Here is a 122,332-nt window from a genome sequence, read left to right on the forward strand (position 1 = left end):
CTCCAGATCAAGGCCATTACCTGATCCATACAGACTTGAAGCAACTGGGCCTCCCCACCACTCAATTGTAAGTGTCCCAGGTTCCTCCATTTCCCTCCTTTCTTATCAATTACTTGTGAAAAGCAGCAGGGAAACAGCTAGCAAGCTTGTTGGCCTAGCTCTCTGGTGGAACACACTTCTACAGAAGAGAAAAAAAAAACAAAACAAAACAGTTTGACTCACTTTTACTTTTAAAAACACAGCATCGTTAAAGGGGAGTCATAAAAAAGGTCAGTTGATTGTTTCAAATTAACATGAGAATCTTATTCCAGATAAAGGGCAGCAAGCAACTTGATTTTGGCTTTACTTTAGACTTGTCAGCTTCCTGGTGGTTTCCTGGCAAGGAAAATCTTTAGTAGAGGACTGCTATAGAAACACCTCTTTGGACTCAGAGATTAAGAGCACTATCTGATCTTCCAAAGGTCTTGAGTTCAATTCCCAACAACCACATAGTGGCTCACAACCATATATAATAAGATCTGGTGCCCTCTTCTAGTGTGCAGGCACACATGCAAGTAGAATACTATGTCAATAATAAATAAATAAATCCTTTAAAAAAGAAGAAAAAAAGAAAGAAAGACCTCTTGTCATGTGACAGCCATTTCCCTGTGCTTCCCACAGAATGGAAGTATTACCATTGCTAGGGACTTGTGAGAAGTTCCCTCCTCAAGCTTGGGCATTCAAATCTCCAGAGCCTGGGTGAGCCATATTCAAGAATGAGAAACACTTCTCCAGATTCAAGACAGCATCTGAAAGAAAACACTGGAAAGGATGAATCTGAGAGAGAAAAAATGTGTTTCAAAAAAGGACAGAAAGACACGGAGAGATGACTGGTGTGAAAGTATTTGCTGCTCTTCCAGAGGACCCAACTTCAGCTCCTAACACCCACCCACATCAGAAGCACACAGATGACTGTAACTCCAGCTCCAGGAAATTTGTCACCCTCCTCTGGCCCCTAGAGCACCTTCACATATTATCACACATGCTGGCACACACATACACACACAAACACATGTACACACACACAAACACATGCACACACACACACGCAAACACACACACACAGGATATGCATCTCACACAGAAGCATAATGCAGCTTGTCCTGGTGGCTGGGTGTGGGTAAGCTAGCCCCAAATGCATGAATGTAGGAGAGTTGGTCTCTGCCCCCTGGCACCTCAGCACCTGAGGCATTCAGGAAGATCTGGTCTCAGAGTCATGAGAGCATAAGAGCTGGCCCTGCTACTCACTGGCTTCAGCTGATAGTGCTGGACCAGTAATGTTGGCCCTGACCGAGGGAGCAAAGATGAGCTAGCCAGGATAGCAAAAGTTAGAGAGAACATGGTCCTCAACAGCCATGAGATGGTATGGGTGAAGGGTGGATGTTCTCCTCCCTTACCACTTGAGGCAGTGCAGAGAGCTGGTCCTGACATCATGAGAGCAGGTGAGCTGGCCCTGTCCCTCACTGGCTGCAGCACTTGGGCCCTGTACCTCACCTGGGCAACACAATGGAGCTAGCCCTGATGGCAAAGGCACAGGTGAGCCAACCCTGAAGGCAAGAGAGTAGGAAAGCTGGCCCTGTGTCTTGCCAGTGGTGGCCTAGCCAGAGCAGTGTTCAAGAGCCAGCCCCAGCGGTGAAGATAAGGGAGAGCCAGTGTACTGACTAGCTCAGCTGCCACCCACACCCAGCTCCAGGGCCAACTCAGAGCGGTATCTTCAATATTGATGGTGTCACAGAAGTCAGAGATCTGGAACCAGACTGGTGACTCATTGCAATGAATTATGCAAGCAAAAATGTGTGGACAGAGGATATACTGTGGAACACACTGTGGCATAATACAGCTTCCATGACAAGACGTTTTCTATGCTTTGCTTTTGTTTTTGTTTGTTTGTTTATTTGATTTTTATGGGGGGGTTGCAAAGGTGAAGGTCAGATATATATATGAGGGAATAGGCAGATGAGCAGGACTGGGGAGAATGATGTGAAACTCACAAAGAAATCAGTAAAAAAAATAAAATAAAATCTTTTAAAAATGGGTGTCAGAGGGGGGAAAATGGATTTTAAGACTGGAGCATTGCAAAAAAGCAGGCCAAAAGGCAGCTCATGGTGACTGACTGTAGCTGACACCGCACAGCTGCATTGCTGCTTATTGCAGAATAATTTAAATTGGCAAATCATAGTAATATTTCAATTAGACAAGAGAAAATCAATAGAAATCCTGCTGCTATGTCTTGAGCCCTCCAAGATTTTTCCTGACTGTGCTTTTAAATGAAGCTATCCATCTGACTCTGTTTTCTCTCTTACAGTGTGGTAGATTTAGAGTCTTTCCCCAAAGTTTCCTTTGTCACTAACCTGGGCATTTCTCCAAGCCCAAAGATAGCTGGGAAATTATACACTCTTCCTACATGCTTTTCTTTTTTAAGCAACCAGATCTGGCTTTCATTTTAACAAGTCTCAGCCCTTTTGCTACGTGTAGCGTGTTTTTGTTGTTTTCAATACACACACCTCGCAGTCTCAATCAAAATAGAAAGCCTTCAAAGATCTGAGCTCATCAGGGTACAAGTAAGAGCATATTTATGAGATTCTCTTACTGAACACAGTCAGACTTGTATAAATATATGCTATAGATAGAACAATAGAGATGTAAAAGCACCTTAAAAATCCAACCCCTGAGAAAGCGGTCACTAATACAGAGTACTGTCACTGCTGTAAATGATGTGGACATAAAAACGAAACTAATAAAATAGATATAGATACCATATATAGGATAAAAAGACAGCCCCTATGTGCAACACAGAGATGCCAATATGACTGATGGTTAAAGCTAAGAAAGTTCCCCAAACATCCCTCAGTCAAAGAATGGATAAAGAAACTCTGGTACATTTACACTATGGAATACTACTTAGCTATTAAAAACAAGGAAATCCCAAATTTTGTGGACAAATGGATAGAACCAGAAATGATCATACTGAGTGAGTTAACCCAAAAGCAGAAACACTCACATGGGATATATTCACTTATTGGATACAAGCCCAAACGGATGTCCCATGAAGTCTTCACTTAGCAGGAGATTAGGATAGTTGTAAGGACATCCTATTGGGACTCTAGCCGAAAGAAGTATGGGAGAATGGGGAAATAGAAGGATCTAGAAGGTTCTAGAAACCTACAAGAAGAACATCATTATGGGTAGATCTGGACCCAGGGAAGTCTGCTCAAACTATTGCACCAACAAGGACAATACATGCAGTAAACATTGAACCCCCATTCAGATCTAACCAATGGACAGGACATTCTCCACAGTTGTGTGGAGAGCGGGGACTGACTCTGATATGAACTCTGGTGCCCCATATTTGACCACTTCCCCATGGTGGGGAGGCCTGGTGGCACTCAGAGAAAAGATAAGCAGGCTACCAAGATGAGACTTGATAGATAGCCTATGATCATATAGTGGGGAGGAGGTCCTCAGGGGAGAGGAATAAGGTGAAAGCAGGAGGGAGGGAGGAATGGGTGGACACAAGTGAGGGGAAAACAACTGAGATGTAATATGAATAAATTATTTTTTAAGAACTAAGAAAGTTCATGTAATTTCAGTAACTAGACTGTTCCCTCTCAACAACACAATAAGTGAGTTACAGAAATGCTGAACATTTAAATATCTGATTGGAAACAATAGTAAAAGGTAACTGTGTTTGAGATCTCTGAAAAAATTTAATGTCCCTTCAAAGACAAAAAAAAAAAAAAAAAAAAAAAATAGAACCTCATGGTTTTACAGTAGGATTTCAACAGTCTTCCACCCATTCTTTTTTGTACTAAGTATTGAGCCCAGGACCTTGTTCCTGATAGGCAAGCTCTGGGCTACTGAGCTATGTCTCCAGCAGAAGATTCCGTGTTCTTCTCATCTGGTCTATATTACTGTTAAAATCTCTAGGGTTTTTCTCCCTTCATAAACTCATTCATCACCTCTGTACCTACCATAAACTCCCCCATATATTCTTTCCTTATTCTGTGTTCATGATCTACAAAAATATACTTCTGTATATCTTTTTATTGAAAAGACAGATTTTTCAATATTTTTAGTTTTAAAAACTCAGTAAATGCAAAAAAACCAAAACAAAACAAAAACACCTCAGTAAATGCCTGAAGCAATCACAGGAAGTCTTCCTGCCTCTGCACAGCGGGCTCCATCACATCCTGTCTGAGCAAGGTAGGATGTCTGGCCTTATCTCTCTGCTGAGCTGAATGACTCGCTCTCCATCCATTGCTCATGCATCTTCCTGAAAGGAGTGTGTCTGCTCTTTGGAACATGCTAATTCAGCACTAGTTATACCAATTTTTCAGAATATATGGTGCTTTGTGGACTATGGTGATGGCTGTGCTAAACAAAACTCTTTGTTTCATATGACACAGAATGTATTGATTTTGAACAGCTGTCACTAAAACTAAAATCTTCTTATGGAACAGTTAGAAATCTTTCACAAAGTAGTTTTCAAATTGCAGATAAATAAACATCACCAGAAGAGAACATGCTCACAGATCATTGCTCTGTAATACAAAAGTCTCAGTAGATCCTGGAAACTATAATTGCCCAAAGTAAAGGAACAAAACATGGATGGGGTTACCTTCCCCTAGACTGGAGAGTTGAAATTGTTGAAGAATAATTAATTTTCAAGTCAACAGAGGCAAAAAAGTACCCTAAGCATACATGTGTGCTCACATAAGTTACAATCTAGAAGCATGGCTCAACTATAAGCAGATTACTTGATACAGTGACTAGATGTTCAGGCCAGACAAAGTGGTGACCACCTGTAATGCCAGCACTTAGGACTGTGAGTTCTAGGTTAGCACGGGCTGCTTAGCAAGATGTTATCTCAAGAGAGAAAGGAAAGCAAAGCAAAACACGTTTGATGTTTGCTTTCAGTGTTAAGACCTATGAGTGAAGCAGGCATTAACCAAATAAGCACATGCATTATAAACTGCTAAGAAGATGCTGTGCGGCAGGATACTGGGAGAAGCAGCATTTGTTCTATAGAGTATGTGGACACTGCCTTAGAGATATCTAGGGAGACCTGCAGGTCCACTTCAGGACATTAGTGTTCAAAGTGTCCGAACTTAGGCCCTACAGAACCAAGACATGAGGCAGGAAAACTGGGCTAGTGACAGAACGGAGATGGGCCTTGGAGAGGGAAACGGGATGTCTGCATGCGAATTATAGGAGTTCACAGAGGCCTTCGGGGAATTCACCAATTAACTTTGCAGCGGGCCTGTCTCTGTGGTATTGTTTCATTGGATTTGGGACATTTTCGTTCAGCATCATTCTTGTTCCTTCTCTTAAATACAGTAGGAGACAAAGGAGAAATGTAAGGTGTGGCCTCATGGTGCGTGTGAGTGAACTGACGAGACGAACATATGCAGCAAGCACACAAAACCACACTAACAGAAAAGCTTCACAAAAGAACAGTAACAGAAAGAAGATGAGCAGGAGAGGCGGACAGAAGCAGCTGGCACAGTGGGGTCTGGAGGCAGATAGCAGCAACAGAGGGACGGCTTCCTTGGCGTTGTCACCAAGAGCTTTTACAGTGTGTTTACACTTCTGTATGCAATATCGTTACCAGGGTGAACGTGGTGGGTGATCATAGCCCTATAACCTCATATATTTGAATGTTTTGTCTCCAGTTAGGGGAACTCTTTGAGGAGGATTAAATAGTGTGGCCTCCTTGGATGAGGTGTGTCATTGGAGGTGGGTTGTGAGGTTTCAAAAGCCAACATCAGGCCAAGGATCAGGCACACATTAGTATATTCTAGGCAAAAACCCTCTTTCTGTAATTTCACCTTTTGGAGTAGAGACACTTGTCTCTACTTTTCTATTGTACACATTCTGTCTCTGTCTCCCTCCCTCCATTCCTCCCTCCCTGCCTTCCCACCTCTCTCTCTCTCTATCTCCCTTCCTCCTTCCCTCCACCTCTTCCCACCCCTCCCTCTCTCTCCCTCCCTCTCCCTCCATTCCCACCACTCCCGCCCTATCTCTCTCTCTCTCCTCTCTCTCTCTCTCTCTCTCTCTCTCTCTCTCTCTCTCTCTCTCTCTCTCTCTCTGTCCCTCCCTCCCTTTCTCCCTCCCTCCTTCCCCTCTCTCCAGCCTGCAGATCAGGATGCAATGCTCTCTGCTACTGCTTTAGTGATGTGCCTGTCTGCTTCCCACAATGATAATCGCAGACTAACCCTCTAAAGCTATAAGCAAACCTCCAAATGCTTTTTTTTTTTTTTTTTTTTTTTGTAATACTTGCTTTGGCCAGGATGTCTCTTCACAGCAATAGAAAAGTAGAAACAAGTGTCTCTACTCCAAAAGGCGAAATTACAGAAAGGGAGTTTTTGCCTAGAATATACGAATGCAGAATTTCACCAGCAGTTATGACAACTTCCCAGCCACTAAGACTAACAACTTGGTCAAGCTACCTAATGCTTTGCCCAGTATGTGGAAAGGTGATCAGTCATGTAAGAACTCTTCCTTCTCAGCTCCACAGAGGCTTCCAATAGGTCAGCATTTTACTTTAAATCTCCAAAGAAGTAAAATGGTGCCATCTAGTGGCTGATGTGCAAAACTACTGCAAACAGCATAATATCCTGTTATCCTAAAGCCGCCCAAAAAGCTCAGGCAGTGAGTGCTAAGGCATGGCACGCTTCTATGTTCTGCAAGCAGAGCACAGTCACATAATGCAAGCAAATATTTCAAGACTTGAAATTCTAAATTACACTAGGTTGAGATATTTCTGTTTGTTTGTTCGCTGTCTTTCGAGACATGGTTTTTCTGTGTAGCCCAGGCTGTCCTCTGCTACCTCAGATCTGCTGAGGCCAGCAGAGGTCTGGGGATTGTTTACCTCCCATCTCAAATGATCTGTTTCTCCAACCGAGGGAACTGACAGAAACGCACGGGAACTTACAGAGTCACACAGTAAAGACAACTACAAGTGGCCACCACACTAAAACAAGGGGAGCTGAAGGCCATCTGGCAGGGATACCAGACACTGGTGTTAGGGGCAAACCCAGCCTTTCCTAGGTATTCTATGCTGACACGCGTCTGGACTAGACAGATTCCAGTGATTTTTCCAGTTTCCCATTTAGGCTGGAGGCTTTGGGAGCTTCTGGACCGACAAGACAGAGGCAGGAGAAGTTCGTGGGGCCCTGGAACATCTCAGGATGTGCACTCCCTAGGAGCTGTCATTTCTCAGGGCTATCAGGCCAGACAGGATCGCCCTCAACCCCACCCTGGGAGTCCAGGCATCACAGTCTCTGGAAATACCGCTGGGGCCTCCAAAATGTTGCAAGGTGAGTCCATCAGAGAGAACATGGACACCCTTAAAGCAGACTCAAAAGCTTGCATTGCCGACCACGTCCCGCAGAGGGAACTTGCCCAAATCATGCAGCCCCAAGCCTTACAGTTCTTAGCCCTTTATGCACCAAAACCGCATCCTGGTTAGAACATTTCTGTCAGCAAGAAGCAGAACTATATAAGCAAAAAAGCAGTCTTAGTACCTACAAGGACTTTTCACTGGAGGCTTTACTGGCCACATCCGGGAACCATTGGCTTCGCCTTTGCTCCTGTTCTGGCAAGCAGGCTAGTTCTTTGTTCCAGTTTTTAGCTGAGTTGCTGCCCAGCTGCTGGTTTCCAAGGCCAGATGGTGCATCTTATCATGGCGTCAGTTGTGCTAAGGTCTAGGGACCTTAGCTCTTTTTCTGCTCTGAGCCCCAGTAAGACTTGATTCTACATCCACACAGGCCTTTCCTTTCGAAAAATAAATCTACTTAATCCTTCCCATCTCTATAAGAAGGGCACCGTACATACACCATGCTTAGTGCATGTATGAACAAATAAATAATTGAGTGGGAATTAAAGAATAAAGTGAATGCGTAGGTATAGACAGAGATTTCCCTTTCTCCCTTATTTAAACAAAACTGGCCTCCGCTTTACCTATACAGACGCCTCCAAGGCCATTGTTTAAGGTTTAAGTAGGAAAAGTCAGGAAGCCTGCACCGGCACTTACACACAAAAGCACGGAGAAGAAATGCTGAGAAGGTTAAGGTAGGTTGCTGAAATCCTATGCCCATGAAGCATATTCTTCTGTGGGCCATGGAGTTAAATTGATGTCAGGTTCTTCCTGGAATGTTAATATCAATTCTGTAAACAATGGTCTTAGATTGTCGCACAGAACCACATCGATCCCTTGATTTTGCGTCTGTGCCTGACACTGTTCCTGGGTCAGGTACTCAAAAATTACTGGCTGTGATCCAGTGATGTTATTTGTGACATAATGTGGTGGTTACTATTTTCTGACTATTTTGTGTGTATGGATATGTTGTCTGTGTGTATGACTGTGCACCCTATCTGTGTGCCGGTTGCTCAGGGAAACCAGAAGAGAGCATCAGTTCCCCTGGAACTGAAAAGCCAAACAGTTGTGAGCCACTTTGTGGGTGCTGGAAGTAAGAGCTGAGCTCTGTGAACAAACAGCCATTGCTCTTCATCTCTAAGACGTCTCTCCATCCCCATAAAGTCAGAGTCACCTACCTGCCTGCTTCATACTTGGAATGCCTCAGCTTTACCCTTGCAGCAGCAAGCTGGGGGTGGCCTTCTGCAGCAGGCATTTATAAGGGGCCCTAGGCTTTTCCAGACAAACTTCCATTTGTTTCCCTCTACTGTTGGTTGGTTAGTTTCCTGCTTCTCAGCCCCATTCCTACAAGCTCTGCACCTAGAATGTCATTTCCTGAACAGCTCTTCTATGATAACAGATTGCAGAATCTACCTCTCACTGTCAGCATCATAGACTAAGTAAAAAGGGATTCCTGGCTCCACCTGGGCACAGTGACAACTGGGGGACATGGCTGTCTTTCTCTAAAGATCATTGGGTATTGGGAAAAGTTGGACACAGGAGGAAAAAGTCAACCATGGCATGTTTAAATAGTCACGTGCGTGTGTGTGCGCGCATGCGCGCGCACACACACAGACACTGTTCTAATTTCCAAGCTTTTCTAAAGGTAGAAGAAATGTTTGAACCTTGTCTCCTAATGCTGCCCTTTTCCTGCATCAGGGTGTTTATCCCTGCATCTTACAGAGTTCTACTGGTCTTTTTTGCTGATTATTTTTCCTCTAATTTTGCTTGTGGCCTCTTTCAGTATCTGACATTTCTGATCTCCTCCACTACCCATTTCTAAAACAATAACTTTTCTTCCCAAAGCTAAATACTAGTTGTTAAGAAGCTGAGAAATTTCCACTTTGGGCAGAAAGTATGGATTCTATTAAAAAATAACATGTATTGGCAAAAATATGTCTTGGCAAGAAGATGATCTTATAATGTTAAAGTAACTACTGTTTTCCTGTGAATGTTATGAAATGTATGTCTTACACAATCAGTGCTCATAACAGACACTGACTGACAATGCTCCCTATGACTGACTATGCTCCCTATGACTGGTTGTGATCCCTATGACTGGTTGTGCTCCCTATGGCTGGCTGTGCTCCCTATGACTGGCTCTGATCCCTATGACTGACTTGCTCCCTATGACTGACTATGCTCCCTATGACAGGTTGTGATCCCTATGACTGGCTGTGCTCCCTATGGCTGGCTGTGCTCACTATGACTGGCTGTGCTCCCTTGTCACCCACTATCGGCATTTGCCAATATCTTTCAATGCCACCTGCTTTTGCTGCAAGCTTTACTCTGTATCTTAGTATCTCCACTTATATTCCCTTGGTCTCTTGACCTTACTATCCACCTCCAATGTCATTTGCATAGTATTGACTACACAGTTGATGCCCAAAAGTTCAACTCTCATTTCTGATTCCCAGTTTCATACTTTGACTATTCAATTTATTTCTGCAATTTTCGCTTTCTCCTAAGGCTGGATTCTGTTTTGTTTTTGTTTTTTCTTTTTCTTTGCCTATAGATGATCATTTCTAAAAAGCTTGCCATTTGCAGACTAAGTACCTCCCTTCCCCTTTCTCTCTGGGTATCTTATTTTGGAAGAATCTATGGAGCATATTTTAGTGATCTCATGTGTCTATAATCCCTTTGAACTAGAAAATGGAGCATTTCCTTGGCTGGGAATAATTTTATCCCATCCCTTTTCAGTTATTGCTCTCTTACATTCCTTTTAAAGCTGTTTTTATTTTTATGTGTATAAGTGTTTTGCCTGTGTGTAGGTCTATGTGCCATCTGCATGTGGTGTCGAAGGAGGCCAGAAGATGACATTGCGTCTCCTGGAACTGGAGTTACAGACAGTTGTGAGCAGCCATGTGGGTGCTGGGAATCAAAACCAGCTCCTCTGTGAGAGCAGTCAACCTTTTCAACTGCCATGCCATCTCTCCAGCCCTTCACTCCTCTTTCATATTGAATCCATTTGACACAGGAAACACCGTGAATGAATATCTACCTCACTTAAGCGTTCACCTGCTATAGACAGACACTAGGCTTGCTCCCACTTTTCAGCTGCCGTGAATGGTACCACTGTGGCATGGCTTAGAGCCTCTTTTCTGGCCAAGATCTGCTCAAGGTAAACAGCTGTCACAGGAGCGAATAGCATACATATATGTGACATGAAAATCAACGAACACACAAGTTGGTGTCACTTCGCACCGTAAGTGTAGATGTCTGACTGTAACAATTTGATTGTGTAAAAAGGTAAACTCCAGGTACTACTAAGTACAAGAAACTTACAAAGAAGGAACCTGACAGAAGTTCCAAGTAAAGGGGTTGAAAAGCATCTTCTGCTGAAAGGAATACAAAGCAGTTAGAGGAACAAGAAGGCAGCCGGAATTGGCCAAGAATCAAGCATGCTGGCATAGCATAGGGAATGGGATCAAATGTTTTTCATAATAATTCAGAAGCACAACTTTATTGAGCATGTCTTGTTCCACTTCCTCACAAATCCCTGTTTGACTGGAAACTAGAACTCAGGTGGTCAGGCTTGTATCACTGGATAGCAACTCCAGTGGGCCATCTTACCAACCTCATCATGATAGCATTTGAAGTAAAAAAATCACCTACTTTTAGTAATTCCATACAATGCACTGTCATCACAATCATGTCCCATCACTCTCTCTTATCACCCTCTACCTCCTGCTGGCTTCTGTTAGTTACCTTTCTGCAGCCTTGGTAAAAACACCATGAACAAGACAACTTACCGCAGGGAGCCTTTATTTGGGATTACAGTTCAAGAGAAATTAGAGTTCATTGTCATGCAGGAAGTGTGGCTGCCAAGTGGGAAGCACAGTGGCCAGACCAGGAAGTGAGTCAGCCAGGACAGGAAGTTCACAGCTCAAACACAAAGTGTGTGTGTGTGTGTGTGTGTGTGTGTGTGTGTGTGTGTGTGTGTGTGTGTAATTATATGTTTTTAGTTAACTATAAGAATGTTTTCATTCTGTAGAATGCAAACTCCAGGGAACATGTCCTAGATAACTCTGCCCTAAATCAAATCATATAACTATAATGAAGGAGATCAGATATCACCAATATCATTGTTATGTCTTAAGCATCTAGTAAACTTTTCCTGAAGGGCTTCAAAATGAAGAAAAGAAGGAGGAAAATAAGTACATGAGTGTAACAGGCCTCCAGACCTTAGCACAACTGATGCCATCATGGAAATACCATTCAGGCCTTGGAAGGCCACAGGTAAGCTTCCCTACCTGCCAAATGAGACCAAAGACCTAATCCATCAGAGTCCATAGTTCTGGGAAATCTACTAACCTTGTTCATTGGTTTCTGTAATTGTGCTTCTGGCAAACTGTTCTTGCTAACTGAGATGTGTCAACTCAGGATGTGTTTTTTGTGCTTAACAGCTCACCCTGAGAAAGGCTTTGATCCATATTGGGACCCAGACACCCAGGGTAGTCACCAACAGCCTCATAAAGACTTTCTATTGGCTGAAATCCATGTCCAACTGGTCTTTGCTGGTCGATAAATCACAATATTAGGGCATCGTTCTAATTCTAGAACTCAGGAGGCTGAGGCAGGAGAATTATGAGTTCTAGGCCAGCCTGAGTACAAAATAAATAAGAGTCTGTTTCAAAAATGAAACAAACAATCACTAGAAGAAAGACATAGTCAACTATATAGATTTCCTGGCAAAGTTGCCTATGTAAATCTAATCATGAAAACAGAAAAATTAGAACTGAAAACAATTCATAAAAAAGAAACAGCCAAAAGGACACCGAGGAGGCCAGGCCAGCTTCTGAGACTGGCTTGCCCAAATGTGAACCCTGAGATAAAACATGCACAGAGCCACATCTTCCAAGTATTCCCTAGAGAATGAGGCCTGGAAAAGTCAGCCAGACTATGGCTCATTTGGGGCCAACCACAGAGCACTGCCTCAGTCCCCATGGCCAATGGTGACCTCAAATCGTCCCATTAGCTGTTGCTTGGGAACAACAGTTCCAGCCAATGCCACACTTCTTGCGGTCTGTGAGCCCAGCATGCTCAGCAGCCTCTGGTAGATGACATAATTCTCTGAGAGCAGAGCAGACCTGTGCTCCCCAAGGATGGATAATCTCCACTAACTGAATGCAAGGCTTCATGTTTGATTGGATTACGGATGTGAGGAGGGCAGCTGTTGAAAAAGGGACTAATATTCAAATGGGCTGGACACTAAGATGAATTTTGTCACCGTTAAATTTTCAATGCTATAGTTTTACTGATAGAGCATTCATATGCTTTATGAAATGATTGAAGAATTTAATCTTCAATTAAAATGTGATGTGTGATGAAACCTAAAAGTGTGATGAAAACTAAACTTTCTCACAATATAGACCCAAAGATAGTATTGGTGCACATGTTGTCACAAATATGTCTGCTTGTCAACATATATGCCTGTGTGACTGTGTACATGTATATGCTTGTAAGAGAATGAGAGAGAAATGTAAACAAGTGATGACACTAAGTGGAAAGGAGTTGTATATTCATCACACTATTTTTACTCCCTTCCTGGACTTTTGAAATGTTGAGAGGGGCATCTCGTGTAGCCTAGGTTGGCATCACTCATTGTGGAGACAAGGATGACTTTAGACTCCTCATTCTCAACTAAGCTTATCTGCATATCCTACCTTGTCTACCTCATTTTAAAGTTTTACAAAATCAAAAGGTGGAGTAAAAAATAATTGGTTTTTAATGTAACTTTTTAAAAAAATTTCCTCAGTATCATCACATTGCTAAAGTGACTTTGTGGGGGGGGGGAGGTTTGGGGGGGACGACTAACAAGGTTTTGAAAGAAAAAGAAATGACAGTGAAAAGGAGCAGGGGTGGTGGTGGTGGCGGCGCATGCCTATAATCCCAGCACTCAGGGAAGCAAAGACAAGTGGATCTCTGTGAGTTCAAGGTCAGCCTCATCTACAAACCAAGTCAAGGACAGCCAAGGCTTCATAGAAGAAAATTTGCTGGTATTTGCTTGCTGCTTGCTGACAGGGAAATCTCAGGTAGAGGGTGGGTACTGATCTCTTTTAACCAACTTCTTTAACTTTGTGAGTCTGAGCCCTCCACTTGCAATTTTAGTGACATTTTTATTTATTTATTTATTTATTTATTTACTTACTTACTTACTTACTTACTTACTTACTTACTTTTCTCAAGATAGGATTTCTCTGTGTCCTCTTAGCAGTCCTGGACTTGATTTGTAGACCATGCTAGCCTTGAACTCACAAAGATTCACCTGCCTCTGCCTCCTGAAGTGCTGGGATTAAAGGCATGGGCTAACACACCCAGCTTAGTGGCATTTTTTAAAAAAAACTTTAAAGATACTAAATGTCGCCAATGAAGCTGGAAGCTGAGAGAGCTCATCCTCAAACAGGAAGCAGGTAACATGTACTCAAAATGGGGTAAGGCTATAATGTCACAAAGCCCTCCCCCAGGGACGCACATCCTCCTACAAGGCTCCACCCATGTCCTGAAAGTTCTGTAACCTCCCAAACCACACTACCAGCTGAGTACCAGATATTCAAATATGTGGGCCTCGAGAGACATTTCTCACTCAAAGCACCACATCAGCCATAATAATCCAGGTAGGATTTATTCTCTTTATTTCTGCCTTTCACGTCCAACATGTGACAGACAAATAGAAGAGTTTTATAACTCAAGTTAAAATAAACACTACAAAGAATGGTCTAAAGAAGTAAAGACAGCCAGTAAGGAAAACAGATGGTTTTGGTTTTTGTTTCTGTTTTTGTTTTTAAGACAGGGTATTACTACATCACCCTGTCTGTCCTGGAAATAATTGACCTCAACTCAGAAAGACCTTTCTGCCTGCCTCTGCCTTCCTAGAGCTGGGAGTAAAGGCATGTGCCCCTATGCCTGGTAGAAAAGAACATTTTTAACTGATCAAAAATCACATTTGAAGTAAGTTGACTGTTTCTCATGTGCTCAGAGTTGTTCGTACTCTATGGAATACTTAATTAAATATTTATAGTATTTAAAATAAAATATTATCTTTTAATTCTAGGTTTCCTTTTGGTTGCTTTGATATTATGGCTGTTAGGGATATTAATTATCTCAGGTGGAACAGATAATTATGAGGTTGGTTTTTAATATCTAAATTATAATAGGCATTATTTGTGATGAATAATTTCAATTGTCCTATTATTTTGATATTACATAAATCATGTAACCATCAAGTATCATGTCTTTCCCATGTAATAAGTCCTATTAGCAGGGATGGAAGTCAGACTTGGAGAAAACAGGATCCCAGAACAGCTAACTTACTTTTTATTTCATACTCAGAAGAGGAAATGGAATTCTAACAGGTACCATCTTAACTTTTTATTTTTTAATGTAAATACTGGTTAATATTTAAATCTCATATAATTGTATTATAGGACAACTTAAATGCTCATTTAATCAATAAATGTGGGCTTTTCAGCTATAAAACACCATGAATATTGTCCCTGGAGATCCATGCCTTGTACATGATTTGGATAAAATGATTTAACCAAAATCTTCAGGTATCCTCAACAGGACCCGGGGAGTTAGAGCTAATATATAAAACAATCAGAAGTCTGAGCAGGCTGAAGGGAGTGCACAGCCTTTGCTGCCCGTTAGCTCTCTTAATATAAGTAATAGAACAGAGTCCAAGTGCTGTACTGAGTCAACATACTTCCCTTTTGTCTTAGTAGAAAAGAGCTTCTTTGCTTTGGATTTAAAACAGATACGCCCTCAAAAAGAGTTCATTTTGAAAACGTAAACTAAGTTTTGCCAACTCAAACCCTGGACTTTTCCTCAGTCCGAATTATACTGACTAATGAGAATGATTTTTATGGAATTCATTTAAAAAGTTCAATTCATTTTAGACATAAAATCTTGATTCCAGTCGGATAAGAGGGCTACATGAGCAAACAGTCATAACAGGAACATGAGCACCATGAGAACACAGTAGCATCCTCATCTGTAGTTTTAATCAAAACCAAAATTAGTGTTATTTCTATCACTTAGGAATGAGCCAAAGAAAGTTTCAAATAACCTCAGACAATATTTACAGGGTCTAATTCTAAAAGAATTAAGAAATACAATAAAATGAGAAATGGTAGACATGTCATGATGGGGCTCAGACTGGCACTTGGGGAACTTACTTCTCAAATGGCCGAAGATGAGAGCAGCTTTTCAGAAGTCCACAGGGAACTCCCCATGAGGTTCTACATGGCTTCCAGAAGATGGCACAAGGCTGAGAGAACAACCCAAATCTAAGAACTTATCTCCTTGCAGTTGTAGCAGAGAAGAAGCCTGAGGACCTGGCCAAGTCCTTTCCCTCAGGCCTGGAAGGCATCTGTTGTTGTTGTTGTTATTGTTGTTGTTGTTGTTTCATTTGTTTGTTTGGTTGGTTTCCAGACAGGATTATGTTGTGTAGCCTTGTGTGTCCTGGACAGATCAGGCTAGCTCAAACTCACAGAGATCTGCCTCTGCCTTTCCAAGTACTGGCCTTACAGGTCTGAGCCACTGTGATGGGCAGCCGTTTTTCTTTGAATCGTAATTTTTCTACTCGTAACCAAATTCAAGGACATATCAAAAGCCTCATCCACCATAATCAAGTACGCTTCATCCCAGGGATGCAGGGATGGTTCACCCTATGAAAATTCATCAATGTAATCCATCATATAAGCAAGCTGAAGAGGAAACATCACATGATCATCTCAATAGATGCCAAAAAGCCTTTGACAAAACCCATTACTCTTTCATGTTAAAAGTCATAGAGAGATCATGAATATAAGACACATACTTACACAAAATAAATGTGATATACAGTAAGCCAATAGCCAACATCAAATTAGATGAAGAGAGACCTAAAGCAATTCCACTGAATCAGACAAGGCTGCCCACGCTTTCTGTATCTATTCACTGTAGTACTTGATGTTCCAGCTAAAGCAATAAGACAACTCAGGGAGATCAAGGGGATAAAAATTGGAAAGGAAGATTATTATTTGAAGATAATATGATAGTATACATAGGTGACACCCGAAATTCTGCCAAAGAACTCTTACAGACAATAAGGACCTTCAGCAAAGTGCATGAATACAAAGTTAACTCAGAAAAATCAGTAGCCCTCCTTAATATAAGTGATAGAAAGGCTAAGAAGGAAATTAATGAAACTACACCCTTCATAATAGCCACAAATAATATAAAATATCTTGGTGTAACTCTAACCAAGCAAGTGAAAGACTTATATGAAAAAAAAACTTCAAATCTCTAAAGAAAGAAATTGAAGGAGATATCAGAAGATAGAAAGATCTCCCATGATCATGGATTGGTAGGATTAACATAGTAAAAATGGCCATCTTACCAAAAGCAACCTACAGATTCAATGCAACTGTGGTCAGAATTTCCACACAACACTTTATAGACCATGAAAGAGCAATCTTCTACTTGATATGGAAAAATAAAAATCCAGGAAAGCTAAAACAACCCAGTACAATAAAAGAACTTCTGGAGATATCATCATCCCTGGTTGGAAGATACAGTCCAGAGCAACAGTAATAAAAATGGTTCTGGCACAAAAACGGACAGGTTCATCAATGGAGTTGAATTGAAGACCCAGAAATAAACCCATATACCTACAGACTCTGGATTTTTTACAGAGAAGCCAAAACCATACAACAGAGAAAAGAATGCTCCTTCAACAGATGGTGCTAATCTAACTGGATGTCAGCAAGTAGGACAATACAAATAGATCCATATCTATCACTCTCTACAAAACTCAAGTCCAAGTGGATCAAAGGCCTCAATATAAAACCAGATACACTAAATCTAATAGAAAAGAAAGTGGGGTATAGCTTTGAATGAAGGAGATCACTTCCTTAACAGCTCAGGCACTAAGATCAATAATTAATCAATAGGACCTTCTGAAACTGAAAAGCTTCTGCAAGGCAAAGGACACTGTCAATAGAACAAAATGGCAACCCACAAAATGGGAAAAGATCTTTACCAACTTTACATCTGACAAAGAGCTGATATTCAAAATATAATTTTAAAAATCCAAGAAATTAAACACCAACAAAACAAATAATCCAATTAAATATGGTGTACAAAACTAAACAGAAAATTCTCAACAGAGACATCTCTAATGGTCAAGAAGCACTTAAAGAAATGCTCAATGAAGCTGGGTGTGGTGGCCCACACCTTTAATCCCAGCACTCAGGAGGCAGAGACAGGCAGATCACCATGAGTTTGAGGCCAGCCCGATCTACAAAGTGAGTCCAGGACAGCCAGAGTGACACAGAGAGACCCTGTCTTGAAAAAGAGAGAAAGAGAGAAAGAAAGAAAGAAAGAAAGAAAGAAAGAAAGAAAAATGTTCAATGTCCTTAGTCACCAGGGAAATGCAAATCAAAACAACGCTGAGATTCTGTCTTACAACTGTCATTATGCCTAAGATCAAAAACTCAAGTGACAGCACGTGTTGTCGAGGATGTGGAACAAACTCCTCAGTTGCTGATGGAAGTGCAAACTTTGAAAATCAATTTGACGCTATCTCAGAAAATTGGAGATAGTTCTACCTCAAGACCCAGCTATAACGCCTCTGGGCATATACCCAAATGGTGCTCCAACATACCACAGGGACACTTGCTCAACTATGTTCATATCAGCTTTATTTGTAATAGCTAGAAACTGGGAACAGCCTAGATGTACCTGAACCAAAGAATAGATCAAGAAACTGTGGCACAATTACACATTGGAATACTACTCAGCTATTAAAAATAAAGACATCATGCAATTTTCAGGCAAATGGATGGAACTTGAAAAGATCATTCTGAGTGAGGTAACCCAAACCCAGAAAGATAAACATGGTATGTACTCATTTATGTATGCATATTAGCCATAAAGCACAGGATAACCCACCATGCTATAATCCACAGACCCAAAGAAGCTAAGGAACAAGGGCAGCCCAAGGGAGGATACTTGAATCTCAATCAGAAGTGGAAATAAACTAGACATCTAAAGTAGATGGAGGGAGGGAACTGAGGGGGAGAGGGGATTGGGAGGGTAACTGTGTGGAGATTGGGTGTTGGGAGAGCATCAGGGAGCGAGGATTGGGGGAGGACCTGGAGAGAGAATAGAAATCTATAGGGGGGGGGCATCTCTGGGACAAGAGAGACTCCCAGGAGTTTATGGGGGTGACACTAGCTGAGAATCCTAGCATAGGAAGTTAAGGAGCCTGAAGTTGCCATCTCCTGTATCCAGGTGGGATTTGTAGTGGAGGTAGAGGGACACCAAACCTTTGCCCTAAAATTTGGCTTCCCTGCAGGAAGTACAGGGATACACATGGAGCAGAATTTGAGAGAATGGCAAACCAATGACTGGCCCAACTTGAGACCCATCCCATGGGGGAGAACCAACCCCTGACACTATTAATGATACTCTGCTATGCTTACAGGCAGGAGCCTAGCATAACTATCATCTGAGTCTTCATCCAGCAGCTGATGGAAACAGATGCAGAGACACACAGCCAAACAATAGGTGGATCTCGAGGAGTCTTGTTGAAGAGTGGGAGGAAGGATTTAGGGAACTGGAGGAGTCGATGACACCACAAGAAGACCTACAGAGTAAACTAGCCTGAGCCCATGGGGGCTCAGAGACTGAACCACCAACCAAAAAGCATGCGTGGACCTAAGCCCCCTGCACGCATGTAACAGATGTGTAGCTTGGTCGCCATGTGGGTCCCCTAACAATGGGAGTAAGGGCTGTCTCTGACTGTTGTCTGCCTTTGGATGCCTTTCCCCTAGCCAGGCTGCCTACTCTGACCTCAGTGGGAGAAGACGCACTTAGTCATAATTCAACTTGATGTGCCTGGGTGGGTTAGAGAGAAGGGGAGGGGGGACTGGGAAGAGAGGAGGGAGGAAGGAAGCTGCCATCAGACTATAAGGTGATTAGATAAATTAATTAATGGAGAAAAAAATTTAATCTTAATTTTGTCAAACTTTTACAATATACTTTAACCTTCAGGATTGTCCTCCTTTATTTATTTCCATTTTTAGCAATGCCTTTAGGACTAAATCTCATTTTACCATTAAAAAAATCTTTTCTCATCTTAAAATCACATTTTCTACAACCTTCTTTATGGAAAAAACATTTACATCTCTTTTTCTTGCTTGATGGTTTCTTTTTTTTTTTTTTCCTTGTACTTTTAGAAAATGCTTCTTTCTTTATAAGATAATCTCTATCCTTAAGGAAAGTCCAGAAAACTCTTTGAGACACTGAGCAGGAAGAGGAGCCTTCATATCTATCAGTTACAGGCAAAATGTGCTGCAGGCACTTCTGTTTTCTTAACAAAATTTGAATTGAGCATTTGCTAACATTCAAGTTCCTCAACAGCAGGCAGGCATTTGGTGCTTTTTCTAATGACAGTCCTCTTGTTTGGGTCACAGTGCTATTAAAAGGCCAAACAAAGCTTGGCGTTGCTGCTTTTGCCCTCATCTCTTTTAGTGTTTGATCATCTGTTTAGCTATGTAGCAAGGATATAAATCATTTAACTAGAATGTCCCTAAATTGTTTCATACCATTTTAAAGCTAAAAGCACAGATATATTGTAAAAGAGGATGGAAGATTGATGACACTTAAGAAAAAAGTAAAGCCAGGCTCGGTGACACATGCCTGTAATCCCAGCACTCAGGGAGGCAGGGCACATCGATCTCTGTGAGTTTGAGGCTAGCCTTGTCTACAAAGTGAATCAAGGACATCCAAGGCTACCCAAAGAAACCCTGTCTCAAACAAAAACAAAAGAAATAGTGAACTACACTAGGATGACTCACTAACATGTGTAAACTTTGAGATGCCTTCTGCAAATCACTAGTCCGAAAGCAACAGTTTGGCTTTTGAAATGACCATTTTTCCCCTTTAGTCCCAGTTTTTCAGACTTGTATTATACCAGGATTTGGCCAAATCAAGAACCTTGAAAATCTGTTTCTGCAAAAATAAATAAATTAATAAGCAAGCAAGCATTAGAGGGATAGAGGAAGAGAGCATAGGAAGCCAGGAAATTCTATATCCAGGTCATAATTATATATTTAAAAGTCATACTAGAGCTAGTGTGTGATGGCATGTGCCTTTAATCCCAGCACTCAGGAAGCAGAGGCAGGCAAATCTCTGTAAATTCAAGGCAAGACTGTTCTACAAAGTGAGTTGCAGGACAGCCAGAGCTAAAACAGAGAAACCCTGTCTTGAAATACAAAAAGGAAAGGAAAAGTCGTACTAGAAAGGGAACACACACACACACACTTACACACACACACACACACACACACACACACACACACACATAACCCTTCAGTTCTGGAAGAACAATTGCGGTTCTATTGACGTAAAATGAGGAATGAAGTGGCCACAGATTTTGCTCTTACATTATCTATAGAAACCTTCAGGAAAATAGACTCAAACTGAGACACAGAAAACAGTTAAGTGGAAACACTCACCACATGACAATATAACCAATTGCAGTCAGTGTACTTTGGGTAGAAACGGGGTAGAAAGGGGTGTGCATGCATGCACCTTACATGCATCTGTGGCATGTAAGAAAGGTCCATTGGGAGCAAAAGGATCACAAGATGAAGCTTGGGGTGTAGGGCGTGCTTGAGGTATTCCCCAGTTTAAATGTGAGCCAGCAGAGGAAAGCACCTGTCCTTCGCTTGTCAATCAGAGTCCATACTGCTAGTCCCAGCTTTTTCATGTGTGTACCCATCATTTCTTCTGCCTACTGCCCCACTCAGGTAATCCCAGGAGTAATCCGAGGATGCAAGCAAGTGGTCCCAGGCAGTGGGTAGGGAGCTTGCATTGAACAGAGGGGGAAAGCCCCTGGGAGAAGCACACAAACAAAAGTTAAATAAATTGCGGGTTTTAGAGACAGCTCAGAGGTTAAGAGCACTGACTGCTCTTCCAGAGGTCCTGAGTTCAATTCCCAGCAACCACATGGTGGGTCACAACCATCTGTAATGTGATCTGGTGCCCCCTTCTCGCCTTCTGGCCTTCTGGCCTTCAGGTGTACATTCAGGCAGAGCACTATATACTTAATGGAGTCTAAGCACCAGGTATAGAGTTGGGCAATGTTAGTACTTAGGAGAGATTTTGGGAAACCACAAAAGTGGTATAATAGAGGCCTTGCTCCATGAGTTCCTGGACTGTGTTCTGGAGGCATGCCCTTGATTTTTCAGGAAAGGGGGGAGTTTGTCTTGAACTACGCATAAATTGAAAATAGCAAGTAAATCAAGGGGTGAGGGTCTCCAACATGCTCCTAGCTTTGTTTTCTATTTAATTGCTCTCTTGTTAAATTTGACTAAAAACAAAGGGTGCATGGGTGATGATGGTGGAGCACTGGGCAGGTGGCTGGCCTGCCTGCCGGGTCAGCTTTTTGGACAGTTGGTGAGTTGGCCTTGTCCAACAACCTGCAGTCTCAACAGCACTGTGGCTGTACCTTAGTGCCTTCAGTAGCCAAGGGCTAGAAGGTGGCCAACGACAGCTGAATCTGGATCTATCTGATAGAGGAGACATACAGTCAAAGGGAAAAAAGTCTGAGCTGCATTAAATACTACCTGAATTTGGAACAACCTGACCCAAATATCTCAAAGGCTATATTTCTGACACATCCGGTAATTGTATGCATGCAGAGTAACCCCATCAGGGCAGAGGCCTGCTGACTAGGCCTATGATTTCCATCCAGTGGCTTGGCCACATCCTTCCATACTTGTTTATATCAATGAATCCCTCTGTTTTGGGGAGTACTGCTCAAACTACCTGAATTCCTAATGAGCTCCATTAAACTATTGGGAATGGGCTACATCCCTGCAATTCAGATGAAACGAATACATCCCAAGGACTACCAAAATATTTGTGTGACAGCAGCTCCTTATGATGCCAGACATATTTGAGAATAGTTGGGATCCCCCTTCTGAGTGCTTGAACCCACAATAATGATGACACGGATGTGGCCAAATTGCCTTGCCATATCCTTGAAATTCAAAAGTTTCGCAAACAAATTGGTCTCCTGCCAACACAGCAGAAACCATCCTTGCCGCATTGCACTGCGAGGCTTTAACTGTTTAAGCTTGCTAAGTATTGTTTGTGTTTCTGTTTGGCACAGTGGTGCAAGGATCTTCCCTCTTTTGGGGGTGGGGGGTGGGGATTTGATTCTTTGAGACAGGGTTTCTCTGTGTGATAGCCCTGGCTGTCCTAGACTCCCTTTGTAGACCAGGCTGGCCTCCAATTCACAGTAATTCACTTGCCTCTATCTCCCAAGTGCTGGAATTAAAGGTGTGCACCACCACCGGATTTTTCCTCTTATCGTTCTTACAGTTCCATGTCCAGCAATGCAGTGAGCTGCCCCTGGTCTGTGCGTGAGAACTGATCCTGAACATCTAAGACATATGAAAGGTGGAAATGGAGGGAGCCATGAAGTATTGAGGGAATGCATGTTTTTGACATGGCCATGCCAAGGACTCCAATGCCCTAGCTCTGTGGGGCTGGCAAAGCTTTCTCCCACAGGACGAGGCTCAGCGGGATGGCAAAGCTTTCCTCTGATCCAATTGCAAATATTGACAGTGTGTGAAGAAAATGTCAATTGTTGCTCTCTCCTCCCAAATATATACTGCTTAAAGACTGTTCCCCCACAGAGGCTGCACTTACAGAGATTAGTTAAACCTTGATCCAGCCATGTATTATAAGCCCGACCTTATTGTTCAGTTGTATATAATAAATACACTGAGCTTCTAAGGTACCAAGGTTTCCTCAATCATAGCGCCCAAATTACCTCATCCCAGCTTTTCTGTGCATCCATATGTCTGTCCTTTCTTCATTCCTTCCCTTGTGGCCCTAAATTATGGCTCTGGGACCCAAACCATGAAAGGGTGTGACATCATTATAAATGGAAGTATTTAAGTTCTATGCAGTCCCTCTTCCCTGTGGGTATTTACCTAAAGCAGGCTATAATAATCTTTTCCTTTGATTGTTAAAATTATTTTTATAAATCTGTGTTTGTTTCTCAGTTTCTCTCTTAACCTGGCCATCAAACAAATAATTGAGACTCTATTATATTATTTAAACATGCTTTAAAGCACAAACACTGAGCAGTTATTACTCTATTCTTAACCCTTTAAGCTAATTTGGTTGTCTCCCAGATTACATCTCAGAGATTCTTGCAGTCTGTAGCTTTCTCTGATCCAGTTCCTTCCCTGATGGCTCTAGGACCTCTCCTGAGGCTCAGTCCCCTACTTCTTCCTCTAACTCCTCCTCCCTGGATGGCAGGAAATCCAGCCATATTCTCTCCTCTGCTCAGTGGTTGGCTGTAAGATGCTTTATTGACCTATCAGGAGACAATTGGGGAGAAGTGTTCAGACAACATTGAGACAGGAGACTCTCAGAACAAAGATTGCAACCAGATATGGATGGTACAGAAATCAGCATTTGAATTACCCAAAAACCTTTGTCTCCATTTGGCCTATAAGTGTGTTGTGCCTGGAGGAGGGGGAGAGAGAGAGAGAGAGAGAGAGAGAGAGAGAGAGAGAGAGAGAGAGAGAGAGAGAGAGAGAGAGAGAGACAGAGAGAGACAGAGAGAGACAGAGAGAGACAGAGAGAGAGAGACAGAGAGAGAGAGACAGAGAGACAAAGAGACAGAGACAGAGAGAGAGGCAGAGACAGACAGAGACAGAGAGAGACAGAGACAGAAAGAGAGAGAGAAGTGGCTACGCCAGAGAGGTATAGGTGAAAGGAAGAGTTTAGATTCCTTGGGACTTACCTGTTATTCTGGCATAATATGTGAAATTGTCTTTATTTCCTATTCATTAACATCTGTTTTAATTTTATGCCATTTCTAACTCATTTTTGAATTAGCAATTCCATCATTTCTTTTCTCTAGATGCTTTTAAATCCAAGTTAAAGTTGTCTCTACACATAAGCTTCAATCCTATTACCTACAACTTCCAGTTAACATGCAGACAAGAATGCTCTCCCACTAACAGAAGCATATGCCAAATTACCTTTAGTTAGGTTTTCCCATTTGATTCCCAAATATTTGTTGAATTGACATAATTACCAGGCTTAAGAACATCCAGAGTTCCAAACTATGATTCATTTGCAAATTCAATCCCTCTTCTTTGAATCTCTGTTTCTCATTTTCTCCTAAAACCTGAACAATTCTCCATGCTAGGTATGGGATATATTAGTTTTGGGCCACATGGGTGTGCTCCTTCTGGAAATAACTCCCTCAGCTTTTACCCTGAGGTTGGTTCCTACCACTGTGTCTTTGGCTTTTCCTGAACATTTATAAGAAAGTGAGCATGCTCAAGACACTGGGTGATCAACTGTTTTGTGTGTGTCCCTGAGTATGTCAGTAACCTTCTTTCATACTCTGGGGCAGTCTATGGAGTAATTATATGGTATAGGATATTCCCCTTGAAACCTCAGCCCTGTTGGGATGAAGGGAAGAAGGACACTCTGTTTTCAGCATCTTTAGTATATGGTCTGTCAATCAAACTAAAGGTGGCACGTTTGCACAAAGCAGAAGAGGTCTCAGAAAAAAAATACAGTAGATACTGAACAGGTGTCAAAATAAAAGGCTGAAAATGTCAGAACTAAGTAATCTAAGAATATACAAAAATGAATTGAGTGCTCTGAAACCAAAGGCTCAAGACATAAACAAAATAGGATTTAAAAAAAGACCCAAATAGCTAGCACAGGATGAAACAATGGACTATAGAACAGGCCAATCGTCAGAAAAAATCTTACCAACATCCACCAAAGGAGCAAACACCAGAATCTGAGGACAAGTGGCCAGTGCCTGGACCTGGCATCCATCTGGATGACTCCTCTAGTGTGGGCCTTTGTCTGCAGGCAGGAGGAAGGAAGCTCCCTCCCAGTAAACTTCCTGCTCAGACATAGGTGAGCGGATGCCCTGCAACAGGCCTCCAGACCCAAATGTGTAAAAGGATAGTTCCTTGCAGACCCTAACCCACACAAAAGGTGTCAAAAGCTTGCTCTTTGAAGAAAAACATATCAAAGGTACCCTGGAGACAAGCCCAAGGAAGTGTCCTGGGAGTGTCTCCTGCTATTCAAGTAAGCTTAGTTTAAAAACAGTTTACCGCCTGTATTGTCCTTGACTGGTGCCTTAGTGTGAGTGGGATATGGCTTTCTCACGTACTCTGGTGCCTCATATTTGACCATGTCCCCTGGAGGGGGAGACCTGGTGGCACTCAGAGGAAGGATAGCAGGTTACCAAGAAGAGATTTGATACCCTATGAACATATATAGGGGGAGGAAGTCCCCCTCAGGAACAGTCATAGGGGAGGGGAATAAGGGGAAAATGGGAGGGAGGGAAGAATGGGAGGATACAAGGGATGGGATAACCATTGAGAGTTAACAAGAATAAATTAATTAAAAAAAAACTATTAAAAAAATACCCAGGGTCTGGAAGGTTGCGCAAGACACACCCCCATCCCTTCCCCATAGCTCTCTGCCCTTCTCTTTTCAAGCTTAGTGAATTAAAATCTAGTTGTTTGACTCTTTTGTCTTTATTTTAATAAAAGTGCAGTCTGGCCTTTCACAAGCCAGAGGCCCCCTTTGCTTCTGGAAGGGACTCAGATTTCTCTTGTCTCAACCAGGCCGAGAGCAACTGCCATGTGCTTCCTCCCTGCCCACAAGGCCTTCTCTGCTACCAGTTCTCAGGACAGAGCATCCTTCAGCTACCCTCTAAAAGGCTGAAAAAAAAAAAAACCCCTCTGTGACCAGATTTTCAGCCCAGCCTTTCAGAGAAAAGAACCCACACTCTGGTAAAGTGGATTGTCATGGAGACTTGACAATAGGCACCAGAAACTGCCACCAATCAAAGCACAGCATCATCTCAAGGAGAATAAGAGTTTCTTCTGGAGCCAAATATTAGTGACCATGGATCAAGTAGCCTCAAATACCATGTTTGAGTATGGTAGCTGTTGCAGTACAAGGACCGCCACACAGCAAGTACCAATCTCAGTGGGATATTGATGGGTACCAATCTCAGTGGGATATTGATGGGTACCAATCTCAGTGGGATATTGCTGGGTACCAATCTCAGTGAGATATTGATGGGTACCAATCTCAGTGGGATATTGATGGGTACCAATCTCAGTGGGATATTGATGGGTACCAATCTCAGTGAGATATTGATGGGTACCAATCTCAGTGAGATATTGATGGGTACCAATCTCAGTGAGATATTGATGGTTTATTTGAACATTACAGCCCAGGACTGACCATGGCCAGGGACACAGTAGACTCAGGAGCCAAACTGTGACCCCAGTCTGTTTCTAAGGCAGGTTTTTATTTAAAAAAAAAAAACTGTAACCAGGTAACCAGGTGAGAAACAAGGAGGAGAGCAGCATTACATCATTTAGACTAGCTAAACACTGGAAGAATCTATTTTGTTCTGAGCACAATGTATCCAGGTAGCTAGACAAAGCATTTTAAGTGGATTGGCTAGGATATAGGCTTGGGGACTTTCCCCATTTTTCTGGGAGAAGAGAATGTAGCAACATATTTGTTTAAGTAGAACATACATCCTTAATTCGAGCAGAGCATTCAACATGTATTGAATTGTAAGTGAAAGGCTCCTGAAGCTCCCAGGTACATAGAGCCTTAAAACCTGAACCTAATTTCACCTTATGATCAAAATGGAGAATTAAAAACACAAATGGCTTCTGTTACGTTACAAACAAGAGCAGGTATTAACAGGGGCACGACAGTTCTAAGCCGGTTACAGCAGCAACAGCTTCATGATGTTTTTATAGTTACAAAATAAGAGAAAGTCACAAATTAAGGGATTTTTCTAATATATTGATAGAAACATTAGAGTTACCAAAAAGTGGGAAATTTTCTGCCATAAGCCTCAGATGCTATAGATGCTGTCTGATGACGTCATCAATCTAAGGATTGGTGGAAACTAGTGGTTTTGTAATATGTTACAAAAGGACTTGCCTGACAGTCACAAAGCTGTTAGAACAAACACATAGACAATGAATGGCTATTAAGCAGCTAACAATAGCCCAAGATGCCATTGGTGTGTGTGTGTGTGTGTGTGTGTGTGTGTGTGTGTGTGTGTGTGTGTGTGTGTGTATCTTATATACAAGCATCTTATGTGCAAGTAAAAACATTAAAATATCACTGATAATAAGTATATGTAAGTACATGGTCATTGATTCAAGTCAAATATATATTTTTCCAAATATATTTTAGCAGTCTAATTTGAGCTACTCAAAATAGGACAATATTTGAAAACTGTTTTAAGTCTTTTTGAAAAACACAGGAGAGAGCTGGGGGTAGTGGTGCATGCTTTTAATCCCAGCATTTGGGAGGAAGAGGCAGGTGGATCACTGTGAGTTCAAGGCCAGCCTGGTCTACAAAGCAAGTCCAGGACAGCCAAGGCTACATAGAGAAACCCTGTCTCAAAAACTGCACCCCACCCCCGTAAAAAAAAGAAAAGAAAAATAATTTGTTGAATTTGAGAAGTTTCATAAATATTTAATCATAAATTTTTGTTAATTGTCCAGATGTTAATATCACTCTTGAGACATGCAGAAAAAAAAAATTGCATGATATTGGGAGTTCTGTGACCTTCAGAATAGCCCAGCTCTGTGTTCACTACTTACTACTCATGTAGGCCTGTGCCATTATATAATTATTAAAACTAAAGGGCTTCATCTTCAGCATTTAATGGTAACATCTGTAGGACTATAGTAAAGTGTAAATGAGTCCATTCAATAACATGCAGTGTGAACTGTGTCAGGCATATCCAGCTCATGACACACACTGCGCTGTACACACACTGTCAGGCATAGCGCCAGCCAGCTATCATGTACCCAGTGAATTCATCCTTACTTCTTGTTTCCCTCAACCGGACTGCTCATAAATGAGAAAAACATGAACATTTAAGGACACTTTCTTCAAAGAATATAAAACAGTCTCTTTGGCTCTGCCCATCCATCTTCCTCAGAGATAGTTTGCTCCTCGGCTATTCTTGTGACTGGGACACCACATTTAGACATTGCTTTTATCTCTAAATTTCAAGACAGTTGTCAAGTACTGTGATTAAACTACCAAAATACAATATCTTGGAGGAATAATGAACATTGAGTACAAACTAAAGTCATTTTCATGTATTCCACCCAGTTATTGAAGAGGCCAGGGCTCGTCACACACTGTAATTCAACAGAAAACAGTGTACACAAAGAGTCCAGACTTTCCAATGCACTGCTGATGCAACACTCCGTTACCATGTTAGAAACGAATCGTAATTTAAGTGAGCCTCGGGGCCTAAAAGGGACAATTGTTTTCCTTTTTATCACATATAAATAAGAACAGGAAAGGGTGTTTATATTTTTGTTTTATTATTGTTTATTAAAAAGTTAATGAAAATGGCCAGATGGAAAAATGTTTTCTGAGGTTCCCTGCTTCTAACAGCTGAACCGCAATATAATGCCTGGCTCCTGTGTGTCTTTGCCCAAATAGAATGTTGTCGCAAGCAAATTTGATCTGAACTCTAGGTACTTAGAAACCGGGAACCTTCAAAAAATTGTGTTTCCCTAGCTCCTTAACTCAACGAATCTTTTAAATGGCACCAATGCACATGCACAGCACATGTGAGTCACAACTAAATGCAACAACTCATAGCTAATTCGAATTGCACTTTTTAAAAAAGGCAGCTCACCCCTTAATTGGTTAACCCCTTGCTGATTATCAAATAATAATAATGTAGGCAACAAAATGTGCTACCCAGTCTGTAGCTCTTCTGAAATGAGTAAGATCCACTTGTCAATAAGAGATCTGGAAACTACGATATGTTTCCACGAAGGGAAATAAAATTTAGAGAATGGTTAAATTGTTATCATGGAGCTAAGTTTGTTCTGCCGAACTGGAAGAGATAATTGTGGCAAAATGCAATCAAATACAACACAAATTGAATAAAACAACATCAAGAGATCAATGATTTACATTTACCTTGAGTTAAGTACAAGGGGAATTCAATTGGGAAGGAGGATGTGTGGTTTCTTATCATGATCTACTCCCTACCTATATTGCTTTGGGCAAATTTCCTGAAGCACATTTGGTAGGCAGAAGAAAACATACAGTGTTCTCTTAAATTTTTTTGAAAATTTTATTTTATCCTACCCCCTGCTAACTTGCACAGTACCTTATAAATTCCAGAGGAAAAATGTAAACCTAACTCCATAAATAACCTGCATCTTCTCTGTTTAATTTGTATCAGTCCAGCAAATAATTGTTAAGAGTCTTCTGTATGTTGGGTACTGCGTCTAAAAGACACCTTCTAAGAGTGGATATAGGTTGTTCCGACCATAACCCATTAGCAAAATTCAAGATAAAAATAGAAATTCCATATCACAGTATAGCCTTTAGATTTACGATGTTTTACATCTGTCAACAACCAATACTGGGAAAGTCATCCAGTAGATAGAGCCTTTTGTTTTCTGCTAGGGAGCTGAAGAAATGGTGTGGAGCTTTACGGTGCTAAGCATTCATCTATCCTGGTGCTCAGCAGCACTGTTGGATGTTCGCCTTGTCCACCTAAGAACTGGAACATAAATGTTCACAGACGCTTTTTACATAGTGATTCGAAACAATTCAAACATAAGAGTATATTAATACAAATTAAGACATATTCAGTCTCAGTGGAAGAGTATGAGTTCAATCCTTATTTGACTTGATATATTGGGGTGGGTTTTGGGGGAGCTCCCATTTTCTGAGGGGTAGAGAGCAGAGGATAGAGGGAAGAGAAGGGGAGGGTGTGACTGGCAAGAGGGACATGAAGAAATAAAAGTATAAATTTAAAAAAATAAACTTAAAAAAAGAATTATTTTTCTAGATGATGGTAAATCCTCTAGAATGTTAATCAAATAAATTCTGACTACTTGTCTTCCAAAAAAAAAAAAAAAAGGACATATTAACTAAGGCACTTTATTCATCAGCAAAAATAAAGAATAAAAGCAGTGGCATCAGTGAATCATAAAATATTTTAATGAAGCAGAAGGTGAATGATGACAGACTATATGATTTCACTTGCAGGAAGATTTGTAACAAGAGGAACTGATCTACAGTGACAGGTGGCTGGTTAGTGGAAGCTTGTGCTTAGAGGTGGGGGAAGATTGCCAAGTGGGAGCACTAGAAAAGTCTATACTCTGGTGGGCAAGAGGATCACAAACAGTTGTACCATTTCCAAAAGCCACAGAAGATGCAGAGGAGATGTGGGCTGCCACGTTTCCAGGCTCTTCTGAGGTACTGATCAGCCTTGGTAAAATGACAGAAATTTGAGTTTCATACTGAGGGCCATGTCTGTATTCCTTTCTATGAAGTATGTGTGTGATAAAGGCAAATGTTAACATTTTAAATAGTGTCATACGCATATCATGTCAGAAACAGAGATGGACAAATTAGTGTCTTTTAATATGAGAATTCATTCAATAACAACCAACCCATAGGCTATGTTGGTTTTTCTGGCTGGAACCTTCCAAGCAACCATAACACAAGCTCTTTCATTCAACTCTTATAGTATAAATACTAATAATAACTTTCACATTGCACAGGAAAACATCTATATGCATATGCAATATAGGTTGCAGAATAGCTACAAAGGCCTAAAGAGGACATAGCAGAGCTCAAGGTGTTCCAAAGAGACCTGACTAATAATGATATAAAGGGGATATTGAGGGAATTAGGTAGTGCACCTTGTTAGGGGGTCTGCTTGAGACACAGTGGCAGAATCCAGCTGCAGATACAGAATTGAGCATAGCCTCAGAGTGTGCCAAGCTTCAAAAGTGTAGCATGGAGGCCATGAGACAGAAAGCAGCATTGGGTCTAGCTGGGCAAATGGGCAAATGGATGAATAACAGGTCCCAACAGCCAGATGTATGGATCACAAGTCCAGATGAGATAAAGCAGTATTGGTAGGCCACATCAACAGTGGCGACCAAGCTAAACTGAAGCTTCTAGGCCAGTGGGTACTTCTCTGCCTACTGGCTCCTTCATGCTTACGCTAGGTAGTCAGATGACAGGTTTTTGGGGAATACTGACATCCCATTGTTTGTGTCTGCCTCTTTATAGAGTCCAAATGAGACCAATACATGCTTTCCACTGTCAGGGTTGTTCAAAAGTTCTTGGGCCTAGTTTTCTTTATATGATTTTAACATGCCAATGTGTTCATATGGTCTGGTTCCAATGTACTCTGATAAATTTATATAGTGGCACGAATTCTGCTTTTAGAACTAAGTTGTCAGTCTGTGCATCCTGGGCTGTGCTGAACAGATGGTGTCATTTGTATGTCCACTAAAGTGCAGAGTCCTCCTGTCTTGGAGTTTGCCTTCCAAATGTGGTCAAATGGTGTTTATAGAATAGCTCTCTGGTAAGGACAGCCTGGAAAAATAACTGTCTCCCACAGCATTGAGTAGCTTTGATTAGGGCACAACTTAAGAAAAGTCTTAAGGATAATTAGAAACTAGCTCTTTCTCTCTCTCTCTCTCTCTCTCTCTCTCTCTCTCTCTCTCTCTCTCTCTCTCTCTCTCTCTCTCTCCCCCCCCGTGTGTGTGTGTGTGTGTGTGTGTGTGTGTGTGTGTGTGTGTGTGTGATTTCTAAAGGAGCAGTTAATGTGAAGAAGGGGCTAAGTGTGGTAGCACTCATTAGGAAGAGGAAGGTGGATCTCTGTGAGTTCAAGGACACCCTGGTCTACACAGTCAGTTTCAAACTAGTCAGGGCTATAAAGGGAGATCCTGCCTCACTTATTAAAAAAAAAAAAAATAAAGGTCAGCTTTTCCTTCCATATAACAGTGAGAAGTTTCCTGAGAGGAAATGGATTACACATGGGCAACAGGCCTATGGGAAGAAAGAGAAATGAAGAATAGGTTAAGATAATTAATGAGGGGAAGAGTATAAAAGGAGAACAAAACAGGAAATGGAATTCCTAGGTTCCTGTCTAAAATAAACAGTATTTGGGCTGGCTGAGAATATAGTAAAACAAAAGAACAAAACCAAACACTCAAAATCACCACTGACTACATAGCACCTCACAGTTACAAACGGCCAGATTCCTGACTGTGTGCAGTTTTATTACCATGAACTCACTGAGGGAGATAAGCTGCTTTGCTTAAATTCTACCAGGTGGCATGCTAGACAAAGAAGAGTCTCTCTGTCTTAGTTCATAAGAAAAGTAAACACAGATGGAGCAAACCTGTCATGAATAGATGGTAGGAAAATAATTTCAGAGCTTGTTGGGAAATAGAAAATCATTTCAAGACAACTCTCTAAAAGGGAAATATTTCTTCTAAGTAGGATATGTCAAAAGGGCAAATGAAAAAAACCAAAGAAAAAACCAAACAAACAACCAAAGCTTTGTCACTCTGACTGGATCCATGAGGAGGTAAATGTGTGATAGGCACTGACTGTCCAAGATAGAGGGGGATAGAAACCTAACATGTTTTTACTGCCTACCCAAATATAATATGCTATATGAGAGGTAAGGCATAGATGGGCTTATGTTACCCCCAAAGCGCTCAAAAGATAAAATGCATAGACTCGTTAGTATAACACCCTCTCTGCCCCCAAATTCACAGAACTTCCTAATTAAGCTTTAAAATGCCTTTCTTCTTAGGCATTGTTTTGTTTTACTCTTAATATTCTGCACACACACAACCAATCTTTAAGTCATAACCTCTCTGAAAATTTACATTTTATTTCAGCAGGCTTTACATATTTTATGATAGTAAAAATTAGCATTTTCTTCTTTTGTAGTGGGGACATTTAAAGCCAGGCCAGCATCAAGCATGAAGAGATGTTTTCCATCCTGTACTTTCCACCACATCTGGACCGGCCCCTGTTTTCCACCCTGTACTTCCCACCACATCAGAACAGGGCCCTGTTTTCCACCCTGTACTTCCCACCACATCTGGACAGGGCCCTGTTTTCTACCCTGTACCTCCTACCACATCAGGACGGGCCCCTGTTTTCCACCCTGTACTTCCTACCACATCTGGACAGGGCCCTGTTTTCCACCCTGTACTTCCTACCACATCTGGACAGGGCCCTGTTTTCCACCCTGTACTTCCTACCACATCAGGACAGGGCCCTGTTTTCCACCCTGTACTTCCCACCACATCAGGACAGGGCCCTGTTTTCCACCCTGTACTTCCCACCAAATCTGGACAGTCCCCTGGGAAGAGGGGTCATGGGAACAAACGTGGTTGGAGTCTAGGCTGTTCCTTCTCAAGCCCGTAGGGAATTGCACATCATTTTTCTGGACTCAAATGCTGCTTATGAAACAGGATAGAAACAAAAGAAGGTAGCAACCGTAGTGGAGTCCTCCTCTGGCCACTCTGTTCTAGCGCTGCTCCTTTAGGGAAGACTTAGCTCCTGGCTGCCCTTGGGGCATGTAGTCCCTGTGATACTGTCTTAGACACATCTTGGAGTCTTCAGCCGGCAGGAACCCAGATAAGGGGGCGAAATAAGATAAAGTGGAAACTCTGTGCCAAAGACGTCATGGTGAAAAACAAAACAAAACAAAACATTTTTTTTCTAGCTTTCACTTGGTTTTTCCTCTTCCTTCATTTATGTGTGTGTGTGTGTGTGCGCGCGCGCACACACACACACACACGCATGCACATATACACGCACAAAATCTTGCCACAATATGTGTTTGGAGATCAGAGGACAACTTGCTGGAAATTGTTCCCTATTTCCACCATGTGGGGGTCAAACTCAGATTATTAAGCTTAGCTGCAAGCACCTTTACCCTCTGAATCATCTCATTGGCCATTTTCCTATATGGCATTCCCTGTGGGGGAATCAGTCACAAATAACAAGGACAGCCTTTTAGTTTTAACTCACCAAATCAGTTTTCCACATTTTCAAAGATTTTATTTTTACAAATTGGGAACCCACAATACTTTTTTTTAATCTAGTCACATGCCCATTGGGCCTCATCAGTTTTTTTTTCTTTTAAAATGGCAAAAAGCAATATTTCAAAGTGAAGATAATGACAGGACTCAAGTTTATATGGTTCTAGCTGCTTTCTTGACCTGTTTGTTGCTTTGCTTATTGCAACAACCCCTGTGCTGGCATGGATGAGGGAGAGATACCCTCCTCCCCCACCCTCCTAACCACCACCAGCAAGCAGGAGACTTAGCCCTGGGGTCATGACAGCAGAAAAGGCCCTTCCTCCCACCTGGGCAGCACAATAAAGCTGGCTCAGAACGTGAGGGTGCAGGATGTTGTAAGTGAGCTGGTCCTAAGGGCATGAGCATGGGAGAGCCATCTATGCCTCTTTCTGCTGGGCAGTGGCACAAAAGTGGGAAAGATGCCCCTCCCCCATCCCTAGCCTTGTACGGCAGGCAGGAGAAATGGCTCTGGGGTCATGAGAGTGGGAGAATGGGTCCTGTTTGTCACTGGCTGCAACATTCAGGAGCAGGCCCTGCACCTCTCCTGGGCAGCAGGGTAGAGATGGCCCTTGTTGTGGGAGTTGCAGGTGAGCCAGGAGGCTGGCCACCTCAGATACCTCTCAGGCCCTGACCGAGGCCTTTGAGTTGGTCTACCTGAATATCTATACCACTGACGAACTGCTAAAGGACATGAAGGGACCAGTTCTATAAATTCAAAACTACAGGACTTCCATAACACAGGGCAACATCAATCAGGATATTTGATAGGAGTCCCAGTGTGGTTCCAGTATGGATAAAGCAACAGGAGCAAAAGGCTTCATACACATGAGTACCTTGTACCTTTGCAAAGGAGTCATTGCAATGAACATTTGCAAGTAATGGAGTGTGGGCAAAAGGGTATACTGTGTGACGCACTGTGACACACTACAGCTTCCTCAACAAGATTTTTTTTTCTTTGTTGGGAGGAGGTTGCAAGGGTGGAGGGTAGGTAGGAGAGGAGGGGGAGATGAGACAGGAGGGGAAATGAGAGGGACTAAGGTACATGATGTGAAATTCACAAAGGACCAATTAAAAAGTGATAATAATAAAAAAAGACTTTGAAGGTAACTATAGAAGAGAGGGAGAGAAAGAAGGGAGACAGTGATGTTTAGTCTAAAGGAAGACATGCACCACTATTGTTTATATGGTTAACCCAGAGAAGAAGGAAGCTGCAGGGCCAACTATAATGACAGATGAGGAGACTGCCACGGATGCACAGGAAACATCACAGGTCCAAAACGTGTGGCCTACTGATAAAGCCACAGTGCCAAACTATAAGAGAGTCCATCACTGAACTGGGTTACATGTACACAGTTCTTTTCTGTAGTCATCTATTTTCTATATATTTATTTTTATGTTTGTGTGTGTGCTTGCACAGAGGTCTGTTTCCACCTTATATCTGTACATAGGAACTGGATTTTATTATATCCAATATTAGGATGTTATATTTCCGGTTACTGTTTATCTTTGTTGGGCAAGATCTTATACTTTCATCTTGTCCACCTACCCCAGCCTCTTTTGATCACATATTCCTGTAAAGGGCTCTAGAAAAATATCTATTTTGGTTATTTGTTATATTACTGCCAGTGCTTGATCATGTTAGCCTAGCCACCTATTAATGAAGGTTGAGTCCAAAGTATAGAATAACATACCTTAATTTTTGAGCCTATAGCATGCTCGATTAGACAACCTTATAATGGATGTAATGCTACATACCTGTAATCTCAGTACTCAGCCTACGGCAGAAAGGTCATGAGTTTGAGACCACCCGCAGCTACATGAGACCTTGTTCTGAAAACAAAATAATAACCACTGTCATGTTCAAACTCGATGGCCAACATAATAGGATCTAAAATTAACTAATGAGAGTCTTGATCCTGGGTAGGTCTACAAGGATAATTGTTGAGAGGAGATGACACTGCCCCCTTGTGGACAACAAATTCCATTGCTGCTCAGATATGAAGAGGTCTTAGTGAAAAGGAGAACTTGTTTGCCTACCTTCCTTCTTCCTTCCTGCGGAGTGCATTTGTCCTGCTGCTGCACTCTGTCACTGGCATCAGTATCCAGGGTCTTCAGCCTTCCAACACAGACTGAAGACAAGCAGCTCTTCAGAAACCTGTCGGACCTTCAGCACCATTCAGGATTACTGAGGTACCCAGCATGGTAGGGTGAGCAACACCTGCATCTCAGCCTTTGTAAGGTGTAGACAGCCATTGTGGTACCACCTAGCCCGTATCACCTAAGACATGCATATGCTGCTAATATATATTCATTGTCTTGGTTATGTTCCTCTACTGAACTCCAACTGATTCAACTATTAACTAACAATTATTTTTAAAACATCTATTTAAAGCATATTCAGGGAATCATATAGTATTTTCTTGTCAATGCTTTCAATTTTTCTAGACATGTGACTACAGTGAGTTGATCAAGAGCAACTGTTACATTTTTCCTACCTCCTTACATAGAAAACAAGTGGATAAGCCCATGGACTTGTGAATAGATTGCTTATAATTTCACGTCTAAGTCTTTGGGTATCATTCTTTTTTTTTATTTAATTAATTTATTCAGATTGCATCTCAATTGTTATCCCATCCCTTGTATCCTCCCATTCCTCCTTCCCTCCCACTTTCACCCTATTCCCCTCCTCTATTTCTGTGACTGAGGGAGACCTCCTTCCCCATTATATGGTCACAGCCTATCAAGTCTCATCTTGGTAGCCTGATTATCCTTTCTCTGAGTGCCACCAGGCCTCCCCACCAAAGGGAAGTGGTCAAATATGGGGCACCAGAGTTCATGTCAGAGTCAGTTCCCACTCTCCACTCACACAACAAGGACATATGCTCAACCACACACACAAGGACATATGTTCAACCATGTTCATAGTGGCCTTATTCATACTAGCCAGAACCTGGAAACAGCCTAAGTGTCCCTTGTCAAAGAATGGATAAAGAAACTGTGGTATTTTACACTATGTAATACTACTCATCTATTAAAAACAAAAAAAAATCAAAAAATTTCTGGACAAATGGATGGAAATAGAAATGACCATAATGAGTGAGTTAACCCAGAAGCAGAAAGACTCACATGGTATGTGCTCACTTATAATTGGATACTAGCCCATTCTTTTAAAGTTATGATTCTACTAAGCAAAACTCGAAGACAGATGGCCTGCCGAGCAACAGAAGGTCAATGACTTCAGCCTTCAATGCTTGAAGAGTTTATATGTATAGCTACATGGATTAAAATTAAAATATCTATGCATAGGCACCTCTAAACTCATGCGCCACTATGCATTATGAGTGATGAAGACATTTTACCACATCCTATAGGGAATTAGTAAAGTCCTGTGTGAATGTGTACTGTTTTACAGGAGCATGGCCACATCAAAGAGCAAGGCCTCAGCCCCATGGGAATGACAAAGCTTTCCCCAGGTCAGGCTCAGAGGGATGGCAAAGACTTCCATAGTCCAACTGCGAATGTTTATAGAGTATGCAGAAAATGTCCACCATAGTTTTTTTTTCCTTCTACATGTTTACATCCTGAACACTGCTCTCCTACCGAGACTGTTCCTACCAAGATTAGTTAAACCTGCCTTTATGTTCAGCAGTATATAATAAGCCCACTTTCATGCTCAACTGTATATAATAAACACAGTAGGGCTCTGGCATGCTATGGTGTTTCCATCAGAGAGCACAGTCTACCCAACCCTTGGTTTTCTATGTCCATGTGTTCAAACATCTGTCTGCCCTCTGCTTATTCCCTAGACATCCCAGTTAGGTTTATCTCCAGAGACATGGCCATTCAGCAATATCTTCCAGTTTCTGTCTCCATAACAATGATATTCTATTATGTTTGAGGGTCAAGAGAAAAAATTAACTTATTAAATGGAAACATTTTAAATGATTTTGTTACACACCCCCTTTTTTAACTATTTTGAGACAAAGTCTCTGTCCATAGCTGTGGTAGATTGAATAAGGATGCTACCACCACCCCCACCCACACCACATTATATATTTGAATGCTTAGTCACCAGGAAATGCAACTGTTTGAGATGATTAGAAGGACTAGGAGGTGTGGCCTTGGGGGAGAGGTATGGCCTTGTTGGAAGAAGTGTGTCATGAGGGGTGGGTTTTGAGGTTTCATGCCCCACGCTCATGCCCTCCACCTGAAGATCAGGATGTAAAGCTCTCAGATATTTCTCCAGTGCCATGTGTGCTAGCATGCTCCCCATTGTGATAATGGATTAACCTCTGAACTATGAGCAGGCCCTCAATTAAACATTTTGTTTGTTTGTTTGTTTGTTTGTTTGTTCTAATAAGAGTTGCCTTGGTCATGGCGCCTCTTCACAGCAACAAGGCAGTGATTAAGACAATAGCCTCAAATTCACAGCAATCTTCCTACCTCAGTCTCCCAAGTGCTGGGAATAACAACATAGTAAATTTACCGTGCATGGCTCTGTATTATTTGTTTCTAAAATTTATCTTCTGCCAGGCATGGAAGAACATACCTTCAATCTCAGTACCTGTGAGGCAGAGGTAAGTAGAATTCATGAATTCTAGGTGACTCTGATATACACAGAGTGCTCCTAGCCAGCCAAGGCTATATGGTGAGTCCCTGCTCATCTCTGCGGGAAAGGGGTGATGGAGAACATAAACAGAAATAACAGTTATCTTTTAATACTTCGCTTGTGTCAATAAACAGAAATAAAATGGGCATGTCTCACCCCCTCCGAGACCCTAGCAGCCTATGAGTGTCACAATTCCACAACTTAAGTGGTCCCCTGGTGCTCTTTATTGCTGTCTAGACTAAACTCACAGCCACTTAATGCCCAAGGCTTTCTCCTAAATAAGTCCTCTGAGAACAGCCCTTCTATTTGATACATTTTTTAACTCCATCGTAGATTCAGCAAGAAAATTTACTACAAATAAAATTGCATTACTTTTAGGTGAGGTATAGTGGCACATGCCCTTCTTTAAAAAATAATTTTTATTTTTTGAGATTATACTATTATTGTGTCATATCTCCCTTTCCCTTCCTCTCATGCACCCTCTTATTCTCTTTCAAATTCATGTCCTCTTTTCTTTTAAATTGTTGTTAGACATATAAATATATATATATATATAATATACATCTTACATAGACATCATACCCTGCTCAGTCTGTAAAATGCTACCTGTGTGTATGTTTTCAGGATTAACCATTTGGTATTGAATAATCAATTGGCATGCTCTTCCTTGGAGAAGAATATTTCTCCCACTCTCAGCATTCCTGTTTCTTGCAGTTATTTGTGTAGGGCTGGGGTCTCGTGGTCTTTCCCCATCTCACTTTGGCATGCCTATTTTTCTTTGTTTGGCTCATGTTTAAGCGGACAGGTCGATGAGACTTTACGAATATTTCTTCTCCAATTTCAAGGAGACACAATCTCATAGCAAACTTACTGTTTCTGTGGCTCTCACAGTCTTTCTGTCTCCTCTTCTACAGTGATCTCTGAGCCTTCTATGTATGAACTGTACTGTAGATGTATTAGTTGGGACTGGGCTCCACAACTCTGCATTTTAATCATTTGTAGTTTCCTGTAATGGTCTCCATCTGTTGCAAAGAGACGTTTCCTTGATTATGGGTGAAAACTACACGTATCTGTGGGTATAAGGACAAATATTTAGACTACAGTCAGAAATTGTGACTAATATCCATGAACGCACTAGCCCTGGGTTGGTTAGCTTTCCAGTAGCAGGCATGGTGTCACTCTTGTTTAATGTACCTAATTCCAGTTACAGATCTCTTTTTCATCATCAAGATAAGCATGCCACTACTGCATTCTTAGGGCTATCATGCCATGCTCTTCCTGGTGGTTCATAGGTAGCAGAGCTGGGTAGGACTCTTGGTTGCTTCCCTCCTTTAGAAGCTTAAATGACATCTTCTGGTACCATGAAATCTATCCCTCAGTGAGGAGGCTTTCGGTTCAGGTAGAACTTGGGTCTTCTGGTTCCCGTGGCTGAAGTGCATGGCATCTTCAGCAACAGAGACTTACCTTCTACCTGTGAGGCAACATGGCAACAGAAATTGCAGCATTTGTCTATAATGTTTTGGGAATCTCTTGTATATCATGACCAACAGTTCAAAAGAGGCCTTCTCATCCCTGCTGTTAGGGATGGCTCTTATGGGAAGCACTGTCAGCCCGATAAGAAAATTTCATCTAAACTGTCTGAGAGAGAGAGAGAGAGAGAGAGAGAGAGAGAGAGAGAGAGAGAGAGAGAGAGAGCGCATGTGTGTATGTATGTATGTTCACTTATGTGTATTATGGGTAGTTTTAGATAGTATTTTTCCTTATGACTTTTTCAGATATCCTTACTATTAATTTCCCCTCCATGTTTCTTAATCTTCCTCTCCCCTCCATAATTAGAGGCCTCTTGCTTACCTACTTCCTCCTTCAGGTCATTGGTACACTGCTATTCAATCTGATAGCTCTTCCCAACCTTTTGCCCTGCATTGGGCATTGGTCCCTCTTATTTTCCCATTTCTTCAGTTAGTCTATATTATATATTCATATCTGAAGAGCTGGAGCTGGAAACTTCAGGTGAGAGCATGAGACATGTATCATTCTAGGTTATCTCAATGGCATCTTTTCTAGTTATATCCATTTACTTTAATTTTTCATGATTTAATTTTTTTTCTTCATAGCTAAAAGTATTCCATAGAGTAATGTACATTTGGTACATATTTAATGAGACACAACAATGATATAAATCATCCCTGTATGGATTGATGAAGGCAATTATAATCTACATTATAATTCCCTCAATAGAATTACTATTCCCACAGACATGACCACACATACTTTTGGCATGAAGTAAAAAATGAATTAATATAGTTCAGAGGTAAACAAAATTACTCAAATTCAGAAAGAAGGGGTTTGTTTTAATTTTATTTTTGTTCCTGTGATAAAACAGTGGCCAAAAGTAACTTGAGGAATAAAGGATTTATTTCATCGTATACTTCCAGATAACAATCCATTGCTGAGGGAAGTCCAGGCAGGAATTCCAGGCAAGAACTCCAGTCGGAACCTGGAGGCAAGAACTAAAGCAAAAGCCATGATGGACTGCTGCTTTCTGGCTTGCCCTTCATGGCTTGCTTAGCTGACTTCCTTATACAAGCCTGCCCTACCTGTCCAAAGGTGACAACCCCCACAATGGTCTGGGCCTTCCCACATCAGTCATTACACAAGAGCCTGCTCCCCAGATATGCTCACAGGCCAGCCAGATGGAAGCAATTACTCATCTGCTCCCAGATGTTAGTTCCTGAAAAGTTGACTAAAACTAACCAGTACAGAGATGGAAGTAAGATTTGGAGGTGTGCAGAAAGGGTGCCCCATATGTCTACTTTTGGGGGAGATTTGGGGTTTTAGGGACATGCTTCTTTGGCCTCTTATTCACATCTTATTTTTAGCCCCACTTGCCATTCTTTGGGACAGATGTGTTCTTGTGATCATCCTGCATGAGAAGACAGTGCTCTACTCAGAGAAGACGCAGCCACGATCGTGCCAGCCTTCTACTGCCAGAGTCCACGCTGCTCTCTCCTTCACTTGTGCTGCTTCATCTCACGGCATCTCAACTACTGTCTTGTGAATTCTGGCATCTCAGCCAGCCCATGCTAACAGGTAACAACTGCCTTTCTTCTAGTCTAACACTACTAAGGTAAGACTAAATTGTGGAGATGAGGCTTTCTTAAATCAGAAGGGAAAGCAAGGGTAAAAGATAACTATGTGAGCTCTTTGTTGTTCCAGTTGAATGTCCATGGATCCATTTGACTAAGAGATATTCAAGGAGACACAGCATCTAAGTCCATTTCTTTCCTCTTGTCACTTTGTGTATGTGTTAAAAAAGTTACTCATGAAAAATAAAAGTTAAAAATAAATGCTTCCTCACATGTTATTTTGCATTGTATTAGCTCACCTGAGAGTGAGCATCAAAGAACAGGTGGCCACCTCAACTTCTAGAGCCTATGAAATGTTTCCTCACCTTTCAAAGGAAAAAAAATTACAAACTACAGCAACAAGAATTGAAGTCGTTCAGATTCCCTGTAGAAATGCTCTCCACAAACTTTCAAATGTAGTCTCCATCTCTACCACAGAGTCACAGCAGCACAGTGGCTGACACTGAGAGCACACTTGTCAAATCAGAGGGAAGATTCTCCAACTCAGACCTTATAGCCATAATCAAGATTTGTCACTATATCCCAAAGCAAGGCCTGGCAAGTCACACCAATCACATACCCAAGTATGTCAGATAAAACCTACATATGGCCTGCAACAGGGGATTCATGTAGAACTGGCAGAGAGTATTCTCCCAACTTTGTAGGCCATGAGTTCTTACCAGTCTGTTGGAGAGGCAAAACTATCATCCCAGAATTTCATGGTTTATAGTTTATTACTGATACATGTACTGGTGAGCCACTTGTTTTTTATTAATGTATACTTTAATAAAACAAAATGAAAAATAAAAATGAGTCAGGCATGGTGGTGCATGCTTTTAATCCCAGTACTTGGGAGACAGAGGCAGCCAGATCTCTGAGTTCAAGGCCAGCTAGGTCTATAAAGCAAGTCTAGGACAGTCAGGACTACAAGAGAAATCCTGTCTCAAAAAACAAAAACAACAACAGAAAAACAAACAAACAAACAAACAAAATTACTTCCAAAAGAAATTCTATTAATGAACTCTTTCTGGTACTACCATTTAGAAATATCTAAATTGGATGAATCCCTGTCTGACTGTTAGTGTTATAAATATCCTATGAGGGTATATTAATAAATTAATAAATGCAAATGATAGAAGGTCTCAGGTTAACTCTAGTTAAGACAATATTAAATTTATTTCTTCCAAAACTCGCATAGCTATTGAATATCCAAAAATTTATCTTGTTATTTTGTTATCTTTATCTTTGGCATTTAGTTTCCAACAGGTGGCTACTTCAGAGTAACGCCAACTTCGGGCATCAGTCATGTCTTTGAACTTCAGTTAAAATGAGCAAAAGAGAGGGGCAGATGTGAGCATCCTTCCCTTTCATGAATCTCCTTCCACCTGCATCCCCACATGCTGGTAGCCAAATGCATGTGAAGACAGAGATTCCAATTTTATAAACATCTTTGAGAACATCTCAAAGGCTCTCTCATGGTAGAAGATGAGGAACCCTATTATGGTGATCATTTTTAGTCAACTTCATAGAAGCAAAGGTATATCTAGGATCATGGACTCTTAACTGAGAAAATGACTCCATAAGGTTGGCCTGTAGGAAAGTCCGTTGGGTATTTTCTTGATCAAAGATTGATATGAAAGGGTTCCATTCTCTATGACATTGCCATACCTGGTCAGACGGTCCTAGATGGCATAAGAAAGCAGGCTAAGTAAGTCATGAGAGAAATCCAGGAAGCTACTTTCCTCCTTCGCTTTTGATTCAGTTCCTATTCTTATATCTAGTTCTCAGCTTGAAGTTCTGCCCTGACTTCCTTCAGTGACAGACTATTATCTAGAAGTACAAGATGAGATAAATCTTTTCTTCCCAAGTTTCTGTTGTTCATGGTGTTTTATCACAGCAATAACTAAAGAAATAGATGCATTCTTCTACAAATACTGCTGGTCTAACTGGATATCTACATGTAGAAAAATGCAAATAGACCCATATTTATCTCATTGCACAAAACTAAAATCTAACTTGAGACCCCATGTTGAGACCTCAACATAAAACCAGAAACACTACATCTATTAGAAGTGGGAAAGAGACTTAAAGTCATTGGCACAGGAGACAATTTTCTTTACATAAAACCAACAGCTCAGGCTCTAAAATCAACAGTTAAAAAATGGGACCTTATGAAACTGAAGAGTTTCTGCACGGCAAAAGACACTATAAATAGAACAAATGACAGTCTACCAATTGGGAAAAGATCTTTACTAACCCTACATGTGATAGAGGGCTAATATCCAAAATATATGAAGAGCTCAAGAAAGTAAACACCAAGAAACCAAGTAATCCAATTAAAAATGGGGTACAGAGCTAAATAGAGAATTCTCGAAAAAAAAAAAAAAAAAGAATCTCAGATGGCTGAGAAGCACTTAAGGAAATGTTCAACATCCTTAGTCATCATGGAAATGCAAATCAAAAGGACTCTGAGATTCCATCTTACACCTGTAAAATCAAAAACTCAAATGACAGCATATGCTGTTGAGGATGTGGAGAAAGGGGAACACTCCTCCATTGCTGATGGGAGTGCAAACTTGTATAACCACTTAGGAAATCAATCTAGTGCGTTCTCAGAAAAATAGGAATAGCTTTACCTCAAGACTCAGCTATACCACTCCTGGGCATAAACCCAAAAGATGTCCCACCATACAACATGAACTATGTTCATAGCAGCTGTACTTGCAATAGCCAGAACCTGAAAACAACCTAGATGTCCCTCAGCTGAAGTGTGGATAAAGCAACTGTAGTACATTTACACAATGAAGTACTACTCAGCTATTAAAAACAAGGAAATCATAAAACTTGCAGGCAAATGGATGGAAGCAGAAAAGATCATCCTGAGTGAGGTAACCCAGACCCAGAAAGATAAGCATGACCGGAGTCTAGCATATCTGTCCTCTAAGAATCTCCACCAAGCAGCGGATTGAAACAGATGCTGAGACTCACAGCCAAAAATTGGGTGGAGTGCAGGGAGTCTTGTGGAAGAGTAAGGGAATGATAGAAGGACCTAGAGGAGACAGGAGCTCTACAAGAAGACCAACACAGCCAACTAATATGGCTCAGGGGAGCTTGTGGAGATTGACGTACCAGCCAAGGACCATGCATCGACTGGACCTAGGCCCCCTATATATATGTGCCTGATGGTCAGCTTGGTCTTCATTTGGGTCCTCTAGTGAGGAGAGTGGGACTATCTCCAACATGGACTCTGTTTCATGCGTTTTGATAATTTCCCCCTGGCAGGGCTGCCTTGCCAGGCCACAGTGAAAGAGGATGCACTTTTAATCTCATCCTAACTCAAACTGTAATACTGTCAGAAAACAGATAAACCATTACAAAGAGCTTTCTCAACCTAGACTTCTGCCTAGATGGACCTTTGTCCATTAATTGTAAGAAAGCTTGGTGCTAGCCTGAATTATAATGAAACAAATGAGAAAAGCAATATCCTACATGAACAAAGTGTATGCTTTATATAAATGTGTGATTCTATAAAAAGCTCAAATTAAGACTCTCTCTATTCCTGAAAGTCTGGTTTTCTGGCCTCAGTCTTGTGCTACAAGAGACAGATTTAATCCTATCGGTGGTTGTTTTTCCTTTTGCCTGTGAATATGCACTTATCCTACCAAGAAAGTATATATAATCTGTCTAAACTGAAGGTTCCTGCACATTACCTCTGTGGGGGAGACTGTCAGTGATTCTATGTTGCCTTTTCTTCAGATGTTCTCACTGAGAAGCTAGTGCTTTTGAAGTTATATTAAATAACAATAATTTTGAAATCATGGAAATGTCCATCCAATCAATATCATTAAAATATGTATAAAAAGATTATCCAACAATTATTTACACATACATAAACCCATATACATTCATGAGTGCATACACACATACATACATGCATACATACGTACATCCATCCATCCCATTTTAGCTATCTATTCCTGTGTAACAAACAACTACAAAACTAATCACCTACCTAGAAAATCAATAACACTTGTTAGCTGACATTTTCAGTGCATCAAGATTTTGGGAGCAATTTGCTTGAACAGCCTGGTTCACGGTCTTTCATGGGGTTACAGTTAGGTTGCTGTGAGGGGCTGCAGCTAAAGACTGAGGTCAAAGGACCTGCATGTCTCAGACACATGACATTGCAGAGGTTCCTTCTTACCACATGAGCCTCTCCACGCACAATTAGAATCCCTCCCATGACCAAAGAAACAACAAATCCATGGCCACAGACTCTTCTATGACTTGGTATCTAATATGTTGCACATCACATTTATCCAAAGCTAGTCATTAGAAGGGAATTGTTGACTATTGCCCACTCCAAAGATAAACTAATAAACTAAAGAGAGAGAGAGAGAGAGAGAGAGAGAGAGAGAGAGAGAGGAGAGAGAGAGAGGAGAGAGAGAGAGGGGAGAGAGAGAGAGGAGATGAGGAGAGAGAGGAGAGGGAGAGAGAGGAGAAGGAGGAGAGAGGGAGGAGAGAGAGAGAGAGAGAGGAGGAGGGAGAAGAGAGGAGAGGAGAGAGAGAGAGAGGAGAGAGGAGGAACGGTGAGAGGAGAGAGAGCGAGAGAGAGGCAGAGAGAAGAGGAGGAGAGAGAGGAGGAGAGCGAGCGGGAGAGGAGAGGAGAGAGAGAAGGAGAGAGAGAGAGAGAGGAGAGAGAGAGAGGAGAGAGAGAGAGAGAGAGAGAGGAGAGAGAGAGAGGAGAGAGAGAGAGGAGAGAGAGAGAGGAGAGAGACGTTGTAGATATAATATAAAATTCAGACTCTGTCCTCTAATAGAAAAATAAATAAATTCACAGACAAGCAGACACATTTGCCTTCATCTTAAAGTTATCTTTGGAACAGAAATAAAACAACTTAACACAGCTATCTCTATTTTATTCTTTGTTTTCTGTTCTTTTTAAATTTTTATTTTTGTTATTGTTGGGGGGGGGCAAGCAAGCATGCACATCAGGATGTTCTTGGGGAGGCCAGTGAACATCTTTCTTGAGTCCTTTCTCTCCTTCAACCACAAGTTCCAGCGATGGGATGGAGGCCATCAGGCTTGTGTGATGAGCCGTCCTACAGTCCTTCAACTCTTTCTTACAAGAATGTTTAAGTTGGCACACAAAGTAACGGGCTTTATGATACCACATTTCTATGTCCTTCCTCCTGCCCTCTACTCTCCTTGCCTCTCCTTCTCCCTCTTACTATTCTTTTCATCTTCCTAATATTTGCCTTTATTTTAAAAATTAAATTTTTCTTTTAGATTGAAAATTTAAGTTTTACAAGCCTTTTCAGTTTCCAGCATGAAATATTAGTGGTGCATATGGTAAAACTAATTGTAAGCTAAACTTAGAATTGATAATCTTTTTTAAAAATATATTTTATTAATTTATTCATATTATATCTCAATTGTTATCACATCCCTTGTATCCTCCCATTCCTCCCTCCCTCCTATTTTCCCCTTACTCCTCTCCCCTATAACTGTGACTGAGGGGGACCTCCTCCCCCTGTATATGTTCATAGGGTATCAAGTCTCTTCTTGGTAGCCTGCTATCCTTCCTCTGAGTGCCACCAGGCCTCCCCATCCAGGGGACGTGGTCAAATATGGGGCACCAGAGTTCGTGGGAAGGTCAGACCCAGCTCTCCACTCAACTGTGAAGAATTGATAATCTTAAACAGCTAACCTTTCTATTAATGAATACAGGATAGCTGTCAACTTGTACCTTATTTATTGTTCCTTGATTGTCATTATTTTCTCTGAAGAGATTATATATAATTTTGTATTTTGTTGCATTTATTACTAAGAATTGGTATATGTATTGCTATGCTGCATTGCTATTCAGTGACAGTATTATATTCTTTCAATTTATATTTGGTTGTTTTTTATTATTTTGGTACAAAAATTAGCACATGTTTAAGCTAATCTTATATTTGGCATCTCTCTATAATCTTCATTAAATCAGTTATTTTCTCTAATTCTGTAAATCTTGAAATGTTGAATGTGGCTTATAACACTATAGACCATTAATGGTACTTATAATTACAAATAAACACTATGAATGATAGGGTTAAAAAGGTATTAATAACTTCATGAATTATATGACTGTAGAGCTTTGAGGAAAAAGGAACGAGAAGTCAATGGGCTTTCTACTGTAACACTAAGTGTTCATTTTTACAAACTAAAAAGCTAGGGCACATGTTAAAACTTCTTCAATTAATGGTAAAGAGTAGTAGATGATTTTTTTATATAACTCTAGTTTTTCTAAAATGTTGTCTTTATTTTGCATGTTGTGCAGGTGTTTGTGTATCTGTGCATGTGTGAAGGCCCAAAAATGAGGAGGAGTTTTTCTCCATCTATCTCCATTTTGTTCAGGGGGGGGACCATTTGTCAATTTAACCCAAAGTTTGATCATCACTGAGCTTAGCTGTCTAGCTTTCTCTCAGAATCCTGTCTCCACCACTCTCATTTAGAAATTAAGAGCTTCCGAGAAGCCAAACTTTGGTCTCCATGCTTTCATGCCAAGGTTTTCACTGAATCACTACCCCAGGCCCCAGTTATTTTATATTAAAACTTTTTTTCTTTTAGAATTTTAAATGTTCATTTAAAAAAATAACCTTTCTGTTTGGTTAGCATATATGTATTGTTGTTTATATTGCTCCCAGGACTTTCTTCATCCATCTGTGTGGCCAAATACCCTTCCTTCCTGTTCTATCCTGTTTAATAGAAAGAGATAAATAGAAGTTCATTTAACATTCCTCCTAGTTCACTTCCCACCAGCCTTGCCCATCTGGAACACAGCCAGGGTAACAACAGTGGAGGCATTGGGACTCCACAGCAGCTTTAAAATTGTTTCTCTCTCTACCCACTGCTTACTGGCCTGATCCATCTGGGACACAGAGAGCAAACCAGCAGAGGTGAGTTGAGCACGGACCACAGGCCACATTAGCTGCCATCCCAAGGAGGCCTGTGGGACACTGGAGCACCTGTGGGTTTAGATCTTTCTTCATCTGCTCTCCACCTGACTGGCTTATCCAGAACACAGCCAGAGATACAGCAGAGGATGCCTGTGGGATATCTGAGCAGCTTTGGGCTTGGATCTCTCTCCACTGGCTCCTCATGGCCTAGTCCATCTGGAGCACAGACAGCAAACCAGCAGAAACAGAAAAACCAGCTGAGATGAGCTAGGAGCAGGTTCCAAAACCCATTGTCTGCCATCCTGAGAAAGCCACTGGAGAGCCCTAGTAAGCAGGCTTCATCTTGGAGCCCTGTTCACATGCTCCTGACCTGCCTGATCCACCTGGGACACAGATGGTTACCCCACTAGAAGAAATTCCAGACCTGCTAACACCAGAGATGAACAGATGGCTAGATACCAGCACAAGAACATAAGCAACAAAACTCAGAGCCATATGACACCACCAGAAACCAGTGGTCCTACCACAGCAAGCCCTGGAGATATGAACACCCTCAAAAGCACAGGAAGAAGATTTTAAATCTGAGGGGATGAAAATGATATAAGCCTTGAAGGAGGAAAATAAACCTCTTAAAGAAATATAGGAAAATACATTCAAATATGTGAAGAGTTTGAATAAATCCTATAAAGAATTACAGGAAAATATAATCAAATGGGAGGAAGAAATAAAAGAAATTAGTAAAACTATTCAATACCTAAAAAGTAAATTATAAACAACACAGAAAACACAATCTGAGGCAATCCTGGAGTTATAAAACCTAGGGAAATAACAGGAACTGCAGACACAAGAATCTTAAATGTAAAAGATACGGTTGGAGTTATTGTTATACCAGTCAAAGAAAATGTTAAAACTAAAATGTTCCTGACACAAAACATCCAAGAAATATAGAACAATATAAAAAGACCAAACCAAAGAATAATAGGAATGAAAGACAAAGAAAAATCCAAACTCCATGGCCCAGAAAACATGTACAACAAAATCATAGAAGAAAACTTCCCCAACCAAAAGAAAGAAATGCCCATAAACATACAAGAAGCCACAGAACTCCAAATAGAGTGGGCCAGGAAAGAAAATCTCCCACTACATAATAATCAAAACAATAAATATACAGAACCAAAAAAAATATTAAAAGCTGCAAGACAAAAAGGCCAAGTCACATATAAAGGCAAACCTATCAGAATCACACCTGACTTCTCAACAGAGACTATAAAAGCCAAAAGGGCCTGAATAGATGTCATGCAAACACTAAGAGATCACAGATACTAACTCAGACTACTATACTCAGCAAAACTTTCAATCAACATAGATGGAGAAATCAAGTTTAAACAGTACCAAATCACAAATCCAGCCCTACAGAAGATACTAAAAGGAAAACTCTGACCTAGCAAGACTAACTATACTGAGGAATCACACAGGAAAAAGATAACTTCATTTTATCAAACCAAAAGAAAGGAAGCACACCACACACACACACACACACACACACACACACACACACACACACACTCTACCACTACCAACATCAAAAAACCAGGAACTAACAACCACTGGTCATTAATATCTCTCAACATCAATGGCCTCAACTCCTCAATAAAAAGACACAGGCTAACAACATGGATGCAAAAATAGGACCCATCATTCTGCTGCATACAAGAAAACACTTCAGCAATAAAAATAGACATTACCTCAGAGCAAAGGGCTGGAAAGAGGTATTCAAGCAAACAGACCCAGGAAACAAGCTGGAGTAGCCATTCTAGTATCTAATAAAGTAGACTTTAAACTAAAACCGATGAAAAGAGATGGGGAAGAACATTGCATATTCATCAAAGGAACAATACACCAAGATGATATCACAGTCTTGAACATCTATGCCCCAAATGCAGGAGAACTCACATTCATAAAAGAAACATTACAAAGCTAACATCACACATTGAACCCCATACATTAATAGTAGAAGACTTCAATATTCCACTCTCACCAATAGACAAATAATTGAAACAGAAACTAAATGAAGAAATAATGAAACCAAAAGACATCATGAATCAAATGGACCTAACAGATATCTACAGAGCATTTCACCCAAACACAAAATAATATATCTTCTTCTCAGTACCTCACGGAACCTTCTGTAAAACTGGCCATATACGTGGTCACAAAGCAAATTTCAACAGATACAAGAAGACCAAAATAATGTCTTGCATTTTATCAGACCATCATAGATTAAGGTTGGAACTCAACAACAGCAGAAACAACAAAAAGACAACAAACTCATGGAAACTGAACAACTCCCTACTCAATGACCTCTAGGACACAGATGAAAAAATAAATTAAAAACTTCCTAGAATTCAATGAAAATGAAGGTACAACATAGCCAAACTTATGGGACACAATGAAAGCAGTGCTAAGAGGAAAGTTCATAGCATTAAGTGCCTTCATAAAGAAATTGGAGAGATCCCATGCTAGCAAATTAACAACATACCTGAAAACTCTAGAACAGAAAGCAGCAGACACATTCAAGAGAAATAGATTGCTGGAAATCATCAAACTCAGGGCAGAAATCATTAAGTTAGAAAAAAAAAAAAGAACAACTCAAAGAATCTACGAAACCAAGAGCTGGTTCTTTGAGAAAATCAACAAGATAGACAAATCCTTAGCCAAACTAACTAAAAGGCAGAAAGGGATTATTCAAATCAACAAAATCAGAAATAAAAAGGGAGTCATAACGACAAACACTGAAGAAATTCAAAAAAGCATTAGGTATTACTTCAAAAGTCTATATACCACAAAATTGGAAAATCTAAATGAAATGAAAAATTTTTGATATCTACCCATTACCAAAATTGAATCAGATAAACAAATTAAATAGTCTTATACCTCCTGAGGAAACAGAGGCATTCATTAAAAGTCTCCCAACCAAAAAAAGCCTAGGGCCAGATGGATTCAGTGTAAAATTCTACCAGATCCTCAAAGAAAAACTAATACCAATTCTTTTCAAACTATCCCACAAAATAGAAACAGAAGAATCATACAAATCTCATTCTATGAGGCCACAGTCACCTTGATACCTAAACCACACAAAGACTCAACAAAAAACAAGAATTTCAGACCAACTTCCTTTATGAACATTGATGCAAAAATACTCAGTAAAATACTTGCAAACTGATTCGAAGAACACATCCAAGACATCAAAGACACCATGAGCAAATAGGCTTCATCTCAGGCATGCAGGGGTGGTTCAATATATGGAAATCCATCAATGTAATCCATCATATAATCAAAATGAAAGGAAAAAACATTTAATTATCTCCTTAGATGCTGAAAAATCATTTGACAAAATCCAATACCCATTTATGTTAAAAGTCATGGAGAGACCAGGATAAAAGGTACATACCTAAACATAGTAAGTGCAACATACAGCAAGCCTACAGCTAACATCAAACTAAACTGAGAGAACCATAAATCAATCTCACTGAAATCAGGGACATGACAAGGCTGTCTACTCTCTCCATATCTCTTCAATATAGTGCTTGAAGTCCTAGCTAGAGTAATAAGACAACTAAAGGAAATCAAAGGGATACCAATTGGAAAGGAAGAAGTAAATGACCCCCAAAATTCTACCAAGGAACTCCTATAGCTGATAAAAACCTTCAGGAAAATGGCTAGATACAAAATCAACTCCAAAATATCAATAGGTTTCCTTTATACAAAAGACAAACAGACTGAAAAAGAAATTAGGGAAACAACACCCTTCACAATAGGCACAAAAACAACAATAACAACAAAGAATCATCATGTATCTCTAATAAAACAAGTAAAAGAGTTGTATGAAAAAAAAACTTCAAGTCTCTGAAGAAATAAATTGAAGAAGATATCAGAAGATGGAAAGATCTTCCATGCTCATGGATCAGTAGGATTAACATAGTAACAATGGCCATTTTACCAAATACAATCTACAGATTCGATCCAATTCCCATTCAAATGCCAACATAATTCTTTACAGACATTGAAAGATCAATTCTCAACTTCATATGGAAAAACAAAAATCCCAGAATAGCTTAGACAATCCTGTATAATAATAGATCTTTTGGATGTATTGCCATCCATGATCTCGAGCTGTACTCTAGAGCAACAGTAATAAAAACTACATGATACCAGCATAGAAATAGACAGGTGGATCAATGAAATTGAATCAAAGACCCAGAAATAAACCCACACACCTATGGACACTTGATTTTTGATGGAGACGCCAAAACCATACAATGGAAAAAAGCATCTTCAACAAATGGTGCTGGTCTAACTGGATGTCCACATATAAAAAACTGCAAATAGATCCTTATTTATCACCCTGCACAAAACTAAAGTCCAAGTGGATTAAAGACCTCAACAGAAAACCAGACACACTAAATCTGTTAGAAGAAAAGTGGGGAAGAGCCTTAAGCTCATTGGTGCAGGACACAACTTCCTGAACAGAACACCAATAGCTCAGTCTCTAAGATCAACAATTAGTAAATGAGACCTCATGAAACTGAAAAGCTTCTGTTAGGCAAAGGACACTGTCAACAGAACAAGGCGACAGCCTACAGACTGGGAAAAGATCTTCACCAACCCTACATCTGACAAAGGGCTGATATCCAAAATATATAAAGAACTCAAGAAATTAAACACCACCAAAAGAAATAATCCAATTCAAAAAATGGGTTACAGAACTAAACAGAAGTCTCAGCAAAAGAGTATTGAATGACAGAGAAGCATTTAAATAAATACTCAATCTCTCTACTCATCAGTGAAATGCAAATCAAAACAACTCTGAGATTCTTCCTTACACTTGTCAGAATGGCTAAAATCAAAAACTCAAGTAACATCACATGCTGGTGAGGATGTGGAGAAAGGGGAACACTCCATTGCTTGTGGGAGTGCAAACTTGTATAACCACTTAAATCAATCTGGTACTTTTTCAGAAACTTGGGAATAGTTCTACCTCAAGACCTAGCTATCCCACTCCTAGGCATATACCTAAAAGATGCTCCACCATACAACAAGGACATTCATTGAATTATGTTCATAGCAGCTTTATTCCTAATAGCCAGAATCGGGAAACCTACATGTCTCTCAACCAAACAAATGATAAGGAAATCGTGGTACATTTGCCCAATGGAATACTTCTCCCCTATTAAAAACAAGGAAATCTTGAAATTTGTAGGCAAATGGATAGAACTAGAAAGGATTATCCTGAGTGAGGTAACCCAGACCCAGAAAGGCACACATGGTATATACTCACTTATAAGCTGATATTAGCCACATAATACAGGATAACCACACTACAATACACAGATTTTAAAAAAACTAATAGACACAGGAAGCAGTTGAAGAAAAGGCACAGGACGGGACCCTGCCATAGAGATCCTCTGAAAGACTCCACCCAGTGTAGGATTCTGCTGAGACTCACAGCTACACTTCGGGGTGAAGCGCAGGGAGTCTTACGAAGAGTTGGGGGATAGAAGGACCTGCCGGGGACAGGAGACTCATGGAGCCAACAAATCCGAAGGGGTGGGAGGTGCTGCAGAAACTGATGCACCAACCGAGGACCATGCATGGTGAGGACCTAGACCCTCGGCTCAGATGTAGTCAATGGGCAGCATTGGCTCCTTGTGGGTCCCCTATATGGGGAGTAGGGGCGACCTCTGACATGGACCCTGGTGTAAAGTGAACAAATTAAAAATAAAAAGGAAGCTTAGGCTGATGTAAATGTATTGTGCTGTTCACTCTACTTTCACATATCAATGTTTTGTATTAGCATGCTAATGCTAAAACATTGAGTGACGTATGACGACTTTAAACAAAAGTTTCTAATGTAGGGGGAAAAAAGCTTCTTTTTAGTTCAGATACTCTAGGTTCCTTCCCTTCTTTGTTCCCATTCACCCCTTTCCCTTTTTAAAGGTTCATTGCTTGAATCCACTATCAATCTATCTTCCTTTTCTCTTTGTCTCCTCCTTTTCCGTAAAGTTACCAGGGTGCTTTGACCAAGGCACGCGCAGCAAACTAGCTTGCTAAAATCCCAGGAACAGTGTTTTACGTTGCGTTTTGCTTTCTGATTATCTCTTTATGAGGCTTCCAATTTCCGCATAATATAGAAGCCCTGAAATGTCACCTTCCTGTTCTATCCAACAAAAGGTGGAGGAGGGGGAGGACCACCCAATCGAAAAGCTACTCTGGTGCAGGGTGCTGCTGGCTTGCTGGTTTCTTAGCTGGCTTCAGACTCCGGGGCCAGGAACCAACCGCTGATTTAGGTACAAACAGAAGCAAGAGAAAGAGCTTTGGGAGGAACAGATTGTACCTTTGCAGTTTCGAGGAGAGATACCTGTGTGCCCTGAGACTGGGCTGCGAGTAGCAAACTTCTCACAGCACCCTTACCCACAGCAGCCAGCAAGGAGAACCCGCCCCTGTGAAGGCGGAGACCTCTGAGCAAGCCTAGCGCCCCCCAACCCCACCCACACCGACACCCAGAGACCTGCGGAGCCGGCTCCCTCCATCTCTCTGGAGACCTTGATTGAAGACTAACCGGCAGGGGAGCTTAGCCAGGTGGGAGCCGGCTTCCCAGCCTCAGAACTTCCCTTTTACAGACATGAGCTCCCAGCAGCAGCCACAGCTGAGAGAGCAGCTGCAGGTAACACTGGCAACCCGGGCAGGAGCTAATCAGTTCCTGTCAAGTTTTAGGCTGGGTTCTTGCTTTGACAAAAGGGGGTGGATCTGACTTAGTCTAACCTAGGCCTACATGGCAAACACTTTTCACTAACTTGTATAACCGTTAATTTCATAAAATCATGTAGTTGACTCCTAACAGACACTGGTGTTGTTGGGTCAAGGCAATTGGAGACTGAAGGACAGACTTTTTAAAAAGTTCTTTGGACTTGCTAGTCATTCCTGCTTTTCCTCATTACTGTCCTAGTATTAACACCATACGCATTGCTTGGTGTCCTTACTATGTTTGAATCCTGCATTGCTTATTTGTCTGACATTTTTCCATTTTTTTCAAACTAGTAAATATTTTAATCATTATTTCATCTATTAAAATAGAGAGAGACAGACCTGAGTGACAGAGAATGCCTGGTCTCCAGACAAGACCACCAAGGGAAATCGACTCGGTCTGCAGCTGTTTTCAATGTAGTCAATTCTGTAATAGGATCGGGAATAATAGGTAAGCCACCTGTGTTGCCTTGGTTCCGCTTGTGAGGTAAAAAGACGAGCCTTTCAAATTATTATTTTGCTCGCCTTCGCTGGTTACTTTTAAAGAAAAAAAAATTAAATGAAGTTGCTGGTTTTCTTTCCTAAAAGTCTTTCTCTTTAAAAGTTTTTCCAGTGTGGTAATAATCGGTCCTCGTTGTGCTGTGCTGAAGATCTACTGTCTCCTGCCACAGCAGAAAGCATCCTTGGGTGGGGGAGGGGGCTGCACAGGGGGACAAGGAAAATGGGCTTGTCATAGACTGTCTGGTCAACTGGTCACTTCATCCAACTCATTTGTTCTTTCCTTCTGAAGTAGAATCCATTACTTAAATCATCTTAGTACCACTGTGAAACTTCCAGACTCGTTCATACATTCTCTGTACAAAAGTTTAACGTGAGGCTTTTAACAGCCCTACGAAAATTAAACTGGACAATATTTCCTTCCCTACACATACGATGTTATATTCGAAATGTGAACTTATGAGATACTAGTCTCGCACGTTTAGTCATTTCTACAGTTCCTTTAAAACAGTTCTTACATTGACAAGAATAGTCTGTTTTCCAATAAATTAGAAGCACAGGAAAGCTTCTGAGACAGTAAAAACTTTAGAAAGGGCATTACATTAATAGAAGCAGTGTTTCCCGGTGTTTGTTGTTCTTTTTGTAGTTGGAAACATTTCATTTCAGAAAAGGCAGGGAAAAAAAAAACCTGTCTACTGCAATGTCCACCAAATATTTAACTTTTTAACTATAAATGTTTATATTTTAATTTACTTAAAACTGTAAGTTTATCAAATGGGTTGTTTTATCTTAATTTTCTATATTATTTTATGTGCATGTGTAAGTGTTTTGCCTGCGTGTATATATATCACATGTATGCCTGATACCCACAGAAGTCAGAAGAGGGTGTCAGATCCCCTGGAAGTAGAGTTAAGGATGGTTGTGAGCCACCATGTGGGTGCTGGGGAATGGGTATTTGGCAAGAACAGGTGCTCTTAACTGCTGAGCCTTCTCTCTAGCCTCTGAGTTAACTTTCTTTTTTTTTTTTTTTTTTTTTTTTAAACAAGTTGATGTGAATTCTGGCTTTACATTAATCTGTGTATACATTTTTGAATGAACAATAAATTAGAGGTTTCTGAGGTAAAACAGAGGCAAGCAGGAACATGGGCTTGTGTAAAAGTCTGTCTCCATGTAACAAAGAGTGTGGACAGACAGTGCAGTCAGACAGAATTCTAGAATTTTATTCCTGATGTGAATATTTTTGCAGCATACTTTAGGTCAGCAAAGTTAAAATGTTCTATTTCACTGCACTCAGCAGTGTTGCTTTAAAGAGAACTATTTTCTGTATAAGAAATATCCTGGATAGAAATGGTTAAATTATTTTCTTTTGAACATTTTACGGTCTATAATCTAAAATTATCCATATTCACAAAGTAGTAAAAAATAATTTTATGAACCTTATTTAGCTTGAGGAAAAAGTAATCTTGCATTCCTTCCTATTCCCGCTGCATTCTCTTTATTTTCTCCATGGTTATCTCACTTTGCTACAGAATCTGTCTTCCCGAAGACCCCACATCCATTCAGGGCTGCTTCCTAGGGCAGCATTCAAGGAAGGGGCCTTTGTCATGCATGGAGTCCAGGACACTACCCATCATTCTGAAAGAAGTATTGTTTGTGTGATCTGGAATCCATTTTTCCTTTGCTACCTTTTCATTCTTCTGTCATCTCATGTGCTTGCTTTCTTGACAGGTCCTTAAGTTAATGGCATTCTGAAATAAGTGCTAATACACTAATATTTGATTTAGGACTATCTTCTCTCATGTTAGAACTTTTTAATCCCTTACAAACATAATTTATTTTACATTCTATATATGAGTTGTGGGATATTTTTGCATCTCTGTCTGTCTTTCTAATGCCAGGGTTGGGGCATTTTATGATCTTCCAGGATTGCCCTATTCAATGAAGCAAGCTGGATTTCCCTTGGGAATACTGCTTCTATCCTGGGTCTCCTACATTACAGGTAAATAGCATATAACTGCATGTCCCTACATCTAAAGTTGGGCAAAGATGTCTTTACTTACACAAACATACCCTGCAATTGAATTTCCTAGTTAACTAAGAAGCGAGTCAAAGCTCCCTAAGGAATTTAAGCACCTCTTTTGAGGAGATTTGCTTTTTCTTCCTAATCCTTTAAACAGATTAGTAAAAGTAGCATGTTATAGCATCAAGCCTAAAGCTGGTCATGTGTCTTTTTCACATCAAGCAGAAAGTGGTAGCTGAGAAAGCCATTTCCAAGGCTGGTTCTAGCTGGTCAGACAGTGTTTCCCAACACCCACAGCAGGGCTGGGTGGCAGGTGCAGGTAGATGGGCAGCCATTATCAGCTGTGTTTGTGTAGGTGGTACTGGAGTCTTGGTGTTTATGTGGCACGGCTGGCCCCATCTCTTCTCTCCAGTGCTGCCTTTGTGTGCTGTCTCGGCCACTGCCTTCTGGTACAATAGACAGCTGCTTCTAAATCACTTTCTTTTCTGCTCCCCACTCATGCAACATCCAGTCACACCCACATGTTGCCATGCTTCCTGCACAGGGAGGCTCAGTACTCCCAATCCCCTCTCCTTGCTGTGATCCTCAATTCAGATAGCCCTGCCAGCCCACCAGCTTACTTCATGAAGCGATGCCTTTCCCCTTAGGATCACTGTGAAAGAGGCAGCGGTCATTAACAGATGCAGGGGTTTGTTTAAGTTTTTGCTTTTGTTTTGTTGTGGTGACAGCTATAAGTGGTAGTCTAGACAGACGCCTTGTGAGAACCAGTGCAAAACCCCTCAACTGTCCCTCCTCAGCACCTGCGGTCTGGGCCTCAAGACAGCCCAGTCCCTGTGAGTTTATACCCTTCCTCCAGTCAACCTCTTTCCACCACACGGAAGAGGTAAGGCACTGTGAGGTATACTTGGGGCTCTAGAGAGACACCCCCAGTCCTGGAGTGTTGTTAGTCTCCACCCAAGACTACCTCCATGATACCTGTTTCCTCTGTCTTATCCATTCTTTTCATGAAGTGTGTGTGTGTGTGTGTGTGTGTGTGTGTGTGTGTGTGTGTGTGTGTGTCCCAGTGATTTTAATTTCAGTTGTTTGCATAAGCAGAGGGAAGGATTATCAATAGAATATAGGCAACTTAGCAATGGCTATACCACTGATGAAAATGATATGTCCCTCACCCAGACACATTAACTGTCAGGAGCTTCACAAGGAAATGTGGGGTCTCATGAGCATCTCCCCAGTGGGCATGATGAACTGTTGATGGACCCTTGTAAAGAGTTCATGAGTACAAGTATTGTGTCATGTCTGGAAAACACTGTTTCATAGCACTCCCTCCTTCCTCTAGCACCTACGTTCCTCATCTCCTTCTTTACAATGGTCCCTGAGCTGTAAGGGAAGCAATTAATATGTCCCAGTTAGCGTTAAGCTATTCTGTCAACTGTGATCCTCTGCATCAACTGTTTCTCACAGCAAAAAGAAGCTTCTCTAGCCAGGACTGGCTGAGAGAGATATTTATCTGTGCATATGAACATAAAGTATCCTTGAAAAGCCTCGTCATTTTTTAATTTCCTGCTTCCCAGGTAATGCTGACATTTAATTTCTACCCAGGTGTGTTACTATAGCGTTAGTGCATTGTAAACACATAATCATAAATCGGTAGGCAGAGAAAATTAAACATCTCACCCAGTGAATCAGGATTGGAAGAAAAGTAGTGGTTTAGGTTACTCCCATCATATAACATGTAAATAGGTCATGGTGGAAATAGCATGTCCAGTTGCTGCTGTACCCATGATGTACGATCTCACCAAAGTCATGCATTGCCAGCTGACTGTCAGCAGGAATGACTGACCCATTCATATACTAACATTGTCCTAATCCTTGAATAATTGTAATAAATAAAAGATTCCCCTTACAAAAGCCAAACAGTATGATTCATTTCCTTTCTTATGTTTTAAGAGCAAAATCCACAAACACAGTATATTCGTTTTTTTCTTTAACACTAAAATTCTTTCTTAATGGAATCAGTCTTTGCTGTAAATTTTACAAGCGCAACAGCTCTATTGTACAACACAATGATTAAAATCTTAAGCTCTGGAGTGAGGCTGGAATTTAAATCCTGTCTCCTTCGCCCTGTGGTCCTTGTTAGCCATTTGGCCCTATGGAAATTATTTGGTAACATTACAATTAGACGGTGGCTTGTCGCTAGATTTCTTGGAGACAAAACTTGATTTACAGGCTAGCATCAACCTTGCTGTGGGACAGAAGATGACTTTGACCTTCCTGTTGCTTCTACCGCCTGGGTGCTGAGATTATAGGCATGGGCCACCGTGTCTCATCCATGTGTGGCTAGGGATTGATTACACACAAGGTTTGTATATGACAGGCAAGCACTCTACAACTGAGCCACATCTCCAGACAGTTTTTCTTTTGCCTGTTTGTACATTACTGGGTCTCAATGCATAGTTCTGGCTGGCCTGGAAGTTGCTATGTAGACCAGGCTGACCTCAAACTCACTGAGAGATCTACATGTTTCTGCCTGGGAAGTGCCAGTGTTAAAGGCATGCACCATCATACCCAGCCTCCTTTGCCTTCGTAAATTCTCTGATGAAGTGTTCAGATCAACAGATAGTGAATGTTAGCTGTCCTTTTACTGCAAGCAGGGTGGGGACTCCTAAGCTCACTCTCATTTGCTACACCCAGGAGGGTCACAAAGCACATTCCAAAACCAATTCTGTATTGTTGAAGAAACTGAGGTCATGAGACCCTTGTATTGTTTTCTTGGAGTTTTCTCAAAGGCACTCAGATTTCTTCCTCCACAACTCTATTCTTGCACCATGCTCTGACACCCCAGCATGGCGGCACTTGCCTATAGTCTCAGCACTCAGGACCTTGAGGCAGGGAGATCAGGAGTTCAAAGTCATCCTTGGGTACGTGGCAAGTTGGGGGTCAGCCTTGGCTATGTGAAACTTTGTTTTAAAAGCAATTCTCTTTTTCTCAAAGACAATTCAAAGCATGCAAAGCCTTTGTATCAAATGCTTTCCAACATGATTTGTGTTCTGTTTTGTTTTGTTTTACTACAGACTTTTCCCTAGTTTTGTTGATAAAAGGAGGTGCCCTCTCTGGAACAGACTCCTACCAGTCCTTAGTTAACAAGACCTTCGGCTTTCCAGGGTACATGCTGCTCTCTGCCCTACAATTTATGTACCCTTTCATAGGTACGATGGATGTGAAGACTGATGCTACAATAATTGGTACCAACATGGTTCTTTCTGAATGAACACCAGCAGCCTCAATAGGCATTTGAGAGCCATCAGAGAAATTTACTAGATGACGTGTTTTCCAAATTAAGTGTTGGCATCTTAACTATTTTTTCCTTTTCTTTTTTTCTTTCTTTTTTATTTAGTTTTGTTGTTGTTGTTCTTTTGACATATTCTGTGAGCATTTTTCTAAAACAAATGGGGATTTGGTTAATGTTTTGGTTTTCTTTACCTGTGCTGCTCTCTCTCTCTCTCTCTCTCTCTCTCTCTCTCTCCCTCCCTCCTCTTCTGTCCCTCCTTTCATCCTTCCCTCCTCCTTTCTCTGCAGTGTGTATATACATATATACATATATATACAAATATCACACACAAAAATATATACATTCATACACATGCACACACATGTACACGCACAAATACACACACAAACGCACACAAACACACAGGCATACTCACAATAATTTGGGATTTAAAGTGAGTGAGATAAGTAATAAGTCTCTTTTAAGTCTCAATACAGTTGATTTTTGTTTTGTTTTTGGAAACAAGGATTTGAGGGACCTGTGTACCGATATTTGTACTACAATGGTGAAAATGTTGCCCACTTCTTTAGTTGGATAAAATGTTCATATAACTGAGTGACCAGATTAACTTTATTTATAAAACATAGTATTAATTATTTGAGGATTTCAAACAATATTGACTTTATATCTTATATTAAAATCAAAGAAGCTACAGTTGAGAATAAATCCATGCTTTCTCTCAGAAACATAAAAATATACTTCCTTCAAAAGCCTTGCATTTTCAACTGGGGGCATTTTGCGGGGCTGCCTTCTAATTTTACTAGGGTTATATGCTTTTTTAAGTTTAGGCAGCACTCATGTGTTCCTGAAAAGGCGTTTGGAAACTAACCCCTCAACAACAAAATAAACCACATTTTAAGTGAGTGCCAAAACTCAGTGCTTGAGAGCATTCTTGGATCAAGCAATTTGTAAAGTAAAAATCTTCTTGAAGCTCAAGTTGACACCCTGGCGTAAATCTGTCATGTTGTCATTAATCTATACATACTAGAAACCATATGCAACGCATGTTACAATTTATGTAAGCATTTAGAAAGCAATAACTGCTAGTGTTCAGAATACGCAAGATAAGATGCGTGCAGGCTTATAATTGCCCATTCTTGTCATTGTGTTTTCAGCTATGATAAGTTACAACATAATAACTGGAGATACTTTGAGCAAAGTTTTTCAAAGGATCCCAGGAGGTAGGTAAAAAAGAGAAATCTGACGAGTTTGAATGAGCTTATTTTGTGTGGCTATCATGTAATTCATTAAACATGTATAGATGAAATATTTGAATGAAGGGCTTGACCACCTCACAGACCTTGCAGCTCCCATAATCTGCATCCATCCTAGACCACAACTCTAAATTAGCTTTTAACTAATGGTTAAAAGTTGCTATTTTTCTCCAGACTGGTGGTACATTGCTTTGTTAATTCCAACACTCCAGAAACAGAGGCAGAGGGATCTCTGAGTTCCAGGCTTAGCTGGTCTACAGAATGAGTTCCAGGACATACAGGGGTAAAAATAAACAAAAAACAAACAAACAAAAATGTTACTAGCTTTCATAAACTTCCTACTGATTTCTCTGTAGTTTTTTTTTTTTTTTTCAGATTACCATGTAAATGCCACCAAAAACCATGTAGTTTTCTGAGTCTGGTTTCTTGCACTAAGCAGCTTGTATGTAACTGAGATGTGGCACTCTCTGTGGCTCTGTCAGGAACCTGCCATATATTTCTATTGTTAAGGGTATTCTATACTGTGGAAATACAAAAAAACTAATGCATCACTCGGCTAAGGGACATTTGTGGGGCTTCCATTGTGGGGCAACTGTACATGTATCACAAACCCACTTCCTGTTCAGCATGTCACCATGTCATGGATATGAGGATAATTCAGAAACCATGAGTATGGTTGCTTGCAGTATAGGAGCAGAGACACTGACTTCAAGGATATTGGGACTGGAGAGATGGCTCTTTGGTTAAGAGCATCTGCTTCTCTTGCAGAGGACTAAGGTTCAATTCCCAGCATCTACGTAGTGGCTCACAACACTCTCTTCTGGCTTCCATGGGCCTTAGTCATACACATGATGGACAGACATACATACAGCAAAACAGCCATGCACATCAAATAAATAAATATTTTCTAAAGAGGCTACTCATAGGAATGTAAAAGTCTATGCCAACATATAAAGTATAGGCTTATTCTTGGCTTATTTTGTATTTATGTTTTTGTGGCGTTTCTATTTTAACATGACTCTTATGTTCATTAACCCCAAATCATCTTTATATGTGATTTATGTTTTTAAACTCATTGTTCATAATATATTACCAATGTGTCATTTATATTTGTACACTAAATAACATTCACTATATTTTAGTTGATCCTGGAAATTTCTTTATTAGTCGACACTTCATTATTGTGGTTTCAACGGTCACAGTTACTCTGCCTTTGTCATTGTACCGAGATATAGCAAAGCTTGGAAAGGTAATTTTTACATTTTAAAGATTTATTTAATTTTGTTTTTTATGTAAATGAGTATTTTGCTTGCATGTATGTATGTGGACCATGAGCTTGCAGGAGCCAGAAAAAAAGCAACAGATCCCTGGCACTGGAATGTGTGCAGAGGCTTGTGAGCTGCCAGGTGGGCACTGGGAATCCATCCTAAGTCCTCTATAGGAGCACGGAGTGATTTTAACCACTGAGCCATCTCTCCAACCCTGCTTTTACATTTTAAATAGGCTTATGTCTGAGGATCTATAGTCAATTCAACTATAGTTACAAATATACTTGAGCTGTGATTAGCTCACCTAGGAAAACTGATGCTTAAATGTAAATAAAATATATTATTCCTTTTCCACCTCTAAAGTAGATAACATGATATACAATGGACTTTAAATTTAGAAAATACAAAGAACTATATCTAAAGCAAGTCTACTTTACCAGATATTGTCTCATCCTTTTTGTTGATAATTTAAGTGATTAAACTAAGCACCACAAAGAAATGTGAAGTGTTTGAAGAGATAAATGTTTTATCTTATTTAAGCACTGTACAATATATACCTGTAACAAACTTTCTGTGGTTCTCACAATCTATATTGTTGTGTGTTGTATATCAGTTGAAATAAACAGTAAATAAAATTATATGTAAGGATTAATCATTTAAATGATATAAAATATTTTTATTTATAAATTACAATGTCTATTATGTATATTTTCCACCCAGTGAATTTAAATACTAATTTGTTGATTGATCAATTGTTGAAAATTTGGCCAATGATGCTAGATTCTTTCTAATAAAGTTAACTAAATAATTATTTGGCTCACCACATAAACTTATTTACATAGACTACCTTTTATCTCCCTGTATTTTATTCCTTTACTACCAAGGAATGTTTCTATTTCACCCAAAATATAATTAGTACCATATCTACATAGTTGAACATTCTGATGTTTTTAAAGGGTTAATCACATGATCCTTTTACGGTCTGCTTTAAAAACTGCAACCATCAACCACATTTCCTTGTGTCCTTTGATGTTCATATAGTGTATCCAGTAATGAGGTCCCTTCTTCAGGCAGAGTTGCACATAAAGCCAGCATGCCGGAGTGTTCTAACCACCAGACCTTCCATGCCTAAGATCTATCTAGAAATAAGCAAGGGTGTAGTGAAAGGAGACCAGACATGATGGAGCATACCTGCAATCCTAGCATTTAGGAGCTAGAGGGTGAGGAAGGAAAATATCTAGTACTTTGAAGCCAACCTTACCTACACATAATTCTAGGCCAGCCTTGTCTCAAAAAACTTCGTAACAATAGTGTATTAAAAGGAAATTTTTTTATATGTCAGTTATCTGTTTATATCAATGATGTAGCATTTTTTTCACTTCATAAGTTCAATGTAGATACATAAATGCTATTTCCTGAGAGTAGAAAGCAAAACATTCATGAAAATAGCAATAATTAACATATTAATTTCCTACATGTCCCTTGAAGGGGTCATACTGAAATCCCAATGAACAAAGCACAATGCAGGCTCTCTCTGGAGTATACCGCTTGCATTTGAATCCACACCAATCTGAGACCTGTTTTTTTTAACTTGTCATAGAAACTATCTCAAATGTGCTTCTCCATTTTAAATGAAGTAGCAAAACATAACCCTAATGTAATAAGTTGTACAGAGCACAAGCACACGCACAGCAGCTTGCGTTTTAACCAGATGAAATAGGCACAGTGCTGAGAGGAAGACAAAGAACAGACTTAGAAACACAGGGCAAAGGGCAAACTGCACCCAGAGCATAGACTAACAGAGCTAGAGAGGCAGAGGAAGAAAAGGCAGACATTAAAAAAAGGAATGGAGACGAGTGTGTGCATGTTATGTTAAAAAGAAGACGGGAGAGATAAAAATACAAGAAGCAATTATAGATACAAAGCAGTTTAATTCACTACTAAAATAGGACCTGAAGAAAAACAGATAATTCACATTTACTTTTACAAATTGAAAGTGCTCACTTTGTAGCCTGTGCAGGAAGTAAGTAAAAGCCCTTAAAGCTTTGATGCAAAATCACAGTGGACCCTTGATCCTCTGTTTGTGGCTCAGGGACAATGATTATGATCTGATAAGTAGTTACATACCTACAAGTATATAGACTGACCTATAAGTTTATAAGCCACTTAGGGAACTAGATAAAAACAATCTATGAATACGTTCACATGTTTTTTTTTTAAATGATACACTGTTTGAAATAAATTATCTGCATCTTGTTCTGACAATGTCTTCACATTTCCTTTTGCAGATCTCTTTCATTTCTACAATTTTGACAACTGTAATTCTTGGCATTGTAATGACAAGGGCAGTTTCCTTGGGGCCAAACATGTAAGTGTTGTTGTATCTTTGTCTTTATATCAATATTTGCTGACATACAGCGTATTTAGAAACATACGAAAACTAAAGTGAAGCAATATATGCCTATAATCCCAGGGCCCAGGAAGAGGAAACAGCCAGGTCAAGAATTCAAAGTCATTTTCAGCTATGCAGCAAGGTCAAGGCCAGACTGTGATGCAGGAGTCTCTGTCTCAAAATAGAAAATAAGAAAGGAAAGAAGGAAGAAAGAAAGAGGTTATATACACATAGCAATAAGAAAAACCATGCAGCTAATACCCAGAAGAATCAGAGAAAGGATTACAGTCGGTAATACACTGAGGGACCTGAAATTTACTAAACAACAGAAAATTAGTTTAAGCCATGTCTTAAGGAAAGCAAGGAATATTGTATCGGCTATGACTGGTCTCTAAGAGGGGAAAGGAGAGACTCAATGAATAGATCTGATTGATAGTGCAGTGCACAGGTAATTTGTATCTCTCTTGATTAATTCTTGCTTTGTAAAGTTGCTTCCTAGGACATAAGCTTATGAAAAGCATCTTGGCTTGCCATAAAATAATGCCAAAAAAATTGTGACTCAAGTAGGTATAAAATCTGAGACCAGTGTGCCAACATGGTTTGATTCAGGAGAGTCTCTTATCCCCTTGCTACAGGTCCTCACATGGCAACCAGCTCTGGTGTTGCTGCCCTCCTCACCTCACCTGGGATTTATTATCTCCCAAAGGCCTTCTTGTCAGACACCACCATACTGAAGCATCAGGGCTTTACCATAAGAATTGGAACAGAGAGCTGGGAAGTGTAACTCCCTATAAGAGTGTCTGGCTAGAATGCAAGCAGACCCTAAAGTCAATACACAAGATCAACAAGAGAGAAAGAAAGAAAGAGAGAAGGAGGGAGGGAGGAAGAAAAGAGAGGAACAGAGAAAAGGAGGGAGGAAGGGAGGGAGGGGAAGAAAATGTTGGGGTATCACTAATCCAGCCCTTACACAAGCTTAGCCGCTTTGAAATGTATTTGATTTGATCTCCCTGTATAGAGGGGAAAATAACGCTCTCTAGAAAACTATCAGGGAAAAGAGGAAGGGACTGACATTCACTTCCTGTCAGGTTAAATGAGCTTATTTTGCAACTAAAGAGCTTAAAGAGCTGTTTGGTTGTTTCGGTTCTAAATAAAATGTAGCCTTAATTTCCTCTACTGGTGACATAATATTTTATCTCAGACTGAATTTTCACCATGATGGGGATTATTTATTTAACTCTTCCAATATTTAGATGTCTAAGAAGTATGTATTTTTCATATGGTGCCACATTTTATGTCTGTTTGAATAGTTCTGCAAACATCTTCTGCTTCCCCTGCTTACAATCAGGCTAATGAAATCTGTGGAGGTTGGCACAGTAGATAGTCAAGCAGGCTTCTTTCTGAAAATAAGACAGGCATGGATGCTTATTTTCCATAAAACATGAGAAATCCAATACACCATGTGTGCTTTTCCTCATTTTCAGTTCAGATGAATGATCAGAAAAACAGTGTGTTTCTGCCCCTCCCTGACAGGTCTTCTAAAATGATATTTGAAAAAAAGATCTTTAAACCCACTATCAGAAGGGAAGCAGGTCTGTAATGGCTGCTGGTAGTGACCTTGTTACCATGGAAACACCTTTTTAGTAGTTGTGTTTTAAAAATAAAACGCAATTCAATTTCCTTTTCCATAACTCATAGTGCCATAAATTCTGCTTTCTGATATGATTTCAAATAGCCACAACCCAATGACTTTCAGTTCTTCTTGGAAATTATGTTCAGTTTTATTGTATTTTCTAGGCCTCTGCTTTATAAAAATTGCAGTAGCAAGACAATTTAATTGCTTTCCAGAAAGTGCACAAATATAAAAATGAGGCAACATTTGTTTTTTTTTTTTTTTTCCTATTTTTTTTCTAGTTAAGTAAAAGCCATTTAAAAACAAAACAACCTTTACATGGGATGTCATTAATATTTGCATCTTATAAGCAGTATGGAAATAATAACATGTAATCAAATTTAAAACTATTGTCCTTCGTATGACATTTCTGTTATAGCACTTTAATCAATAACTAAGAACTCTAAAACAGAACTGCTGTATGTACAACTAAACTTTGTATAGACACTTAGGTACGCAAAATGTACCCTGGTGCCCATCGAGCTTTAATTTCCTTACTTTGTCCATTCTAAGCCTAAAATTATACAATTTAATAAATTAGACAGGATTCAAGAGAGGATCAATAAAAATGGGTTAAAATATATAAAAGTACATATCTGAAGAAGAGAATGATTAGTTCTGACAGATGTGGATCACTGAACTTTTATGATGTATGAATTGCTGCTGTTTTTGTTGTAAATGACAATCATGGAATCAAACTTGAAGTCAAAGACAATTCATTAGGCTAACTATAAGGGTCAAGGTCGGTTGCTGAGTATGGTTGTGGGTATGGTTGTATCCAGCAGCTCAATTCTTGAAGTCAGCCATAGCTTTTCTTTTCATCTATCTCCTTTTTTCTTCTTCTTGTTTGAACTCTAGATTCTGAAATCCCTTCTCATGGTCGTAAGATAACAGCAGGTAGTCTCAACTTTGGTCTATTCAGGTCTAAGTCCACAGGAAGAGAAGGGGTTTTTTTTTTCTTTCAGGTGCTTCCAGTCCACTGCAAGGATCACTTCCTATTGGCTCCATTGAGGATCTGTGAGGGTTCCCATCCCTGGATCTGTGTTGAGTTGATTGTGATCTGGTCACAAGTGACATCACACCTAGTAATGCATCTAGACCGGATAGGAAAATGAGTGTCCCCAAGAGACATCAGAGCAGTAATGATTAGAAACGTGGAAGAGCCACTGTGCCCTGAAAACTAGAGTGCCCATTTATACTACAGGGGTTTCAATTAAGTCATATGGGTAGAACACACTTACAAAAGAAATTAAGATATAAATGAATAACAAATACTCTCATGGAAAAAAAGTACTCCTATTGGAGCCTGGATACATTATTTAATGAACTTATTTTAATCCCACAATATTTCAAACAAATTATTTTTTATGTCATTCGAGTTTTCAAAAAAATGATATAACAATGTACAATAAGTTATTTCAGTAGAAAACAATGAATCTAGAACACCCCCCCCCATTTTCTTCTTCTGTCCTCCCAAACTCCTTATTTGATAAAGGGTATAAATAAGGAAAGCTGGCCTGAGAAAAAGAAAGAGCTAAAACACCTTGTTTTATTTTAAACATAACAGTTATTGAGCAAGTTATAGCTCAAGTCAAAAGATGAATCTAAAAGTCCTCTGTTAACTTTCTTTTTTGAGAGTAGGGAGTGAGACAGGATCTCACTAGGTAACTCCAACTGTCCTGGAACTCAGTATGTAGGCCAGGCTGGCCTGAAAATCACAGATTCCATCTACCTCTGTCTCCCAGATGCTGGGATTAAAGGTGTGTGCCACCACATCAGGCTTCCAGGAACTTTTTTTTGGGGGGGGGGGGGTTGGTTTTTTCAAGACAGGGTTTCTCTATGTAGCCTTGGCTATCCTGGACTCGCTTTGTAGAACCAGCTGTCCTGGAACTCACAGAGATCCACCTGCCTATTCCTCTCTGAGTGCTGGGATTACAGGCATGCGTAGACACTAGATTATTAGGTAGTCGAGAACTCACCACCAAAGGGAGAAATCGAAGCGCATACTGTCAATCAATTAGGGTATGTATTAAATGCCCATTGGCTTGGCTGTTCTAGGTTGTGGAGCTACAAAGGTAGATGTAAACCCACTCCCCGCTGCCCTGTGGGTCTATTAAAGTTTGTGTGTGGAGTTGGACATAATAAACATCAGAAAACCAAAGAACATTCATACTTCTAACAGATATTTATAGTGTTAAAAAAAAATTAAGGGGCCTAGGGAGATGGTTCAGTCATAATGCGCCTGTAGCCGAAACCTGGGGACCTGACGTTGAAATCTCCTGCACCGCCTTTGAAAAGCCAAAAATCATTGGTCGTTGTCTGTGATCCCCAAACTAGGTAGGCGGAGACAGAAAAGTTTCTGGGCTTGATGGTCACAGTCTGAACCGATCAGTGAGCTCCAGGTTCATCAAAAGAACTCCCCATGACCCCCTCCCCCAGAAAATACATAGTACGGGCCTAAACAGGAAACCATAGAAGAAAACTCTTAAAACCCGTATAGGACACTCAAGTGCAGCTCTCCACAATAGATGGCTTCCAGCAGCGGTGCGGGAGGGCAAGGACTCGGTTCTTTTTAAGGGGCAGGCCACTGAGGGTTTGACCACGCTGCTGGGGAATCAAAGAATAGATGCTAAGAAGAATCAAAGGAAGTTGATATCTCAAGTAACAAAACATATTCATGATGACGTGATTTTTGGCATGGATCGTTTTTGTAAGGCCACATGAAATTTTGGCACAGACACACACAAAAATCAGCACCAAGTTATGCGAAACTTTAAATCAAAATTTGAAAATTGTATTTAAAAGTGAAACCGTTGTGACATTGCTAGTAAGTAATGACAAGGAAGGATTTTTTTTTTCCTGGCAGCCCCTGTCAAACACAGATCTGTATCACAGAGCAGGACACACGAAGGAGGGAGGCAGCTGATCCTGTCCTGAGGGAAGTGGTCAGGGCTGCCTGTCACTCAAAGCTTGTGGTGTAACAGAAAACAGGAACAACTGAGCTGCGCCTCAGGGTATCCAGAGCACTTAAGTCTCATCTGTGTGTGGTTGAAACTTTTAATTTCTAATGCTCTTAACAAAAATCAGACTCTGCCCACACTGGATTACTTGGAAGCCTCCTCTGCTTGGCTTAAGAGGCAGGCAGATCTCTGTAAGTTCGAGGCCAGCGTGGTCTACAAAGTGAGTCCTGGACAGCCAGGACTACAGAGAGAAACCATGTCTCAAAAATAAATAAATAAATAAATAAATAAATAATAAAAACTTTCAGAGTGTACAACCAGAAGGCACAGGTGTTCTAAGCCTTCTGATGCAGAGGTGCAGTATCCTGCTACAACCTGGGAGCAATACCTTGATGTTTAGTTGTTTTGTTGGTATTTATTTGAAACAGGGGCTTATTATACAGCCCAGACTAGCCTGAAATTTGCTATGTAGATCGGGCTAGCCTCAAACTGACAGACATCCGCTTGCCTCTGCCTCCTGAGTACTGAGATTTCAGGTGAGACGCCATGCCCGGCCTGAAGATTGTCAAGACAGGTTTATTTGTTAGGACACCATTGCTGATTCCTTGGCTGTTATAAAGATAACAAATTCAAGTTTCCAATCAATATAAGATGCCTGAATCCAGGAATCCAAACCATCACCCACATCTGGCAGCCCACAGCCAGCTGTACCTCCAGCTCCAGGGGATCTGACTCTCACACGAACTCTGGTGCCTCATATTTGACCACGTCCCCTGAATGGGGAGACCTGGTGGCACTCAGAGGAAGGATAGCAGGTTACCAAGAAGAGACTTGATACCCTATGAGCATATACAGGGGGAGGAGGTCCCCCTCAGTCACAGTCATAGGAGAGGGGAATAAGGGGAAAGTGGGAGGGAGGGAGGAATGGGAGGATACAAGGGATGGGATAACCATTGAGATGTAATAAGAATAAATTAATAAAATAAACAAATAAATAAATCTTTAGAAAAATAAAATGAAATAAAATTAGGTACCTTCTCCCCACTTACACTTCCTTACAACTCCTTTCTCCTTTTTCCCAAAGTGTCTTCCAAATGCTCAGACAGATGAGATAATGGATCAGCCTGTGGGGTGTCCTGTCCTGCTGCGACTTCTAGACAGATCTACCCTCAGTTTGTTCCTGCACCACCACACACCACCCTAGGAGTTCCCTTCCCCTCTTACCTGTTGCAGGAAGTCTCTCTCCAGGATCCCAAAGTGCCTTGTTTTCTTCCTTGTCCTCTTTTACTATCACACTCACAGTAGCTCACTGGTGTCTGAGCCTTACACACCCTCAGCTGCCATGAGGCAAGCCACTCTTTCTCCTGGTGAGCGCCCTCTGTATGGCTCTCCACAGTGATGACATAAACATCTGCTCTCATTTACACAAACTATTTTCTCCACTGATGTCTCCCATCCTCTCCCTCGCAAACCATTTAAACTCGTTTAGGAACATTTCAGTGGGATATCAGGACAGAAGGGAGGTTAGGAACATTTCAGTGGGATATCAGGACAGAAGGGAGGGCCATGAGGCCTAGCTTGTTTAATTAGATAGCCAAGTTTAAGAGTGTATGTGTGTGTGTGTGTGTGTGTGTGTGTGTGTGTGTACACCTGGGGAAGCCAGAAGAGGTCCAGGAAAGAGAACAGGAATCCTCTGGAAGAGGAATAAATGCTTTCTACTCCTCAACCATCTGTCTAGGCCCAGGCTAAGTTTTTTGTTGTTGATTTTCATCGAAGTCTAAGTACAAATTTAAGCATTTGTTTAAAATACATTTTATGACTTATAAAAGTTATTTCTTTTTTTCTGGAGTTTATACTCTGCTGTGATCTAAGGGAGAGGGATGGTGTATTAGTCAGAGTTCTCTAGAGCAGCAGAATATATTAAATGAACATATATATGTATACATGTGTGTATATATACATATACATATATATATACATATATATATATATATATATATATATATATATATATATATATATATATATATTAGAATGATTTACAGAGTGTGGCCCAGCTAATCGAACAATGGCTGCCTATGAATGGAAGTGCCAAGAATCTAGTAGTTGCTCAGTCCACGAGGCTACATTTCTCAGCTGATCTTCAGTACATACTAGAACCCCAAAGAAGTGGGCTCTAATGCCAATGAAGGAATGCCCCTGCTACCAAAATGAAAGCAAGCATGTAAAAAGCAAAAGCTTCCTTCTTCCATGCCTTTGTATAGGCTTCCAACAGAAGTCACGGCCCCGATTACAATCAGGTCTTCCTACCTCAAAATATCTAGATTAAAGGTGAGTCTTCCCACCTCAAAAATCCGGATTAGAGGTAGATATTCCCACTTCAAATCAAGGAAGGAGAGAAAGAAAGAAAGAAAGAAAGAAAGAAAGAAAGAAAGAAAGAAAGAAACCCTCACAGGTATGCCCCATTTTGGGGTTTTAGTTAATTCCAGATGTAGTCAAGTTGACAGCCAAGAACAGCCATCACATATGAATGTGTAATTCTTTCTCAAAAATTACCCAATTATTTACTGCAACATTATTTCTAATAATAAGGCTATAGAAACAATTTTATCGCCCACTGATGAATAAGGAAAACACAACAAACACATACAACATCGCACTATTCCACAATTAAAAAAAAAAAAATTAAATCATGTCATTTGCCACAACAGGGATTTGGAAATCATTATGTAAAATAAGTCACAAACAGAAAGACAAGTGCCATATGATCTCACTCATGTGAGAAATATTTTAAAAGCTGGTCTCAGGCAGGGCTTGATGATGCATGCCTTTACTCCCAGCACTTGGGAAGTAGAAATAAGCAGATCTGTAGGAATCCCAGGCCAGCTAATGCTACATAGTGAGACCTTGTGCCCGAAAAGCAAAGAAAAAAAGTCATTCTCCTATAAGTTAAAGAGTTGAATAGTTGTCACTAGAGGCTGGAGAGGCAGTGTACAAGGACACAATTAAGTAACAGAAATAAGTTCTATGTTCTACTTTCAGTAGAATGATTATAGATAATGATAAAATACTGTTTATGGTTAAAAATCCAGAAGAAAGTATCTTATATACTTTTATGATAAAGATTAATTAGTGTATGTGTGTGTATGTGTGTTTGCCCTGATTTAAAAATTACCTGGTATACACACGTAGCACAAAACAATCACGTAGTAACCAATAAATATGTATAATTTTATACAGATGAAAAACATAATTAATTTTCTACCTGCTGTATTCTCTTCTTTACCTGTCAGTTCTAGTCTCTGTTACTCTATCTGTGATCCAAAGATTAAAAGGAGAAAAAAGTAAGAAACATTGGTGTTAGTGTTTAGATGAAAGCTTTGGGAAGAAATCTATGAGGGTCAACCCTTAAAAATATTTCTTCACGTAGAACCCCAAATTGGGTATTAAGTACATTTGACTGTTTAAACATCCAATGAAAGTTTAATTCTGTAAAATCATGGAGAACTAACAGCTTGCTTGGTATGTTTATGGAAACAAAACCCGAGTCATATGCTTTTGTGTATATGCTTTCACATACTAATCTATTAGTACGGCAAATGCATTAACAGATGTTTCTATGAGACTACCCTGGCATTGATTAGGAGGGCCATTTGGGTGATGTATTAATAATACACATTGCTTAAATGCTCTGTTTATATTTTTGTATTTGACATTTATAGTCTATAGGCAGAAGAACCATAACTTCATTTGTTTTCAGCCAGGTTGGGTATAAAAATTTATGTCTTCTCATAAATTATACCAGGAAGAGATAGCCATTCCTTCTTCCCCCTTCCCCCTCCCCCTCCCCCTCTCTCTCCTCCCTTCCTCCCTCCCTCCCTCTCTCCCTCCCTCCCTCTCTGTGGAACTGATTGTTTCTGAGCTCAATCCTAGGCTGTTACAAATCAATGAAAACCCATATCCCATTACCTTTTCCTAGATTTGGAGCACATTACTCAGAGCATTTCCAAAAGGTAGACAGTCTTCTGTAAGTACTGCACAGTAGGAACAATTTCCTAAGTATTTTAAGTAAGTGGGCACATTGCACACTAAGGCTGGAATTTGCCAGGCTGACTGGAGAGAGAGAGAGAACAAGAGAGAGCAGTGGAGGCAGCAGGTGGCAGTAGCTCCCACTCAAAACGCAAAGATTCCCATCAGGAGAGAACAGTGGGAGGCCTTGGTCAGGGCTAGCTTTTCTGTGAGGCTCTGTTCCCCCAGTGAGAGCTGTTCTTGTCATTTATAGAAAGATGGCATACTGTGCAAATTCCACAAACTTGGACAACACAAATAGGATTCATTTGTGTCCTCTTCATACAGACAATGAGCAACGAACATGAGAGTTGGGTGTTCATCTTGAAAACTCCCCTTTTTTCTTTAACCCTCCAGTGGCTGCAGGCTAGGCAGTGGGCATATCCTTATCTATCTCCATGCACTCTTTGAGTCTCATTCAAACCTGTCTATAGCAGTATGTCGTGCTTCTGGGCCTTTATGCACCTTTGAATACTTAGGAAAGGATACTAATTAAGTATTCACAAATAGCACAGATAAAACTGACTGTGCATTGAACATATACTGTCTTACACGCTCTCTTTCAGAAGAGTTACGTGTCTTATCTCATTTAGTCTGTAAAACGGCTCAGGAAATTCGACAGTATGGTTACTCCCATTTCACAGATGCAGAAATCAAAACAGTGAAACACGAAACAATTAACTTGGCTAAAGGCACTCCTTAGCCAGTACTTAGAGGAGACGAGAACAGGCTCAAGACCTGTGTAGTCCTTATTAAGGGAGGTAGAGGGAAGAGTGTTTGCCAAGGAGGCCGATCCACTCTGCTTCTGGATATTTTAACTCCACGAGGATATATGCTGCCTGAGACTTTAAAGTGACCAAATGGGCATGGTGATGTCACATTTTAACCCCAGAACTATAAAAGCTGAGGTGGGGGAAGGAGGTCACAAGTTTGAGGCCAGCCTGGGCTAGACAGTGAGACTCTGTCTCAAAACCATAATTGGATAAAAAATAATTTTTAAAATGTATATGTTCAAAGCTCCCTTTGAGAAGTACACCAACAGATAGAAATTTGAGGCTAATGTATAAAAAGATTTTGGGTGAAACAGACCGGGAGGCAAGGCAAACAAGATCCTGATACAGAGACTACCTTAATGTTAAATGAAAATAATTCTTTTAGTTTTGGTTTTAGTTTGAAGTTGGGTCTTACTGTGTGGCCCTGCCTGGCCTGGGACTTAATTTGTAAACCAGGCTGGCCTTGAGTTTGTAGAGATCTACCTGCCTCTACCTCCTTGGTGCTAAGGTTAAAGGTGTGCACCACTATGTCTGGCCTAAAGGATGATAATCATTGAAAGACCCTGCAGAAAAAAAAATGAGACGACACAGTATACCAAAAGAGTATACCCTTGGTCAGCATCAACCCACACATAACCTCCTTACTGAACTACAGCATCCACTAAGTTTCTCTCAGGTCAATCAAAGCTGAAAAACTGAAGAAGTGAATAAAGAACAGTTATAGGATATTGGTAATTTTATATCCCACTTAGGATCTTCTGTGATGACTCCATAATAACTTTTCTTGTTAAAATGATTGAGCAAATCAATTCCCCATATCATACAGTCAGTGACTATTTTACATGTGTAAACACAGAATCTGTCCAAGTATTCAATGGGCATTTTAGAGTACTTGGGTTGAGGAAGCACTGATGTCCCCAGGAAATGTATGTTGGTGAGATGAATGGAAGCCCTTATTAATTTTTTTCTTTTTCTTTTTGGAAGCTATTTATTTTGTATGTATGGGTATTTTTGTCTGCATGTTTCTCTCTCTCTCTCTCTCTCACTCTCTCTCTCTCTCTCTCTCTCTCTCTCTCTCTCTCTCTCTCTCTCTCACTCTCTCACTCTGTGTGTGTGTGTGTGTGGTGTGTCTGTTTGTGTGTGTGCACTTGCACATGTATCACATGTATCTGGTGCCCAAGGAGGGCATTTGATCCCCTGGAATTGGAGTTACAGAAGGCTGTGAGCCACCATGTGGGTGCTAGGCAACATATGTGGGCCCTCTGCAGGAGCAACAAGTACTTTTAAACCCTGAGGTGTCTCTCCAGCCCCCCTTATTAAGTTCCTATTGAAAGATACTCACTTTTTTATGTGTGACACTATTTCTTATTCTCCAATAAACTTATTGTTACACATGTCTAGTGATGTATCTAATGATTTTCTTCTAGACCGAAGACAGATGATGCTTGGGTATTTGCAAAGCCCAATGCCATCCAGGCTGTTGGAGTGATGTCTTTTGGTGAGCACCTGACTTCAAACCCTTCCTCAGTATGACTTTATCTGCTCTGTGAAGAGCACTGGTCCCTGTGTGTCTATAGTGGGTCTTCTAAGTTTAGATTGACCATTAGCAGCATACACTCTAGTTCTTGTTAATATAAAATTAGACTCCAGCCTTTCCTGTACATTACCAGCCTTTCTCATTCATAACTAAAACTTGCTTCTGATTGGAGAACAGTATTTCCCTCTGGGTATTGATTACACTTAGTGTGTTCACTAACTGGGAAGTTCAGTAAATGTCATGAATTTCTTCAAAGTCTTTTCAGAAAGGATTAATATTTGGCTAAATATCTATAATTCCCCTATGTCCCAGATGCTAAGGAAAGCCAGGTACAGATGTTCCTTAAGATAAGCAGGGCCATTAGGAAGAGGAAAAAATGGGAGAGAAGTTGGACAGGCCTAGGTTATGTTGAGAGTAACGTGAAGATACTAGGCAAGTCTTCTGTGAAGTTTCTTGTTTGTAGACCTTTTTTAAAACTTACTTTCTGGCTTATTTAGTTTTATGAATTAAGATGTTTTCATTTTAGACACTGGAAATTCTAAGGCAGTAGACAGGCCTCAACTTTTCAGAGTAGAAAGCACAGCCCGGCTGTTTCCCTACTAATGAGATTTTTTTTTCCTTTGTGTTACAGCATTCATTTGCCACCATAACTGCTTTCTGGTCTATGGTTCTTTGAAAGAGCCCACCATAGCTAAGTGGTGCTGGATCATCCACACATCCATCCTGGTTTCTGTGTTAATCTGTGTGGTCTTTGCTACATGCGGGTACTTGACCTTTACTGGCTTCACTCAAGGTAAAATGAGAGGCTCAACCACAACCTGTGTTGGTGCAAGTGTGGACTGGTACCAGTATTTTCAGTGCTCTACCAATTCCGGAACAGTTTTCCCGGGGTCTATCCCACTCCATCTGCCTTCTACCCATCCTCTGCTCTAGCCTTCTGCCTGCCTATTTCTGCTCCATAATGTCTCTCTTCTTACCCTCTGAGAGTTAGCTCTGTGACCCATGCTCTCTACCTCCAGGCATGTTTGTTTGCTTGTTTCCAGACATGAACTCTGGCTCCCCTCTTGACTGCCACTCTGTACTTTTCCATTCCTGGGTACTAATAGCCTCCCCATGCTGAAGCTGATGATAACCTTTCTGGCTCTGGCCTCTTTGAACCTTTCTGAGTCAGTCACCTGTGCTGAACTGCCTGCCTCCCACTTGAGGAAAGAATGACTGTACTGTCTTTTCATTTTCCGTGCTAATTTGTTGTTGTTTTCTTCCTCCTGCCTTTCTAACCCCGGCTCCACCCAGGGATGGGGTCCTTCTTTTCTGTTGACAAACACTCTAGGTGGCTTCCTTGTTTTCCCTCTAGCTCAGGCCTTTCTTTTTATCGCCAGCCAGACTTTAGGACATTTCTACTTAATTGTCTCATTCTGACTAAATCTCAAATATCATCTTTCCTATAAAGCCAGCTCTTTCCCCTCCCTCCCTGCGTTCAAAGTGACTTCTCTTTTCTTGTATCTCTCAGGCCCAATAACTAAATGGTCCTTCTTTTTACTGCTTTGGACCCTTTCATCCAGTCATTAAGTGGGTATTACTCGGGGTAGCCTGACAGCAGGCCGAGCGTCATGATTCATATATTGCGCAGCTTTTGCAGGTCTGGTATCTCACTTGACCTTCCCACAACCCTTTGAAGGTAAGTGGAATAACTAGTTCTACTTCTTGCTCACACAGAAAGAGAAGTAACTTGCCCCAGCTGGCTGGTAACAACCAGAAAGCAAGTCTTCTGATGCTCAAGTTCAGATGTTTTCCCCTGCTTCTCTGTCTGCCTCCCAAGTTTTGATGAGCACAAAGCCTCCAACAGTCTCCTAGTGCCCAGCTCCTCTTGGCTTAGATAGCTGTGGCACTGTGGTACTCTTGCGATGCCTTGATCTGGGTAGATATCATAGGTCACTATGATTATATAATATATTTCTCAATAAGTAAGAAAGATTTTTTTTTCCTTTTCAAAAGCCATTTAATTTGAAAATAAAAGAAACTACCATGAAAGAAAATGAAAGGCAATTAATTAAGCATGTAAAATACCAAATAAATGAACAGCAATGTTAAAATGACAATTACTATCCCGGGCGATTTGTAAAACTTCAGAATTTGAGTCACAGAATTATAAATAAACCAACAAGGATGAATCCTTTTCAAGTAGTTACAGTGCTTTGGAAAGATTATTTTTTAATGGAAAAACTGATGTGATGCCAGTGCAATAATATATATACTATATAAGTACATATATATACACAAACATATAAACATACATACAAATATATATATATACAAATACACATATGTGTATATATATAGAATATGTGTGTGTGTGTACATATAGATATCCTACCTGATCCAGCATAGTGCAGTTGAAAACAACCTTGAAAATCTTGATAAGAAATGTTTCAAATACTGCCATGTTCCAATCACAAGTACTACATAGTATGCCAAGTTGAATGGTCTGAGGGTTCCTGCATGCCTGGTGACCTTGGTTTGTAAATGCCTCTCTGGTTTGGCTAGTAACATCTTCCTAGTGTTTTTAGCAGAGGTAATTGCCATGCCATAATTAAGTATTTGTGACAACTGTATGTGATCACTAACATCTGTAATCCCAATACAGTACATGGGAGGTAGGGGACGGCTAGCCTATGCTATATACCAATACTCTATCTCTAAAGGAAAGTGTGACAAGGGCTCTTTAAGCTGATTATGGCCACATGTGCCTGTGCCTGTTCTGGGACACGAGGAAGAGACAGTAGAATCACTTGGGCTTCCTGGCTGCTAGCCTCGCTTCAGTGAGAAATTCTATCTCGAAAACAATAAGGCAGAGCATGATAGAGCGGGGCATCTGATGTTCTGCTCTGGCCTCCACAACCCCAAGCACCAGTGCAAATACCCACACACATATGTGCATGCATTACATACATTTACACACACACACACACACACACACACACACACACACACACACTGTGCTTCACACACATCTTCGTACAGCAAAGCCAACAGGTAGCTGAGGTCATTGTTTTTGCCCTTGTCTTGCTGTTCCTTACCTCTAATTCCCTGAAACGTGCTTAGATTTCAGCTAGAATTAGCTGACATTGCTCCCTTTGCTCATTTTTGTTTAGGCCGATCTGGTCTTGTTTGTACAAACTACATGCTCCTCTGTTCATCAGATAAATTGAAGCCAGTAAGGCAGTGGGATGTCTAGAGTCCCGTTGCTGTTCCCTGTTACTTCAGAGGAGACGCAGGGCCTCGTTTTTAGTGGAGGTTAGCTGTGGGAACCTCCATTTTTGGGCTTTTCACAGTGGTAGCCCCTCAATCAGTGTTGAAGCTGTTCCCTGCCACTTCTGCCTTGTGCTGGCATCTTCCACTGCCTAGAAGGGGCACCAGAAGTGTAACACATATCTGGTGTCATTTTGGTGGAGGGGAAGGCAGTCCACCTAAAGTGTGTCTTGGAAGAGGAAGTAAAAGTAGGTTACCTCTTCACTCTTTACTAAAAACAAGATCTTTCTGAAGCAGTGTCTTAAATATGTGACTTTCACTTCATTTTCTAATTGGTTTAATTAAGAGGAGAAAAAAAGGCAACTGTTGTGTCCATATGTAACAATGTTATGTTCAAGAAATAAAGAAGCCCAAAACCTGTGTTCAGCAAGTATGTGCTGACATGTGTCTGTGAGCTGGTCAGAGCTCTGCATTTCTTCATAGAGTTCTGAAAACATACAGAACACACACACACACACACACACACATATATATATATATACATGGTTTATTATTTGATTTGGAAATAATAAAAGTTAATGCCCTTCTCTGGAATTGACCCTATTTTCAGTTTTGAGCTAATGAAATGTGCGTTCAGATTTGGGCGCATCAAATGTCATGAAGGACAGTGCCTCTGGGGAGTGCTTTGGTGTGGTCCTGGGCTTGTGAGCAGGACCCATATACCTCAAGCACAGGAAACTCAGCTCCCTACATGCCCTGCTCCTACTCTTCCTTGCGGGATTGTCTTGATCTAAAAATAGCATTTCAAAGAGAAAATTGTTTATTTTAATAGACATTTGTTGAAAAGAATACAATCCCCTGAAACAAAGACCAGAAGCCATTTATAAAGGCAGCACATAAGAATTTAGGGAGTTGATTCTGTTATTAAAAGAAAAAAGAAAAACAATGGGCAAAATATTTTTTCCAAAAATTGGCACAACTTTAAGGCAAGCCTACCAAAAACAAATAACTCTGCCAGTGAAGAGCTTACTTTCAAGTGGAGCATGCACTAGTTTTAATAGCAGGGAATAAACTCAAGGCTACTAAAGGCAGCATGTTACACTTAGACCTGGTAACCTATGTTTTTAATTATAAGAAATGAAGTATATAAGCTACCACCTTTACACAAAAGAATATCTCATTTGTTTGTTATCCTCAGTACCTTGCAAATAAATATATTTTCTCTTGTTCTCCAGGGGACTTATTTGAAAATTACTGCAGAAGTGATGACCTGGTGACCTTTGGGAGGTTTTGTTATGGCGTCACTGTCATTTTGACATACCCGATTGAATGCTTTGTGACCAGAGATGTAAGCATTGATTCGACTACATTTATTTGGGAAGACACAGATAATTCAATATGCAAATACCCAAATGCATGTATGATTGATTAAATAAATGGAACAAACTAATTGGTGATGGAGCTATAATATAAATGCAAGTTTATTGGAAATGACACAGGACGGGGGGGAAGGGCATCATACACTGGGGGGTTGTTGGGGGTGAAGGGAAGGAGAGAGAGAGTATGGAAGTAGGGGAAAAAGTGGGCCCTGGAACCAAAATGTCTGGTTTATAAAGTCAAACTCTGGGAAAGAGGAAGCCCTGCCCCTAGGTAGAGGACAGGCCACGCCAGCCAAGCCATGCAGTAGGACCTAACACTAGTGTCAGGTGACAGACTCATACAATCTCCTCTTTAAGCTGTAAAGTATCAGAATCTACAAACAAATATTGCTAGGTCCCAAAGAAACCTGGGACAAATGGCTAACTGAGGTGCCAATTAACACATCAAAGCAGACACTGGCTGCCAGGCTATCTCAGCATTTCTCTCCTCAGCACTCCTCACCCTGATCCCTGGCCAACCTTTCTAACCCCTGAGCTTCCCTTCCCTTCCCCCAGCTTCTGATTCCTATATGGTCCCCGCCATGTGCTCTCCTGATGCTTGGCTTCTCTCTTGGTCGACTCACCTTCTCGCCTCTTCTCTCTTCTCTTCCTCTCTCATTCTCCTGCCCCTCTCTCCTCTCATGGCCCTGTTCAGTCTACTGGCCATGTTTAATGTACTTCTTTCTCTCCCTGCTCTGGATTCTTCCAGATGCTTCTGACTGTTCACTCCCTTGTATCTACCAAAAACCATTCTCCTCACCTGTACCTAGGAGTGGTCACATCCTCATTTTCATTCAAATATATATTCAAATATTTACAAAATAAATTTTTTAAATGTTGTGACTATACATCATGCCCCAAGGTTGAGACTATAGTATCATAAATGCAAAGCTTTTGAGAAAGCTTCTTTCCCAAGGGAATAGCAGCCTTTAGAACAGCCAAATCAAAATGGCTGCTTTTATTTTTAAAGGAATGCCAAAAAAGAAATTAAGGATGAAAATTTAAAGAAATTGTTTCTAAAATCATATTTTGCTGTTTCGTAATTGGTTTTATTTTTTTAATAATATATTATAGTCCATGAGGAATCAAACTTCAACATAAACCTATAGGTCTACAGATATATTTTGATGAATATAGTTGTACAGTTCTGTAGTTATAAATATGGGGAGGTATGTAGGTAAAAGGGAATCTATTCTTGTGTTAAACTGGGCAACATGGCTTGACAGGAATCTCCTATGCTGTTGGCTAGATCCCCATTGTGCTGAGTAGAAGCACCCACCATCCTGCCTCTCAAAGCTTCTTTCAGAGTTGCTGTGAAAAGGGCTTAGTCAGGATCTACCCCCACAGGGTGTTTACACAGCACACTGTGTGAAGGCCTATAATGTATGACGTGAACCACAAACAGAGCCTTAAATCCCCTATCTGATCCACAGGGCTTCTCAAGGCTGCTGCTTTCTCACCGTAGGCCAGCTCTGGCAAGGAGAAACAGTGCTGGGACACGGAGGGCAACGCTCAACACTGTGCATTCTTTCCAGCTGCACTCACACTTGAGAAGGCCATGACCCAAGGCTAGTGCTCTTCCATCACGGAAGGGAGCTGGGAACTAAGGGTTACTGCCTGCAGGTGTTTAAAGTTCAAGATTATTTCCAAGCTTTGCTCGCTATTGTCAGCATCTGCCCAGTACTTCAGGCTCTCTTCGGATCTCCAGGTTGGCAGGTGCAGACGGTACAGGCTTAGGTGTTCTGGATAAGGGTATGTGGAGAGTAGTTTCCATTCTAGCTGCCATGACCAAAACCAAGCTCTTTGTCCTGGTAACATATTCCATGCAGAGGAATGCTGTATGACTCTCACTACTTGCTGCTGCCTGTCTGCACACATATACATACAAATAGATGCAGCAGAAACACAATTGTTTCTCTTCATAGGGAAAATAGCCAGGCACACATAAAGAGGACAAAAAGACCGTTGGCCCTTGATAAATACCCTTTGCTATCCTGCCGACATGGTTACCTCATCCTCATAATCTCGTCTTATAGAGGTATGGAAGAGTTGTGTTTGAAGAAGATAAATTTGGGGAAACATCAAATTCATATCATCTCAAGTGGTTAGTATCACCCTTAGGTCTCTACTGGCAACACTGCAGCAGCTCACCTGTGGGGATAGCATCCATCTAGGTGATTTTTCAACAGCTGTTATCTTTGTAGTACCTTACACCTGAGGCTCTCCCTCCACTGACAATTCTTGTTTCACTGCTGTTTTGCACATGGCCATCACTCTGTCCAGATTCTTCTGTCTGTCCTCCATAGATGATGTTCTAATGTTTTCTCCCCTGCTCTTCTGTACACCATGGCCTCAGCTTTTAGTGCTGCTTTCGATTTTATCCTCGCCTCAAACTTGGAATAGGTCACACCCATTTCAGCAATGGGTTAAAGAGGAGTACTTTAGGGAAGACTGCCACATTCTGTGTGGTATGGTTCTAAAGACCTGATTTGGGTAACACACACAGGGAAAAGCTGGAGGAGGATGGGATGTGCTTGCTCTGACGGGAGGCCCCTAATATAACAGCCTAGAAACTAATATGTTCGTTATAGACAGGGTAAGAAGAAGGGGTTAGCTAGTCATAGTGACAGGTCTTGGGCTATAAACATCTGGAAGGAGGAATCTGTTGATAATTGCACATGGACCCTTGGGAAGGCTTTGTCAATTGCATTGGTCTGAGACATTGGGGTCCTTGACATGGCTGTGCTCCTGTCAGTCAACACATTCACTTGGGTCTTCATTTGCTCCTTATTCATTATCCACTGCCCACAGTATACCATTCTAGACAACTGAAGAGCCCTCTAAACTCTCTTTGGTCTTTTTCATCCAGCCACAAACAGTTCTCTATTCGTTTCTTTATAGAGTTGTGGATCTTTTTGGATTATGTAACTTCTTGAGAATAGAATTATCCCTTACACATCTTATTGTAAATTTATTAGAATGGGATGCATCCAGTAGGTAACTATTGATTAGCTTCCTGATATGCGTATTCATGGGAAATAGTGATGAATCCATCTTAATTTGCCTTTCTTCTTTGTGGGTTTCATTTGTATAGCATTGATATCCTCTTAATAAAGAACAGTATTCATCTAATATCATGAAAAAGATAAATCGTAACACCTGTGTTAGAGGCCATTAAATACTCGATACTTGTAGTTCGTTTTAGTGGTAACCTTACCAGCTCAAGAAGGATAAGGCAACGTTCCAAAATCTTTCTTATCCTTTAGGAATGTGTGTATTATAACACTGGTGTGCCATGTTCTGGGTCTACAGCATAAGACAATAACTGGCAAAGACCATACCAAAGAATACTCATTATTGCTATGACTGTGAATGTGTAAATACTTTGAAATGATAGAAACATCCCTAATGGCCTAAGGTTTGATGAGCTGCCTTACTGGTGGTGTTTTATACAGTCATAGTGCTACTGTAAAAGGCTCAGTGAGTCTGGTAAGCCTCAAGAGCACCTCTCAGTCTGCTCTGTTTATTTGCCAGGTAATTGCCAATGTGTTTTTTGGTGGGAATCTTTCATCAGCATTCCACATCATCTTAACAGCGGTTATCATTACTGCAGCCATGCTGGTATCATTGCTGATTGATTGCCTTGGAAAAGTTTTAGAACTCAACGTAAGTACATTGAAGGATTTGCTCCATCCTTTCTGAAAATCTCTTTTAAAATGTCTCCACTTAATGTAATATGTGCTTTTCTTTTTTTTTTTTTTTTTTTTTAATTATCACCTTCTGAGTATAATGGAAATCTGTTTGCAATATAATAATAAATATTGATAATGATGATGATCTGCTGTTTCTGGAAGCATATAGTTTTTGACAGTGCTACTCAAATGGGAGGGAGTGGATTTTGTTCTTCTGCAGGGGCGGGGGGACCTTAGTAATGTCAGAGGCATCTCTGATTGCCTAACAGGGTGGTAATGCTATGGCTATATAGTTAGCAACCAGAGACCCCAATAATGCTCATTGTGTGCAAAAAAAATGCCTCACAACAAAAAATGTACCTGACTCAAAGTGTCAAGTGTTCCATGGTTGCAGGTCCTGCCCCTGTACTATAAAGGTGGTTAAGTTAACTAAACCCTTCACTGTGTGTAGAATTCAAATATCTAGTGGACTTGGTGAAGTTATAAAAGTAGTAAAACTTTATCCCAATCACAGCATCACCCTGGATTATCCAAATTTCTTTTCCTTTAAATATTTTCCCTCTCCCCAGACTTTTCTTCTGCTGTGTCTCACACCACTCAGACTTAGGGCTCCATTGTGTCATGTCTGAACTTTTCTTTCATGTCTACATCCTTTTCTTTCAGAGCAATTGGAAATGCTATTCCCTTATAACACAGCCCTTCCCTTTACAAAAACTTATTTCTAATGTATTTCTCCAAAGGCTCCCTTAGCTGCCAAATTTATTTTCGGCCTGTATGCCACTTCAATTTTTGCTCTGTCCTTTGCCTTTTCTGTTTTTCCATTCGTTCCTTTTCCTACAATGATTATTTTCTGTCTGTCTAAATCCTACAGGCATTGCCAACTGCAACTTCTAACTCATTTATTCATTGACCACATAAAGGACTTGAGCAATCACTCTGTACTACACAGTAGAAATATATGATGGATGGAAATTAGAAAAATCTAACCTTTCTCACCAACATGAAAGTTCGACTGCTGTGTAGATGAAGAAGAAAAAGAACTTTGGTGACGAATTCCATTGGGAACACAGAGGGACAGAGAAGCACCTTCTATTTTGTGGAGCTAGGATAATGGTGCCATTTAAAGAGAGAGCAATGGAGTGAAAGTGCTGCCATAAGGTCATTATTCCTTCCCTGGCAAAAGCTTTACAGGATTTCAAATCAGAATGAAACCAGTTCCCATTTCCTGGTCACATGCCACAGACGTGGCAGAGTTATACAGCAGAGACCCCAGCTCGTCATGTACTCCTGCCTATGAGAACTGCCATGAAGGTTTATCCAACATAACCACATCACTATGGGGTCCCAATGCCAGTGTGACTTCTAGGTCCAGATAAAAGCAGGAGGATAGTCTGCTGAGGAGAAAATAACTTGAACTTTTCTTATATCCAATGAAATGGAAAAGGGAGAGTGCCCATCTTCCCCAGACCCTGGACACTAGGGACACTAGAGGATTTTCCATTACATCTACAGGAGGAGAAAGTCTTGCTTTGGTGTGTTGATGCAGCCCTGTGGTCCCAGCTAGCTAGCTTTTCAGCAGACTAAGCAAGAGGCTCACTTGAACCCAGTCTGAGTGGTACAACAAGATCTTACCTCTAAAGCAGAGAGGGGAGTGGAAAAAACAGAAATTGTATCATACAGTAGTCTTTATTCCTATGGATGGTTTCCATTTAACTTAATGAAATAACTTTTATATAAGATCTTAGAACACATGATATTCGAACTGTCCATGAATTATCTTTACTTACCAAACTGTGAGCTCTTTGAAAACAAGGCTGTAATGACTTTCTCCATGGTCCTCCACATTGAGCACTGTGCTGAGAGCATTAGGCTCAAGTTATTACATGAGTGACTATGTCTTATGACCACAGTTTAGGACAGGTTTATATAAATATTCATGGACATAAGAACATGTACTAGAATAGAAGCCAGAAATTAAAGAATGCATATATATGCATTTTATACATAGATATGTATACATATATTTCTATACATCTAACATATCACATGCATACATATGTATAAAATCTCACAATAGTAATAACATTTCAGTGATACTGTAGAAATGTCCAAAGTAATGAGCCCCTATACACCTATAGATTTACTTTTTTATTGCTGTGATAAAATGCCCTGACAAAGCAACTTAAGAAAGGAAAGGTTTGGGGCTAGAGAGATGGCTCAGAGGTTAAGGGCACTGACTGATCTTCCAGAGTTCCTGAGTTCAATTTCCAGCAACCACATGGTGGCTCACAAGCATCTATGATGTAATCTGGTATACTCTTCTGGTGTGCAGGTGTACATGAGGCAGAGCACTGTATACATAATAAATAAATCGTTAAAAAACAAACAAACAAAGAAAGAAAAGGTTTATTTTGGCTCACAGTTCACCATGACTGGAAAGCTACAGTAGCAGGAATATAAAGCCAGCCTGGCATTCAGGAAGCAGACTGATCACATTTCATCCACAGGAACAGGAAACAGGAAGAGAGGGAACAGGAAGCATGTTCAGGCTATAAATACCAAAAGCCTGCCAAGAATAATGTACTTTGTCCAGTAAGGCCATAACTCCTAAAGGATTCATGACTTCCGAAACAGCACCCCTAACTGAGGACCAAGTGTTCAAATACATGGAACTATTTTTCACTCAAGCCAAAACACCACCATCCCAGGTTTTTATTGTTGTTTGATTTTCCCTGGGTTTATGGGTTATCTCATTTGGGTTCTGAAAGTTTATCAAGTTGATTTTTTTTTTATTTTTTTAACCTTTCAAGTTACGTATTCACTATGCATGTGTGGAGTATGTGTGTGTGTGCGTGGCACGCGCGCACATGCATGTGTATGAAGAGAGAGAGACTGAGAGAGATCGAGAGGAGAGCAACCAGGCACATGTATGCCACTATATACATACGTAAGGGTCATTGCACAGTGTTCTGAGAGTTGGTTATCTCCTACCACCATGGGTTTGAGGAATTGAGCACAAGCTGTCAGACTTATGCTGTGAGTATTTTAACTCCCTGAGCCATCTTGGCAGCCTGATATTTTTTGTTTTTAAATTTTTATATATTTTATGTATATGACTGTTTTGCCTGCATCTTTGTAAGTGTACGAGATGCATGCCTGATACCCACAGAGGCAGGATAATGGGCACCAAACCCCTGGAACTGGAACTGGAAGTAGGGACTGTTGTAAACTACCATACAGGTGCTTAGAATTGAACCTAGATCCTCTGCAAGACCAGCAAGTGTTCTTCCCAATGAACTATCACATCAGCCCCCATTTCAGGTTTAACAAGAGTCCCTGTCTTAAGGGAATAAGGCAGAGATTGCTATAACAGGAAACACAAGGTCCTCCTCTAGTCCCCACATGCAAGAACACACCAGCATACACGTAAACACATCATGCTTACTGCACATACAAAATCTGAGGATACAGCTCAGCGATGGATTGCTTGTCTGACTTAGTCAAGGGTCTGGGCCCTATCCACAGCATAAAGGAAATGATGGGCAGGGGGAGTAAGGGAAAGAGATTAAGTTTATCTTCAAGTTTAAGAATAATCCATGCAACATAGGAAATGATTGTTTTTTAAATGCCAGGCTGTAAGTAAACTGGAACTAAAGCTCTTTGTGTTCATTTTGTTGTTCATATCATTCACATTAAATAAGAGCATTTCCTCAGTGAGAGGATGTAAACAACCAGAGCCTTATCAGGTCACTAGGTGTAGTGCTTTAGAAACCCTTCTCTCTTGTGGCTTGTCAGACATCACAATCGCCCACACAGATGAGATGTGTGTTAGAATCAGAATTTGCATAGTTAGAAAAATACTGCTATTGGTAAAAACTAAATAAATACAAGGTAAATTATTTGGGTTATCTGGTAAAATCCAAAGCCCATTTAGAATTTCCTCTTTGCTTGACTGTTTTCATAGCAGAGGACAGCAATGAAATATTCTCAAAGCAGAGACATGTTCAATTTTAAAGACTCCATGTTAGAAGCAAAGAAAAAGTCCTTGACCTGTCCTGTTGCAAGGCTCCAGCGCCTTGGCTGGATGTTGCTGTTAGGGAAGAGAACATATCTGCAGTAATTGGGCCCTTTGGGCTTCTACTTGCAGTACAAAGAGAAAAGTAAAAGAAAAGAAACAGCTGGTGCCATGGCCACAGGAACCAGCCCCCAAAAGCACTGTGTGCTGCTTGCTTGGCAGGAAGAAAGCAGCTGGTGAGAACCAGACAGGGACACGTAATCACCAAGTGAACAAACCAGAACCCAAGTTGGCATGCCCCTTAGGGTGGAGCCTTTTCTATTTTCCTGAAATATAGGTATGCATTTCATAAGCATCAGCTGATTATAAAAAAAGAAATTTAAAAGGTAACTAATTTCTTTTTCATTTCTACTTTGAAATAGTCACAGTGATGGAGGAGGAGAATGACAGAGAGGAAAGGATGGGAGGAGCTCTAGGGACCAAGGGACATCCAGAAGTGCTCCTCAGGCAAGCCAAAGAACCAGCAACAACCCAAAGATGGCCGCCACGAGATGGGAGCAGACGGTGGGAGCAGCCCTGAGTTAGGGGTAGGGTTAGGGTTAGGGTTATCAGGGAGATGAGCTTTATCACGCATCGCCCCAATGAAGGGGGTCATTAGGTATACTCTGAAGCCTAAAGGGAAGGCTTGTGAGAAAGGCAAAGGCTAATAGCAAGGAAAAAGGGACTTCAGAGAAAGTCCCATCTATAAACCACCAGTTATCACTGCCTATACCCTGGTCTTCTTTTTCTCTCCAAGGAGCAAAGATCTTGTCCTTCTGTCCTGTGGCCCCTTCTGGCTACTAGAGAGGAGCAGCTGGTAGGCTGGACCCTGCAGGGCCTTTGGCAATCTCAGAATCTGTGTCCCCATACCCAGGGAAAGCCTGCATATTCTCTCTTGAGGGTTAAAAGCAGGGACAGAGGCAGGGACTATGAGACACTTGTCACCTTCATCACTCCCAAGGGTCTGAGGTCTCCTCCTCACTGCACTCATCCAGATAGGACTGATGCACATGACTAGGAGGCCTTGTGTGCAAATTCTGGCATCTGAGCTCTAGTCCACTGGAGCCAACCTGAAGGGTTGATTCTCCTACCTGGACAGCAGCAGCAAGAAGCCCATCCAGGAGAATCCTATCTTCATCCCCATCAACGGTTCCTGTCATTTCCATAATATTTTCCATAACTTATTTCAAAGTACTATGTTGGCAGGTCACAGTTTATTTAATTTCAGCCATTTGATAATTTAATTATTTTTATTTGCTCTGTGCCTTTCATAAATACTTATGTCTATTCAAGAACTATATGGCAAAACAACATATTTGTATCTGAAGGGTTGGGCCATATATGCACATCAGTGCAGGTGTTTAAGAGATTAGAGGTGTTAGATTCCCTGAATCTTCAGTTACAGGTGGTGGTGAGCACCTGCCATGGGTGCTGGGAATCAAAATCAGGTGCTCTGGAAGAGCTGCTGTACATGCTCTTAACCACTAAGCCATCTCTCCAGTCCCCTCACTTTTTTCTTTTTCTATCTTCATGTGTGCAGAGAGAGAATATGTGTATATGTGTGTGTGATACATGTGTATATATATCCATTTTTGCATGTATGTGGGCACATGTGTGTTTGAGTGTGCATACCCACTCATGTGGAAGCCCAAGGTTGACATTCATTGGTGCTGAGTCACTCAATCAAACACCGAGCTTTCCAGTATGACAAGTCTCTAACCAGCTTGCTCTGGGGTCCTGTCTCTATCTTTGGAGAGAGAGAGAGGGAGGGAGGGAGGGAGAGAGGGAGGGAGAGAGAGAGAAAGAATGAGTAGTGGGAGAACATAGGTGGAAGGAAAGAGAGACAGAGAGACAGTAGAGAGCAATCCTGAGACGTGAGAGACCCGGGAAAGAGCACGAGAGTAGGAGAAAGAGATGTGGGAGGGGCACCCCAGACACAGGGAGGGGGAGAGAAACGGAGACAGAGAGAGAGCTCAGTGACAGGCCTTCACATGTGGTGTGCAGCTCAAGAGCGTCTGGCACATATCTGCTGTGGCAGGTGATGATACCAGATTGCTAGGGAGAGGTGGCAAGGAAGGAGTAAGCACATTAGATTGCTTTTCATGCAAGACAAATTAAAGTATATGAATGTAGGTTCATTGGCAGCAGCTTTATGGCCATGATGCAGTGGGGTGCGGAGGCGGGGGGGGGGGGGAGAGAGAGAAACAGAGACAGAGAGACAGAGACAGAGACAGAGAGAGCATCAAAATGCCCAGATTATATGGTGAAGAGCAAAGCCCCTGTCCTGGAAAGTTCAGTCATGCCCTGCAGCAGATAGGGACTGAGGAATGCTGCTGGGAGAACCTAGAGCTGATTGTCCTGGGTCTGAAGTACACATTCCATCCAGCCTTTTGTTGATAAGTGGATGGAGGATGAAGAAATCAATCGTCTTTGGCTACTTTCTGATGACATGGGGTAGGGGCGGGGGGGGGGGGATAGTGGGGCCAGAAGGCTGAAATGTTGGCCAAGTCCAGGAAGAATAGCCTATTGTATTTGCTGTCCAGGGTCTGAGACTATCTACAGGAAGGAAAATGCAGGTCCAGCTGGCACAATCTGTGAGGTTAGACTGGAGCACTGTGGGTAGCTTCTTTGGCACGGTCTTGGATGTAGGAAATCTGGCAGGATACTGGAACATATATATGGGCAAAAGACAAAGTTAAATAGGTTAAGGAGAAAATTCTTTTTTAGGTATACAGTTGAAACTCTGAGGTCCATGGTTTTGTTACTTGGGGGAGGGGAGTCTCAAGAACTAGGGAAAGGGGGAGGAATCCCACCCTCTGAAATAGCCAATAGGTAGGAACCTTGGGCTGTTGATTGGCTCTACAGTACTTACCTGGATTCCATTTGACCTGAGAAGTGTATTCAGGTGCATTTTCTGTAGCTTCAAAGAATCCTCCTTAAGTTTACAAAGGAGATAAACTTTAGACATGTTAGCATCATCATTGCTTGCAATCCTCAGTGAAATACACATTGTAGAAAATGTTGGTAGGCATACCTTTTTGTGTTATAGCATGGCAAAGGCTAGGGAAAAAACTCTTGAGTTAAAAGCATGAATACTCTTTGAGGTGATCTTAGGAAAGGCAGAAGCCTTATGGATCTTTCTGACATCTAAGAAATGGTAGCATGGGTGTCCTCATGGAGAACGGAAACCTCCAGTAGAACAGAATGGCAAAAGCTCACTCGATCTTGATTTTCAGCATGAGCACACATCATGAAAGAGGGGCTTCTTCTCTCTATCCAGAGGACTGGATGTATATAAGTCAAGCACAATGAGAAACATATTAAGTCTATACTTAAAAGATAAGCCAAAAGGAAAATTAGAGTCTTGAGCTTAGAACCATGATAGTTGATCATACAGTGGAATGTTTTGTTGTTGTTGTTGTTGTTTTGTTGGATTTTTTTCTTTGCTTGTTTTTCCATATTTAGATACTTTCTTAGGTCCTCAAACCTTAAGGTTCTGTATCCTTAGGTCTTTTTACTATTTACAATGAGACACAGATGAGATTGCTGGGAGCAGTCACTGTCCTTTTGTTTAAGGAACAGTAAAAAGGATACATCTGAGACCTGCTTTTTAAGTCTGGTAACAAGGTAGACTCTTTCTAGACCTTACAGTAGCAGCTCTAGGAATGAGGCTTAAGGACTGGTTTCCTAGTACTGAGAAGGTATCCCCGACAGAAGTTGGCAATGTGACCATGGTACCTGAGTAAGAGGTTAGAACAGACCTCAGCATCACGCTGGGCTTGGCAAGGGTGGTGGAGGTTGCTGAATCTGGGAGCCCTCAGTCATCTTCCAGGCCAAGGCTGGATGTGTCTGTGGTGCTTGTGCTGACTAGGCCTCCATGTCTGTGCACAGAGGGCTAGGCTGAAGGGGGAACATTTCGACTTCCCAAGGCCAGTCTGCTGGAAGGCAGGGCGTGGCTTGTTGAGGCAGCTGCAGGACCAGTGTGCATTCTGGCTACATTTGAAACAGGTCCCTGGCAGAGTAAACCCTGGTTCGACGCCGGCAGGAAGGGGCATCGAAGACCTCTGCTTCCTCTTTGGAAATGCCAATAGCCTCAAGGTAGCAGCCAAGGCTTGGAACACAGTTTTCTGCTATAGCTGAGCCTGTCAGAAAGATTCCTCTTGGGTTTTAAAGAGTTTAAAAACCATTTTTCCCAACTCCTGTATGGGGGTTCAGGGACCATCCTCAGCCCTTTAGCTAAGATGGCAGTGAGGCCACGTCTATCTCAAGTAGATCTAAGTAGACAAACTTTGTGTTTAGTTACCCATCCTAGACATAACCTTGAAATCAGAAAACAAGAGACTCGGTAAAGCTCAATTTGGTATTTAATTGTGTCAGGTAACCTCTTAGTATGTCCTCATTTTTGTGCCTTTTACTGTGGAAATATTTTCTAGGCAGTGTGATCTGTATCATTCTTCCTCAGAGTTTTAGATACTACCTTGGATAGTCAGAATCCGCAAAGCCATTTATCTGTAAGTCTTTTTTTTAAAGCTAAAGTAAGAAATGTACTATCAAGAGCTTCTAGTATGAGATGGAATTTAGTATGAAACGTGATTTTTTTTTTTTTTTTGGACGTTACTAAGAAATATGTTCTTTTAGAGATGTTTAGAGTATAGTATAGTCTGTAATTTTACACCACTCGGTTTCAAACTCAGTTTGCATTGATTGATCCTGGAGGATACCATTAAAAGTACTGCTCACTAATGAGACCCTGTCTCAGAAATAAACAAATAAATAAATAAATAATGTCAAGCATTGTGGCACATGTCTCTAAGGCAAGCACTTGTTCAGAAAGAAAAGGCTCACAGATCTCTGTGAGTTAGAGGCCAGACCAATCTACACAGTGAGTATAGGCCAGCCAAGGTTATATAGTGAGAACTTGTCTTTAAATAAATGAATGAATGAATAAATAAATAAATAAATAAGTAGCAATAACCTGAACATTCTCCAAGAAAAATAAAATAAAAATAGATTACAGGTATAATCAACTACAATAAAGTCCTCAGAAAACTGCAGGTTAAAACTACCATTGACAAATCATTGCACACCTATTAAGACGGCACTACCAAAAGACAAGAGCAGAGGCACACTCTTGGTGGGAATGTGGGTTGTCAGCTACTATGGGAAAGGTTATGGAGGCTCTTGAAGCAATTAAAAAACATGACTGCCACAGAGTCAGCAATCTCCTCCGCAAATCTACACCATGTTCACTGCAGCGTTATCTGTATTAGCTAAGATATGGAGACAGCACGCATATCTATTAACAACGAACAAATGATGAAAACAGAGCGTGTGTGTATGCCATGGAATGGTACTCCAGCTTCAAACAGAAGGAAAACCTGCCTTTGCCCCTGCACCATGAGCATCATGCTAAGTGAAACAAGCTAGACACAGAAATGAACAAAAATAACGGCAGGATCTTGCTAATTATGTGGAGTTTAATTTGTAAAAGGAAATGTAAACAGAGTCTGATACTAAAAATGTGGTTATTGGGGAAGAAGGTTTAAAAAAAATGCAGAAGTGTACATCAGAAGATGCAGAGTAACAGATGGTCTTAGCAAGTCTAGAGACTGAATGTACAACTATCAAGACTAACAGAGTGTACCATATTTGAGAATTTGGTTAAACAATAGATAGTCACTTACTCTTTCATTAAACACAAAAGTAATTGAGTTTTATTCTAAATTTGTCCCATCATAGTAACATGCTATCCATGTGTGTCCCATAGCACCATGTTATAAACCTCCAAGATACACAATGAGATTTACTTACAAAGAAACATTTTATGAAGTATCACGAAAAATGCTTGTCAGAAAACTGTAATGTTTTAGTTAACACATAACACTTGACATGATGAAAAAAAAAAAAACATGTTAACTAAAATACAGTAAAATTTAACATTTACAACATCTGCAAAGTTTCTAGTGAGAATTAGTTCTGTTGAAAGGGAAAATTTCTGTCCCTTTGAAGTCAATGCGTGCCCAAGTTTTTACAACCAACTCTACTGCCTGTAATTTTCAGTCTGACAGTCCCCCTAAGGTTGGATTTATTGGCAAGTAGTTGGGGGAGGGTAGCAAGTTACAGTCATTTAGTTCTGCTGTCAATTTGCTAGGGTAATTAATGCATTTAGCTTTACTTGAAAGAAGACTTAGAAATGGGATTTCATGCTATGCCCAGGGGTTAATTTTTTCTTTCTGACACAGACAGGTATTACTACTTTCAAACAGATTTGCATAGAGAGAAAAGACAAATACCCATCCAACATCCCACTGTCCCTCTCTGTACACAAATGGCCACTAAACCTCTCGGATTTGAAAGGCACTGTAGATATACGGGAATTTCTAGACAACAGTAAGAAAGATGATGCAAGTGAAAAAGTGGGTTTCGAATTTGCCACAAGCCCATCTTGTCATCCACTTTATTGCCTTGTCATCTGCCTTTAGCCTTGCTGTATGCTATTTTTTTTTTCATTTGTAACTATTCTGTTGGGAGAAAAAAAACCTACATCTAAGCCTTTCCTTAACATTTTGTTTCTTTTCTTTGTTTGCCTCAACTGAACCTATGAAACTTGTGATATGTGCAATGGAAACTATTTCTAAAACCTTGGACTATTTTAAACTTTTTATTTATTACTAGTGTGTGTATGTGCATATGATGCAGAGATGGGAGAGCAGATATGTCATGCTATGTGTGGAAAACAGGACAGCTTTGTAGGGTCAGTTCTCACCTTCCATCTTTGTGTTGGTTCCTGGAATGCATCTTAGAACAGACTTTTACTTTAGGGTGCCAGGTGCCTTTTCCTACTGTGCCATTCCTCCCTTCACCACCCCGCCAAATAAGTGTTTCTTTAATGCTCTTATTTTTGTCATAAGATTTATTTATTTATTATGTATACAGTGCACATTAGATCACATTATAGATGCTTGTGAACCACCATGTGGTTGCTGGGACTTGAACTCAGGACCTCTGGAAAAGCAGTCAGTGCTCTTAACTGCTGAGCCATCTCTCCAGCCCTCTACCCTATAATGCTTTTTAAAAGCTATAGATACATGTCTACAATACTAGTACTTGGGAGCCTGAGGCAGGGGAATTACAGTTGGATGCCAGCCTTGACTACATAGCGAAACTTTGTCTCAGAAAACCAAAGCAATACAGTGGACCACCCAAAGAAAGTCTCCCTCTAACATTAACTTGTGTCTTGTCTTCAACACACAGGGTGTGCTCTGTGCTGCTCCTTTGATTTTTATCATCCCCTCAGCATGTTATCTGAAATTATCCGAAGAACCAAGGACACACTCGGATAAGATAATGGCATGTGTCATGCTTCCGGTTGGTGCTGTGGTGATGGTAGCGGGATTTGTCATGGCTGTCACAAATCCTCAGGACTGCACCCACGGGCAGGAACTGTTCTACTGTTTTCCTGACAATATCTCCCTCACAAACATCTCCCGTTCCCCCTTTCAACTGACATCACAACCTTCCCTTTGGAACCTCAGCGTCTTCCAGTGAGCTGGCTGCTTTAAGCAATATGCGTATTCTCAGAGATGCCAATGCCGCCTCCTACTATCTGCCTGTGTTAGTCCCTGTCACAAGATAATCACTGCCATGCATTGAGACTTGCTTGTCCTTGCTCTAAATGGCAATATGAAAAATAAAGAAAATTGAATATATATTTTATCTTAAACTACGACAGACATCTTATTCTGACGGTTCTAATCTAATTGAAAAGAAGCCATAAGTACCTGCTTTTAACCCCCAGATCATCATTATCTTGTATGGGAGCCACTGTATTGTGCTCCCAAATAAGTAGGTGATTATAAGTTAGAACTGGGGTGGAGTTCCCTCAGGACAAACCAAATGTTTAGAGAGTGTGTAGAAGTGAAGGGAGAGGGAAACCCAACTCTTAAATAGGATAGCTACCCCTGCAGCAAAGAGAAGGTCTCTTTTATAACCTTGGGTTTAGGGGGAAGTGGGTCCCAGGATGAATAAACAACACCCTCCCACCATTTAGAATCACAAATAATAGACAGGCTGAGCAGAGCAAGCTCTGTGTAGGATATCCAAATTACCCCCAGGCTTTTGAAGTTGTGGGAATTTAGTGAGCACTTGATATCCTATGAGCATAAACAGGGGGAGGAGGTCCCCCTTAGTCACAGTCATAGAGGAGGGGAATAGGAGGAAAGCTGGAGGGAGGGAGGAATGGGAGGATACAGGGGATGGGATAACTATTGAGATGTAATATGAATGAATTAATTAAAAAATTGGATATTCAACATTTTGAATGTACTTAATGTTACTGATATGTACAATCAAAATTATTAAGATGCTAATTTTCTACAATAAAAAAATTAATAATTAAAAAAATTACACACAGTTATAGGGGAGGGGAGTAAGGGGAAAATGGGAGGGAGGAATAGGAGGATACAAGGGATGGGATAATCATTGAGATGTAATATGAATAAATTAATAAAATATAAAATATATATAAATAAATAAATAAAAATAAACCCAGAAACACACACTCTAATTGTTCTGAGTCATTAGGCCAGCACATCCATCACATTTCAGATCTGGATCCACTGAGCCTACAGCATGGCAGGGATATATAAGACAACCAGAAGCTGAACCTAGAGACTAGACAGACAGTCTCACTTTCCTGGGCCCCTGGGGAGCAGTTGGGGGTTCTTGTTGACCTGGGATTTTTCTTGTTGTTGTTTGGTTTAATTGTTTGGGTTTTTTTTATGATTTATTTGTCTGTTTAATATGCATTAATGTGGGCTGGAGAGATGGCTCAGCCATTAAAGGCTAGACTCACATCCAAAAATAATATGCATTAATGTTTTGCTTGAAAGTATGTCTGTGTGAGGATGTCAGACGCCCTCCCCGCCCCCGAACCAGAATTATAGACATTTGTGCCACGTGGGTGCTAGGAATTGAAGCAGGGTCATCTGGAAGAACAGTTTGTGCTCCTAAACACTGAGCCATCTCTCCAGCCCCAGCTTGGTTTGGTTTTGAGACAGCTTCTCATTATGCAATCCTGGCTGGCCCGGAACTGGCTGCGTAGACCAGACTAGCTTTGAACTCATGGAGATCTGCCTGGCCTGTCTCTTCCTCCCGAGAGTGCTGGGAGTAAAGGCATGAAGACACCATGTGACGACCAGGAAGCAGCTGCCAGGCATGGAGGCTGTCATACAGAGCATTTACAGGGACTCCTGTGGTGGCAGAGAAAGAGGGAAGCGTTTTTTAACAATGAGAAACAGCTCCGGTACAAGCTGATGGGGCTCCTGCTAAGCCACAGAGCTGGCAAACGCTCCTGCTGCTGCCTCCACGAGGCATGGAATATGATTGCTTGGGAAGAATGGACTCCTGCGTTAGACAACTGTTTGCAGCTGTGCAAACTAAAAAAGTGAGAGCTAGAAGCTAAGTGTCTACATCTTCACTGTTAGAGACACCTGAGAGGAGCAGCTGAGTCTACTATAGGCCACCTCCACTTTCAGCAAGGACTTCATGCCTTCAGATCTTTTAAACTCTGTTATAGGCGGAGTAAAATCAGGATGATCTCAGTGGCTTCCTTACATCAAGTGCCGCCAAGATGGTCTTTTGTGCCTGTTTATCTGTATTTCAATCACTTTGGTCCACCCTGATGCTAAATTATGAGAAATATCACAAGTAGAGTTAATACAGACATATTTTTAAGTATGATTTACAGGCCAAATATCTCCAAGGGTCTTTATAAAACTGTTTCGTAGTAGTTTCAATCAAGTGGTTTTCAACCTTCCTAATGCTATGACCCCTTAAGACAGTTCCTCATGTTGTGGTGACTCCCCAACCATAAAATTATTTTCATTGCTACTTCATAACTGTAATTTTGCTACTGTTATGAATTTCTGTTACGTAATATAAATATCTGATATGCAATTTCTGTGAAAAGGTCCTTCAGCCCCTAAATGGGTCAAGACCCACAGGTTGAGGACCACTGGCCTAAAAAGGGCTGGATAGATGGTTCTACCTTAGGAGTATTTGATGCTCTTTTGGAAGACCAGAGCCAATTCCCAACACCCACATCAGGCTTCTCATACCTGTCACAACTACAGTTTCAGGGCATTGGAAACCGCTAGCTTCTTTTGGCATCTATGCTCATATGCACATACCCACACCTACACACACTTAAAAATAATACAAATAAACCTTAAATAAACAATGGCCCCAAGCACATATCTCAACAAGCCCAGAAGCTGGTGGTGAGTCAGTTTTTCTTCAGTAAACTATCATCCACATCACTGAGGTATACAAGCCCTGTTGACTGCATAGTTTCCCAATATTTAATTTATAAATGTTTTACAGTCCCACTAAGAGTCATATGTCTAAACCATTGTGCCTTTTTTTAAGAATAAGTACACGCCTCTAGAAGGGTACATGTTAAAATGGTCTTGAGAATGCTTTCACCCCATGCAAATGAAGTGTAAGAGATGTTTGTAGCCGCTCATCCATAGATCACTGAAGACTTAGAAGCACTCCCCACTCACTCACTTATTAGAAAAAGTCATCAGAGGTGAAGGAGGTCACCAAGAGTGAACAGGGTGCATCAAAGATAATGCAATTTAACATTTAACAATCCATCATTTTGTGCTCTGAGTATTGCTTCAGAAGTTTTAATCTTGAATGTGCAGATAGATGAAAAATCCCCTGGTAGGAACCAAATGCATCTTTAATATCCAATAAATATGTGTATGTTTGTTGTTAAACAAATGAAAAACCAAACCACCTTTGACCCACTTGTCAGGAGCATGTATTGCCAATATCTTTCACATTATGAGAGGATAAAGTTTAGGGACTCACAGCTATCATGTAGGACTGAAGAAAGGTAGGGCGGTAAAATAGAGCCTAACCTTCCTTCCCCATAGTCCTGCCTTCATGGAGATCGCCACCAAAGTTCATTCCTTCTGTGATGCTCACAAAGCAACTCACAGGCTGTTATCTAATTCTTTAAGCTGCCATACCTTTCAACGTCTAAAGTGTTTGCTAAAGTTTAAAGAAGGGTTGTTGAGAATTGTGTTTGGATACACTAAAGCACTCATGTAACATGTATGTATGTATGTGTGTATGTATATATGTATGAAGTATATATACATGTATGTATGTATGTATGTATGTATGAAGTATATATACATCAGATAGCATCTGTGTCATTTAAGAATTGGGGTCTTGTCGAGTTTGCTCAGAATCTTTCATTTCAATCCTGCCTGAAATCATATTCAGAACTCAGAGCAGGTAACCTTCCTCACTCTAGACCATTCGCTTTCAGTAACAGCAGCACAGATGACAACAAGTAGATACCCTCCTTTAAGACAGTGTGTATATATGTTATGGCCAGGCCAAAAAAAACCATGGATATCTAATCCTACCCACTCAGAAGCTAGGACAAGGAAGTTACAAGTTCAAAACCAGCGTGGGCTTCAGTGAGATAGTGAGACTCTATCTCAAAAGAAAAAGTAAAAAGAGGGCTTAGGACTATAGCTGAGCATGTATGAAGTCCAAAGTAAAATACACAGGATAGAAGAAACAAATAATTTCTTATATTATAGAGAATACATACAGAATTTACCAGAATAACAGAGCAAATGTTCAGAATAGAACATAGACTGCATCATCAGAAGAACACATTGGCAGAACAGAGTCTGAGTTACATAGTAGAGCAGCCAGTGGCTTTCAAACTTCAGCATCTGCCAGAACCACCTGGAAGAGTGACTTCAACAGCCAGGCCTCTCCTCAAGTTGACTTCTTGCTAGTGGGGCCAAAAATTTCACATTTCTGAAAAGTGGCAAGTGATGCCTGGTACTATTGGTAAAGGACCACAACCACATCTGTCCTTATAAGCTAGAGTTTGGGCAAAGAAAGTCCTAGATGCAGGCATCTGTTTAGGAGTTAGGACAAAACACCAGCAAGGCAGTAGGGAGGGGCAGGGGAATTAAGAACAAAGGGAAAAGAGAGCCTATCACCTAAAGTCAACACAGCTGAAGTGGAGCAGCTGAAAGCCTCAGTCTTAGCCTGCCAGCTGGTGGGGGTTGGGGGGGGGGGCGGAGTCTGAGTTTCAGACTCCTCACCGGAAGACAGGGAAAATACACCAGTTTCTCAGAAGAGTGGGATGTTTTCTAAGGACTTAAATTCTCAATGGAATGCCCTGCTTCAAAGATTCCATGAAGTGTGTAAGTAAAACATGCCTGAGTTGTTGTTGATGAAATAGTGAAGATAAAGAATTTATGCACCTCTCGGTTGTAACTATTTTTCTGCTGGGCACGGAGGTTCCATGAATGTTACTTGGTCTACAGTGAAGAGTATTGATAAGCCTTCTCATTTATTGTTACTGGTTTACAGCAAGGTGTGCAAGTGTGCCATGAGAACAAAAGTGCACTGGCCAACAAGCACTGTGTTTAGTCTGTCCTTCATTCTCAGTTCTAACCTGATTCCAATCTCTACCAAGTTATATCCAGACCCAAGCGAGACCCCTAACCTGGGCATTTTGTCTTCAGATTCTTTGTTCTCTAAAATAATTTCTGTCTCACCTCAAGAAGCACCTCATTAAAGCTGTATTCTGACAGCATCACTCGTGTGCTCAAAATCTTTCCTTGAATTCTCTGGGACAAAGTATGAACTTCATGGGAACTCTTCAAACTTTGCACTACATGGCCACAATATTATTGTCCAGCCACATAGGCCATGACCAAAGAGAAGGATCCCTTTAGCCTAACATCACTAGCCAACATGTCACTGAAACTGCTCTAAGTACCTTTCAGACTTGCCCCTGAATTCTTACCACTTTTCCCATCTGAAATGCCCACAGCCCCCACCAAAATTCCATCAACCCATCTGTTGCTTCCAAATGGCCTCCTGCACAGCCCTAACTGGTTCCTTCCTCCTTGGTAATTCTGTGATTTTTGTCATTATCATAATAAGAATGAACCTTGTCTAGCCAACCAGGCTAAAAAAATCCCTAGGAACAGTGTTTTCAAGCCCCCTTTTCTCTGTAACCCATATCACTGTGCCTTATAATATAGTAAATAATTATTTGGCATGGGTTTTATAGTGTGGAAGAGAAACCAGTTGAAGTATCAGTAGCAGTCGATATATTTTTATTGGAATTTTACAACTAAAGTGATTGTCATTCAGTAAATGTTACATAAAATAGGCACTTATCAAAATACCTGGTTGAAATAATTTAAACAGTTTCTTGTTTTGCCTTACAATGTATAGAACTGTCAGAAAAATTACATGTAATATGCTTCAAATGACTCGAGCAAATACATACTAGACTGTGCTGATCTTCTTAGCTGTTTCAATTGCTAAATGAATGCTTCATGCAGCTTTCGTAATTATAAGCTCCTTAAAGACAAAACCATATCGTGTTTATTTTTTTGTCAGTGTGTGCTTTCGTATCTTATTCCATACACTCACTCAATAAACATTTACTGACTGACTGTCTCTCACCTGGATACTTTAAACCCATATTAAAATGTAGGTCCCACAAGAAAACCTTGCACTGGTCCCATTACTAAATTCTTAAGAAACAGAATCTGTTGAATATTTCAATCAAACTGATTATGGAATAGGTACATTTAATACTTACTGATGCTCAGCAGACAGCTCGATCATTTGAAGTAACACTGGGAGGAGATGCTTAGATACAAAGGACAACAATTGGGCTGAAGAGATGGCTCAGAGGTTAAGAGCACTGACTGCTCTTCCACAGGTTCTGAATTCAATTCCCAGAAACAACATAGTGGCTCACAACCACCTATAATGTGATCTGATGCCTTCTTCAGACCTGTAGGGATACATGTAGGCAGAGCACTGTATACATAATAATAAATACATAAATCTTTAAGAGGAAAGAAAGACACCAAAGGACAACAAATTTTTTTCTTTCATCATATTTTGACTTTTTTATATTTTTATTTTTATATATACATTTATATTAGTACACAATATAAAATAAACTACATACAGCAAGAAGAACCACAAAAAAAATCAGGAATTATATTAATGTTACATCCATAGTAGTTTGGCCATTTGTACTTGGCAACCTTGAAGAAAATATCTTTCCCATCTTAGAGAGTCTAAATTTCTGAATATAAATCAATATCTATCATATCTCATCATTATCAACTTAAAATATCTATCTATACCTAAAAACATCTTAATCCCTAAGCAGCTAAGTTTAATTGTAAAACTAAACTATCTGGTCTTCAACTCCATTAGAGACTTGAGAAGGAATAAAATTAATTACCTGAGTAAACAGGAAGTGCAGGTTGGCAGCTTCCAAAGTGAAAAAAAATGACAGAGACTGTTTCCTGCCTGAACAGTCACCCAAAACTCTCTATAACGTTGGAGCATCATCTTCAGCCTTCTGGCCCAGTATATCTGACATCATATTTGTGAGGCAGGAACTATTGAAGACTTGCTTACCCTATCTTAGAAGAGTTTGGCTGTCAACTCTGCCTGCATCCAAGCTTGTCCATTTTTAGGCAGAATTCTGTTTGTGGTAGAAACGAGGACATTTTGCCCAAGTGGCTTGTTTGCCACATTTGAAGCCATGTCCATAAGGAGGTTCTTTAATGCTCATCATCTTCTTTGAGGTAGGCCGGGTCTTGCCAGAAGCTAACCTGTCTCATTGTCAACGAATCTTTAAAATAGTAACAACATCTTTAAATGCCATATTCTGTAGGTCTCTGCAGCTTTTGAAGTCTTTACCTAACTATTTTACCTTATCTATTTATAGAATCATATCTATCTGAAAAACCTAGGGTGTATATTTTGTAATATAGACTAGTAATTGACATGACAACTAACAATTAAGTTGTATTACTTAATTATCCTAAACAGCCTACAACAGCACTTTCAAAGTATTAAAAGTAAGCCTTGTATTCGACTTGACTTGTATTGGTATAATCCCTTATATTAGAGTAGAAATATATATAATGCGTGTGAAGAATAATCTTAAACTTGAATTATATGCCAATGTACCAAAATTAAACTTATTTTTCATCAATATACAAAATTCTATACCAATGAATTAAAAAATAACCTTGTGAGTAACAATTAAGGCCTGAAGTTGAGGAGTAGATTCAGTAATCTACTTTTGTCCTGTTGTCCCTATATATTTCTATATTCCTCCTTCGTTCCTTTCAGCCCCCCTATCTCCAAACCTTAGAAAGAAAGATAAAGGAAAGGAGAGACATCCCTGACTCCAACCTCATTTTCTCTCTGAATAAGATCAACACTAACTTATAACCAACTCCCAATAAAAATAAACATCTATAGCCCAAGTGACCAACCAAAAACCTACCCAACCTCCTTAAGGGAAATGGGACATTGTTCTCTTACGGTTTCTTCCAGCTGATTTAGAATGAATAATACCTTTGTAGGGGCCCAAATAAAATGGGGGAAATGGTTAAACAAGCTAGGAATAGCATTTGTGGTCCAGTTTCTAAAGGACAACAATTTAAGAAAGATTTCTCAAGCAATATCTGTTAAGAGTTTAAAATTTGAAAGATTTTGGATTTTTTCTATTTATTTATCATTTTTTAAGGTTTTTCCCCCCAAGGATACGAGGCTAATTCTGTAATAAATTGAGCCCAAGCTCCTTCATTAGACTCCTATCACATAATGCTGACCTGGCTAGGTTCTGGAGTCGGGATCTTGCTGTTTGTCTGCCTGGTCTCATCTCTTCCTCGCTTGTCCATCCAAGCTTCAGCTCAGTACACGATAGCTGGCAGTAAGGCTGGAAAGGATTCCAGAAAGGCCAAGACAAAGGCAGTTTCCTGCTCGCAGCAAGCCGGCTTGCAGTTCCCTGTGGGTTATGTTCATCAACACCTGAAATATAGGACAACCAGCCATGGGCGTGTGGGCGTGACCACTGCTATGTACAGTGCAGCTATCCAGAGGTGCTTGAATTGGCAGGAAATGCATCAAAAGACTTAAAGGTAAAGCATATTACCCCATGTCACTTGCAACTTGCTATTCGTGGATATGAAGAATTGGATTCTCTGATCAAGGCTACAATTGCTGGTGGTGGTGTCATCCCACACATCCACAAACCTCTGATTGGGAAAAAAGGACAACAGAAGACCGTCTAAGGATGCCTGAATTCCTTACAATCTCAGGACTCTAAATATTCTTTTTTTTTTTTTTTTCAATGTGTCAAAAAGCTTTATTCCCTGTAAAGCTCATGAGATGGCTCAGCTGTTAAAAGCTAGGCTCACAACCATAAACTAATTATTCTTAACAGCTGTCCAGTGTTGGTGATTCCAGTGGGCTATATCTCTGTGAAAAACTCGATCTTGCCTTTTTGTAATTCTATTTGAGCAAGCTGGAGGCACAATTAGCCTTCCAGCCAACAAAATTTCTGCGTTCAAGTCTTAATCATATTTAAGTGTTACTGTGGCTTCAAAGAGGCTATTGATTCTGAAGCAGTGGGTTTTGATTGACTGAGTTGACTGTTGTTTTTTTTTTTTTAAACTGTTTGGATTTTAATTGTGATGCAGAAGTTATAGTAACAAACATTTGGTTTTGTACAGACACTGTTTCCACTCTGGTGGATAAGCTCAATAAAGGTCATTTCCAAAAATTAAATAAAATAAAATACAATAAAAAAGGATTTCCTGACCTCTACGTTTTGACAATGGTTCTCTCCGTAATAAAGGTTGAGTCCTTCGGTTTGATGGTCTTTGCTGCCTCAAGTCATTGTACTATTGTGGTTATTTTATCAGTACAGCTAAATAACGCTTATTATTAGGCTTATAATCATTATTACGGCATTATTTCTAACCCTCTAGCAATTAATCGAGACAAAGACATCTGTTATGTTTTTTGTTTGTTTGTTTGTTTTTTGAGACAGGGTTTCTCTGTGTAGCTTTGGCTGTCCTGGACTCACTTTTGTAGACCAGGCTGGCCTCGAACTCACATAGATCCACCTGCCTCTGCCTTCCGAGTGCTGGGATTAAAGCCGTGCGCCACCATGCCTGGCCTTGTTACATTTTAAAATAGCCTTAGTTTACCTGGGGCAGGGCAGATATTAATCCCCTAAACTACTTCCCATAGTGGGGCAGGTATGGGATACCTGTCCCAATCCCATGCCATCTGCTTCTAATAATTTCTACCAAGATACCTCCCATCCATAATCCCAAATACTTGCTAATTATCATCATCTGGGCCAAATATCCATCCATGCCAGCCATGTGCTTCCCTCCACCTAACCCATGGTGCAGCCTTCTTCCTCTCCTCTCCTCCAGTCTCTCCTCTTCTCAAGATTGTCTCTGTCTCTCCAAGCCCTTGAACTGTAGCCACACCTATCCCGTTTGCCCTGCCCAGGTGTGATGGCCTTTTATTGGTTAAACAGGTTAGCCTTTTAGGCAAGGTACAGGTGGGGCACAGAGACAGCAAGCAGTAATCAGCATCAAAATACATCAGGCCAAAGCCCAATATCATACAATGAGCTCAGTGCTATCACATTTATTTTGTTTTGATTTCTCTTTGATTTGTCTTGAGACAGGGTCTTACTTAGCTCAAGATGCCTTCAAACTTGCTACACAGCTGAAGATGTCCTTGACCTTTCCTGATCTTCCTGCCTGTACCTCTGGAGTGATGATGGGCTATGCCACTGTCCTGAGGACACTATTCCAAAAAAAACACAGATGAACATATATGAGTGTCTTTCTATAAAGTCAGAATTTATTGAATAACAATAAATTTGTAAGGCTTAGCAGGTCCAATGACAATGATTTGTTAGAAAACACCTAGCTTTGCCGAGGCAAATAAAAACTCTTTTATTCCAATCTTAATTACTAATGATTCTTAAATCACACAGTTAAAAAAAAAAAATATATATATATATATACACACACACACACACACACATATATATGGTTTACGAAATGAGTCCGGGTTAAAGAGCCTTTAGCAGAATTCCAGAGGTTTTAGGAGTGAGAAAGGAGCTATAATGATAAGATAAGAGACAAGCCAGGGCCACGAGGGAGCTTCTGGAGTCAGATCTAAGAAGGAAGCTGCAGAGTTTAGCTTCGAGGTGAAAAGGAGGAGGTAGGCCAGCAGCAAGAATCTACTGACCAAGTCCAGGTCTAGATGCGCGAACTGGGAACATGTGGACGACATGCCAACCGTCAGTAGGCCGCATGAACAGCATGGGACAAAGCTGAGCCAAAGCTTCAGGAAAAGCTGGGGAGGCCTCAGGACTTGACACACACTAGGTAGCAGCAGATAATAGGTTGGTGTGAAGCCATATTCTCACAGAGTTAGGTGTCTGTCACTTTATTTATTTATTTATTTATTTATTTTTACTTTTTAAAAATTAAATTTATTTTTTAAATTTTATTCGCTTTACACCCTGATCGTAGCCCCCTTCCTCCTCTGGGTCCCACCCTTCCTCCCTATTCATCCCTCCCCCTCCCCTAGTCCTCAGAAAGGGAGACACCTCCTCCCCTACCAATTGACCCCAGCCTATCAAGTCTCATCAGGACTCCTTGCATCCTTTTCCTCTGTGGCCTGGCAAGGCAGCCCCACCAGGGGGCTGTGATCAAAGAGCAGGCAACAGAGTCCGTGACCTAGACAGCCCTTGTTCCCCTTACTAGCGGGCCCACATGGAAACTGAGCTGCCCACTGGCTACATCTGAGCTGAAGGCCTGGGTCCCCTCCATGCATGATCCTTGAATGGTGCATCGTTTCCGCAGACACCTCTGGGCCCAGATTTGTGGGCCCTGTTGGTCTTCTTACGGAGCTCCTGTCCCCTCTGGGTCCTTCTATCCCCCCACTCTTCCATAAGACTCCCTGCCACTTTATGAGGCCTAGGTGGTGGAGTACACACCCTTTCCTTGGTCTAGCATGTCTGACAAGTTCTGGGCCTTGGTTTCTGTTATATCATTTCAATATACCTGTGTGCCCCCAAAGTCTCAGGTCACCACATTATACTCACAGGGTAGCTACCTTTCTATTTCCAGGAAGAAGTCATTTATCAGTCTAAGGGGGGGGGGAGGTATCAGCCTTCTCTCTAAAAATGGAGTCAAAACTGCTTGTAAACAGAGTCTTCAAGGGCAAATCAGAGCCTGCAAACACTGTTTTATACAACATAAAGTAAATGAAAATGGAACATAGCATGCTTTCAACAGTCACATTTTTTTTTTTTAGCTTAGGGTTTTGTTTTGTTTTGTTGGTTTTTTTTTTTTTTTTTTTGTTTTGTTTTGTTTTTTTTTTTTTTTTTTTTCAAGATTTAAAAATAGACAAGAGAAAAAGAGTGGGTTTAAACATTGAAGGAAATCAGGAGATGAACCTCCAGGGTTTGTTGGAGGGTCTGTTTGATTGCAGAGACACAGCAGGAGATGGTCTGTCAGAGACAGTATGACCTTTTGGAGTACACTTTAAAGAGAAAAGAAGCCATTAAAAATGTTGGATTCATATAAAAAGTTTCCTAGGAATAAATAATTTGCTGTGTGTACCTTAAATGTCATCTGAGGATGCCTGGGTCCCTGTTGATTTATTCAGGCTTCATCTTAAACCCCATCCTACGTTTCAGAAAGGCCTGCACTGTAATTTCTGCAAATTTCCTGGTTTGCTTTCTCACATCGTCTTTGCTGTTGTAGACCATAACTGCTCTCTCGCTCTCTCTCTCTCTCTCTCTCTCTCTCTCTCTCTCTCTCTCTCTCTCTCTCTCTCTCTCTTGCATAAATCTCCACAATAATCTTGACCAGAGTTTCCCAACCTTCCTAATGCTGCCACCCTTGAGTACAGCTCCTTATAGTGTGGAGACCCCCCCAAACATAAAATCTTTTGTGTTGCTACTTCATAATTGTAACCTTGCTGCTGCTACGAATCATATCTGATATGCAGGAGATCTGATTTGTGACCCCTGGGAAAGGGATCCTGGTCCACAGGTTGAGAACCGCTACTCTAGACAGAGAACGGACAACGCTCTCATCATCTCCGTTTAAATGCACTCACTTCAAGAAGTGTGTACATCTCTACTTCTTGTTGCCTCTTTTGAAGCTTGAATCCTTTCAAGGGTCCTTCCATCCAATCTTCAGGCTTTGCCATCCAAGCTCCACCTTCACTCCTTCCATCTTTCAATTTTTAAAACGGACAGGATATATGTCCCTCTGGCTTCCTTCGGGAGTGCTCAGTACCTGCAGCCTCTGGAAGCTCCCTGACCCTCAACACACCCATTCTTTACTCCAGACTTTATCGGTTTTTTCACCACAAAAGAAATAATTCAGATATAAGCTGTTACTAGAACTATTTTCCATTCCCTGACATATATGTAGTTGGCCACTTATATTCTGAACTGAATTCCAAGAAGTAAGAAACCCATGAGGCTTCCAGTGTGCACATAAGCAAACCTTGGGCTTTGGAGCTTTAAGAGGGGGCTGCTGCATCTAGCTAGTAATGGGCCTGAGTAGCTCCCATGATGTTGACTTTATGCATTGACCCACATAGTGTAACTCATGCTCTCTCTTGGGCCCCAATCACTTTTCTTTGACTATTGTATTGTTTCATCTACCACTGTCTCTTCTTTAAACAACAGCTGTATTTCTACATGCTTTGCCCCCTGGATAAAAATAGCCTCTCAGAGTTTGTTTAGTCCATGCCCGGCTGTAATGCATCATCATCTGTTATATAAATGACTGTACTCTCCAAATTCATCTGCTCTTCAAAATTATCGTCTGTGGGATGCTATTATGGTTTCCAACTTATTGTTGATTTCCTTGTTTAGATCAGACACACCTGGGGTGTGGACGTAGCTCAGTGATACAGCAGCTGTCCAGCATGAGCAAGTCACAGGGTTCAATCCCCAACATAGCAAGGTAAAATTGAAATTTTTAAAGAAAGCATGAAATATGTACCTTCATTAACATTGGAGAACAGGCTAGATGTTCAAAATTAATCCTTAATAAATAAGATTATAAGGAAACAATAATGGTGCCATCCCCTCCCTGTCTCTCCAGACTCCAAGAGTACCTTAAGCACCCATATCTCCCCCTCCTTTCTGTGGGCTCCCTAGCCTTTGCAGCTGACAGTAACTTTTCTTCCTCTGTAGTCTAGATATGGCACGCAAATGAGAGGAAAAGGAGCGACCCAGTGTGAATAAACATTTCGAGGCATTGTAACTGACCAAAGTTGGCATGAGGCATTCCTCAACGTAGGGAACCTTCTGTCCTGGGTAACTTAAACAGAAGTTTGGCAGGTGTGATATACACATAATGAATGTAAGGCCCTCAAATGTCTCCCCCTTGCTGAGCTTCTGGCTTCTGCCTAGTGTGTCTGTTGAGATAAAACACAGCTGTTGTGTCTTGTTGCATGACCTTTTACAAGTACATGGTTAAACAAAAAGTACATGGTGATTAAATATCTAAGAGCATAAACCATATCCATCCACTTCTTTCCTTCTTCTTATGCATGTATGTATGTATGCATGTTTGTGTGCACAAGCAGATGCACATGTGTGTGCATGCATGAGCAGGTCAGGGGTGAACTTTGGGCATTTTTCCTTTGTACAACTTTCAACCTTTAAAAAAAAAATACATTTCTTAACAATTATTTATTTTGTTTTAGAGACAGAGTCTTTCGTTGGGACCAGGATTAGATGAGGCTGGCTGGCAGTGAAGCCTAGCTGTTCTCATATCTTCGTCTCTCAGCTCCAGATAGTAAGCCCACGCCACTCTCTCTGGTCTGACGCCTCCCCTGCCTGTCTGTGTGTCTCTGTCCTTGGTGTCTGTCTGTCTCTCTCCCTCTCTCTCTCCTCATTCTCTCCCTTCTTTCCTTTCTTTCAGCAACATCTTATGAGATCCTGACCCTCCCGGGCTCAGTCTCCAAAGCACTGACAGCTTAGTCTTATGCAGCCAGAACCCAGCCCAATTCATTCCTTTCTCAAACTTAGATGACCATATATAAATTGCAAATGAAGGATACATGGATTGGGCCATGATAGATGACTTTTAAAAGGGGTAGGGTAGAAAGGGAAAGAGGGTAATCCAAGGAGTAGATTAGAACAGATGATGAACAACCAGATTCCTGTCATTCAGGTCTAAAGGAAGATGGAGGGAACTCCTGGACCACTTCCTCCAGCACTGATTCAATATACAGGAACTGTCGAGTCTCCTCTGTGCAGAACCAGCTCTCCCTCTTTTCCTTCCAGTCATCTTTCCTGCTTTTCTACTTAGTGAAGAGGTTGTTTACAAGAAACTTTATATTTCTTCATAATTATAATAAATAGATAAATGACATAGTTGATCTTCTTCTCCAAAAGGGAATTCCCTAAAAGCAGAAAGGAACCTAAACACAAATAAGAATGTAAATACGGGGCTGAGGAGATGGCTCAGAGGTTAAGAGCACTGCCTGCTCTTCCAAAGGTCCTGAGTTCAATTCCCAGCAACCACATAGTGGCTCACAACCATCTATAATGAGATCTGTGCCCTCTTCTGGTGTGCAGACATACATGCAAGCAAAACACTGTATATAAAATAAATAAATAAATCTTTAAAAAAATGTAAATGCATAGAGCCAAAAATTGGGTAACAGGCTTGCAGTTCACCAATTCTACTAAGATCTAGGAGGTGGGACTGATGAAATGGCTCGGTCTTGGGTAGCAGAGTCTGAGAACAAAGTGCCAAGGTGTAGTGGTTTGAATGGAAAATGCCCCTCCTGGGTCCATGTATTTTCACACCTGTTCCCCAATTGGTTGTGCTATTTTGGGAGGCTATTAAAGCCTTTAGGCAGTGAAACCTTGCTGGAAGAAGAGTGTCATCACAAAAGGCAGGGTTTGAGGGTTCATAGCCTCACCCACTTCCTGTTCTCTCTCTCTCTCTGCTTTCTGTGTATAAATGGAAATATGATTCACAGCCAGATTTTTTACTCTTGTCACCATTCTATGCCTTCCAGGCTATGAGGACTCTATTCCTCTGGAGGTAAAATAAGCCCTTGGTTCTTTAAGTTGCTTTTAGTTATGGAATTTTATCACAGCAACAAAAAGAAAACAAAACAAACAAACAAACAACTGACACATAAGGATAAGTCTCAAGCTTGTCACAATTTATTTGATTTGAACTTTCAAAAATTGTCTCTCTATGTCTCTGTCTGTCTCTGTCTCTCTGTCTCTCTGTTTCTCTCTCTCTCTCTCTCTCTCTGAGTGTGTGTGTGTGTGTGTGTGTGTGTGTGTGTGTGTGTGTGTTGCAGGCATGAATATGCCATGGCGTGCATATGGAGATCAAAGGACAAAAACATTGTGGAGTTAGTTCTCTCTGGTCTTTATGTGGATTCCAGGGATCAAACTCAGGCCATTAGACTTGTCAGAGGGTGCTGAGCCATCCTAGCAGCCAGATTTGAACACTCATGTCTTCATTTGTAAAATGAAGAAATAATTACATAGTAGGTTATCTAAGAGATTTTCTATCTTCTTAGTGGTCATTTTAATTAATTGTAGATACCATATACAATTTACTTATTTTCTCCTTCTGGGGGTTTGTGTTTTGTTTCTTTTCATTTTGTGACAGGGTCTCACTGTGCTGGCCTTCAACTCTCATCAGTCTTCTTGCTTCTGTTTCTAAAGTGTTCAGATTTGCAGGCATGTACCATCATATTCAGCATTTTCCTCATGTCTTATCAATAGCTTAGTGGTTGAAAGCACTAGTTCTTGCAGAGGACCCAGGGTCAATTCCAAGAACCAACATAGTGGCTCACAACTGTTTGGAACTCCACTTACAGGGGACCTAATGCCTTCTTTTGACTTCTGCTGGCACCAGGCCCCAAGAGGGTACACACACATATACACAGGCAAAACATTTACACACATAAAATAAAATAAATCTAAAAAAGTTAAGAACTTAGGTATGGGATAAAGAAAATGTAATAAATTTGTATAGTTCTAAAATCAAATTAGAAATATCTGCATAAATTTAAAACTATTTCATCTTCAAGAAATTCAAAAATGTATTTTCAAGTTATGTGGCCAAAAACTAATAAACGCATGACTCATTGAACACATCACCAACAAACACTTTAGGCTACAAATATCTTTCTCTGACACACTTTGGAGAAATTGCAAGCATGGGGCAGAAAAGCATGATATGAAAACTTATCATTAGTGAAAGAAAACAAAGATGCATGACTGCTGACAAATCTGTCAATCAACAAGAAAGAGCTTGCTTTCATTGGTCAAAGATGGGAGTAACACAAGCATCAGCCAAAATAAGTGTTTTAAATCATAACCTATACAGGTTTAAAACTCACTATCTTCTGAGGATTAGAAGAAGCCCATGTGGTATTGGAAAACTGATGTCAAGGGAGAGAATCAAGCACAGCTGTAGCCTTTCCTCTACAAATTGTTCTAAGTAGTTATACAAACAACTGATAGGAAAAAATTTCTCTCTATTCAAATAATTAGATTATAAGTGAAAAAGAATTTTAAAAATCATCATTTTATGGCTCTTCGATTAACAAACCTAAAGATAGATCATCAATAGCTGCTAATATCAAAAGAAGGGAAAAGCTTGATGTTATTGCCAATAGAAGATAGTAACTCCACTTACATAGAAGTCCAGAAAAAAACTGAAATATAATTTAATTTAGTCTTTAAATCTAACTTCCTGTGTAAGGGAATGAGAGACACAGTGATAGAGAAAGTGGAAGTGAAAGTGAGCCTGACCGTTGAAGAGTCAAACGATGTGCTGGATAATCATAGCATATTACTGATCTTATCTAGGCCCTAATTAAAACAAACAGTTGGAAAGGAGGGTGAGGATGGTGAGAGCATACGAAGATCTCAAAGGTCATCAAATAATTCAGTGCTGTTAAAGCCATGCTTCAGGTTTTGTGTATGAAAGTGATATTGTGTTTTTGTTTGAAGAAGAAACTGTCTTTCCATACACACAAATGGCCTATTTGTGAGTGCAACAATATCTGAGATTTTATCTTAAGTAATGAAGCAGATGAGGGCTAAATATACCAAAAGTGTCTATAAGCCAATGAGTTTTGACACTGAGTGACAATGAGATGGAGGGGGGGAGGGTATTACATTATACTCTTTTGTAGGTTGCTGACATTTTCAACGACACTTTTTTAAAAAAATTGAAACACTCTGGGAACTCCATTCAGAAAAGTGAGTGTAATGCTTTAGGCCGACGGGGAAAGAGAAGGGGGATGGAAGGCCAGGTGACTCTTTTGCAGACCTTAAAACTGTGTTAGCTTAGAACCTTTGGTCCCTGTAAAAGAAACGTTCTCACTCATGGAATATCTGTGCCCTACTTAATAAAGAATAGTTTATTGTGATTGGATAGCCATGACTCTTGGAATGTATGTGGTGGCTTCTTGGCTAAAAAAAAAAATAAAATAAAAAAATAAACAAGAAAAATGTGTTAAGCTTTTGGTTAGCACAAAAGGAATGGGTTTCTCTGTAATATTCTCATGCATAATATGTAGTTTATGCTTGGTTTCGACTTACCCGCCTCCTCTTCTCCCCTACCCCTCCACTTCTTGCTGGTTCTCATCCTTCTCACAAATAGTTGCCCCCTCTACTTTCATGATAGATTATTGCCCCCTCGTGTTCATCCTTTCTCTTCCCTATAGACTTATCTTCATGGTCACCTTTCTGGTTTCATGTGCTACCTCGTTTATACACATACACTCAGCACAAATCTAGAGACTGTGAGATAAACGTGTTATTTGGCTTTCTGAGCCTGGTTACTTTCCATATGACTCACTAAAAACAACTCTTTCCCATCGCCTGTGTCACATGAGTGCCCCCCATTCCCAGCCACTGGCTGTCAGAAGCTGTTGAAGTGAACAGTGAAGGCAGGTGTCGTACCGTCTAAGAGAAATGCATGGCCACAGAAGCAGGTGCTGGAGCTCTGTGTGAAGAGAGGAAAGGGTATGGGGTCTGGAGAAGTGGCAGGAAGACCAGGTTTTTCCCAAGAAGTAAGGTGTCTTGACCAATGCCAGAGCACAGGGGTCTCTGCTACCACCAGGGCCAGCAGAGTGTTCTTGCCTCTACAGGAGGCATGGACCCTACACACGAGGCTGGTTCAACAGGACAAAGTAGACAATGTTGGTTCAGGCATTGACAGTCTGACCCTGAGTAGTTTATTTCAGGCATATTTAAGCACAGCATGATTTGGTAAAAAAAAAAAAAAACAAAACAAAACAAAAAAACAACAAAAAACAAACAAACAAAAAAAACCAAGCAACTTTCCTGGTGTTGATTAACTCAATCCTGTGTCTAAAGTCTAAGACATGACTACATCGAAACTCTTTGTGAAGGACAAGTGACACCTTCCATAAAGACAGGTTCTATAGATTGACAAGTTCTGATAAGGGTCTGAGGGAGGATCCTGTGTGGTCTGTAGTCTCTGCCACACAGATAGCACAAAGGTCACCAGGCTATTAACTCTGCCTGCTCTCAGCCTTCTCAGATGGAAAAACAGGTTGTGCATTCCTTGCTTTGAAGAGACAATGCTGTGTGTTTAACATTCCTGGTCCCTTTAATGCTTATCTGTAAGCTCAAGAACCTCCTTGCCTCCCACAGCAGGGTGTGCCTGCTGTTGAGTAAGCAGCCTTCTTGTTACAGATCAAAAACTGGAGTTAGGACACCCAAGTCTGTTCAAGGATGCCGGGTTGATTTGGTTATTGTAGAAAAAGGAGAGGATATTCCTGGGCTGACATTTATGACTGCACCTGAGTGGTTGGAGCCCAAAGGAGCTAAAAAAAAAAAAAATCCAGAAGCTTTGCAATCTCTCTAAGAAGATGGTGTCCATCAAGATGTTATGAGAAAGCCCTTTAAAAAGGTCAGAAGCCCGGGACCAAATATTGCACCACATCCTTTGCAACCCAAATACTGCTGTAGTACTTTGAAGAAACAACTAGAAAAAAACAAACAAGAAAAGGGTGCAGTATATTCTAAACTTTTCACAAAGAGAAAGAAGAAAACCAAAGAAAAACACCCGGAACAGACTACCAATAGATGTAGGCTGTCCTCACTGAGAGCATCTACTTCTTTTTTTTTTTTTTTTTTTTTTTTTTTTTTTTTATGATTCAGGGTGTATTTATTATTGGGCAAAATGCCGATCTTTGTCACTAAACTTTCAATAAGACTTTTTTTTTTTTTTTTTTTTCAGAAAACAGATATTCTGACATGTCTCATGACATTTACTTATCTATAGGAGACCATTATCCCTGTGACAATACTTCCCCCTTTGTGAACATTATCTTAAAATAGGAATAAAAAAAATAAAAGAGAGAGCATCTACTTCTAAGTTTGATTCCAGTCAAATAAATGTCCTGAAGAGTAACAGATAAATGATCAAATCTTGAAAAGGAAGAAAACTCAATGGAAACAATCTGATTTTTAAAGTCGTGTCCGTCCCCCCCCCACCACCACCAAATAGATGCCTCACAAGCAGAGAGGCACATAGATTGTAGATATGTGATGAAAGACTCTCCTGGTTTTCTGTCATCAGGGAAACAAATTAAAATGAGGTACCACCCCACACCTACCAGAAAGGCCAAACCTTATGACTCTGCCAAATGTTGATAAAGATGCGGAACCCCAGGACTCCCATTTATTGCTGGGTTGAACTCAGATAATCGCTTTGGGAGACAGTTTGGCAGGCTTCTAACAGGACAAAGCATGCACTTACTATAGCACCCAACAATGTGTGCTCCCTAGTAATTACCCAAAGAAGCTGAAAAGCTATGCTCACACAAGACCAGCTTATGTTTCTTTAAAGCAGCCTTATTTATAACTGTCAAAACTGGGGAACTAAGAAGATTCCTTGCTCTAGCCAGATAAACTAATAAGCTGTGATGTAGATGATCTTGTTGGAAATTGTAATGTTTTATTTAGTATTTAGAGTCTTATTCAATGATTAGAAGAAATGATCTAGCAAGCAATGAAAAGACATGGAGGTAACAAGTTCACACTATGGAGCAACCAGAGAAAAGCCATATACAATGAAGAATTACTGAAGGATTAGGAAGGAGAGGGAACGAAGCCCATCGTACTCCTTTGTCCTTATGACACCTTATGACATGCAATAATAGATATGCATCACTATACATTGATCCAGTAACACCCAGTAATCCCCAGTGGAAAGCAGCAGTGGGTGATGCTGGTGTGTACAGGTTTGTCGGCTGTAACTGCACCACTCTAGTGTAGAAGGCTGACTGTGGAGAACCCTTTGAGTGTATAAGGTGGGATGTGTGTGAAGAAATCTCTATGCCCTCCTCTTTCGTTATGACCCTAAAGCTACTATAAGAATATAAAATTCTAAAAAGCAAAACAGACATGAAAGTACCATTATTCAGTATTCTTTCTTAGCTCTGCTCTTTTTAACTAAAAAAAAAAAAAAAAATTAGTGTCTTTTTCCCTGGGAAGACATAATTGTTACCTGCTTTGAACTTTTATGTAAATATAGTTCACAAACACATAAGCACATCTCAGTCTTACAGTGTCCAACTGCACAGCCTGACTAGAGCGTTCTCTCTACAATGCCTCTTCTAATTCTTAGTTTGAAAAGGTTTCTTCATAACCACAATGGCCAAGCAATTCCCACCGAGGCCACACAAGGGCACCTCTTGTCTTTGCTTCTTCTCGCTTTTCTTCCCAGACACATTGTCCACAACGACATAGCATCCTCAGGACACAGCAATGCACACCCCTCATTAAGGACCACAGAAGTCTCGTCTGAAATGGGTCAAAAAGGGCTCTGAATTTCTATCAAAGTGTGAGAAAATTTCAGAAGACAAATGTTTACAGGGTTGAGGTAATTTGCACAACAAGAGTCACATTCCTAAGTAATTTTGGCACAAGTTGAAAGCCTTCCACGGTCTGTTCTTGGACTGCTTCACTTTCCTTTCCATGGGAAGCAACCCGCCCCTCCTTTGGCCTTCACCCAAGGTCATTGTCCATAGTGCTAAGCTTACCATCACTCCAGGTTTACTTCCGCACACTTTCTTGGTCCCTGGAGAGCTCCTTTATAGATTGTGGCCAACTCAAATGCACTGCACCCACACAGGCCCTTTCCAGGCTACATCCTACACAAAAGCAGTATACTCTCACGGGCCCCTTCCAGCCTGTGCCTAGTCCAATGCACTGGACTCTTCCCATGGAGACTGTTCTAGCAACTCCTGTCTATGTTGAGGGTTATCTGATCAGCTTTACTCCAGAGCAGAAGCACCACACAGTTTATATGAGCTAAGTATCCTCATCCTTCCACAAATAGCATGGCCCGGTTTTTCTTAGTTACTTTGTGTTTTGTTGGTGGTTGGCAGGTTCTTATTTCCTTTCCTTTCTCCTTCCTTGTGCCTCAATTTTACAGAACACACATGTTTTGGTTAGGGTTCTCTAGAGAGAAAAATACTTGTGGGATGAATATACTTGATGATACAGGTCTAGATAGATATGTGTGTGAATTTATTGAAATCGTCTCACACAAAAATAGTAACAACCTCTACAGTTGCCCCTGGGAGCCCGAGAGCCAGAGAACCAGGTAGTTGCTCCATCTACAAGGCTAGGGGGTCTCTGCAGTCTGAATCTGCTGAGAGCTTCTTACGCTTAGCTCATGATGGAGTCTGGCAACGAAGGAAGCAGCAGCAGCAGCAACAGCAACAGCTAAGTAAATCACCTCATCAGCAAGCTTGAAGGCCAAGGGAGCAAAAGGTGAGCAAGCTTCTTTCTGTCACGCCCCTTTTTTAAAATCTGGAATACTGCCAGAAGGTGCCACCTGAAAGTCAGGGTTGGTCTCCCCTCATCACTTATGGCAATCAATGAGGGCATTCCTTCAATTGAGGCTCCCTATTCAGGTGATTCTAACTGACTTGAGTTGACACTAACTAAGCCGACCATAATATGTTCCATCTTTTGTGATACCTCTGGTTCACCTTCTGGATACTGTCCTCTCCACCCCTCCATGCCAAATAGCAACCAATTGCTTTGAAAAGATGCCCAAGTCCGGAGACACTCTTGGGCTGGTAACCCCTGCCTCAAAGTGAAACCCCTAGTGCAGACTATTTGACCCGGTAAAACATGAAGAACTCTGTATCCGAACTTAAATGCAGATTTCTGATAGCCAAGTTTATGTGCGTGCCTCTTTTGAGGCCTTACTTGAGTAGCCAGGACCTTTTCTGGCCATCGTCTCTGGACAGAGAAACAGATGTGTCTGAGAAGTATGTCAATCCTGGGCAAACTCTTATATCCCTCCTTGTGTTGGAGTTTAGCAGGTAAGTTTCTGCCTCCAAGTGTGTCACATATACAATATACTTTACACAATACACTTTAGGCTCCCGATGGAGTTGTGGGATCTGAATGACTTTGGCTTCTTGCCTTCCTCCTTCCCTGTCACCTCCTCTACTCCCTTATCTGCTTCCCAAAGTAGTATGTGCCTAACACACCAGGAAAGTTAACCTAGGAATCCCTACCTCCCCAAGTCAGCACCTACAGAGTGCAGGCTATGAATATTTTAGCATTAATTACAGCCAATGCCTAAATTCTGCAAAATGAATGGCTCCGGGTTTTCCTTAAAAATGGAGAGAAGTTTGTAGCTCCATTCTAGCCAGAAGACCATCGAGATAAAATCATCCTCAACAAAATTTTATGTTGTAACATTTCCTTTGATTGTACATTTTAACAGCTGTATTGCAGGAGCTGGCGAGATAACTCAGGAAGTAAGGGCACTTGCCTGGATGATGATTGAAGTTCCATCCTCAAGACCCATACAATGGAAGGAGAGAACCCACAGACTGCCTGTAAGTTGTCCTCTGGTTCCACAGGCATGACACAGCACATCTATGCCCACACTCCTAGCCCCATTAGCATGCTAATAAATAAGTACTTAAAGAGTTAAAGCTTCTCTGTGTGCGTTTAGTACAAATGTCAAGGGGCACAAATCACTGAATTTACCTATAGAACAGCCTGAACATTATCTCTTGGCCTCCACCTTTGCTCACGCTAGACTCCTTTGTCTGCGTAGATTAGTCCTAGAGCTTCCTCAAACAACCACCTTGCGTTTATATGTCAAACTCTTGGCAATTTTCTAAGCTCCATGTATAGTATCTTAATATAATAACGTATATAACATTTCATAATTTTAATATTATACATCATATTTTTTATTTTATTACATTTTACTTATTGATGGGAGGAGGGTTACACTCATGCAATGACATCCAGTGGAAGTCAGAGGGCAACTTGAAACAGTCTATTACCTCATTCCTCCTCGTTGGCCCTGGGCATGGAACTCAGCACCTTCACCTGTAGAGCCATCTTGATAGCACTCAGATTGTACACTTGGTTTTCATGTTATAAACATCCTTTTCAAATACATCAAATTCAGTCATAGATACATTCCATTTTGCAATGTAGACAATAAAATAAAAGTGCTTATATGATATGTGTGTACCACCATATTTGACTACAGATTCTAATTCTCTCTTCTTTCTTTCTTTCCTTCTTTCTTTCTTTCTTGTGTACACTTTTTGTTGTTGTTGTTTTGTTTTGTTTTGTTTTTTGAGACAGGGTTTCTCTGTGTAGCCTTGGCTGACCTGGGATCACTTTGTAGACCAGGCTGGCTATGAACTCACATTGGTCCACCTGCCTCTGCCTCCCAAGTTCTGGGATTAACGGCGTGTTTCACCATGCCTGGCCCTGATTCCTCTTCTTACTACATGGATTCTGAAGCATAATTGACATTTACTTAGTAAAAGATATTTTCAGTTAAAAAGTGCAAAGTTAATTTTCCTTTAGCTTTGTGTACATAGCTTATTATTATTATTATTATTATTATTATTATTATTATTATTATTATTAATTCATATTATATCCCAATTATAATCCCCCACTCTTATCTTCCTATTCCTACCCTCCTTCCCTTTTCCGTTCTATTCCCCTCTCCTTGACCTCTGACAGGTGGGGTCCCCCTCCCCCACCATCTGACCACAGCCTATCAGGTCTCATCTGGATAGCCTGCATCCCCTTCCTCTGTGTGCCCATATGGCCTCTCTCCTAGGGGGCAGTGATCAAATCAAGTTGAATAAGGCCTCTCACATTAACTGTTACTAGATTATAAGCAAGTTTGTAGTCTTACAGCACAGGGAGAGATGTAAAATCTCCTGAGAAAAAGAAATCATGTACTTTAATCAGCAGACACAAGAGTACAGAGGCATGTAAGAGTTTAGCATTTGTTTATACA

At 40.7% G+C, this 122,332-nt stretch overlaps 1 protein-coding gene and 1 pseudogene across 1 annotated transcript; both read left to right on the forward strand.

The window, feature by feature from the left end:
• The first annotated feature begins 58,341 nt into the window (after positions 1-58,341).
• Positions 58,342-97,624, forward strand: Slc38a11 (solute carrier family 38 member 11). The gene is made up of 10 exons (XM_051166584.1): positions 58,342-58,416; positions 61,509-61,643; positions 62,881-62,946; positions 64,122-64,228; positions 66,536-66,615; positions 77,537-77,607; positions 78,278-78,439; positions 82,131-82,243; positions 85,848-85,979; positions 97,314-97,624. The coding sequence occupies exons 1-10, from the start codon at positions 58,356-58,358 to the stop codon at positions 97,605-97,607; spliced, it is 1,221 nt and encodes a 406-aa protein (XP_051022541.1). The 5' UTR covers positions 58,342-58,355; the 3' UTR covers positions 97,608-97,624.
• An 8,137-nt stretch (positions 97,625-105,761) lies between these two features.
• On the forward strand, positions 105,762-106,268 carry LOC127207678 (histone H2A.Z-like; annotated as a pseudogene).
• The last annotated feature ends 16,064 nt before the right edge of the window (positions 106,269-122,332 follow it).

The sequence above is a fragment of the Acomys russatus genome, chromosome 24 (assembly GCF_903995435.1).
Source record: "Acomys russatus chromosome 24, mAcoRus1.1, whole genome shotgun sequence".
NCBI classification, from domain to species: domain Eukaryota; kingdom Metazoa; phylum Chordata; class Mammalia; order Rodentia; family Muridae; genus Acomys; species Acomys russatus.

What these genes read in the sequence shown, in the direction of transcription:
- Slc38a11 (XM_051166584.1), top strand. Translation starts at nt 58,356, where the DNA reads ATGAAGCAAGCTGGATTTCCCTTGGGAATACTGCTTCTATCCTGGGTC. An exon ending in TGTTGGAGTGATGTCTTTTG is followed by an intron (nt 77,608 to 78,277) that starts GTGAGCACCTGA and finishes TTTGTGTTACAG; the next exon opens with CATTCATTTGCCACCATAAC. An exon ending in GAAAAGTTTTAGAACTCAAC is followed by an intron (nt 85,980 to 97,313) that starts GTAAGTACATTG and finishes TTCAACACACAG; the next exon opens with GGTGTGCTCTGTGCTGCTCC.